General features: G+C 42.1%; 1 protein-coding gene across 1 annotated transcript; it reads right to left on the bottom strand.

The window, feature by feature from the left end:
- Nucleotides 1-48,954: 48,954 nt before the first annotated feature.
- On the bottom strand, nucleotides 48,955-139,459 carry CDH17 (cadherin 17). Its single transcript, XM_089666888.1, has 17 exons — nucleotides 139,230-139,459; nucleotides 127,627-127,713; nucleotides 121,643-121,783; nucleotides 114,587-114,725; nucleotides 112,341-112,499; nucleotides 99,214-99,404; nucleotides 81,510-81,641; nucleotides 77,406-77,556; nucleotides 75,245-75,469; nucleotides 72,479-72,555; nucleotides 69,428-69,619; nucleotides 65,189-65,433; nucleotides 64,672-64,802; nucleotides 62,018-62,257; nucleotides 60,415-60,531; nucleotides 57,030-57,146; nucleotides 48,955-52,050 (listed from the first exon to the last, which is right to left on the bottom strand). The coding sequence occupies exons 1-17, from the start codon at nucleotides 139,275-139,277 to the stop codon at nucleotides 51,947-51,949; spliced, it is 2,496 nt and encodes an 831-aa protein (XP_089523014.1). The 5' UTR covers nucleotides 139,278-139,459; the 3' UTR covers nucleotides 48,955-51,946.
- Nucleotides 139,460-144,179: the final 4,720 nt, after the last annotated feature.

Here is a 144,179-nt window from a genome sequence, read left to right as displayed (position 1 = left end):
TGACTTTCTGGCCACATAGTCGACATACGGCTACGTTTACTTCCTCGGGCGGCTTGACGAAAAATTGCCACACCGCCGAGTAGGAAACTTCGCCCCCGCTACTCCTCACTGGCTGACTGCTACTTCTTCCGTGCACACCGGCACCACTACTGGCCGTGGTGGTAGGCTGCAGTGGAGCTGGTGCTCTACTCCGTGGCCGTTTGCCTCCACTGACACTGCTGCGACCCTGCTGCCTCCTGGGCAACCCACCGATTGTTTTGCTCGCTGCCAAGCTGGCACCCTCTTCTCCTGATGATGCGGAAGCAATAGCCTGATGACGACGAGGCTGCCAAGTGCGATCAGCCTCATCATCATCAATTAGGGTCTCCGCCTCACTACTAGCCCCCTCGGCTGCGTGTGGGTCAGGAGACAGACCTGTTTCTAGACCGGCTACCGAGCCACTCTCCTCGCCAGTACTTCTTCGCCTGGCTGCTGAAGAGGCGGATGTCTCCCCCCGTTCCTGACCGCCCTCTGTTAGCTCTTCCTCACTGTACAGTGGGGCTGAGCCCACAGCATGCGATACTTCGCTTGGTGAGGGAACACCAAAGGACAGGGGCAGGTAGAGGACACGTGATTTCAGTGGGCTTGCTCCCGGGCCATGCCAACTAACGGTTGTGTTTGACGTACCCACCGACCGTTGGCTGTAGGTGTCAGAGGTGACCTGGGAAGATGAAGACGACCGAGCCAACCAATCGATGACGGCAGGGTTGTCGGTGGAGACACGACCGCTGGATGACACCGGGAGCACTGGCCTCTGGCTGCGACTAGTGCTGCCTCGACCCCTTCCTCTGCTGCCACGTCTGCTCGCTCCTGAAACATGGCCTCCTCTGACACTCCTCTGCGTGTTGTCTGACATACTCTTTAATTCAACGATTCTGTGTCCCTGAGTAACGATTCTGTGTCCCTGAGTCACAGTTCTGTGTCCCTGAGTCACAGTTCTGTGTCCCTGAGTAACAGTTCTGTGTCCCTGAGTAACAATTCTGTGTCCCTCAGTAACAATTCTGTGTCCCTCAGTAACAATTCTGTGTCTGTCCCTGAGTAACAAATCTGTGTCCCTCAGTAACAATTCTGTGTCCCTCAGTAACAATTCTGTGTCCCTCAGTAACAATTCTGTGTCTGTCCCTGAGTAACAATTCTGTGTCCCTCAGTAACAATTCTGTGTCCCTCAGTAACAATTCTGTGTCTGTCCCTGAGTAACAATTCTGTGTCCCTGAGTAACAGTTCTGTGTCCCTGAGTAACAATTCTGTGTCCCTGAGTAACAGTTCTGTGTCCCTGAGTAACAATTCTGTGTCCCTGAGTAACAATTCTGTGTCCCTCAGTAACAATTCTGTGTCCCTCAGTAACAATTCTGTGTCTGTCCCTGAGTAACAATTCTGTGTCTGTCCCTGAGTAACAATTCTGTGTCCCTGAGTAACAATTCTGTGTCCCTCAGTAACAATTCTGTGTCCCTCAGTAACAATTCTGTGTCTGTCCCTGAGTAACAGTTCTGTGTCCCTGAGTAACAGTTCTGTGTCCCTGAGTAACAGTTCTGTGTCCCTGAGTAACAGTTCTGTGTCCCTCAGTAACAATTCTGTGTCCCTCAGTAACAATTCTGTGTCCCTCAGTAACAATTCTGTGTCTGTCCCTGAGTAACAGTTCTGTGTCCCTGAGTAACAGTTCTGTGTCCCTGAGTAACAATTCTGTGTCCCCGAGTAACGATTCTGTGTCCCTAAAGTATCTGTGGCCCTAACTCTGTCCCTAATACAGAGAGGTCTGTCTCTCTTGAATGATCGGAGGCAAATGGAGAATTGTAAGATGGCCGCAATTTATAGCTCCACCATTACACAGTGCTGGCTGGCTGGCTGCTGATTGGCTAATGCGATCACATGTCATGAATGAATGCATTATGGGTCAGCGCGCCTTGTCTGCGCGCCTTCCCAGAGATCCCCGCTCCGTCGCCACACTTGTCGCCGCCATTTTTGGAAAAATTTCGATTCGCGCATCCGAAGTCTGCTAATTTTTTCTAATATTCGAAACGAATTCCACTTCGCCAAGTTCGATTCGCTCATCTCTACTCAATACCATTGAAACACTCGCCTATGCAAAGAGCCCCCTAGCTAGGCACATATTGTAGCTCTCCCCTTAAATACACAAGCAGCCCATCTCCATAGCTCACAAAACATACTGTATAAGACAGCCTATTACTCACTGCCCAATTGCTCATATCTAATTAACAAAGTGAAGGGAATGTACATACTAAGATCAAAAAAAGTATATGTGTGTGATCAGCTGAATATATACATTTTTGATCTTAGTAAGTACGTTCTCTTCACCTTGATAATTACATGTAGCAGGCTCCTTGTACAAGAGGATTCAGAAGGAATCACATTTTCAGCAGTCAGTCCTTTCTCTCTCTCTCCTATTTGTGAATACTGGGCATTCTGCCAAGTTCATGACTCATCCACTACACAGCAAAGAACGCTGGGAGGGGGAGGAAGCAGGAAGTGAAGGGGAGAACAGAGAGACACGAGGCTGGAGAAAAGACAGGGACATGTGGAGCCTGTCCAAGCAGAGGAGGAGGCACTACAGCACCCAGCGCGGATAGAGGGACCTTGCTGTGTGTTCAGAGTCTGGTGAGCTGTCCCACTGGAGAGAGTAAGACACACCATTTACACTTTGCATATAGACTGGGACATCCGCACCCCACTGCTGGGATCTCACCCATCTGGGGCCCTGTGCAAGCCACAGATCCCCCTGCCTGCTTTGCCCCTCACCACCAGAGTAATTGAGACTGTCTGCCCCGGGGACTGACCCATACTGGGAGATTGCATCCTGCGACTGCCCCTGGTCTTGGGGTGCTTTGTGTTGCGTTTAGACACTGAGGTTGGACCCTCTCAGCCCAGAAACCTAGTGAAATCGGATGTAACCCACACCAGCTGAAACTCCAAAGAAGCCTTCAGCTGCTATTTACTTCATTGTAAGGACTAAACGTGCACCAACTAGAGCTCCACCGTTACAAGGACTGAAGTGGGGGAATCTGGCTTAGTAGCCTTATTAGAGGTACCTCTTTATTGCATTCTGTTCTGACTCTGAGGTGATTTTTGGCTAACGCCCCTCAGAAGCAGAATCATACACCGGTGTGGGTAATACATTTCATTGATAGAGCATAAGTAAGTTTATTTGTTTGATATCAGTTGTATTCTGCTTAAAGTGCAACTCTGCCATCCGGAGACTCTTGGCTGTGAAGCCCTCTAGTGGCAGACCAAATTTACTGCATTGCATAAAAGAAGAAAAGTAAGTTTTGAAGTTGAAAGGGGAACCCCACCCCTCTACACTGCATTTCATTCTCCATAAAATTGTTCTTGTTTCATTTAACCCTGTGTCAGCAAATTTCTTGGCGGGGTATTTGCTATCCATTACCAGTTGTGCCAGAGGGATTGGGTTTGCTTAGGGTTGGATCTATTGAGCGCAGGACCCATAATATATTCCAGCTTGTCCCAAGGGGCAGTGCTACACGTGGGGGCTCATCCGGGATTCTTGCTGCTCAATTACCCAACAACCACTCAAGCAGTGCCCTATACCAACTCCTAAGATGGACTTCGCAGCCGCAACCAAGTGGTGCAGCAGGGAAAATGCTTGCCCAGAACGGAGTGTAGTGGTCGAGTTCCCCAGAGAAATGGGGACCGAAGAACAGATTACCAAGATAGTGAATGCACTACCCACAGAGGGAAAGAAAACGTGGGTGATAGATGTGATACCCGCCTCAGACACCACCCTGGCATATGCCCTGCTAGAGTGGAAGAAGGGGATCCCTGACAGTTTCCAAGGAGCCAATATCCAAATAGAGGATGGGACAAGGCTCCAGTTACTTCAGTTGAACAACCCCGGGCCTAGTTGTGCAAGACCTGAGAGGAAAGAACCCCTGTCCCAGACACCTCTAGCCACCATAGGCCCGGAATTCCTCACTGCATTGGGGGACTTCATGTTAAAATGCCGCAAAGACCCCTCTCCATACACAGGGATGTATCGGAAGCTCCGATTCTTCTCGGGTAGGCAACCAATACCTACCAGGGAAGATGGCTTTGAAGAGTGGCTAGACCAAGCCATGCAAGCACTAAGTGAATGGGACATTCCTGAGGCCCACAAGAAACAGAGGATTACGGAGAGCCTAAGGGGCCCTGCATTGGAGGCCATTCGCAACCTAAAACTTAGCAAACAGGATTGCACTGCTCAGGGCTATCTAGATATTTTACAAGATGTATTTGGGCGTACTGAAAAGGCTTCAGACCTCATCTATCAGCTAGAGCATACCTACCAAAATGAAGGGGAGAAACTCTCCAGTTACATGGGACGTCTAGACAAGATAATATACCAAATTCTGCTAAAAAGGGGAATAGGTCTTGAAAGAGTAGATGAGGTTCGGGCGCAACAAGTCCTACGGGGAGCCAGGCCCCTAGACCCCATTGCCATTCTATTACGAACTCGGCTAGATGGTGGCCTCCTGAACTATCCAGACTTGATCCGGACTGTGAGAGAGGAGGAAGCCATTTTGGATGACAAAGTGAGACAGTCAGACTCTGTTGTAGGGGTCCGGGTAGTCAATGTGGGAGGTGACACCCCTGAAGTTGAACTCCTTAAGACTCAGGTGTCCCAACTAATGGAGAAGGTGACCTTACTAATGGCGGGACCGTCGGGTTTAGCGAGAGAGACGAGAGCAGTTTCTAAAAACCTGTCAGGAGTTGCCCCAACGCAAGCAACTAGTCCCACCATTCAAATCACCTGCTTTAATTGTGGAGGGACCGGACATGTCAGGAGAGTCTGTCCGAGCCCCAGGAAGCCTGAAGCTAAGCGCCAAAAACCGGCGGAAAACTTCAGAGGGCCCTGGTGAAGGAGCAACCCAGGGACCCCACCATCGCAGCTAGCTCCACTCAACCAAGTAAAAGTGGGGTGAGGAGAAAATCTGGCCCTATCCAGAAGGACCCCACCATCCCTTACAAACAGCCTAGGGAAAATGCCACTTCACCTCAGGGAGTCAGTGCACACCTCAAACCTGGGAGTCAACCACGGCTTAGGCCGAGCCAAAACTCCCCCAGGAGGAGAGTAAGGATAAGAACTGCAGAACAGAAGAAGACGGCTACCTGTTCACCACTCCCTGAGAATTTAGTGGGACCCTCCCCTGTCGTCCCGATTCAGGTAGAAGGGATTTATACCAGGGCTCTTCTGGACACCGGAGCCCAAGTAACCCTTCTGTACCGAGACTTCTATGACAAGCATCTGAAGCATTTGCCCTTGCAGAAGCTGGAAGATCTGGAAATATGGGGCATAGGAACCCAGAAGTTTCCCTATGATGGTTACCTATCGGTCAGACTAACTTTTGATCCTTCCATGACAGGGAAGGCTGAGACTTTCGAAGCCTTAGCCGTCATCTGTCCCCGGCCGCCTGGGGCCAGTGGGAGTCCCCTAATCATAGGGACCAACACCAATCTTGTCAGAAGGCTGCTGGCGCCATTGGTCGAAGAGCCCAATGATCAACCCACTTCTGTACATCCCATGCGGAGGCAAGCATATCAGCGCCTGGTACAAGAGAGGAGAGCCCCAGCGGAAAGAATAGGGAAGATATGGCGCCTGGATCAACATGAGAAGGTGCTACAACCCGGAGAGGTGGCGTGTTTACAGGCATCAGTCAAATTGACCTGGAAGCAGCCAGGCCCCTTCATTGTCCTTGAGGCTGGTGGCTGTGAAGAGAACACAGGAGTGGAGATCCTCCCGGAGGTAGTATCAACAAAAGCGCTACGGAGGAGCCACGGAAAGGTTTCGGTCAGTGTTCATAATCCAACTGCTGCCCCAGTGAAAATCCCAGCTCGGGTGCTGTTAGGACATGTGGATCCTGCAACCCCAATCTTGCCCCCTGAGCTAGGGGACGGAAGAGAGAAAGAAATCCCTGTCGATGCGTTTTACCCAATGAACACCCCCCTTTCCCCGGAATGGAGAGAGAGAGCGAAGAATCAACTCCTAAGGTGGCGGGCTGCATTCTCCAGAAGTGAGTTCGATGTGGGGTGTGCAGAGAGTGCCCATCATCGGATCCGGCTTCGAGAAGACGCCTTATTCAGGGAAAGGGTTCGACGAGTTCCATTGGGAGATTTGGAAGACCTGCGTGAGCAATTGGCAGAGTTGAAGAGGACAGGCATCATCAGAGAGTCCCGAAGCCCATACGCCTCTCCGATAGTGGTGGTCCGGAAGAAGAACGGATCTTTAAGATTGTGCATCGACTACCGGACGCTAAACCGAAGAACTGTTCCTGATCAGTATACCACCCCCAGGATAGAGGATGCTTTGCAAAGCCTATCAGGGGCAAAGTGGTTCAGTGTGCTGGACCTGAAGAATGGGTATTACCAGATCCCCATGCACCCGGAAGACCAAGAAAAGACCGCGTTCATAACCCCAATAGGGTTCTTTGAATTTGACCGGATGCCTCAAGGTTTGTGCAACTCTCCAGCCACCTTTCAAAGGCTGATGGAGAAGACGGTGGGTGACTTGAATTTAATTGAAGTACTGGTATACTTGGACGACATCATTGTGTTCGGGAAGACCCTGGAGGAACATGAGGAGAGATTGGAGAAGGTGCTCAAGAGACTTCATGATGAGGGACTGAAGTGGTCTTTGGAGAAGTGCCAGTTTTACCAACCCTCGGTCAATTACCTGGGTCATATCGTATCTGCCGATGGAGTGGCCACTGACCCCAAGAAGCTGGAAGCTGTTACCTCATGGCCGAGGCCCACAAATGTCACAGAGCTCAGATCTTTCCTGGGGTTTTGCTCCTATTATCGCAGATTCGTCCAGGGCTTCGCTCGGATAGCCTGCCCACTCAATGAACTGCTCAGAAACGAAGAAGACAATGATGATGCAGATCTTTCTAGACCTGCAAAGCCAGCAGTGGGACCCAGGAGGCCTAGGGAATCTATTCAAGGACAATGGACAACGCAGTGTGAAGAGGCCTTTGAACGGCTGAAAAAGAGTCTAACCACCGCCCCAATCCTGGCCTATGCAGACCCAGCCAAGCCATACGAATTGCATGTGGATGCAAGTAGAGATAGGTTAGGGGGAGTCCTCTATCAAGAACAGAATGGATGCTTGCGACCTGTTGCCTATGTGAGCCGGGGTTTGGCGTCCGCTGAGAAGAACTACCCCACCCACAAGCTTGAATTCTTGGCCTTGAATTGGGCAGTAGTGGACAAACTTCGAGATTACCTATATGGAGCAGAATTTGTGATAAAAACAGATAATAACCCCCTCACATACATTCTCACTACAGCTAAGCTGGATGCTACTGGCCACAGGTGGTTAGCTGCCTTATCGGAGTTCACTTTCAGCCTCAGTTATCGGCCAGGGATTGGGAATAGGGATGCAGATGCCTTATCCCGAAGACCTCACTGTTCCAAGGATTCCCCAGAAGAGTGGACTCAGGTGCCCTCTGAAGGGGTACGAGCCTTATGCCAAGGAGTGGAACACCGAACAAGAGGTGGGTCCAGGGCAGAAGACATTGGGATTTTGGCGTCTGGCGTTCCCAGGTGTTATTGCAATGTCACCCAGGTTGGGGGTGAAGGCCTGCCCAAGCTTTCCAGGAAGGATCTGCGAAGAGATCAGTTGGAAGACCCCCTCTGCGGCCTAGTATTGAAGGCTTTAGAAAGAAAAAGCCCTGATTTGCTTCTTACTTCGTCAAGGGAGGCCCGGCGGCTACATCGTGAGTGGGATCGGCTACAGTTACGCCACGGAGTGGTCTACCGAAGGGGCCCCTCTGATGATCCTGAAGAGAAATGGCAGCTATTTTTGCCCGCAAAACACAGAGAAACGGTGCTGACCGCTCTCCATGATGACCATGGCCATCTGGGACCAGAAAGAATCTTTTGTTTGGTAAGAGACCGCTTCTACTGGCCCTGCATGCGGACAGAAGTTGAAAGTTACTGTCACTCCTGCATCCGATGTATTCAGAGGAAGACTCTGCCTCAACGAGCTGCCCCAATGGGCCACCTTCAAAGTCAGGGACCCATGGAGTTGGTGTGCATTGACTTCCTGTGCCTGGAGTCGGATCAGAGTGGACAGGGAAATATCCTGGTAGTGACTGACCATTTTACCAGGTATGCCCAGGCTTTTCCTGCTAGAGATCAGTTAGCATCAACTGTGGCAAAGATTTTAGTAGAAAGGTTCTTTGTGCATTACGGACTACCACAACGTATCCACTCAGACCAAGGGAGAGATTTCGAGAGCAATCTCATCAAGAGACTCTTGAGTCTACTAGGCACCCAAAAGTCGAGGACTACTCCATACCATCCTCAGGGAGATCCTCAGCCAGAGAGATTCAATCGTACCCTCCTGAATATGCTCGGGACTTTGACTTCAGTGCAAAAGCAACACTGGAGTAAGCATGTAGCAGCCATCGTACATGCCTACAATAGCACTGCCAACGACGCTACAGGATACTCTCTTTACCGGCTGATGTTTGGCCGGGAAGCCCGACTGCCAGTAGACTTGGCTTTTGGAACCTCTGTAGACCATACCTCTGCAGCTTCCCATAGAGGATATGTGGACCGCCTAAGGAAAAGCCTGAAGATTGCTTATGAGAAGGCTCAAGCCACCTCAGACGCCAGGGGACAGAGAAGCAAAGAGAACTTTGATCTCAGAGTGCGAGTACAGGACTTACAATCTGGAGACAGAGTCTTACTGAGAAATCTGGGTATCCCTGGAAAACACAAGTTGGCGGATAGGTGGCGATCAGAGCCCTATGTCATCTGCAAACAATTGCCTGGATTGCCAGTTTACCAGATTCGACCGGAAAAGGGTGTTGGCCCACTCAAAACCTGGCACCGCAACCACCTTTTGCCTTTGTCAGATGCAGTCCGCCTACCATCACAATCTGATCCACAGTCTACCCCCTCAACTTCTCAGAGGACTAGACCTGTAACCAGGTCTCAACCCACACCACCTCCTGCAGATGAAGAGGACAGTGAGAGTGAGGAGGTAGGGACAGATTTGCTGTGGCCATCTGACATTTCCGAACCCACCATTCCTTCTTTTACTGGAGTGACTGACGTAGTTCCTCTTAGGCCAGAGGCTCCTGAATTTGTGCCTCAGGCCCAACCTGCAGAAGACTTGCAAGAACCTGAAGACTGGTGGTCCATTGTTGATGAGGGAGAAGATGTGGTGGAAGCTGACCTGGGAGAGACAGAGAGCGTCGAGCAAGAAGCCAGGGTTGATCAGTCAGTAGTGTCAGAACCAACATCGGAAGCAACTCCAGAACCATTGCAGAGAACAGAGAGAGCGTAGAGTTATTCAACCCCCAAAGAGACTGACATATGATGTGTTGGGTGAAAACTCTGAGGAAGTAGTACATGCTTCTCAAAGGAATCTCGTGACGCCTGGTTCTCCTACAGCAGTTTCGGTAGAGAACAGCCCCAACTCACCCCCTGGCACATCTGGTTGGGCCATTCCCATTAGTGTGGCCTATGGGCAGGACAACCCTCACTCTGCTACATGGTGGGAGGTTCCTCTGCCAGATTCTTATGCAAATGTGAATAATTTAATTTCCTGTGTGTACTAACTTTGCTTTTTCTCCGCGTGTATATAAAAAGCATGTAACAGGTTGCTTTTACTGCTGTCTTTGGAGGACCAAAGCTTCTCTGGTGGGGGGAGTGTGTAGCAGGCTCCTTGTACAAGAGGATTCAGAAGGAATCACATTTTCAGCAGTCAGTCCTTTCTCTCTCTCTCCTGTTTGTAAAACCTGGGCATTCTGCCAAGTTCATGACTCATCCACTACACAGCAAAGAACGCTGGGAGGGGGAGGAAGCAGGAAGTGAAGGGGAGAACAGAGAGACACGAGGCTGGAGAAAAGACAGGGACATGTGGAGCCTGTCCAAGCAGAGGAGGAGGCACTACAGCACCCAGCGCGGATAGAGGGACCTTGCTGTGTGTTCAGAGTCTGGTGAGCTGTCCCACTGGAGAGAGTAAGACACACCATTTACACTTTGCATATAGACTGGGACATCTGCACCCCACTGCTGGGATCTCACCCATCTGGGGCCCTGTACAAGCCACAGATCCCCCTGCCTGCTTTGCCCCTCACCACCAGTGTAATTGAGACTGTCTGCCCTGGGGACTGACACATACTGGGAGATTGCATCCTGCGACTGCCCCTGGTCTTGGGGTGCTTTGTGTTGCGTTTAGACACTGAGGTTGGACCCTCTCAGCCCAGAAACCTAGTGAAATCGGATGTAACCCACACCAGCTGAAACTCCAAAGAAGCCTTCAGCTGCTATTTACTTCATTGTAAGGACTAAACGTGCACCAACTAGAGCTCCACCGTTACAAGGACTGAAGTGGGGGAATCTGGCTTAGTAGCCTTATTAGAGGTACCTCTTTATTGCATTCTGTTCTGACTCTGAGGTGATTTTTGGCTAACGCCCCTCAGAAGCAGAATCATACACCGGTGTGGGTAATACATTTCATTGATAGAGCATAAGTAAGTTTATTTGTTTGACATCAGTTGTATTCTGCTTAAAGTGCAACTCTGCCATCCGGAGACTCTTGGCTGTGAAGCCCTCTAGTGGCAGACCAAATTTACTGCATTGCATAAAAGAAGAAAAGTAAGTTTTGAAGTTGAAAGGGGAACCCCACCCCTCTACACTGCATTTCATTCTCCATAAAATTGTTCTTGTTTCATTTAACCCTGTGTCAGCAAATTTCTTGGCGGGGTATTTGCCATTCATTACCAGTTGTGCCAGAGGGATTGGGTTTGCTTAGGGTTGGATCTATTGAGCGCAGGACCCATAATATATTCCAGCTTGTCCCAAGGGGAAGTGCTACATACATATGAGCAATTGGGCATTGAGTAATAGGCTGTCTTATATGTTTTGCGTGCCGTAGGATTCTTTGTCTAGAATTGGGCTTCTTGTGTGTATAAGGGGAGAGTTAGGGGGGTCTGTGTGAAGGTGAGTGTTTTTTTTTTCTCTTTACCCTATCATGTTAACCAATATGGGGGCAGTTTGCATAATATGGCACACAATTGTTTTGGGTATATGTTTATCTCTGTTATACGGTTATGGGATTTTGAAGTCTGTTAATATTTATTATTATAAGCATATCAATATAATATTATTAAAGCATATATAAGCACATTAATCATGCGTTGATCACAAGCGTCATATTCAAATTATTGTACTCTGTGGAACGATGTACCTGATGATGAGTTGATTGATTTTGGCATCATTCTTATATGGACTATTTTTTAACTTTTGTAATAAAACTTGACATTGTTTTTTGTCTCTAAAAGTACATTTAAAGTCCCATTGTTTATACCATCTCCTGTCCCTTTCATGGTTTTGGGGGCTGGAGTAGTTTTTAGTTACTATTTGTATTAGGGATGCTACCTATGGAGAATGATGTGCACATACACACACCATGAACCCATCCATTAGTTTTATTTAATGGTATACATTATAATAAACATTAACCAATTTGTCAGGAACCATAAACCAGGCAGAGACAAAGTGCAGTTAAAATCAAGCCTTTAATGAAATAGCAAAAATAACAGTTCAGGAACGTAGTCAAAGCAGAAGCCAAGGTTTGGATGCCAGAGTGGGCAATCAGACAAACCAGGGTCAGGTAACCAGAAGTCAGCGTAGTCAAAAACTCCTTTGGGGAGTAGGGGTGTAGTTTGGATGACTTGGGACACAGTCAATATTTAGACGATATGATTTATTTTCTCAGCTTAAATATGGGTATGTGGTTTTGTCCACTTGGCTCACCTATGTACCTTTTGATGGAGGGACCCTCCCCCTTTTGGATTCAATGCTCATGATTCCTGTTGGCTCTTTATAAACCTCTGGTGCCATTATCTGGTAAATGTAAATATTTGTTTGCTATAGATGTTTTTGATATTATTTTCGTATGTTATATACTTATTTTGGCTTAGTTTATATAATTTAGAATCATATGTTATATCTCCCTGAGGAAGCGGGCTATTGTCCTGCGAAATGCGTCAGTGAAAAGATGGATGTAAAATTTGAGTAATTATGTCAACTATGGTACTTATGTTATCCAGAGATAGGCTTTGCAATATCATGTAATAAGCCGGTTTGTTACAAGCTACACATGCTTTCTAATGAGTTATGTGAATGCTCAAAATTTTCATCACAACTGTGGTTTTAATATTGTTTAATAAAGTTGACATTTTTTTTATAATTTGAGTTTTAGATCTTCATTTTGGTGTGGTGCCTCTCACTAACCCCATTAGCTCTTTTTGGTTGGGGTCCCTATATTTTTCAGTGTCGTGTTCCCAAAGATGTTCCTCTAATGCAAAAATTCCCTGTGAAACGAATGTATCAGGCAACATGGTTGGCCTGTTCTGTGGTCCCATTGGACTGCGGGTGATATGCCGAGGAGGAGAAAAGCTGAATTCCCAACTGTGCACAAAAGGCTCACCAAAACCTGGACACAAACTGGCTACCCCTGTCCTAGATGATAACTTTAGGTAAACTACAGTGAGGAACAGAAGTATTTGAACACCCTGCGATTTTGCAAGTTCTCCCACTTATTCTTATGGTGGTTGACCGGTTTTTGAAAATGTCACACTGAATTCTGCTAAAGTTGCCTATGTCCAAAGAACTGGCATCAATATTCACTCGGGAGGTCTTTCAGTTACATACAGTGAGAAACTGAAGTATTTGAACACCCTGCGATTTTGCAAGTTCTCCCACTTAGAAATCATGGAGGGGTCTGAAATTCACATTGTAGGTGCATCCCCACTCTGAGAAACAGAATTAAAAAAAAAAATTTCAGGAAATCACATTGTATGATTTTTAAAGAATTTTTTTTGTCTTGCACTGCTGAACAGAAGTATTTGAACACCTAAGAAACAGCAAGAATTCTGGCTCTCAAAGACCTGTTACTGTGCCTTTAGTCCACCTCTACTCCACTCATTAATCTAACTTAGTAGCACCTGTCAGCTCTTTAAAGACACCTGTCCACCCCAGTCAGTCAGACGCCAACTACTACCATGGGCAAGAACAAAGAGCTGTCAAAAGACACCAGAGACAAAATTGTGGACCTCCACAAGGATGGAAAGGGCTACGGGGCAATTGCCAAGCAGCTTGGTGAAAATAGATCAACTCTTGGAGCAATTGTTAGAAAATGGAAGAGGCTAAAGACGACTGTCAGTCTCCCTCTGACTGGGGCTCCATGCAAGATCTCACCTCGTGTGGTATCACTGATAAGAAAGGTGAGGAATCAGCCCAGAACTACAAGGGAAGAGCTGGTCAATGACATGAAGAGAGCTGGGACCACAGTTTCAAAGGTCACTGTCGGTAGAACACTATGCCGTCATGGTTTCAAATCATGCATTGCACGGAAGGTTCCCCTGCTCAAGTCATCACATGTCTAGGCCCGTCTGAAGTTTGCCAATGACCATCTGGATGATCCAGAGGAGGCATGGGAGAAAGTCATGTGGTGAGATGAGACCAAAGTAGAACGTTTTCGTCTAATCTTCACTCGTCGTGTTTGGAGGAAAAAGAAGGATGAGTTGCATCCCAAGAACACCATCCCTACTGTGAAGCATGGGGGTGGTAACATCATGCTTTGGGGGTGCTTTTCTGCGAAGGGGACATGACGACTGCACTGTATTAAGGAGAGGATGAATGGGGCCATTTATTGTGAGATTTTGAGCAACAACCTCCTTCCCTCAGTCAGAGCATTGAAGATGGGTCGTGGCTGGGTCTTCCAACATGACAACGACCCGAAGCACACAGCCAGGATAACCAAGGAGTGGCTCCGTAAGAAGCATATCAAGGTTCTGGAGTGGCCTAGCCAGTCTCCAGACCTAAATTCAATAGAACATCTTTGGAGGGAGCTGAAACTTTGTGTTGCTCAGCGACAGCCCCGAAACCTGACAGATCAAGAGGAGATCTGTGTGGAGGAGTAGGCCAAAATCCCTGTTGCAGTGTGTGCAAACCTGTTCAAGAACTACAGGAAACGTTTGACCTCTGTAATTGCAAACAAAGGTTTCTGTACCAAATATTAACACTGATTTTCTCAGTTGTTCAAATACTTATGTTCAGCAGTGCAAGACAAATAAATTCTTTAAAAATCATACAATGTGATTTCCTGAATTTTTTTTTTATTCTGTCTCTCAGAGTGGGAATGCACCTACAATGTGAATTTCAGACCCCTCCATGATTTCTAAGTGGGAGAATTTGCAAAATCGCAGGGTGTTCAAATACTTCAGTTTCTCACTGTATGTAACCGAAAGACCTCTCGAGTGAATATTGATGCCAGTTCTTTGGACATAGGCAACTTTAGCAGAATTCAGTGTGACATTTTCAAAAATCGGTCAACCACCATAAGAATAACTGTATTGCCCTGGGAGTTAGGTAAATCCACAATAAAATAAATAGACAAGTGGGTTTAAGGCCTCTCTCCACTGGTTATGGGTTGTAGAAGGCCTACTGCAAAGTGCTTGGGGTGTTTTATTCTGAACACATGGGACAAGCAGCTACAAAGGCTAGTACATCAGTGCAGAGACTAGGTAACCAGAATTGTTGAGACATAGACCATATGAGTTTATTTTTCCCTGAGTGCCCAGCTGCTTTGTAAGAATGGTAGGTCTATTGCAGTTTTTCCAGGAGAGGAATGGATCTGAGAAGCCAGAATTCTTTCACCCAAAAGGTGAAGTGAGACTAGTGCGAATAGTGACCACAATGCGGTCTGGAGGTATCACAGGAGTAGGAACAGACTCCATTTTGGAAGAGGAGGAAAACTGTTGAGATAATGCATCTGGTCTTATAGCCTCGTACTGAGTAAAAATTAGACTAGCGTTTAGCCTCAGACAAGATTGTGAGATTCTTATGGACGAAATGAGGACAGGCCCAGTAGTTTCTCTGGTTCCATTGAAAACCCAGCAGCAGATTTGACATAACCCAAAATTTTAACCTGTTCATGATGAAACGCGTTCTTTTCCACCTTGCAATACAGGTTGTTCTCATCCTCTGTAGCACACAGAAGATGTCTGTGTGTGGTTTTCTAGGGATTTTGAATATATGAGAATATAATTAAGGTAAACCACCACACATTACTGCAACATATCTCGTAGAACATTTCAATTTATTAACAAAGACAAAAGGGCATTGTTTCAGAGACCAAAAGATAATTACAAGGTATTCTTAGCATTAAATGCAGTTTTCCATTTTTGGCCCTCTTTAATCCTCACAAGGTTATATGCTCCTCTCAAATCGAGTTTAGTGGAGACCGTTACTCCCTTGAGGTGGTCAAATAATTCCGTTATCAGTGGGATCGGAGAAGTATTTTTAATAGTAATGCAATTGAGACCCCTATAATTGATACAGGGTCTCAGTTCATCACTCTTTTTCACAAAAAACCCCAAAAAAACAGCACTGGCAGGAGAAGAGGATTTGCGGATGAAATCCTGAGATAGTGAATCCACAACATACTCCTCCATAACCTTTCCCTCTGAGACAGACAGAGGGTAAACCTGGCCATGAGGAGGAATGGCACCAGGCTGAAGATCACTTGTGCAGTCATAAGGCCAATGTGGTGGCAAAATACCAGCCTGTCAAAGACATCAGGAAATTCCTGGCACTCCTCTGGCAAAGAAGAGACTGAAGATGTGCACACGACCCTACTCACTTTCTGAAAACAAGTATTAGCGCATTGTGGCAACCATGACAGAACCTTGGCTCTATGCCAATCAAATGAAGAATTGTGCTTCTGTAACCAAGGATAACCAATGAAAACTGGGTAATGACGTGAGGAAATTATTTGGAATTGGGTGATCTCATGGTGAAGAGCCCCTACAGCTATGGTCAACAGAGTGGTTTCATGTGTCACATGGACAGGCTGTAGAGGTCTTTCATCAATGGCAAGTGCGGAGGAACAGGTCTGCAGCGGAATTAGGTACTTCAACATAAAGACACTATCTATGAACAAGTCTGCAGCCCCAGAATCGATTAGTGCCTGGGTGTTGATAGAAAACTCAGACCAGGAAAGGGTAATCAGAACTAGAGGCTTATCTGTAAGGATAGCTGGGGATGCAAATACACCACCTAAGGTCTGTCCCCTACAGGACCTCAGGTGCCGGCGCTTCCCGGATGAGTTGGACAAGACTTCAATAAGTGACCTGCTTGGCCACAGTAAAGGCACAATCTCTCACATGTCCTTAAGGCCCTCTCTTCGGCAGAGAGATGTGTGAAGCCCAGCTGCATAGTCTCTACATCACTGAAGGACTCAGGCCCAGAGGCATAGGAGGTGAGGAAGGGATGGGTGGGAATGCAAAGCTTGGAGTCAAATGTACAGGAGGCTTCCACAAGTGCTTCTTAAAAGAAGGTCTCTCTCGGAATCTGGCATCAATAAGAATGGCAAACGAGATCGACTCCTCAAGATTCTTAGATATATCGAGCTGCAATCTAATCTTTAATGTTATCAGAGAGGCCATGGGATAAAAGCAGCCACAAGAGCCTCATTGTTCCAACTAACCTCTACTGCCAGAGTACGGAATTTGATAGCATATCTGGCATCAGTTCTCTCACTCTGTTTAATGGACATGAGGTTCTTGGCAGCAGAGGTGGAACAAGCGGGAATATCAAATACCCTTTTAAAGGAGGCCACAAACTCAGGGTAATTCAGGATAATGGGTTTTTATGTCTCCCATGGCCCCATCCATTTGCAACAAAGTATCTTTAGCAGAGAAACAGCCCCAAAGTATAATGTTTCCACCTCCATGCTTGGGGATGGTGATCTTAGGGTCATAGTCAGCATTTTTCTTCCTCTAAACACAGCGAATTGAGTTCATGCCAAAGAGCTCCATTTTGATCTCATCTGACCACAGCACTTTTTCTCAAGCCTTCTCTGAAGCAGGGGTGGACTGACCATTTGGAAACTCGGGCACTGCCCGAGGGCCCCGGGTCAGTAGGGGGCCCCGTGAGATGCCCCTGGTACCTTTCTCATAGGCTTTTTTGAGTTTGGGAAAGGAAACAGGGGCCCCATGATCCGCTATTGCCCGGGGGGCCCAATGAGTTGTCAGTCCGCCCCTGCTCCTGAAGCATTTAGATGTTCATTGGCAAACTTTAGATAGGCCTTCTTGAGGAAGGGGACCTTGCGGGCACTGCAGAATTTCAATCCATGGCGGAGTATTGTGATACTAATGGTTTGTTTGGTGACTGTGGTCCCAACTGCCTTGAGATCATTCACAAGCTCATCCCGTGTAGTTCTGGGCTGATCCCTCACTTTTCTCATGATCATCCTTACCCCATGAGGTGAAATCTTACATGCAGCTCCAGACTGAGGATGATTGATGGTTATTTGACATTTCTTCCAATTGCGAATAATCGTTTCAACAGTTGTTTCCTTCTCACCAAGCGTCTTGCTGATGGTCTTGTAGCCCATTCCAACCTTGGAATGAACTGAACTACAATTCAATTTATAACATTTGTATCATGTGGTTTTTGGGTATTTTTGGTTGATATTTGGTTGATGGGAAAACTAACAAAATCTGTAGGGGATCAAATCATTATTTTCCCCACTGTATATACCAGATCTCCCCAAGGAAGCAAGCTTTGACCTGCAAAACACATCGGAGTTATATACATTACATTCTCCTCATTTACTTTACATGCAATCTTGAAACTATTTACTTTAAGCCTGATGCTCTTATTGTTACAATATGTAACGGTTTATGTTTTTAGAGAGCATGTTTATGCTCCATTTTTGTATTACAATCATGTCTTTTAATATTGTACAATAAAGTTATTACTCTTATAATTACTTGTATGATTTGTAGTTGGTATGGTACCTAAAAAGTCCCAGGAGCTTTTCTGGTTAGGGTTTTACATCTTTCAGTGACCACATAACAGTACCTAATAATATGTTTCCACTTTTCTCTAAAGGGCATAGTAAATCTTGGAAAGCGTCATATCAAAGTACAACCAAAAAAAAGAAGTGTATAGTTCTACAATTTTCCAGAAATCAGGAATGCCGTTTCTTTTCAAGAAGCCACTATGAGTGCTTTATGTACCAGTGCTTTATACTTCTAGGTACGATTGGCTGATCATTAATGGAACCTCTTCATTTTCAGATCACACTTCAAGTATTTTAGTCTTTTAATGACTAAGATGAACTGCAGCGGAAAACTAAGAACCCAGCATGAAGTGTATCATCAATAAATTATCCTAGGCTTCTGAGAAGTGTTTTCTTCTAAATCACTGAACACGTGCCATGAGCTATTTAGCATTAAATCTGCCAGATGCTTAGAAAATATACAGTCTATTTGTAATTATATTATATTCTCATTAATTTTAAAAAATGAAAACAATTTCATGAAATGGTTTTGCAGTTAAACCAGCTGGAGCTAACATCCAAGAATATTTCCAGGCTTCTAAAAATGTTTGCACTTTTTATGTGGGCAAAATTTTGCATGCTGTTAGCACTCTTTTTAAAGTTGTTGCAGAAAGAACGTAACAGTCATAAAACATTGACAGATAATAAAATTTAATTTACTTAGTTTATTGTAAGGAGGTAGCCATGGAAGATGTGTAAAAGGCTCAGCTTGAAGTTGCAGGACTGACATATCAGGTAGGGCTAGTTGTAGTTTTTTAAAAAGAACCTGTACAAGGAAAAAAACCTTGCACTGAAAGAGTGAAGTCATACAGAAGGCACCATACAAAATGTGCTCTTATGTTATCTTCACTGAATCCCCACTATGGTACTCACACACGCCAGGTACTTCCAGGTATTGGCTGTTTTTATCACACACACCAGGTACTTCCAGGTATTGGCTATTTTTATCACCTCCCCTTCACTTCCCATAATGTACTGATCGGCAGATAGGCAGCCAATTGTCCATTCTGAACAATGTCACATGGCAGGCTGCCAATCCCAACACAACCACCAACTTTCAAAGTCATCTGTATAGAATTGTCAGGAAGTTCCACCAACAGATTGGTAAGAAGGGGGGGGTTGGGCAGTTTAGGTAGAAGCAGGCACTTTATGTAAACCAGTAAACCGGTAACCAATAAGAATTTATTTTAAAATGTATTACCACAATTTCCTCTTTACCTTACTGAATATTGTCTACAGTACCTGCATTTAATGCCAAATGTTCCAATATTGTTTTAATAATTAAAGTGTATGATTAGAACAGCCAAAGAGTAGGGAAGGATTAGAATTCCTGCTTTGTTATAATGCTAAACCAAACCCATTAAGGAGATTTTCTTTCACTCACTGTCACAGTTACAATGGTTTAATTGAGTCTGTGCAAAACGTTTACATTGCTGTAGGGCATCATGTGTTCCCTGGCAAGGTCCATTCCACTCTACTTGTGAGTAAGAATGGTAGAATTCCATCACAACAGTTTTCAATCCACTGAAATTGTGTCATGGTCAAGTGTCAGGCTCGGAGACCAGTATCTATAGCAGCAGATAGGTATACAAGCAGGGCACCCTGGCAGATGATGCGGGCTCACCTGAGGTCCGGGGTTTAAGCACTAACCAGTATTCACCAGAGCTCCTGATTGTGGAGATGGGTTTTGCTGCTTGTTAGTACCAGGTCGCTATCCTAAGGATTGCCCCATCAGGGGGTGAGCAAGCCAGCGTCCTGTAGCAGATATAGCAAGTAGGGATCAAACAGAAGAGTAGTCAGTAAACAAGCCAAAGGTGAGTAACAAGTGGTTGAAGGTTGGGATCAGGCAGAAGCACAGTCATGGAACAAGCCAAAGGTCAGTAACATGTGGTTGAATGTTGGGATCAGGCAGAAGCACAGTCGAGGAGCAAGCCAAAGGTCAGTAACAAGTGGTAGCAATGGTAAGGATGGCAGCTGGAAAGACCAAAGCGAGATATTGGCTGTTGAAGGCACAATAATCTGGAAAATGGGAAGTTCATGGGAGGAGCAAAGGGATCAAACTTCATGACAAACAAGCTCAAGGCAAGATCATTTAAGGAATTGTCAAGGGAGATGTCCAGCATTCCAGGTAGTTCAGCAAGAAGAGACCTTGTCAGACACAGTAGAGATCCCAGGTTCGAAGCCAGGCCCTGACAAATTGCAACCTTAAGTGAAGAGAATGGGGACTGAGAAAGCTATGTCGCCGCTCTTCTTTGTACATAGACTGGGCCAGAAAAATAATTAATTTCTATATGTATTTATGACACCAGCTCCACTTTGACTTTTTAACACCCATTAAAAAAAGCTGTTAACATCTATAGTATGTAATTCATGCATGTGTCCTGTACCCCTCCATCTGTAATAGGTAGTAACACTTTATTACAAATTGCTCCCTGATAGACATTTTATTTCAGTGCAGCTGAGACTAAGCTTCAATCACACAAGTGCTTACACCTATAGTCCACAAATAAGCCATGTATTCAAACATCTAAAGCTGCCAGGTACAGGTGAGCGAACCAGCGTGATGACAATGTGCATTCAGGGCCACTCACCTGCCAAAATGTGGATGAGCAGCTGTGTTTGTGCAACCAGCTGGTGGCTCCAGCTGCTTAAAGACATGTAGTAGTACGGTGTCCGACACCAACTACAAAACTGTTCCCAGAGAATTCAAAAATACATTCACAGCCAGCAATCCAGGAAAAGAAAACTGGGTTTTTTTACACAAGAGGCAATAAAAATGAAATATATTAGCTATAATAGGTCCCCATAGGTATCAGAGCCCCACATCAGATCAGGTATCTTTGAGCCAGATACTTGGGTGTAACATTTTTTAAAGGGGTATCATTGCTGACTTGTTTTTAAAAGTGCAAGCTCTACAACCATCATTCTCATGCTTGCATTATTGTCTACTGATTCACTGATCTAAAATACGTATGTAGGTCAGTATTTTTGTATCCTGTACTTTTTATCTTTACGAAAAAGTGAGTAATGTCATATTTCTATCATGACAGGTTCCATTTAAGCACTTTCCGACCGCCCTATAGCAGAAATACTGCTACAGGGTGGCACATGTACGCAAAACCACATATACAGTGGGGATCGAAAGTTTGGGCACCCCAGCTAAAAATTTGTATTAATGTGCATAAAGAAGCCAAGGAAAGATGGAAAAATCTCCAAAAGGCATCAAATTACAGATTAGACATTCCTATAATATGTCAACAAAAGTTAGATTTTATTTCCATCATTTGCACTTTCAAAATAACAGAAAACAAAAAAATGGCGTCTGCAAAAGTTTGGGCACCCTGCAGAGTTAATATCTTGTACTGCCCTCTTTGGCAAGTATCACAGCTTGTAAACGCTTTTTGTAGCCAGCCAAGAGTCTTTCAATTCTTGTTTGAGGTATCTTTGCCCATTCTTCCTTACAAAAGTCTTCCAGTTCTTTGAGATTTCTGGGCTGTCTATATATACGTGATTTTGCATTTCCGGGTAGGGGGCACGAGTGACGGGGGCCAGTGATTACTTGTCAGTGCCTGGTGATTGCTGAGCATCTCCGACAGGGAGGAGAACTGTTTGTAAACAAAACAGTTCTCCTCCCTGTCAGCTTGTGCACACTGCTTTGGATGGCTGTGCACAGCACAGCCATGCAAAGCAGTGTAATTACTGTGAAGTACACGGACACAGACACAAGTAAAGCAGCACACAGTTAACCCTTTGATCGCCCCTCATGTTAACCCCTTCCTGACCAGTGCAATTAGCAGTGTCAGTGCTTTTTTTTTTTAGCACTGATCACTGTATTGGTGTCACTGGGGATGTCAGTGACACCAAGTCAGTTCCCCCCAGTTTCAGAATGCCCACCACAGTCCTGCTACAAGTCGCTGATCGCTGCCAATACTAGTAAAAAAAAAAAAAAAAAATCCCAGTATATATGCCACCATTTGTAAACGCTATAACTTTCACGTAAACCAATTCATTTACACGTATTGGCATTTTTTTTTAGTAAAGACATGTAGCAGAATACATTTTGGCCTAAATTTATGATGAAATTTGATTTTTTAAAAAATTTTTACTGGACATGTTTAATAGCAAAAAGTCAAAAATATAGTTTTTTTTTTCCCTCAAAATTGTCGGACTTTTTTTTATAGCACAAAAAATAAAAAACACACAGGCGATCAAGTACCACCAAAAGAAAGCTTAATTCATGGGAAAAAAGGACGTAAATTTAATTTGGGTGCAGCATTGCATGACCGCACAATTGTCAGTTAAAGGAATGCAGCGCCGTAATGTAAAAAATGGTCTGGTCAGGAAGGGGGGTAAATCCTCAGGAGGGAAAGTGGTTAAATAAAACCAGCTGTGATCTCCTATTAACTAATTTTAAAAGTTTCCTTTTTCCAAGTTAAAGTGGTTGTAAACTTCAGACATGAAATATGAACAAAGCATATCCCTCTATAGTGCGTACTTGTCTCAATGCAGAACACTAAGGTGTCCTTTCTATCTGCTGCCTCATTCCTCTGCTATAAGCATGAGTCATTTCTGATGAGTTTTCCTGACACCAAGAGAAAAATTGTGACGGGGAGGGACCTCCAGCAGATTGACAGCCTCAGCTCTGTTCTTGTCTGCTGTGTGAAGAGAGGGTTGTCCCTTCCCTCCAATCAGCTCTCACAATTCTCCGCACTGAAGAAACTTCTTCTCCCCCTGCTTTTCAGAGCTGAAAGATCCTGTGTAAATTCTACACTTTGAATGGATGTAGGGAAAAAGACTACTGTAGATAAACATGTACAACTTATGTAGGAGGATTTGTTTCATCTCTGTGTATCACCTGAAGCAAGGTATATGTAAGGGTTTATAATTACTTTAAGACCACAGGTCTCCAGTACATGATTGCAGCCCTCTCAGCAGGTTTTTACATAAATGGCACACATCTAATGTACAAGATCAAATGTAAATCAGTGCTGAGCAGTAAATTTATACTAAACGCTATGATCTCTTTACTTTTTTCAGCTGTTGGGGAGAAACAGTAGATCCCTAAATAACTTACCTGCAGAATTTGTCTGGATGGAGATGGATGGAGAGTGATGTATTAAGATCCAGTGGGGAGCGTTCAGTCATATGGATATAGATCCCTTAAAGGAGAAAGACCATTAGACCTATTATCTTGTATGTCTAAGAGGAAGGTGAGAGCATTGGAGTGCTGTTGGAGGGCACACCGATGTCATATGGTGAAGGAGTAACGCTGGGCTATATGGAATTTTTAAATACAGATTTGACTGTTAATAATTGTGGAATGAATAGAATGGTTAATGTACCCTGAGACACATGGCGAAAAGTTGACATGCATTTGCACATATTTTGCCGCATGATGGACATTTTTATAATTTATTTGTGACAAATATATATGTTTTTAATTTATTTGTTGTTGCTTGTTTAAACACATTTTTCTTAAAGGATAAGTTCACCTTTGGGAACATGTTACATGTTCTATCGGTTTTTAGGGTGGAACATGTAACATGTTCGCACTTTCAGAGCTGCTTCCCGCTGCGCTTCATCTAGTGACAACTAGAAGGGGATCTTCTCCTCCGCTAGCTGTCCTTATTTCAAAATGTTCAGTTTTGTGAATTGAAAACTACAAGTCCCAACAGCCCTTACGGCTTTTGGCTTGTAGTTCTCAATTAACTACCACGGCGCCATAGAGCATTGTGGTAGTTCATTTTCTCTTCCTGTCCATGTGCATCTGCAAGATATGAACAGACAGATACACTGACAAATCTGCAGGAGTCCAGAATGGCACCCATGATCTCCAAGTAAAAAAAAAAATAAATGCACATTTTTTTACATGCAAAAAGATGCGTATATTTTTTTTTTTTGAAGGTGAACTTATCCTTTAAAGATAAATAACAATAAAAGGTATGCAGCGCTAAATGAGATATAAAATCACATAAATGGTCAATGAAACGACAGTATGACCAGAGTCCACATAACAAAATTCTTGGAAAATTATCCACACGAACAGTCCACAATAAGGAGTAAATGGTAATAAAGGCAAAGGTAACAATAATGCAGCAGCTAATGGTGTATTCCAATTCCAGTTAGACCCGTGGAAGAATCCAGTAAAATTATGCGCTTACCACAGAGACATACAAACTGAGCGTTGTATGCATATTGATGAACATCATAGTCTGGTCAGTAAATGGAGCAGCATACAGTAACCATGGCGGACACTCGGGGATGACTGGATCCACAGACAGGGGCCACCTCAGGTTCCACCAGCAGGTCCAACGAAGTCCACTCCTGGTAATACTCTCCAAAAAGGTCCACCTTGAGGGGACTCGTAAATAACGAGCCAGGGGGCAAAGTGGTAGCAATAGTGAAGTATGCCTTTTTTAAATACAGAGCAATATAAACATGTATCCACTCACATAACAAAAGACCTCCAGGTCTAATATCTAGGCTCCCTGGTGGCTAAGAAAATTCCCTGGGGGTATAATAGCGTCAGTTGGGTGGCACAGTCTGTACTTTATTTATATTGTAGGAGTATACATTTACCGTGCTGCACTGATTTAATTTTATTTATTTTGCACATGGTATATGTAGGAACACATAATAGTGTGGACAGCAGTATAAAATTATAGCAAAAAGAAAAAATTGACAGGTGTATGATCACAAATCAATTTTTGTTTTGAGGTATAGCATTTATAAGGAGGAAATCCAAGTCACTGCAGTCAACCATTATAATATATTAAAGCAGAGCTCCACAAAAAAGGGGAAGTTCTGCTTTAAGGACTAGGGGGACTCCCTGTGTGGAATTGGCACCTTTGGGGAGTGGGTAACCGATTTTGACAGGTACCCGCTCCCACTTTTGCTGCGATCGCTTAAGTGATTGAAAGCAGAGGTTGCCCTCCCCGTAGTCTTCTGGGACATGTGACAGGTCGCAGAAGACTACTGGAGCATTTGCAAGGTGCAGCGCTACTCATGCATGCGCAGTGGGCAGTGGCTGTAAAGCCTCAAGCTGTCACATCTGGGTGCCCACACTTAGGATGCTGGCGCTGGGGAGCGAGAAACGCCGGTGAAAGGGGCTGCGGTGAATACACTGCTGGATTGTGGAACAGGAGAGTGACTGTTTTTTAAAAGTCAGTTTTTGTAGCTGCTAACTTTTTTTATTTTTTGTAGGTTTGACTAGAGCTCTGCTTTAAGAATATATTTACTGTATAGTCATGTTTCACTCTATATGTAAGCATAACTTTGTTTTCTCATGCATTCCAGCTTAAGAGAACAATAATAAAAAGAACATGTGCAGTTCTATTTGCAACACAGTAACATCCTGGCAATTATAGCAATACACAATGGGAAAATAACAGAAGCCACATGGAGTGTACTGACTCCAAGCAGATATATTACCTAAGTCAGTACAAAATACAGAGGATCTTTTCATATTGCATTAAGTGGATAAGATACACTATACCCAGATGAGAAGAAATGTTAAAACATCATGTTCTAGTGACAAAACTGAACAGAACATTGAAAAAGCTTCATCAGTTCCTTGTTTTATGATGTTCTGTCACTATTGTCCCAGGAATTAATGTGTAAGGCTTCCAGAGAAAACTGAATTCCTCAAGGAACATCCAGGAATCAACAAAATTGGCAATTAAATAATGAATAACATGCGTCTCCTCTATAGCAGCCAATGAGCTTGTCTCTTTCCTTTTCTTAATCTTCCAGAAATTAGAAAGGGTAAATCTGAGGCTAAATTATTAACAACGCTGTGATCTGTTTGGACCCATCCACTCTGCCCTTACTGTCTATAGGCATGAATGCAAACTTATCTTCTTTGTGCTAAGCAATACGTTATTGCTGTGCCACAGATCCAATGGGTAGTGTTTTGGCCTGTAACTTAGATAGCGTTGCTGGATGGACTAAAGCCTGCCTTACACAGTCAAGTTGTTGAGTATAGTATTCCCTCTATATGTATGCTGAATGCTCATATTGATGGGTTGCGTTAGACTGGCTTTGGTATTATCCACAAAAAGATGGAATTCTAGTAATCTTGGATAAGTTAATAGCTGTAACCACATGCTCCTCATAGCTGTGATAAAGACAGTAATTGGTGTGACAGACCGCCTGTCACTCTGATAGGGTGATTCTCTCAAAGAACTGCTTCCTCGCAGCTAGGACACAGGAGCAAGATATTATAGCTGGGCATCGTACCCAAGACTAGGCAACATTAGCTTAGGTACAAAACTGAAACTACTTTATTGAACAGAAATACAGGTTTTTATATACTTCAGCAATAGGGGCAGCCCCCACATGAACAATAAAACCAAATATTACACATTGGGATACACATCCCACACTGATTAGGTAAGAGCATGTTCACATTATCCTAAACAGTGCAAACAGTAACCAGTACAGCTAACAGCTAACAGTGATCTAATTAACAGTAAGCTAATCAACAGCTAGCAACTAACATCTAACTCCCTCAAGAGTTGGTCCTGGCCAGCTCAGTAGATTGCTTTAAAAAAAGTCCTGGATTCTTTGTTAGACACACAGAATATAACTGGATACTAACATTTATAAGTAAAGTTGATCCAGGGAATGTCAAATTGCCTCCTAGGGGATCAGGAAGGAATTTTTTTCCCTGCAGGAGCAAATTGGATCATGCTTTGCTGTGTTTTTTGCCTTCCTCTGGATCAACTGTTGGTATAGGATTATAACTTTTTTTTTTTATTTAATGGTTGAACTGGATGAACTTTTGTCTTTTATCAGCCAGACTAACTATGTAGCAGTGATCTAATTTACAGTAAGCTAATCAACAGCAAAGCACCCAGACAAGCCTGGGAGCCCACCCCTGAATACACAAAGTACATTACACGTGCTGTCTTTCAGGTGTTTGCTTTCACTTGTCTAATCTGTCCATCATAAGACAAAACTCATACAGTATTACAAGTTTCTGAAAAGTGGAATTCATCTATCTTCATAGATTTATTGAGGGAGATTGTTGATAAATATTTCTATTCCAAGTAGAGGAGCTTCTCCAACCCAGTCTGCAGGAGGGCCCCATATTACCTCTGACCATTAACCTGCATAAGATTAATATTACACCTTTCCATCCACTCCAGAAGGGAAGCTGTATTGTCTTTACTTAATCCAAGCCTCTCTCTCAGCATTCATCACGTTGTTGTCCATTATTAGAGAATGATCTGCTCTCTCCATGGGCCCTAATCAGTGGGTAGAAGGCTAGCCCCTAGTCCCCTCCAAAAGCCCCTGCCTGGTTGGGTCTGTCACAATTGGAAATCACCTGACATATTCTGACTATGCATGCTCATGTCAGACGAAGAGAGCAAAGTTCAGTTCATATTTCTGAATGATCAACCTTTAATCCCGTGTTTCCAAACCCTCAGACTGTCCCACATATGGTGATTAATGTATGGGCTAAAACTTTGTTATGTTCACATTATCCAGTAAAAAGTACTAAGCTGTACCAGTGTGGTGATGCTTTTATTCCTTTGGGTACCAGTAGTGGTCATTATAGTTTTTCCTTTAGCAATATACGAGTCATAGTGTCCTTTATGTCCTTTTTGGAGTGCCATCTCCTTTGCCCTACATGGGCTGATACATCATTTCTTGGCTTCATTATAAAGGGAAGATTCCGATAAAATTGGTAGCATTATCTTTCTACATAGCACCACACATTTTTTTTCTTCTACAAAAAATAAATAGTTTGTCAAAATAGCCTCCCTCAGCATCAGTAATGCTTTTTCACATGCAACATTGAGTTAGTCAAGGCCATTTGGCCCAAATAGCCCAAAGTGCGATACTACGTGTGAAACGACTGTTGGGCAGGCTGATTGCTTTTTTTTCCTGCAATTGATACCTGAGTAATGAACTGCTAAAGGAAGATTTGAATGTCTCAGATTTCAGGATGCAGAATTCAACTTAAATCCTTTTTTTTTTCAACTGTGGAGCACTGGAACTGTGGCATTGTCAGATTAATGTAATGTGGTTAACTGTTATTTTTTTTACCAGTTTTTTCCCACTAATCTGAATATTAAATGCCTATTTTAAAGTACTCCTTCATGAACCTTCTATACATTTTCCTTAGTTGGGAATCCAAATAGACGGCCTTAGAGAGAGCTCTCCCATGCTTGAATTCTGCTGTCCACCTTTTTACAGTAGTATATTAGAAGGCATCATTTCCTAGTGTTGCCATTGTATCTGCATGAATGTTCTTTTGCTGAAACCCCTTTTTATGTATACAGTATGCTTCATTACAGCTTTGAGCTCCTACTTCTCAGTTTTTGTTCATGGGTTCACTCAGTCACCTTCTGAAAGAGAAAAAAAAACTAAAAATGATCATAAGTAAAAAAGTTGACAGCTGGTTTACAAGCATTTAAATACATGCATTATTACACATTAAAAAAAGACAGTCCTACAACTCTTCCCTTCTGTTTATACTGTAAACCCATGGGACCTGTATGGTATATAGCACCTGTGAAAGCCTCATGATATACAGTGCTTTACACTGGGCACTGATCTGTCACTTCTTGTTAACAGTCTACAAACACTCGACTGGACAAAGAACAAAGCCACACATAAACATAAAGGATAGACTACTTGTAAAATGGTTACGTACTAAATGCCATGTCCATTCACATTCTGTTTTAGTATGTTTAATAAAATTGTTGTGTTCTTTTGCCATATATATTGCAAAAACATGCATTTTAACACAAACAAAATTGCAGGAAGGCAGTAATATACTGTAGATGTTGTTCAGATGCTGTACAGGACACCATAGCCTGCAGAATTGCTTGCGTCTTGAAGACATATTGTCCTTTTCTTTCCTGGATTCAAGTCACAGAAAGCAGATGTTTTAGTTTTGTGTGTAGCCAAAAGCATTTGTAAAGTGGATTTCCAGCTGAAAAAAAAAAGTCAGCAGCTACAAAAACTGTAGCTGCTGACTTTAAATACAGACACTTAGGTAAGTGTCCCTCAGTCCAGCGGTGTCCTAACCACGGCTGGTTTCACCGGCAGTCTTCTCTCCCTGGCGCCGACATCTTTAGTGTGGGTACAGCTTTCAGCTTCACAGCCAGGTGCCCACTGCACATGTGCTAGAAGCGCTGCGCTTTGTGAATGGCCCCGTAGTCTTCTGGGACCTGTCACGGGGAAGAGGGGGGGAGACAACTTCCACTTCCGATCACCTAGGTGATCTCAGCGGAAGTGTGAGCGAGTACCTGTCAAATTCAAGACCCCAAAGGTGCCAATCCTTAATGGGCAGCGGGGGTCAAAGCATTAAAGCGGAACTTCCCCTTTTGGATGGAGCTCCGCTTTAAGGAGGGATAAAATAAATGGAGGGACTTGTAGGAAGAAGTGATATTAGGCTGTCCTATAATTTGAGTTTTTTTTTCACTAACATGTTTAAAGCCAATCACACACAAATTCACAATTCAAGTATCCATACTGCCCTTGCCTATTAGTTATTCACTTATTTTCCATGATCCTCCTTTCCAAAAAGGGATTTACAGTAAGAATTTGATAATTTGCCAGAATCATACTACCTTTCTCCTACAGTGGGATTCTGTACAGTATATTCAAATCTGACATTACCCTTAAAGTTGTTCTAAAGGCTGAAGTCTTTTTACCTTCATGCATTCTATGCCACAGAGCTGGCTCGGGAGCGAGCATGCATGAGTGATCCCAGAGCAGGCTGCTTCCTCTGTGGTGAGGAGAGAGGAGCTCCAGCGGGGGACCCAAGAAGAGGAGGATCAGGGCTGCTCTGTGCAAACCCATTACAGAGAGCAAACATGTTTGTTACTTTTTGTTAATCTAAAAATTTAGTATTATTTTACTTCACAACACTTTACCACACTTTACCACAAGGATGAGGATCTTTAGCCTGGCAACCGTATTTTTAAACTCTCATTAGACTCACCAGAAAATAATGATGACTTTTAGAAAATAAGGACCTTTACCAGGTGTGTTAACTTACTGGATTGAGCCTATTATTTCTGTGAAGGTTCTCACTAATTAAGGTGATGGAATAGCTAGTAGTAGTTAGTCACAGTCAAGTGGATTTTGTTCTGTAATATTGAAGATGTTTTGTAACCTATCTAAGCCACTTTGCTTGGATAAGATACGAAATGTCTTCAACATTACATAACAAGTCCAGTTGAAGGTGACTTACTACTATTAGTTTATTATGCGTTTCTAAACGGTTCTTATTATGGGCAATCTGAAAAGAAAAGAGCATGAGAAAATCAGATGACATAAAAAAGAACACTTGCTAACGCTTGCTATAAAGAAAGTTGGGCTCCCAAATGAAAATAAGGAATTTTTATTAAAAAAAAAAATAGTGAAATTAAAAGTTCATATCTTGTAACATGTTACTTGTTATACCTTTATTTAGGGTATAACGTGTACCATGTTACTTTGGGGCAGTCCCGCACATCCCCCCCAATCCCAGGCGGAAGATCCTCTCCCCGCGCCCACTGTCACATTTTACAAAACAGCAGGACTATACAGGGCCACACATGCGTGTCATTTATTCAGAGATCAGTGAATAAATGAGCTACAAGTCTCGGCTGCCACCTCGGCAGATGGCTTGCAGTTTTCAATGAACTATGAGGGTGCTGATGAGAGACCTCATAGTTCATTGACTCTTCCAGCACTTCACTCACTGCCCATATGAGAGGTACAGGTAGACAGCTGTAACGAGTGTCTGCAGAAGCCTCACATTTCACCCACGGTCCACTGATCATGGGTGCAATGCTTTGCAGACTTCAGTGTAAAAAAAATAATAAATGCACATTCAGCTGGTCCTCCTCCCAGGGGGAGGTTTGGTATGCATGATAGTCCCCAGGCTCCTGATCACAATCTTGGATAATTCAATTTTATAATATAAGGTATATTTATCATGAAAATGTTTATGTACTTATATATACACTGCTCAAAAAAATTAAAGGAACATTTTGAAAACACATCAGATCTCAATGGGGAAAAATGTCATGTGGGATATCTATACTGATATGGACTGGGTATTGTGTTAGGAACGTAAGGATGCCCCAAAATTTGATGGAAATTAAAATTATCAACCTACAGAGGACTGAATTCAGAGACACCCCAAAAATCAAAGTGAAAAAATGATGCAGCAGGCTAGTCCATTTTGCTGAAATTTCATTGCAGCAACTCAAAATAGTACTCTGTAGTTTGTATGGCCCTCAGTAGTTTGTATGGCCCCCACGTGCTTGTATGCATGCCTGACAATGTTGGGGCATTCTCCTAATGAGAAGACAGATGGTGTCCTGGGGTATTTCCTCCCAGATCTGGACCAGGACATCACTGAGCTCCTGGACAGTCTGAGGTGCAACCTGGCGGCGTCAGATGGACCGAAATATGATATCCCAGAGGATTCTATTGGACTTAGGTCAGGCAAGCATGTGGGCCATTTAACGGTATCAATTCCTTCATTCTCCAGGAACTGCCTGCATACTCTCACCACATGAGACTGAGCATTGTTGTGCACCAGGAGGAACCCAGCACCCACTACACCAGCGTAGGGTCTGACAATGGGTCCAAGGATTTCATCCTGATACCTAATGGCAGTCAGGGTGCCATTGTGTAGCCTCTAGAGGGCTGTGCGTCACTCCATGGATATGCCTCCCCAGACCATCACTGATCCACCACCAAAACGGTCATGCTGAACAATGTTATAGGCAGCATAACGTTCTCCGTGGCTTCTCTAGAACCTTTCATGCCTGTCACATGTGCTCAGGGTGAACCTGCTCTCACCTGTGAAAAGCACAGGGCGGCAGTGGCAAACCTGACAAATCTGGTGTTCAATGGCAAATGCTTTTTGAGCTCTATGGTGCTGGGCAGTGAGCACAGGGCCCACTAGAGGATGTCGGGCCCTCAGGCCACCCTCATGAAGACTGTTTCTGATTGGTCAGAGACATTTACACCAGTGGCCGCTGGAGGTCATTTTGTAGGGCTCTGGTAGTGCTCATCCTGTTCCTCCTTGCACAAAGGAGCAAATAACCTGATGGGTTAAAAACCTTCTACGGCCCTTTCCAGCTCTCCTAAAGTAACTGTCTGTCTCCTGGAATCTCCTCCATGCTCTTGAGACTGTGCTGGGAGACACAGCAAACCTTCTGGCAATGGTACGTATTGATGTGCCATACTGGAGGAGTTGGGCTGCCTGTGCAACCTCTGTAGGGTCCAGGTATTGCCTCCTGCTTCCAGTAGTGACACTGACCCCAGCCAATATGCAATACTAACTGAAAACAGTCAGAAATGATGAGTAGGGAAGAAATGTCAGTGACCGCCACCTGTAAAACCATTGCTGTTTTGGGGGTTGTCTCATTGTTGCCCATCTAGTGCACCTGTTGTTAATTTCATTAACACCAAAGCAGCTGAAACTGATTAACAACCCCCCCCCCGCTACTTAACTGACTAGATCAATATCCCAGGAATTTAACTGACTTGATGCTATACTCTGATTAAACAGTGTTCCTTTAATTTTTTGAGCAGTGTATATGAAATTGACTGAATATATTCTCATTTTTATTAATATTTTCACAAAACCTCAGGAAATGAGGTTGGAGGCTCATGAAATGCGTCATTATTTATAATTTTGTATCTCGTGAGCGGATGTATAACGGAGGATAACGAATTTTTGTAAAACATTGGTAAAGAACTGCTAGGCATTATCTTCATGTCTGTATATTTAAATAGATATATGGTATAAATGTATATCTAAATTTAATTATTGCCCAGAAAAATCTCACAGAAAACAAATTCAAAGGTGGGTGATGTTATCCTTCCAAATGCTTCTATTGACAAACATGTCCAGAAGTCTGTGTCTAGCAGGTCATTTTTCAGGGATCTATGAAGAATAGGATAATTGCATAATGTATTGCATTGTGTACTTAAAGTAATCATACGCTTTGTCCATGTAGGGCAAAGGAATAGACATGGATGCTGCTGAAGGATTAAAGTGAAATTATTGCTTTTCCCTGTATGGGCAAAGCGCAGACATGATTTTCAAGTTGATCTCTGGGAAATAGTCAAAATATACCCTTGCATCGGAGTCCCAACTGCACTGCAAGAGTCAAATACTCTAAGTCTAGGGGTAAAATTAAGAGGATGCATTACTTAAACTGGCCATACACTATTAGATTTTCAAACAAATGTTTGTACGAATATTTATATGATGCTTTTTTTATGTGTTTTGCATTTTTTTTTGGTCAAATAGGAAAGTATGCCAGTTCTGTTCAAAGGTCCCTGCACTACTTTGATGCAACTTTACACTCTCTGGCAATCAAGTTGCATCAAAGTTGCATCAAGGTCACACTATGGGAACAGAACTGTCATACTTTCCTATTAGCCAAAATAACCCCTCACAGAAAGCATTTTTGGTGCGGGTCCATTGAAGTCTATTAAATGCAAACTGCAATCTGCTGCGGGGAAAAAGGAGCTAAGATGACCCTGTACACCCAGTGGTGTATTTAGGTTTTGTGCTGCCCTAGGCAATACAAAAATTTTGAGCCCCCACCCCCAATGAGAGAGTGAGAGAGTTCAATAAGTGTTTCTCTCTCTCTCTTCCCCCTCCCTCTCTCTTCTCTCTCTCTTCCCCCCTCTCTCTCTCCCACCCTCTCTCTTTTATCTATCTCCCTTCCCTCTTTCTCTCTTCCCTCTCTCTCTCCCCTCTCTCTTCCCTCTCTCCCCCCTCTCTCTCTTCCCTCTCTTTCCCTCTTCCCTCTCTTTCTCTCTTCCCCCTCTTTCTCTCTTCCCCCTCTCTCTTTCTCTCTTCCCTCTCTCTCTTCCTTCTCTTCCCCCTTTCTCCTCTCTCTCTTTCCTCTCTCTCTCTTTCTCTCTCCCCCCTTTCTCTCTCCCCCTCTCCCTCTCTCTTTCCTCCCTCTCTCTCTTTCCTCCCTCTCTTTTTGCTCCCTCTCTCTATCTATTCCCTCTCTCTCTCTCTTTCCTCCCTCTCTCTCTCTCTCTTTTCCCCCTCTCTCTCTTTCCTCCCTCTCTCTTTCCTCCCTCTCTATCTCTTCCCTCTCTCTCCCCCCCCCTCTCTCTTCCCTCTCTCTGAGCTGTTATGTGTTCTCTGGGCTCTCCCTCCTGTTGTCTTTGCAGCACATGATACACTGATAGCCCATATGAGACTGCACACACACACACACACAGTATGATTACCCCCCCCCCCCACCTCCTTCAAGGGCTGCTGATCTACGGGCAGCAGGAAATGTGGGCAGGGGGTGGTAATCATTCTGTGTGTGTGCAGTCCCATACGATCTATCAGTGTATCATGTGCTGCAAGGACGACAGGAGGGAGAGCCCAGAGAACACAAAATAGCTCACCTTCTCCTGGCTCTTTCCTCTCCACCACTTCTCCTCTCCCTGTCCAGGCTGTCCCCTGGTCCCAGCTCCTAGAGTGCGAGCGGGGGAAGGAGCTCACCAGAGAGCAGCCACTCAGGAACACCAGGGCACCCCTCCATCCAGCCAGGTCTGTCTCTCCCTCTAGCAGCAGAAAACTGAAGGGAGGGAGAGGGGGAGAAACCGGCTTTCAGCTGCTGGAGGGAGAGATACATAGTGCATTATTCTTCAACTGCTCTCCCCCACCGCACCGATCCTCCTGTTGTCTGGGCCACCTACAGGAGTACCGGTGGTACACCTCAGATGGAGGCCCTGCACGACTCTGTCCGCTGCTGCTCAGCAGGTCCCTTCTTCCGGGGGGCAGTGCCGTCCCCCTAAAAATTTACGCCGTAGGCAAACGCCTTGTTTGCCTTGCTGTAGATATGCCCCTGTGTACACCTGCTACCATAAACAGCTGCAGCAGCAGACATATACCACTTGTAAATGTGTACTCATAAATCTTAGTATTGCTAAACTGTGTACAATGTAGGGATAATATCATTATTTTTATGAAAAGAAAGCACAACAGGAACCCCATGCCACTGAAATATTTCTTAAAGGAAATGGAAAATATTTCTCTAAAGTCCAGTTTAAACATCCCAAGGTTATCCAAAGGGCTGGATTATTTCCAGATCTGTTCAGCCTTTTTCCATCCCTGCGAGAGAAACACAAAGTTCCTCAGGGATAACACACTACAATCACTGTACATTCTGCTGGAATCTATCGCAGAAAAATTTGTTACAATGCAAAATATCCTGTGTCAGGGCTTTTTTCTGAAAGAATAGGTGCAGGCACTCTTCCCTTCTTAGTCACCGCTTGTCTCCTCCCCCTACCCACCTCCGAGGACTGTCCTTTGGTTTCACCACCTACCCACCTCCCAGTACCACCCCTTTTAGAGGCTACAAAACCAAGTATCATTTTGTGGTGCTAAGTAATTTGTATGGAATTTGTTAATAAAAACAAGAACAGCAGTAAAATAGATCTCTTGCAGCCAACAAGAATAGATCCCCCAGCAATAATAGACCCTCCAGCAACAATATCCCCCTGTAAAAAAATACCCCACCAGCCACAATAGATCTCCTTGCAGCCAGCGTCAATAGACCCTGCAGCAGCCAGCAACAATAGAGCCCTCCCTCAACAATAGATCCATCCCAGCAACAATTGACCCCCTAGTGACATAAGACCCCCCCTCAATAAACAATATACCCCTCCAACAAGAGATCCCTAGCAGAGACAATAAGCAATGACCAACAATAGGCCCCCCCTATCAGTGTTGAAGGTGCTGGAACTGTGTTCCTCTGCGTTCCAGCTGAAAAAAAGCCCTGCCCTGTGTGAAAAAGGCTGTGATGGAAGCTGTGATCATGTGAGGCATACTAGTATCAGGCCAGCAAAGCTGAAACAAATTTCCACAAGGAGACAAAAGGCGTCAGCACATCTAATGTCCCAGGTGTGAGTTACTACTGAAAGCATTCAAGAGTAACTTCTCTTGTCCCCTGCTTTTTCTCCATCCCCCATCACTCACCCACCTTGTACGAATGATCCTCTTCAAAAAACATACACACCTGCAAAGCAGATCCAGCGTTGTCCTGCAGTGGTCCACTGTTCAGGTGTGACAGCGGTGTCCCATTCCACCATCTTGGTCCTTCTGAGCCAGCTGTCTTTTCCCTGGTCCAGACAACCAGACCCTTGATGACGCATCTAGCTGCACCTTGGCCATTTTGTGAATGGGCTCCCACAGCCTCCTGGGATATTTAACAGGATATCCCAGGGGCTCTGGGAGCAACATATAGCAGGGTGAGGGGCCACTTGGAAAACGTACCTAAAATAGCCATCAAAAGAATAAAAACACTGACTATTATTATTGTGGAGGGGGCATGAACAATCTGTGGAGTGAAGCTCCGCTTTACGCTAGATGTAAATGCAAGCTGAATGATATTTATTTGACACAACTGTATGGGAGCACCACAAACTGAAAATGCATTTGAATTTACCTTTATTATTCAAAGTAAACTCACTTATCCATCCATGTCTCAATGCTTTATTTTGTTGGGGAATCACTTGGAAAAAACCCTCCTTAGCATATCTAGTAATGGCCATCTTGAGTAGAGCAGAAGATTCATGTAGCATTTACTTCCTGGAATCCATCTGCCCGTAGCTTAGGCATGCAGGCAAGAGGGTGTGCTTAGCTGAGAAAGCCCCTTCTCATCTCCTGAAGACTCCTAGGATGTATGGCATTTGCCTAGGCATGGGTAAGGAACCGCCTGGCGGTACCTCTAGCAGCCCACTGGTTAGGTTTCCCCAGAGCACGGAGTCTAAGTCCTGGTCCGCTTGTTCACCAGGGCCCCTAATGGTGGGGATGGACTTGGAGTGAACCGAGACCAGGTCGCGGCTCCTGAGTACACCTACCCGCGGTAGAGGGATCCGCCAGAGGTTTCTGCAGGGTGAGTGCCTGATGTGAAGAGGCGAATATGCCAGAGCAAGGTGGATGGATGGATGAGCAGGAGCGTGGTCAGACAAGCCGAGTCGGTAGCCGTGGGAGCAGTGCTGTACAAAGCAGCGGGCAGAGAATGGTCGGGTCACACGCCAGGTCAGCAACAGAAGATCAGATCCAATAGGGGGCATCCAGGAGGTAGGTCAGGCAAGCCAGGGGTCAGAGCAGGAGAGTACAGCAAAGTCAGGAACAATCCGGGTCAGCAACAATCAAGAATCACGGTATACAGGAGCAGGGAACACAGGGAGACCAAACGGCAATTCATGTCAGCGCAGGGCAATTTAAATACCGCGCCCTGCGCTGTCATTGGTGCCAGGCGCGCACCCGCGGCTCTGAGTGCGCATGCGCGGGTTCCGTCTCCACCTCGGCCGGCCAGGACCTAGTGCCCGTACACTAGCGTGAACGGGCACAGTGCGTCTACGCCGAGCCGTGTATCGTGGCGGCTCCTGACAGCATGGAAATCAGGAAGTAGCTTAAGAAATATAAAAAAAAAAAAGTTTAAAAGAAGTAAATATGACATACTTTTGTATCTATTTACTAATGCTAGCAGCATAAGTATTAAAAATAGACAATGTTGATTGAGAGAGTGAAGTTCTACTTTAGGCACAGTCCTTGCAGGGGCCAGTAAGGGATTTGGCTTAGTTGAAGCAGATGAAAGGCACAAACCTGTTTCAGTAATTTGAGCAAAGTCCTTTTAGCACATAATAAGATGGAATAGGCTCTTCAGAATACCAGCCGATACCCCCATTTTACTGCACTCTCAGCTGACTCTCAAGCACCAAATGGATGGGTGGCAGAGGCCCACAGACTCAGTCTCTAGGATCTCTAACACAGTCTGTACTTACAAGGCCTGAGACGAATAGATGCCTTTTTCCAATGTCTGCTAGTAGTTACGGACCAGATCCACCTTGAGACAGTCCCTCTGTCAGCCTCCAGGCCTCTCAGCCAGCCCAGCTGAGGCCTCATAAACTGTAAACACATGACAGGGTTGCCTGGGAGGGCAGTGTGCCTTCCAGGCTGGATCTCTCCCATCCAGGATAAGAAAAAGCTGCTCTAGAGCTCAAATTACTTATACCCTTACCCAGCAGCCACCTGTGCCACGCATTTCGTGTGCATGCGCGTTCTCATGGGCGTTCCCCTGAGGATGTACATGCACACAAAACGCGTTGGTTGGAGCCTACAAGCTGACGTCACGGCACCGTGTCCGTGATCCGGAGTGGCGGCCATTTTGCTTTCTCTCTAGGAGGACCTCCAGCCCAGGATTGTGAATAATGACCATCGATCATTGCTACTATACCAGTAGCATTCTGGTGAGTGCATAGTGGTGGTGGAGTGTTCATTGGATCCCTTGGCACTGTATTGGAGCTGCATTCGTTGCTGCTTTGCATTTTGCATTATCACTGGCACATACAGTGGGGCAAAAAAGTATTTAGTCAGCCACCAATTGTGCAAGTTCTCCCACTTAAAAAGATGAGAGAGGCCTGTAATTGGCATCATAGGTAGACCTCAACTATGAGAGACAAAATGAGAAAACAAATCCAGACAATCACATTAGCTGATTTAGAAAGAATTTATTTGCAAATTATGGTGGAAAATAAGTATTTGGTCAATATCAAAAGTTCATCTCAATACTTTGTTATATATCCTTTGTTGGCAATGACAGAGGTCAAACGTTTCCTGTAAGTCTTCACAAGGTTGGCACACACTGTTGCTGGTATGTTGGCCCATTCCTCCATGCAGATCTCCTCTAGAGCAGTGATGTTTTGGGGCTGTCGCTGGGCAACACGGACTTTCAACTCCCTCCAAAGGTTTTCTATGGGGTTGAGATCTGGAGATTGGCTAGGCCACTCCAGGACCTTGAAATGCTTCTTACGAAGCCACTCCTTCGTTGCCTGGGCGGTATGTTTGGGATCATTGTCATGTTGGAAGACACAGCCATGTTTCATCTTCAATGCCCTTGCTGATGGAAGGAGGTTTGCACTCAAAATCTCATGATACATGGCCCCATTCATTCTGTCCTGTACATGGATCAGTCGTCCTGGTCCCTTTGCGGAGAAACAGCCCCAAAGCATGATGTTGCCACCCCCATGCTTCACAGCAGGTATGGTGTTCTGTGGATGCAACTCAGCATTCTCTCTCCTCCAAACACGACAAGTTGTGTTTCTACCAAACAGTTCTATTTTGGTTTCATCTGACAATATGACATTCTCCCAGTCCTCTTCTGGATCATTCAAATGCTCTCCCAAGAAATTTCAGACGGGCCCGGACATGTACTGGCTTAACTAGTAGCCGACCGCAGATAGCCGAATGACGGCTGCACTGCGGCCGGCCAGTTCTGGGTGGACGTCATATGACGTCCTCCCAGAACGCGCTCTCCTGCGCGCCCCAGGGGGCGCGCACCCGGCGGTCTCCGTGATCGCTGTGTCCCACGGACACAGCTGATCACGTGATGTGGTAAAAGGCCAATCACAGCGGCCTTTTACCACGTGATCAGCGGTGTCCAATGACACGCTGATCAGAGGGAAATGCAAGTGCCGGTTCTCGGCTGCACTTTCCTCACGCTGTCAGATCGTGAGGAAAGTACTGCCGAGAACCGGCAGTTGTCAGAGCGGGGATCAGCACCGATCATCAGGGCACTGATGATCAGTGCCCTGATGATCGGTGCCCAGCAGTGACACCCGCAAGTTCCGCCCACCTGTGCCCAGCAGTGCGCCCACTAGCTCCGCCCAGCAGTGCACCCACCTGTGCCACTCTGCAGTGTCACACACTTGTGCCCAGAAGTGCCACCTACCTGTGCCCAGCAGTGCCACCCACCTGTGCCCACCCACCTGTGCCCACCCACCAGTGCAGCCCACCAGTGCCACCCACCAGTGCAGCCCACCAGTGCTGCCAGTCAGTGCCACCAGTCAGTGCCCAGGGGTTGTGCCAGTCAGTGCCGCCAGTCAGTGCCCAGCAGTGATGCCAGTCAGTGCCGTCTATCAGTACCCATCATCAGTGTCACCTATCAGTGCCGCCTATCAGTGCTGCATATTAGTGCCGCCTATCCGTGACACCTCATTAGTGGTGTCTATCAGTGCCGCCTATCCGTGCCACCTCATTAGTGCTGCCTATCAGTGCCCATCAGTGCTGCCTCATCAACGCACATCAGTGAAGGAGAAAAAATACCTGTTTGAAAAATGTTATAATAGAAACAAAGAAACTTTTTTTTTTTTTTTTCAAATTTTTTGCACTTTTTTTATTTATAGCGCAAAAAGTAAAGTGCCCAGTGGCAATTAAATACCACCAAAAGAAAGCTCTATTTGTGAGAAAAAAATGATCAAAATTTCATATGGGTACAATGTTGCATGACCGCGCAATTGTCAATCAAAGTGCGGCAGCCCTGAAAGCTGAAAATTGGCCTGGTAAATAAGGGGGTATAAGTGCCTGGTAGGCAAGTGATTAAGCAGGGGGACACGTCTGGCACTGCAGGATCTGAGTCCCTGGCGGCATAGTGTGTTACTGATGGCAGCCTTTGTTACGTTGGTCCCAGCTCTCTGCAGGTCATTCACTAGGTCCCCCCGTGTGGTCCTGGGATTTTTGCTCACCGTTCTTGTGATCATTTTGACCCCTAGGGGTGAGATCTTGCGTGGAGCTCCAGATCGAGGGAGATTATCAGTGGTCTTGTATGTCTTCCATTTTCTAATTATTGCTCCCACAGTTGATTTGTTCACACCAAGCTGCTTGCCTATTGCAGATTCAGTCTTCCCAGCCTGGTGCAGGTCTACAATTTTGTTTCTGGTGTCCTTCAACAGCTCTTTGGTCTTCACCATAGTGGAGTTTGGAGTGTGACTGTTTGAGGTTGTGGACAGGTGTCTTTTATACTGATAACAAGTTCAAACAGGTGCCATTGATACAGGTAATGAGTGCAGGACAGAGGAGCCTCTTAAAGAAGAAGGTACAGGTCTGTGAGAGCCAGAAATCTTGCTTGTTTGTAGGTGACCAAATACCGTATTTTTCGCTCCATAAGACGCACCTAGGTTTTAGAGGTGAAAAACAAGAAAAAAAAATATTCTGAACCAATGGACTGCAGACATAGTACAGGAGATGACCAGAGACTGCAGACAGTGCAGGGGATGACCAGAGACTGTGGGGACTGTGCAGGAGATGACCAGAGACTGCGGGGACAGTGCAGGAGATGACCAGAGACTGCGGGGACAGTGCAGGAGATGACCAGAGACTGCGGGGACAGTGCAGGGGATGACCAGAGACTGCGGGGACAGTGCAGGGGATGACCAGAGACTGCGGGGACAGTGCAGGGGATGACCAGAGACTGCGGGGACAGTGCAGGGAATGACCAGAGACTGCGGGGACAGCGCAGGGAATGACCAGAGACTGCGGGGACAGCGCAGGGAATGACCAGAGACTGCGGGGACAGCGCAGGGAATGACCAGAGACTGCAGACAGTGCAGGGAATGACCAGAGACTGCAGACAGTGCAGGGGATGACCAGAGACTGCAGACAGTGCAGGGAATGACCAGAGACTGCAGACAGTGCAGGGAATGACCAGAGACTGCAGACAGTGCAGGGAATGACCAGAGACTGCAGACAGTGCAGGGAATGACCAGAGACTGCTGACCTTTGGGGAGGGAGGGGGAGCGGGTACCTGAATTTGACAGGTACCCGCTCCCACTTCCACGGAGTTGTCCTTCGCTCTTCTTCCCGGGCCGGCTTCTGTGACAGCCGGGTGCCCACTGCGCAGGTGCGAGAAGCGCTTCGCTTTGTGAATGGGCCGGCGCCTTCTGGGACCTTTCATGTGTCCCAGAAGACACCGGATCATTCACAAAGCGCAGCACATGCGCAGTGGCTGTCACAGAAGCAAGCGCGGGAAGACTGTGCAGCGCTGGAGCGAGGAACAGGTAAGGCCCTGCAGGAGAGAACAGCTGAGCGGCCGGCCCGGTATTCTGACATGGTGGCCGCAAAAATACCGGACCGGCCGCTTTATATTCGCTCCATAAGACGCACTGACATTTTCCCCCCTTTTTGGGGGGGAAAAAAGTGCGTCTTATGGTGCGAAAAATACGGTACTTATTTTCCACCATAATTTGCAAATAAATTCTTTCCAAATCAGCCAATGTGATTGTCTGGATTTGTTTTCTCAGTTTGTGTCTCATAGTTGAGGTCTACCTATGATGCCAATTACAGGCCTCTCTCATCTTTTTAAGTGGGAGAACTTGCACAATTGGTGGCTGACTAAATACTTTTTTGCCCCACTGTATATGGACCATAATTTGTCACATTGTTTCTGATTTACACCAGCACATATTTTTTTACATTATATGGACTTTATTTAATTTATTGTTTCACTGATGCTTACGTTTTGTTTGTACTTATGTGTAAACTCTTGGATGTTTTACTATACGATTTAGCACTGCACTTTATACATATGTTACTGTGAGATTTATTGTCATTGTCTCTTGTGCTAGCTGCTTTTTGCTACACATAGGGCTCGCCATATATTATCTTGATCTTTCATTACATATTCTTTTGTGCACACTGAAAAGAGACAGGGAGCTAACACTTATATAAACGTATGACAACTTATATAAAACAGTTAAGGACTGCTTAGCAACCTGCTAAAGAGAAAATGGACATTTGTTTAGAAAAATGTAATAGAAGTGTATGTAACATATAGCGTATAGGGAGCAGAAGTCTGCAATGCGCAGGGGTCAGGATTCTGTAATGCAAAGAGTGCAAAGGTCAGGAGTGCATAACGCACACAGTGCTGTGGTCAGTGCTGGGTTTAGCAGTAGATAAAGCACAAACTGCAGGGGTCAGTAGTATGTAATGCTCAGAGTGCAGTGGCCAGGAGTACAAAATGAAGAGAGTGCAGAAATCTGCAGGCAATACATTCCCCCACTTTCCCCTCTCAGCAAAAATCACCCCTCCCTCCCAAAAAACTCCAGGACTAATCTGCATGCTCAAATTCTGACCCCCCCCAACACAAATTTCCTCAATATGACAAAATTTGCCCCAAACCTAAATGTAAAAATGTAAAAGTCTCCCTCTCCTTCCAGTAAAAATCCCCCCTTGGTGAAGTCCCTCCAGTCCACAGCTTTGTTCTCTCAAATTCCCACTCACAGCACAAATCATTGTCCTCCAAGTCCCCTTTCCAATACAAATATTTTCACTCTCCCAAATCTCCCCTCCCAGCACAAATTCTGTCTTTCCCAACTCCCCCCTTCCAGCACAAATGAACTTCCCGCAAAACCTCTTGGTCTAGCACAACCCCCCCCCCCCATAAATCCTCTTCAACCTCCCCCAAACTGCCTCTCCCAGCACAAAATGTCCCCCATAATCCCCCCTCTCAACACAAATTCCCTCATAGCCCCCAACTCGTTCTCCATAAAAGTCCCTCCACTCTCTGCACCAAAATCCCCCCATGCCAGATCTGAGGAGGAGCCTAGGGCAAGTTTCCCTCAGCTCTAAAGTGTATTACTCTGACAGGAAACTGTGGAAGAGATGCCAGCTGCTGCAGAGGCATGAAATAGAAGCATCGGAGACAGTGGTGTATTTAGATTTCGTGCTGCCCTAGGCCCCCCTGAAAAATGCCACTGCCCCCCTGAAAAATGCTGCTGCTCCGATGAAAAAATGCCGCCCTAGGCAAATGCCTTGTTTGCCTTGTGGTAAATACACCCCTTGATCGGAGACCCAAGACACCCTGCAAGAGATGCAAGGCACATGTCCTAGGTGCATCACCCCTGTTGTTGCAACTTCTTATCTGCATGCATACACCCAGCAATAGCTACACATAATTTCTCATGGCAGATTTCCTGATATTGATAGCAGTAGACCATGCCTGGGTGATGTGTGTTGGCACAGCGACTTCTTTCCATGATAGTGACAACACCATGGCACATATATACAGATCATGGGGTCTCATAGCAAAATGTTTGATAGGATCCCCCAGTGACCTCAATATTGTCATTGATCCTAACATAAATTATTTCTATATCAGGGAAAGGTAGCATAGTCAGTACACTTCAAGGGACTAAAGCTGTGGACAGAAGTTGTCAGGGAAGAGGGAGACAGCAGTTCACAGAATTAACCCATTTTACAGATCACTACTTTTTTACAGCATAAATTCTAAGCACCTCCACAAGCAAATGCTGAACAAGGTGGTCTGGTATTACATAATAAGTAGAAATAATAACAATGACCATCATAGGATATTGTATGATGAAGTGTGATAACCTGCCAGCTTTCCTCCAAGGGTTGAGGCATTCCTGGGCTCTCTATCCTTTCCTTGGTTTTGTACTTCATGTAGCACCTCCCTGACACCCTGGAGGCATGGTGGCACCTCCAGTGGCAGGAGGGGCTGAGTCCATAGCTAAAATGGGGGACCAGAAAGAACCAGAAAGACTGTGTGCCAGTCACTTTTGCCTTTTTTAACCACTTGCACTCCAGAGGATTTACCCTCCTTCCTGACCAGGCCATTTTTTATGTTACGGCGCTGCGTTACTTTGACAATTGCGCGGTCATGCAACACTGCACCCAAATTAAATTTACGTCCTTTTTTCCCAACAAAAGAGCTTTATTTTGATGGTATTAGATCACATGTGTGCATTTATTTTTTGCTCAATAAAAATAAAAGACCGACAATTTTGAGAAAGAAAACAATATTTTTGACTTTTTGCTATGAAACATGTCCAGTATAAAAATTTAAAAAATCAAATTTCATCATAAATTTATGCCAAAAGGTATTCTGCTACGTCTTTGCTGAAATAATATCCTAGTACATGTAAATTAATTGGTTTACATGAAAGTTATAGCGTTTACAAAAGGTGGTATATATACTGGGTTTTTTTTTTTTTTACTAGTAATGGTGGCGATCAGCGACTTATAAAGGGACTTATGGATTGCGGCGGGCATTCTAACACTGAGGGGAACTGACTTGGTGTCACTGACATCCCCAGTGACACCAATAAAAAGCACTGACACTGTACTAATGGCACTGGGCATGCCCCCTACATATACTGTATATAGTATTTTTTAATTATATGGTTGTTGTCTGTTCCTTACTGAAAGCTGAGCATGTCCATCTATGCCACATTTAATTATTTAAACTTCATCTTTCTCATTTCAGAAAGTTAGAAGGTATATTATTAATTGAGGTGTTCTCTCATATCTTGTTTTTCAATCTGTATCAGTGTTGGAAATGACTTCACATCTCATGCTCCCAGTGGAAGAGGTCATAGTGAAAAGCCAACTAGGACTTGAGTCCATGATTGTATAAGGCTTCATGTACACTGCAGCTGATAAACTCACGTTTAGGAGCTTTTCTGAGTCTTACTCAGCAGCCCCTGAACTCTCCCTAATGTTTTCCTATGTGTCCATGTACACTATGTCATTTACAGTCATTTACAGGCAGTTGAGTTTACAGTCGTTTTTTTGAATGCACCAAACTTGCATTCAGAAGATTTTATCAGCATTTCAAACGCCAAACACTTGTAAACACGGCTAACAATGTTTATAAGCATTTGCGTTTGGAAACTTTTTTTAACTCTTCCATTTCCAGATGCTGTCCAGAGCCTTTTTTCATCATGAACAAAGCATGCAAAGTGTTTTCCCGGTACTCAAATGGACCTGGTACACCATACTTTGAGGTTTCGCATGAAAGAAAATAACTGCTGTAATAATTTCTGCACAGAAATGAGCTGGAACACATCCAAACACCACAAAAAAAAAGGTAGCTAATCTCAACAAATACTGCTCTCTCTGCTTCTGCTTTCTATTTCTCTCGAAATGTCTGAAATAGTTAATTTTTTACTGTTTTTCAGTATATTCTGGGCATTTTGGAAGGTCTCCTGAGGTTATCTTTAAAAAATGCTTCTAAACACAAACGCTCATAAACGCGGTATGCAAACGCAGCTAAACAGACGTTTTTTTAACCTACGTTTTCCAGCAGTTAGTTTCCATCATTCAGAAGTGTTTTCCAAACATCCCATGTACATGGAGCCTTGATAGCCAAACACACACACATTGACTGGAAACCGCAGAGTATAATATGAAGTTCTTCTTGAAATGGAAAGCCCCTTTAATTTCATTAAACAAACAGAGCTGAACAACAGAAAGTAGTGAGAAAGTTCAGAGCCGCATGCTTCATATTTTCCATAGGCCTCATCACTCCAGCAGTTTGGCAGGCTGCATCTTGGCAAGCATCCTCACAGCAATAATTTGTTCAGCAAAAGAAAACTATCCAGGGTGTTTGAAAAGTTAGAGTTTCATTTGTAATAAATGATCTGTGGGCCTGGTGGGAACATTTTCCACAACACAGAGATATGGTGATCTACTATACAGTGTAATACTGGCAGATGAGGAAGATGTGCCTATCATCAGTTGCCAGGGGTGGACTGACCATTTGAGCACTCGGGCACCGCCCCTGGTACCTTTTTATAGGCTTTTTTGCGTGTGTTTTGAGTGTGGGCAAGGACACAGGGGCCCCATGATCCCCTATTGCCCAGGGGCCCCATGAGTTGTCAGTCCGCCCCTGTCAGTTGCGTTTTCTTAGTGATATCCATCTCATCTGTCCATTGTCCAAGAGCTGCTGGATAGGATGGGTTCTACGGTCTTTGCCTCCATCTCCTGAATGACTTCAGCCACTCTGATACACATTAGGTTGAATGAACACAGCTTGCAATATCACATAAATCACTGAAGGCAATGCACACACAAATGATGCTGTGTTAGGAAACAGACACCAAATTAGTAAAGGACACAAAATGATAGCGATAAATAAATGAAAGGGGATTAGCAATGGTAGTAGTGAAAATCAACATACAGAATGATCAGTAGTCCGCAGCAGTAACAGAAGAACACTTTGCACCGACATACCTCCCAACTTTCTGAGATGAGAATGAGGGACACCTATTAGCAAAAGTACGTAGGCATAGGACACATACCTCATACGCCTCTTTAAAGGAGAATTGTACAAAAAAAATGATTGGTTATACCCACAAGTGCTTTTTTTACCACTACTATTGTTTTGCATTGGCTTTTGGAATTTACAAATGCAGCAATTTAGAAATTAGAGGAAAGGTTTAGCACTGTAAAACACTTTTTCATAGATAAATTGTACATTTTATATACAACTGTATAGATCAGACCAAAATGAGGGACGAATGAGGAGGAAAGAGGGACGGAGGGACTTTGTTCCGAATGAGGGACAGTCCCCTGAAATCAGGGACAGCCGGGAGCTATGGGCTCCGGGATCAGCATAAACAGTAGCATGAGCACCGTGAGTGCAGCAATGGACAGTAATATGTTGGGATTAACAGATTTCAGGAGCCCATACCACCAAAGTGCATTAATGGTGACCATGCTACGCCTAGACTAACTGAACGGAGGTACCCTTTACATGAATAATAGATAGGGGCTAGTAGAATGGCTTTGTTATTGTGCTCTTTTTCTGGCTATTGTTGGGGCCCAAAAGGAGCAGTGAGTGCACTTATCAACAGTCTTGGTGATTTAGCATGCAGTGTGGGTGCGATGTAATAAGTATCCTGCTTCCAGTAACTCCATGCTATCAGTGTGTGAATGGTGGACAGTGAGTCCTCTCAATAGTCCCTGCTGTGCTGTAGACTCCCACTTTAGGAAAAGGGGCCTTTTTCTGCATAGATGGCTCCAGTGATTAGAACTGAAGGAGGGGAGAGTAAGAAGACACTCCAGTCTCCCTGCAGCAAGGGCATGATGGATGGGATTGCTGAGGTGTGTGCAGCTCTGCCCCTGTGTCACCGTTCCCAGGTCCCAGGATTGCTGAGGTGTGTGCAGTTCTGCCCCGTGTCACCGCTCCCAGGTCTCAAGCTCCGGTTGCTGCTGGTCTGGTCTCCCAGAGAGACATACCTCCCAACTATTTGAGATGGGAACAAGGGACACCTATTATCAAAAGTATGTAGGCATAGGACACACCCCCTGCCATGCCCTCTTAAAGGAGAATTATACAAAAAATTGTTTAGTTAAACCCACCAGTCGTTTTTTACTATTCCCTTATACTGGCTTTTTAAATTTACAAATGCAGCAATTTAGAAATTGGATAAAAGGTTTAGCAATGGGAAACACTTTTTGAAACATAAATAGTGAATTTTATATACAACTATATAGATCAGACCAAAATTAGGGAAAGTGAGGGGAAATGAGGGACAGAGAGACTTTGTTCCAGATCAGGGACAGTCCCTCAAAATCAGGGACTGTTGGAAGCTATGCAGAGATGTGAGCCCACAGGCTGATGTGCTTACGTGGACTCTGATACTGTGAAGAGGAAGATATTCCTAGACTAGTACGGTAAAAGCTATTTTACCGCTCCCCCTCCGCCTCAGTGTCCTTTGAAACTGTAGTGTAAAGGGTCTTTTTTATCCCATTCTACAGTTGCTGTCCCTACTTTAATTCCCATGAACCTCAGTGTTCTGCAGGGAAGTTCATAGGCTTTCCAGGTTATTGTTCTCCCCCTGCTGACTGGAGGAGATAATGCAATACAGCATAGCAGTAGAAAGTGACAGTAAAACTGACTCTTGCAGAGATATAAAGGGATATCTTTTTATTGCCTGAGTTGCAGAGAGTCTTCTTACTTCTATCATCATCTTCAGCACTTTCTTCAAGGGTTACTCCACTTTCGTTGAGAAAAAAAACATTCATTTCTGGGTGATCAATGTACATTTTAAGGATTTTAACAAACTTTGTAGAGAGAGTCCTGCCTGTTAGAAAAAAGCTCAACTACATCCTTTGAAGTCTGGTTCCTGAATGGGAGTGTCTGTGTTCAATCTAATCAGTGGATGCATTTGGAGTGTGTTTATGAGGAAAGTTACAGGGTCTGCATCCCTCTAGAAGTAATTAACCCTTTGGGAGCATCTCATCAAAAAATTAATTTCTATTGCAGGGGATGCCTAAAATCTGACTTGTATCTTAGTGCAGGTGGAGGTCATGGCTTTGAGAGAACCATGTGACTGCTCTGAACAGCCTCCACACCCCTCACCCGAAGTCTTTCGTATTGAATGTACAGTAAATGCTTGCACATACTTTTTATTTTTGTTTAAAAAATAATAAAAGCATAGGTTCAACTAAATAATACAAAATGCAATTAAGGTATTACATATTTTATTTCCAAAACAAAAGTTTTTGTGCTCACTACTGCACACAGACAATCTAAACAGAGCTCGTGAACTTTTTATAATTAATGGAAATTTTACATAAATGAATAAAAGTTGACCATTGTAAATGCCCCTGTCAGTGTTCTGTAGTTTGTTCCAACACTTTAACTGCCACTTTTGCTGGACAACTTTGTCTGTTATTGAAAAATAATAGACTTACTGACTGGATCAACAGGTAATAAAACTAAGCTAAGGGAGGAATTGGAAAAGCAAAAACTGCTATGTTAATGCTGTTATGTTAAGCTGTTGACAGACTGTATAATTTAGGTCTTTTTTTTATTTTACCCATAGGTACACTCTAAAGCGGAACTTAACTCCCAAAAGAGAGTTTTCTTTAAGCCCCCTATTCCTAAACAATAAAAAGCTGATTATTTGGGGGGGGGGTTTCCACCCCCCGCTATTGTGCCCTAGGCCAGAACGATGAGTCCCTGGTCCTGCAGCCTCTCAGGATACCTATATCATATCCCCCAAGAGCCTGCAGAAGCGGGCATGCAGAGCAGGTGGAGGGCAGACCGGAGCGCCCCGGCATGTCAATACTAGCTGGCTGCCAGCTGAAGAGGACCATGATGGTGGCATGCAATCCCAGAAATGTCACCTGAGCAGTGGATCGCAGCAGGACAATGCGGGAGTTGTTGTGTAGGTGAATATGTGTTTTGAAGAGAATGCCGCAAATACAAGTAGGAGGAAGAAAACAAAAAACAAAACATGGGGGTTGTTAAGTACCACTTTCACCTGCAATCTTTGGGTGTCAAACACAAATGTGAAGCCAGATGGCCTTATCTCTGGCATTTTTAAAGCATTTGGTTTTGGACCATCTGTATCCTTGTAAAGCTCTAAAACAAAGATGTCCAACCTTCTGCCTTCCTGGGCCACATTGGAAGAAGAGGAACTGTCTTGGGGCCACACATAAAATACACTATCAATTAGAAACTGATGAGCAGAAAAAGTTGGGCAGATCACAAGTCCACGATCCCTGATATAGATAATGTACCTAGCCGAGTAACACAACTTCATTTTCTTGTATTTTTTTTAATTATAAAAGTAAAAGAGGGCAAAATAAAACTAGTGTGACATTTGACGCATCAATATCTGATTCCATGGATGTAGTAGAAATTCTCAATGATTTCTCAAGGTGCTCATCAGATATTTTGGTTCTATTTTTGCTTCATCCTTGAAAATAATTGTTTACAAATACAGGTTCTTCCAAAAACTGATATGAATAAAAATGTATAAAAATCCATTAGAGACATTGTCATATATTCTTCATCCACATGTGTTCCTTAAGTGTAAATGCATTTTTACAACCCCCTCCCAAAAAAAATCAACATTTTTAAGCAAGTTTACAATTTTGTGTTGGCCCACATTCATAGCCTTCTTGGTCTGCAGGTTGGACACCTCTGCTGAGTGCTTTGAGCTGCGTTGATCTTCATTGATCATAGCAGGCTTAATGTATGAGCTCATTTATTGCCCTGTTCACACCATACACGTGTGTTGGTGTTTGTTACAATAAAATGTAGCACTTATGTATTTTTACACAGTGCAAAGCACATCACCACGGTGCATAAAGCTGAATTAATTGTTATTTATGAAGTTGAAATACAGTTACAAAAAAAAAAAAAAAAAAGAAATGGTACAATCCCAAGCATCTAAATACACTGCTAATATTCTCATATGTAAACGGTTTTACCTGCCAAAATATTTGCAATTCTGTTCAGCCTGTGTTGTGGTTTAGAAACTCATGCAGAGTGTGACATTACTACAATGTATTTCTTATTGCAGCTTTGCAGCATCCTGTGCAGGGGTGGACTGACAACTCATGGGGCCCCCGGGGAATAGGGGATGATGGGGTCCCTGTGCCCTTGCCCAAACTCAAAAAAGCCTATGAAAAAGGTACCAGGGGCATCTCATGGGGCCCCCTACTGACCCAGGGTCCTCAGGCAGTGCCTGAGTTTCCAAATGGTCAGTTCGCCCCTGCCTGTGTCACCACTCTAGACTGCTCACTACACTGTGAAAGGGGATTAGGGGAAGCTTATATAAAGGCCATATACAGGTAGTTATACTGGCAGTATATAAAACTATTTTATACTGTTTTTTAAATCGATTTTTTTTACATTTTCCTGGACTTGATGTGACTGTTCTTTAGTTACCTTACTAAACAGGAGCACACAGAATCTGGTGCAGCTATGCATAGTAACCAATCAGTTTTTAACTTCAGTTTGTTCAATTAGGCTTTGACAATAAGGCTAGGTTCACACCTATGCAGGCTGCGTTTGAGCCGTTTCTGCACTGCGTTTTTGAACTTGTGTTTTTGACGTGTTTTTGCTGCATTTTTCATTTTGCGGGTTTTTCCTTTTTCTTGTTGCTAGGCAGATTTAAAATGCAAAATGCATCAAAATGCATGAAACACAACACATGCTTTTCTGCAGCATTTCCATTGCAGTCTATAGAAACAAAAACGCAATTTTTTGTATTAAAAAAAGTCCCTGACCCTTTCCAAAAAACGCACCGGGTGAAAACGCACAAGTGTGAACATGTCCTATAGGAAATCATGTTAAATGGACTGTACTGCATTTCTGCAAAACACTGCAGAAAATGCTTAGGCGTGAACCTAGGGTAAAACTTAGAAGCTGATTGGTTACTATGCACAGCTGCACCAGATTCTATGTACATCAATTTTAGTAAATTTACCCATTGTGTTCTTCACTATGCTTCACCTCATTTACCCAAATATGAGGAGACAGAAACAGTTATAAAAAAAAAATAAAAAATCCTCAATATTTTCTAAAAAGGCCAGGTTTTCTTTGCTTGAACATGTCATTTTGTTATTCCAAGACAAGTTCTATAAAACAAAGACCAGGAATACATAAGTAGTATTGCCTGGATTGCAGAATGCAGGGGGGAATCTGCAGGGTAGTTCAGGAATTAGGTCCTCATTGCCTCTCGTTCTGCAGCCGTGCCGTCCTGCCCAGCTTGCTGATTCTTCTTCTTTTTATGTAATGAGATGAAAACAGCTGCAAGGATTATACCTAAATAAAGGAAAGGTCAATATACAACTGGAAAATACATATCAATGCAACAGAGAGACTAGTTCAAAGTAATCATGTAAGGTAACAAAAAAATATATATATATAAACCAGCGCTAATGAAAATAAATGATCAATAAAAAATAAAGTGTATAATATATAGCAGCTGAACACAAAAACCCTGATACTAGGCAATAAACAATAAATACATAAAAGTGCAGCACTTAAAATGACAAATAATCATTGGAAAACAGTGAAAAATGTGTCAAAAAATAGTCCATCCAAAATGAAAAGAAAAGTCCCAGATTCTGTGATGAAACAAAAGAAATCCAAGGACAGTTGCTGTGTCACCAACCAGTACTACGGAAGGTTTGCCAGAAAGGCACGACCCCCTGTTGAGAGTGATCAATCACGGTTTGTTAAACAACCCAGAGAGCCGGTCACTTGAATCCTCCTCCAGATCACCAAAAGAGCAGATGAAGATCTTCCAAATAATGGGCCTTAATTAGGGTAGCTAAACCACTCAGGATAAGGCTTGGACTCGTAGTGGGAAACATGCAAAGAAAGAACACTCTACATAGTGTAAAACCATAATCACAGCATTTATTTAAAGTATGGTTGCACTCACATGTAAGCAAACATCATTAGGCATTGATTGGCAAAAAAATACAAACTTGCCAGTTTCCAAAATGGTCACCGGCAGTTTGCGCATGCGCATTAGCGTGACTCCGCCCTACGCATTTCGTCACAGGTATCGTCATCAGGGGAAGTATGAGTGGTTGGTGACACAGCAACTGTCCTTAGATTCCTTTTGTTTCATCACAGCCTCTGGGAGTTTTCTTTTCATTTTGGATGGACTATTTTTTGACACATTTCACTGTTTTCCTATGATTATGTGTCACTTTAAGTGCTGCACTTTTATGTATTTATAGCATGTAAGATAAATGGATCAGTAAAGGCAAGGGGACCTGAGAAATCCATAGCCATTGCTGACCTCCTAGATATCAGGACATTACCAAGATTGTCATTGTGACCCCTTGCCTTCAGTCCTTTGAGAGCCAATGACTAATAACATGTTTGTAATACGGTGAAGGGAGGTGAGGGAGGGAGTTTCTGCCATAAAATACAATTATACATGGCATATCCGCACTTTGCTTACAAGCCTTTTCAGGGTTGACAGGTCCAAGGTTGCTTTTGCGGCTGTCTGCCATCTTCTTCTAGCCATGTAATTTCTCTTCACCCACTAGGTGGCCACTGAGGATATAACATCTGCACATGCACAATGATGTTACAGTATCCCTGGAACGTGGCTCAATTCTCAGCATCTTGGCCTCATTTACATGGGTTACTGGGGGGCGGTTTTACCTCAGCTCAACCACCCACCTAAAGTGTAAAATACAGTTATAGGACGCTGTTCACATGCTATGGCTGTGGAAAAAATGAACAGGGCATGCCATAGTGGCACCTCCTGTCAAATTCGCCCATTCCAGTCAATAGGGCCACACTGCATCTGCAAGACAATCACTTGGCTCATGTTTGTGGCACATTAGCCCCATTGTGAATTGCTGTTTTGCAAGAAAAATGCAATTCAGAAGAGCGCAAAATTGCCTCCTGAATGCCTGACAGCAGCTGTTTAGCCAGAATCTGGAAAGTGATCTACCACAGATTGCTTTTCAGAGTATGAGGTAGAGTGAACCTAGCCTTACATATGCTGTTAGTGTACGGAGTATGTGTCATACAGTGTACACACAAAATAAAAAGACATTGCTAGGAGCAGGGAAGAAGGTTTTTTTTGCATCTATAAACTAGCAGTTTTTATTTTAACACTTTCAAGCTGGATTCCAGGAATTCAGTAACTTTACATAGCATACATGAGCTATGGGTTTATCTCTGTATATCTGACAGGTTTATTAGGCTCCAGCAAGATGGCTCCACCTCTTATATGTTATATCTTGCAGTGGTCTGAAGACCCCCAACAAGTCACAGCTATCATTATGCAATCAGCAAAGCCCATGATTCCTGATGGTTGAAAATTCAAAAACGACACCTAGGATCAACACATAGCAAATGCCCTAAGACGTGGTAAAAAACCTTATCATCCACGTGGGTTAAAGCCAACTCACCTGAGTAAATTACAGTATTTTCCGGCATATAAGATTACTTTTTATACCTAAAAACATACCCCAAAAATCGGGGGTCGTCTTATACAATGTGAACCTTTACTTCGTTTGGGCCAAGCTGGCTCAAAACGAACATTCCTAATCTGTCAACCCGCTGCATGTGTGGTAATATTGTATGTACGGTAGCTTCAGCTACATACAGTATACCGCGCTGAGCCAGTCATGGCGAGTGATGTATTCTAATAATGAATATAAAGCCTGCTCGGATTGGCTGAGGTTGTGACATCGTCAGCCCGCCTCTCTGACTCAGCCAATCCGAGCAGGCTTTGTATTTAATAATAGAATACATTGCTCGCCGTGATTGGCTCAGTGCGGTATACTGTATGTAGCCGAAGCTACATACATACCAGGGGACGACTGACCATTTGGAAACTCGGGAAGTGCCCGAGGGCCTGGGGTCAGTAGGGGGCCCCATGAGATGCCCCTGGTACATTTTTCATAGGCTTTATTGAGTTTGGGCAAGGACACAGGGGTCCCATGATCCCCTATTGCCCGGGGGCCCCATGAGTTGTCAGTCCGTCCCTGATAAATACAGTATTACTGCACATCCAGTGGGCTGACAGATTACCGTAGGGGCTTGGCTCAGCGCAGTATACTGTATATATACTGTGTACTGTATGTAGCCGAAGCTACCGTACTTACAGTATTACCGCACATCCAGCAGACTGACAGATTAGTGGGTGTATATTTAATCAAATCTGATGTTTTTAAATGGTGTTGCCTCGGAAGGGAGGTAGTCTTATACGGCGAGTATAGCCCAAAACCTATGTTTTAACTGGAAAATTAGGGGGTCGTCTTATACACCCAGCGCCTTATATGTCATCAAATACGGTAGTATGATAAATGGTGCGCTCCGCGTAACTCGCAGCTAATCTGCAAACAACTAGGGCTAAGGAAAGCCCGATAGGAGGTTACTAGGCGGACCAGGCGGCTATTTAAGAAAAAACAGGCTTTATTCAATCTATATAATACAAAAGCATAAAAGAGCATTAGGATATCTACACACCATACACAAATTATTAAAAAAGACAACTTCCAGTGCTGACCAGACTGAACTGTGCTGAAGAATTTATACACACTCACATTGCGGTTTCTAGTCGGACCCATGTACATGCCCACACCTGGAAGTAGGACTACTGGTTAAGCACAGATATTTCTGGACAGTACAGTACTGACTTTAAGATATGGGCCGAATTCCGTACAGCTTTACTTATCCTCAAGTGCTCTGTATGGACTTTAGTCCACTTCTTTAAGTGAAAATGATTGGGTAATTCCATACTGTGTGGATGAGTGAGGTGGTGTTGTGTCTTCTGGCTGTACAGACCCCCGTGATGACAAGACAACGTTGTCTTTTTTAATAATTCTTGCATGGTGTGAAGGTATTCTAATGCTCTTTTATGCTTTTGTACTATGTAGATTGAATAAAGTCTGTTTTTTCTTAAATAGCCGCCTGGTCCGCCTAGTACTCTCCTATCGGGCTTTCCTTAGCCCTAGTTGTTTCCTGATGGTTGAACAGCATTGCTTTGTGACTCCTCAGGGGTGTGTCAGATCACTGCAGAGAGACATGCAGAGGTGCTCTCTGTGGCATGGCCAGGGTCTGAAGCTTGTATCCAGCTGTTACAGGTGAAAATATTGTCAAAGGACAATAACAAATATAATGGCTATGGACAGATTTTGGGCTTGTTTCAGCAGTATGACAACAGTCTGAGATGTTTCTAAGATCATTCAGAGTTCACTGACAAGTATATTTGACCACATTTGACTTCCTTGTTAGCTGCATTTGACCTGCTTCAAGACAATTTTGCATTCCCATAGGCTTAAATAGGATTGAACAACCATCATGGGCAGCACAGTGGCTAGGTGGTTAGCACTTCCACCTGGCAGCACTAGGATTGTTGGTTCAAATCCCAACCTGCATGGGTTTCCTTTTGATATGAGTCCAGTTTCCTCCCACACTCCAAAGACATGCTGGTAGGTTTATTGGCGCCTGTCTAAATTGGCCCCAGTATGTGTAAGTATGAATTTCAGTTAGGGACCTCAGATTGTAAGGTTTCTTGAGGGTTAGGGACTGATGTGAATGTACTATATATTCAGTATATGTAAAGCACTGCATACATTTTCAGCACTATATAAATACCTGTAATAAGTAAATAAACCATTTAGAGAAACATACACCTTTAACAATATGCATATGCCTGCGTGCAACATTTATCATTGTGCTTTAAAGCAGAACTAAACCCTCTCAGTCAACATTAACTATTTTTAATCATTCTGCTGCTAGCATTAGTAAATAGATAGGAAGGTATGTTATATTTACTGGTTTTAAACATTTTTCAGTTGCTTCCTGGTTTATGACCTAGGCCAAAATGATGTCATACATCTCAGGAGTCTTCATGGCCATTTTTTTTTCTTTCATCTATAGGAGGGGCTTTCTCAGCTAAGCACACCCTCCTGTCTGCATGCCTGAACTAAGGGAAGATGGATTCCAGGAAGTAAATGCTACATTAATCATTTACCCGTACTCAAGGTGTCCATGGCTATAAATGCTATAGGATGTATTTCAAAGTGATTTCTCAACAAAATAAAGCATGGAGGCATGGAGGCATGGATGGATGGGTGAGTTTGCTTTGAATATTAACTTTTTCAGTTTGTGGTGCTACAGTTGAGTTCTGCTTTAATCTCCGACTCAGTCTGTCTAAACACACCTATGTCACAGTCAAACCCCCCTCTAAACATTACCACCCCACCTTTACCTGTACTGCAATTGTGCTTTTAATGCAAAGGTTTAAAATCTGAACTTACCTATAACACCCAAGACTCCAAATAAGATACCAAGGGCCATTCCAACAGATGGTAACTGATTATTTTCCACAGGTTCCCTTTCACACTCATTCTTTGCGGTACAAGTACATATCAGAACTGGAAAAATAATTTTTTTGGTTAAAATCTCAAATGTAATATTTTTCTTAAATAGACCCTGTCCCCAGACAATTCAACTCATCATCAATCTCCACATGTGCGTTTGTCATATTTTATGCATATTTACCATTAAAAGCCTCTCTGGTGTAGACATCCAAGAGTCCAAAGACTGCCGCTGGGCATTCTTGGGCCATCTGCGATGTAATGTCAGCAGCCCCAGCAGACTCAGAGCTGTCACTGAATAGTATTGGAAGGTGAGGGGAACGGCAGGGGAGGTGGGCCAGCACAGGCAGCAATTAGACACTCCCAGAAGAAGAGAGGGCTATTATGTGTCAGGAGGGAAGGGGGGCGACTAAGGGTGTGTCAGGAAATCAATTCTTTATGGAGTGTTAAAATTTCTTAGCACATTCAAAATCCCATTGCAAGCAAATAAAAAATAATCTATAGAAAAGGAAACTTCTGCGAGTAAGCATCTACCAGGGGCGGACTAACCATTTGGGAACATTTGGGTCAGTAGGGGGCCCCATGGTATGCCCCTGGTACCTTTCATAGGCTTTTTTGGGTGTGGTTTGAGTGTGGGTGTGGATCAGGGACGGACTGACCCCCGAGGGCCCGGGGTCAGTAGGGGGCCCCATGAGATGCCCCTGGTACCTTTTTCATAGGCTTTTTTTGAGTTTGGGCAAGGACACAGGGGCCACATGATCCCCTATTGCCCGGGGGCCCCATGAGTTGTCAGTCCGCCCCTGGTGTGGATACAGGGGCCCCATGATCCCCTATTGCCTGAGGGCCTCATGAGTTGTCAGTCCACCCCTGGCATCTACAATCCTTTTTTTCTGCAATTTTAGGGTTGGTGACAGGGTCTCTTCAAAGACCCATTCATATCAGGGCAACTTATTTAATGCATATGTGGTATGCTGCACATTGATGTACACTGCATTATTTGGAATACAATGCCAAACTCAGCACAACAGATCTTAAATCATACCTGCTGCATTTTTGGTAATGCAGTGCACCAATAATACCAAATGGTAAAAGTATTACCATGCATTACAATTTGTTGCAGAGCAGGTGCATTGTGGTGGTGTGTTGGGGTGTCATTTAAATGAATGGTGGCACTGCAGTGTACTATCACTTGCGATGTGTAACCAATGTGTGAACTAGCCCTAAGGCTAGGTTCACACCTATGCAGTTTGTGTTTGGTCTGTTTCTGTAGTGCGTTTTACGTTGCGTTTTTGCAGCATTTTTGATGCATTTTTTTTTTCTTGTTGCTAAGCAGATTTAAAACGCAAAACTCATCAAAAACAAATAAAAATCGCAGAAAAACGCACTAAATGCTAAATACTACACTACTGCAGCATTTCCACTAAAGTCTATAGAAACAAAAATGCAACTTTTTGCGTTTAAAAAAGTCCCTGACCCTTTTCAAAAAACGCACCAGCTCAAAACGCGGAGATGTGAATGTGTCCCATAAGAAATCATGTTAAATGGACTGTAGTGCGTTTCTGGAAAACTCTGAGGTATGATCCTAAAGTAAGACAACTTTGTAAATTATACTTAGGTTAAACATGCTGACATTTAAATAATCAGTTTCCAAGTGCAGGGCCAGATTCCTCCTTCACATCTACAGGATATTACGGCTGTGTAACTAAATCATTTTTATATGTAATCACTTACTTAGGGCTCTTTCACACTGGTGGATGGGGAACAGTAAAAAACAGGTGACTGAGCCAAGATTTTGCTGCTCCCTGCCACCCACTGGAATTCTACCAATGCAGCCTGACAGAGCTGTGCACATGCTGCAACCACTTTGCTTTGCTTCCCAACCTTAGCAATTTTAACTTGGGCTGCAGAGTTTGACAAGTAACACTGCCTGTCAAACTCTCCCTTATTGAGATCAATGGGGCCACACCGCAACCCGAGAGCCAAATGTGAAATTAGCATTCAGCAAAAAGGCTTCAGTAGCGCATCCTGAACACCTGCCGGCCGTTGTTAAACCACCTTCTGAAAAGCGATCCTCTGCAGATCGGTCTAGAAGAGCGCTCCCATATAAGACATTAATTAACACATTTGCACACATCTTGGTCTATAACTGTATTTACACTTTTGCGGTGCGCAAACACACTACAACACATCTCTTATATCCTGCTCCTCCCCCCACCTCTCTGCCACTGTTAATGGCAATTACCGGCTGTCAAAATGACAGCTGGGAATTTCTTTGTATTATACAGTAGGAACAACAGCTCCTATGTAAATTGACACTTGCAGAAAGTCTGCAAGTGTAATTGAGTGTAATGTACTGTATGTAGTATAACAAAAATATTATGTCATTGTATTTACTAAATAATTTGTATATAGATCAAATGTGTGGTCTTTAATCTGCATATGACATTAAAATGAATGAATGAATCCTTACAAGTAAGAATGTGCTTTTTTAAAAAAAACAAATGTGTTCATATCTAACCCCTTATTACCCTTAGTTAAACCCAATCAGCCTTAAGCTGGACAAAAAAATGAACTGACTTGATTCCCCCTATCCACACATTTGAGGTAGATGGGGCAATCCACCCCACTGCGCTATTGTATTCTTACAGCGGGGAGACTCCCCCGCTGTCAATATATACAGATCAGCGCTGAAGCCATTGGGCGCTGTCACTGATCGAGTGGCTTTTATCCGACAGGGTGGTTCAACAAAAATTGATCAACTGGATCAACTGCAGTGGCCACGCATGGATTGAAATTCAGCCCGTCCCTGCTAAACTGGCTGTGTTTTAATCCTTCTATGGCCACCTTAAATTAACTCCTTCCTCCCCATTGCTATTATTTTTCTGCATTTTTCAATTTTTTTAACTAGTAATATTCCATTTCTTTTGTGTTTGGTATGTTATTTTTTCAGTGTCGCAAAAAAAAAAAAGATTAAAAAAAACAAAATTGAAGAAAACAGTTTCATTTGCAAATAATTTTGCCGTGCTAGATACCAAAAACATTATTTTACTGTTCAAAATAGAAAATTAGTTCCTCTTATAGACTACAGCAATTTTTATATTTCCACCATGGGCCTGTTTATTCTGCGATAATGTCAACATTATATAAGATAACAAAATAATACATATATTGTGTTTTGTGGACAAACTAGGCATTCTTATGAAAATACTGTCTTACAAAAATATTTTTTTTAGTGATGAACATAAAAAGTTAAGAAGAAATATATTAAAAAATATGACGTATTCCCTGAAATAGGATAAATACCATTTTTTTTTGTGTATCATACCTGGGATGTGGACGGTTGCTTCTAGCGGAGGTCTCCCATTATCTTTGAGTATTACCGGTACAGAGCGACTTTCTTTTGGGAAATTTGTATGCTTCATGGCCAGGCGTGCAGAAGTGCCTGCGAATTTACACAAATGAATCAAATGGTGTTGAAGTTGTTTCAGCATGACCCTATAGACCACACTGGCACATACTGTATACTCTCTGCCTTGATAACTACTCACCTATTCATGAAAACTATCAAAACAAGCTTACTAGTGCCAAATCCTGTAAATATTTAAAAGAAAAAAGACTGAACTGCTAAGTACGGTAAGGCATTGGATTCTTTTGGCACAGTAAGAGACCACACAATAAAATACATATGTCCATTTATTGACATAAAAGAATCATTTGTCCAAAATAGGACCCATATTACAAAAGATACTCTTCAAAGGAAAAAATAAGAACAAAGCACATCAAGTTGAGCACAAAGCCCCACTCATGTATAGTAGAGGATAACCACTCAGCAAATAGTAACAACATACATATATTTCAAAATACAGTCAACGAACGCGTTTCGCCTGTGCGTTTGGCTTCTACAGGACCAGTGCAGTGCCTTTCCTACCCTGATTCCCTTCACATGTGTGGTATGTCTGTGCTCACCTACGGGCATTGCCTGCTATTCTCTGGGTTCCATTTCCTTCCCTTCAATCCTTTCCTGGCCCACCTCCTAGTCTGCTTGTCTATATAAGATATGTTCAGTCTAACCCACTTTGCCTGGGCAATTTCTTAGTTCTCTGAGCTCCCGTTTGCTGCTACTTCTGTATCCTGTGTCTGACTACCACTGTACCGATCCTGGCTTCATCCATCAAATGTGCTTGTTTTCCATTGTCCTGACCTTGGCTTGTCTACCGGATTTCCTGTTGTCTCCTGCTATAGTACTCTGCTCAAGCGAGCGGTTCTCCGCATCCTCAGCTGGGCATACCTAGGGGCCCGTGACCTGGTTCCAGCCTGCTGCAAGTCCATCCCCACCATCAGGGGCCCTGGTGAATAAGCAGGCTGGGGCTTAGTCTCAGCGCCCTTGGGAACCCCGAGTTGGTGATCTACAAGGGCTCACGACCACAGATGCCTGACAGAACCCAAGGTATTTTGTTGCAGTTTGGACAGCGTAAGGGAGGGTTTTAACCCCTGTCAGGTTTTTTGGACTCTGTGTTCCAATGGGGAGATTTTTCTTCACTTCCTGTCCCATAGCCAAAACAGGAAATTAAAGAAAATCCCTCCAAAGTGTAGGAATCCCTGATTGTCACCAGAGCTAATATCCATATTGGAAGATTTCCCCTCTATTACTGTTCTGGAGACAACACAAAATTTGCAGTTTACTTGCACTTTCACTTACGGTGTAAATGGTATACAGGGCAGCAAAAATGGTTAAATCTCTCTAACAGGGCACAGGCAGGAATAAAAACCCAACAGGGGTTCTAATCCATCTCCACTCTATCCACAACTAAAAAAGAGTTTTGTTTTTTGTTATAATGTAAATCTAATCTAATGCAGTAACAGGTATGATAGCTGTGATTCTGACACTCCTAGAATGCTCTATGTGCAAAGACATCAGTGACACTTACGATTAATGGTATAAATCGCCCAGTCCTTTGTGAAGTTTTCATCTTCAATTCGAAATGTAAGAGTTGCGCCAACAAGAGGAAAGTCATCATCGGCTCCCTGAAACTCAAATGACGCTGGTTTGGAAAATGGATGGCAGACAACGAAATCACCCCAATAGCTTTTGGCCAATCGGGGAGGATTGTCATTGACGTCTAGAAGGTAGAGATGGAAGTACACCCAGGAACTCATCTGTGAGTTTTCTGTAAAACAACATAATGGGTCAAGTCACACTTACTTGGTGCTTTTATCATTTGCGTAGAAATATCACTTTGGGATTAGCTTTGTGCTATTAATACAATTACTTCATACAGTATTTCTGCTAGATGCTGTATGTTAACACTTTTTAAAATCATAAACATAATTGCATCAGGAAAAGTGACAGGTTCTCTTGATAAAAATATCCCCCGATACTCTGCTTCATCACACCTCTCCAACTCTCATCTGTCATTCATCTGTCTGAGCAGTTTGATATATACGGTACTTTTCTTCTTTTTTCCCAGGATGCAGAGCTTGGGCCTGAGCAGCCAATCATCTGGTCCAATCAGGGTAGAGGAGTGGAATGGATGGCATTTAGTCTGCTAAAACCCTGTCGTAGGGATCAAAGAAAATCTCTACCGGACACTTTTCTGGTGGTATGACCCTTTAAAATGCTAGATTCAAAAATCCTTCTGCCTGTTTTGGTAACTTTATTGACGTGTGTCAGATTCAGGTAGTTATTAAATTGGAACTTAACCAATGGATATAACGGTTTAAAAAAACTGTTACATTCCCGGCATGCCATGTTTGGTAACTGTCACAGTTGCTTATGCACTCAACTGAAGTGCTCCACCATCAAATGGCTAGCCTCATAATTGATCACACGTGCAGCACCATGGCTGTTGCGGTTCAAATAGAGGCTAAGATGGCAGCTTCCTTGGCTGCAAAGGATAGGAGGGTTTAGTTCTGCTTTAATAGTGCCACTTTTACAAAGTGACGCTATTAATACATCAAATTCAAAAACAATTAACTCCAGTTCATAGATAACAAAACTGGAGGTACTTAAAATCTACTCTAAGTTGGTGTATAGAGACAGGCAGAGGGCCTGTCTCTGTGTGTTGCTGTGTAGCAGAGTGGAATATTTGCATCTACCTCCTCCCGTCCTTACCTGTCATGTGATTGTTCTTCTCAGCCAACAGCCCCCTAACAACCAGTGATTCTACAGTGGCCCTGATGGGGAAGCTGATTCTCTAGCTTCTCATCAGATATACTCTCTCTTTTTGATTGACAGCAGACAGTGGTCAGATTCTGTAGCCAGTAGCAGGCTGTACATTGGCTAAAGATCCCCCACTGCCTCCTGTCAATCACAAAGAAAAAGCGGATGTGATGGGAAACTAGAGCCTCAGCTTCCCCATTAGGCTGCACCCACAGCAGGCAATGGCCATATTCCATAGCCAGTAGCAGGCTGTCTATTGACTAAGGATCAGCTCGCTGCCTGATGTCAATCACAAGGGGAGCTGACCTGACCGGGTACTAGTGTTTGTGAATCCCCACCTGACTCCGCCCACCCAATTTAAAAACTCCCTGCTGCTGTGCTGTCTGTGTGACAGCTGCAGTGACAGGAGGAAGCACAATTGCACCAAGGCCAGAGTCTCCACGTGGACACTCCATGCTCAGTGCGCCTCCATGCAGTGAATGCCCCAGATTCATGAATCCGACTCTGATTTTGTTCCATTCGTTAATTCGAGAGGACACGATGCCAGACCGTATTGTCCAATCAGCTAATTTCATTTCTCTTGGTGGAATTAGCGTCCAAAAATATCAAATCCTTCTGATTCGAATCCATCCGATTTAATAATATATTGAATATATAGCAATCTTCCAGGAAAAACTGCTAAATTTTTCAAATCCACCCAGACCAACGAATATATGAAACAAATGGAAAACATATAAAACGAATTCTGAAAATGAATCAGGTCATCATAACGAATATGACAAAACAAAATTCTTCAATGAACTTCAAAAATTCCCGGCATGCACACGTCTAATCCTGAATGATACCTAAAGATCCTTTCACACGAGATGGACCCATTTAGCGGATCCGCTTGCTCAGTGGGGGATCTCTCTGCTGATTCACACTGAACAAGTGGATGACAGCTCTGTGTCTGCTCCGCTGCTGCAGAGCAGACACAGAGCAGCTCGCTGTCCTCAATGGGAGTTCGGATGAAAACTGACCACCTGTCTGTTTTCATCCGACCTGATCCGACAGACCGAAGGGGAATTGGATCCCCATCCATCCCTTTTTGGCAGAACGGATGTCGGCGGATGTAAACGGACACATGTCCATTTACACCCACCGCTCCATAGAGGACAATGGAGGTTCCGATCGGGTCCGCCTGAAAAATGGGCAGGTGGACCCGAACGGAATGTCTGTGCGAAAGACCCATAAGGAGAGAGGAGGAGAGGATCTGAGAACCTAACTGAGCCACGTCCAGTATAAATGGGCCCTTGTGTCCCAGAAGGCCCTTGTGCACAGATAATATGTCTGCCCTTTAGAGATTGCACCTTAAAAATTAAAATCAACACAGGCAGCTTTCCATTTTCATTCTGACAGTACCCCTTGAAATATTCATCTTACTTCTTTCTGTGGCGATCACTTTCACCTGGTAGTGGTTTTCTTTTTCACGATCCAGTTCATTATTGCTGTAGATGTCCCCTGTGTTTTCATCAATTCTGAGCCAGTTCCTGGGGTTTTCTGCCAACGAAAACCTGGAAAAAGAGAAACCGTTTAGATCAGGGGTGTCAAACCGGCGGCCCTCCAGCTGTTGTGAAACTACAAGTCCCATCATGCCTCTCCCTTTGAGGGTCATGCTTGTAACTGTCAATCTTGCAATGCCTCATGGGACTTGTAGTTTAGCAACAGCTGGTCTGCGTTCCCCGTCCCAATTGACAGCACATGGAGCAGAATGAAAAGCTACAAAGATCAGAACTATTTCCTCTACTCAGAGAAAAAGAGACTGAAAAGTTCATGTTCTTACTGCCCCCGGATGCTGAGATCCTAGACCTAGGCTAATGGTTGACCTGGTCTTTTTGAAACAGATTGTTATAATGATACTTACATAAATACAAGTCAATCTGACCTGTAAGAAACTTACTTTACTTCATCTCCTTCAGGGTCTGAGGCTGACACGGTAATTATCTTTGTTCCTTTGGGAACATTCTCAAGTATTTGCGCTTGGTATAATGTGTCTGAAAAAACTGGCTTCTCATCCACATCGAGGACGAATATGTGTAAACGTGTGATGGAGCTGTCATTATAATGTACTCCTGTGACCAGAGGCTCAGGGTTCTTGGCTTCTATCACCAGGTCATGCTCTTTAAATGATTCAAAATCAAGTGGCTGTTAAAAGAAAAAATGAAAATATCTGTAATAACTAAGGCACTTATATTCATCTTACCTGCTGCCAACATGGCAGCCATAAACATTATTTTTATTGCAATGAATGTAAGCTCTTGAAATACTCGATTTTGACTTGATATCAGCCTCTTGATTTTCCTGTACAGTAGAATTCAGACTGCCTAACTCTGGAAGCCAGATGATCTACATGAAATTATGCTGACATGGAACATGCTGATAGCAGGAGAGAGCAGAGCAAGAAGAGGGTTGACCTAATCTCTATGTTGCTTCTCCTTTGATACCTAAACAGCAGCTGGGGAGTGGAGATATGACACTACTGCAATTCATAAGTGTGACAGAAGAAGTGGAATCATCCACATAGCTGTTCTGTGGAGTAAGGCTGTGTGATTCCCAGGACTGGATGGGCAGAAATCAAACTCATTTGGCAGATAAAACAGCTCCTTACCATGTTTGTCCTCTGTGTGTATAGATGTTTGCCTTGAGTTCAGGTTAAAAGTAAACCTCTATTGTATTAAGGACTTCCCCTTACCTTGATGATCATTAACATTCTGCTGATTGGGTTTGGGGGACTCTTATTAAACAAAGCTAGGAGGTCTGTGGGTCTTTGAGCTATGAACCCCCGCATTGGCTGAGATCATGGCAATCGATGCCTTTGCATCTAGTTCAATTTAAAGAGAATGTAAAGGTTCATTTTATTTTTTTGTAAAATAACAAACGTCTATATTTACCTATTGTGTGCAGTCTTTTTGTACAGAGCAGCCTGGATACTCCTCTTCTCGGGTCCCCCGCAGGCTCTCCTGGCATCTCCTGTCTGTCGGGTGCCCCCACAGCAAGCAGCTGTGTCATTACAGTTACAATACAGTTTGGTACAAGAAGAAACAGAGGGCCCTGCTTGTTAGAGCTTACAATCTAGGAGATATAAGTTATAAATACAGCTGGATAAAACAAAAATGGTGTCTGTCTTCATATTAGGCTGAAAAGCAACAAAATGTGATTATTTTAAAGGGGAGGTGATTCTTTTCTATACCCACTGTACCACTCTTCACTATGGTCACCCGTCCAAAATCAGGTTGTTTTAGTATCGCAGTCCACTGGCGCTCAACACATGTTCCCACTATACGAGAATGGTTTGCTAGGATTGACAAAACTGAGGAAATGGAGGAACTGATTTCTGTAGCTAAGGAACATCCCGAGAGATTCAGGAAAACATGGGCATGCTGGAGTCATTTCAAATCCACCCCTACCTATCATCTAATAGTACACAATCAACCAAGACCATCTGGCTGAATGTCTAACTACAATGCTGTAGGGGGATATACCCTGATAACTGAGGACACTTCTCTCACGCACAAGGATGGTCTGTAGATCTATATCTCAACATGCCTTCTGGGGTTCAAGATACCTGCGTTACCCCACTGACCGATCCTTCACACATCATATTTTAAGCTTTAGTAATACCTGTCTGGCTGGCCCAATACATGAGGATGTAATGCCTTCTCCACCCCCCCCTTTTCCTTTTTTTTTTTCTCTTCCCCAACATCTCACCCTACAATTCTTTCTCTTACTGTCTTTCTTTTTAACCTCTTGTCTTCACACCTGTTATTTCCCTGTATCATTTCTTCTCTACCAACCAAATAGACCATTTACCTGCACACAGATATGACTAACTTCAATCATAACACATACGCTAGCTATAAATATGTAAATAATGACCGTCACAGCACCCAACACTTCCCCTACCCTTACCCCTATCATCACACTACCTCATCATTAAAAAGTTGATGAGAGTCAGGATGAGATAACATTCACCAACATCACTTTATCCATTTTCCTCTTGGTATCCACCATTTTATATTGTATGATGAGTGTAATGTTCTACATGATTTCGTCTTGTATGACTGTTTACAATTTGTCCCGTCTGCAAAATGGAAAGCAACATGTCGTGTCTATGTTTTGACTGTGATCTATGTCTGTACATGCTCTAAATGCCTTTGTCTTTTCTTATAACAATAAAGTATTTTTGGGGAAAAAAAATCAGGTTGTTTTAATGTAGTGTTTTATTTAATCTCCTTGTATTATGAAATAAACACATATTTTTTTAGTATCCATAACCTCTATGGCGGGGGTCAGGTGACTGGTAGATTGCAGTCGGGGCTTGCTGACCCGCCATCCCAGAGCATGAAACAGAGTGCAATGCAGAGGGACTACTTGTAAAGTTGGAGCTGTAGTAGGGAGCAAGAGCCCCCTAAGCCGATACCTCCTCTGTAGAGCTGCTTTCTGTCCCATGCAGAGTAATACCCACTGCACTCCACCTCTTATCCCAGCTAGAGGTCTCCAGGGTTGTGCCAGCAGCAGGAAAGAAGAGATCTTCAGGTCATTATGAAGCAATACACTGGACATAATAGTATAGGGCTGCTTTCACACTGATTTGCTGGGGTTTACCCTCACCACAGGTGCAGTGCGGTGTACTCACAGCTTTCCTGCGGGTTTGGTGCACCTTCTGAAAGCTCACCAAAACTCCTGAATGCAACAGTAAGGGTTCCTGTACATTTGCAGTTTGGGGAGAGGTAAAACACCATTGTTAATACATCTTTTTACCACCCCCACCCCAATTGCACCCCCTTTAGCTGCAGTGGCCAGGGGAGTGCACGTGTTGTAGCTGCAGCAGAAGTTATACACCCTGTCATGGTTGGTGGCTGCAGCACCTGACAAGCATGACCCTCAGGTGAATGAGGCCACTCTACAAGTGCCCTGTAAACAAGGGGTCAAAGCAGGCAGTATTGTGTTGCTTTCCCACCACCTGCTTTAATCCTTTGGACCCCACAGAAGCATGTAGTTTCAGCGCGTTTGCAGAAAGGCCCCATTTACTTGAATGGGATAAGATTGGCAGGCGGTAGTACAGAGGGTTTAATTCCTGCATGTGCACACTTTTGGCTGCTGCCTTAGCAGCTAACAGGAGGTAGGGAATTTGGGCGGTAAAACCACAACTCAACCAGAGAGTTTTACCACCCTACAATATTATGAACCGTAAGGATGCAGCTGTCGAATACAATTAAGGGCTCATTCACATTTGCAGCACACATTGCCTCTCCTCTGAAAAGCTATCTGAGTGTGTTTGACAGGTAATGAGGAGGCGATATGTTGCCTTGTTACCACCTGATTTAAACCCATGATTATCATGCAATGCACGCAATTGTGACATGATAGTATGGCAATTAGAGGTTTAAATCAAGTGTGAGAAGGCAACACGAGACGGCACTGTGCCCGGTGATCTTTGACTTCTCCCATGTTGTTCAGGTAGATGTCCACCTCTTTAAGGTTGCCCACCCCTGCTCTATGGTGCTCAGTCTGCAAAAATGAAACAATATGAGTGGCAATATACACACACCTCCTACACGACCATAACTATAATACTGGTAATAACTTATACTTTAGAATCCAATATTTCCAATGTAAAAATTACATTTGGAAGTATGTAAACACTTTCACTATATCTGCTAACTTGTACATAAAAAGCAAACTAGGTAACATAAGAACACGTTGAACAAAATTATACAAATGTGACCATATCAAAGAAACTAGAGTTGATGCAATTTTCTGAATCAGTCACCCAAATAACCCCAAGAACAGGGTTAGGAAGCAAGGGACAAAAAAAAGATTATTTCATTGGGCTCTGTAATCCTTCATAAAACATTGTAGCTGGAAACATAAAAATCCTTCTTTCACGATCATGTGCCCTACTTTATATCCACTGGCTGGCCTACAGCACAACATGGTGTAGTTCTGGATGTGCAGCTCTAGATCCACATGATTATGGTTGTTTCATGCTTCTAACATCTCATCTAAAATCAGGTAGTGTGGAAGTGGAAATGTGTCAATACCATCTGTAGAGTTGCTAAGAGTGTTGTACTTGAGGTATACTAGAGGGCTTTTTCGTTTCTATTGACCCACTTCAGCATATCCATAATAGTTTTACCTTAGCTACTGTGATGTTTCCTCGATTTGTTTCAGATACCGTTTCAATGTTAAACATATGACTTGGGTCCCCCTGAATGATCTGGTAAATAATGGCAGAGCTTCCAGTTTGTGGTTGGTCAGCATCCCAGGCCTGTATTGTCATCACCAACGTTGACAAAGGTATGTCCTCCCTCAAGGTTATATTTCCATACTATAAGTACAAAAGAGTATATCTGATGAAGTCACATTCAAAATTCAGAGTACACAACTTTTTCTTTTTTCTTTTTACTTCTGCCTATGTCATTATCTCTTGGCATACCTATTCTGGGCCACCTTTCAAGCCAATAACTAGAACACTTTGCAAGAACAGTATTAATATATATATATATAGCAAAAGACTACTTAGAGTATAGCTAAAGACAATAAGGAAATAGTTGGAGGGCGTAGGAAAGGGTTGGAGTTCCTATTAGTTTTTTTTTATCGTGCCTTATTGGGGAAAATTCCCTTCATGTCCTGCCCAGGAGGAACTACGCTATGTGAGAGCAATTCCTCTAGAAAGCTGTCACTATCCTCCTGTTCCAGGGATAACTGAAACATTTGGAATGCCCTTTATGTCTGTCCCATTTACAGTGGCCAATAGAGGAAATAGAGAGGGTGAATCTTTCCAGAGGGGGTGCAGACAGCAATAAAAACCTAGAAGTATAGAAATAAATAGGAGTGCCATCAAATGTTGGGAGACCATAACAAGTTTGTTCCATCACAGAATTTTAAAATCACAAGCTGACAGATTTCATGGGATCTAATGGTCCCTCTTTCGCAGGACCGAAGGAACATGAATACATATATACAAGACTGCCTCAGTAATGAAAAGCCTAAATTCAAAACGTATACCATTATTTATAACAGCATATAGCTAGTTTGTCTTTTTGAGGTGTTATAGTGAAATAAACTCTTCAAGGTCTCTCAATATTTGGACTGACCCTCCTATCAGGCCTATGGACACAAAGAGGTCTATAGAGGCCAACCAGATCACTTAGGCAGCTCAATATGACTTATATCTAGTAATTAGCTTTAGTTCAGGCTTGGGTTCGATCTGAACCTAAGTTCGTCCAGAAATTAACTGCCATTGCTGTGGGCAGGGTGGAAGATTCCCTGCCCCGTAGCTGACGTACATAATGGGGTGGGGATGCTAGTGACATCATTGACTTACCATGGGCACATGGCCATATTAGGCCAATGTCAAAGACCTGATATGGCCATGTGGACAGATTAGATCAATGATGTCACCAGCATCCCCATTGTATGTGTGCAGCTGCGGGGCGAAACATTTGCTACCCACAGTTGATTGGCCGAGTAATGACAGCAAACATTTGGACTAAATCTGAGCTTATCCCTATTTATATCTTAACTTATGACTGATACAGTCAGTCTAACTTTGGATCCAGCACCTTCTATCTACATAAAGTCAAAAAATATTTCTGTTGTGGATACAGTGGAAAAGGTTTAGAACGTCTTTCAAGTTTTTATTGCTGAGATTACTCTCAGCAATAAAAACTTGACAGACATTCTAAACCTTTTCCACTGTATCTACAACAGAAATAACTTTGGCTTTATGTACAGTATATATGTAAAAGTATTATTTACAGTGAGTTTCAGTAATTTAATGGTTTCATTTATTTCTGTGAAAACTCAAACTTTTGGACAAATAGAGAAGGTTAATCTCCTCAGGAGGGACACAAACAGCAGAAAAAACGTTTTTGCTATTAGCACATCTCACGCCTGTACCTCATGAGCCTCTGTAACAGTGGGTGATTGACTTACAGATCATATTGTTTAAACCAGTGTTCTCAACCTTTTTTCAGTCAAGGCACCCTTTAAAATTATGGACAGTCCCGAGGCACTCTTTAAAATTATGGACAGTCCCGAGGCACCCTTTAAAATTATGGACAGTCCCGAGGCACCCTTTAAAATTATGGACAGTCTTGAGGCACCCATTCTAAAATGTGAAAAACTATACTAATAGATCTATATAATGCAGCAAAATCCACACATGTAGGACACCCAACATTAGAGGTGATTTATTCTTCCAAAGCAAATACACTTTTGCACATGGGTACTGACTAGTAATCCAATGTTTCTCTTCCCCCTCAGTTTTTCTCCTTCACTAAGCTAACGTGATCCCAGCACTGATGGAGAGAGGCAGGGGAGGGTCAAACCAGGATACTGTGTAGGTAGCTGACTTCCTCCTTATCACCTGATGATGTCATTGGTTGTCAGGACACCAACGGCTAGAAGGTCATAATGTTGCACAATGAAAATCTGTGAGTTTGTGTAATGAAGAGACAGGATTGTTCTACCCGCTGGCTTGTGTACAAGTTTTGGGAAATTTTTAGACATTTTGCCAAGGCACCCCTGGTGAAACCTCAAGGCACCCCAGGGTGCCTGGGCACCCTGGTTGAGAAAGACTGGTTTAAACCACAATGGACAGAAAATGGCCAGCACTCTAAATAGTAGCATTTACTAAAGATCCATGTTAATCAGATAAAACTCCATCAACATTTTGGGGGCATGCAGGTCCCCTTTATCAAGGTGACAAAAAACACTTTAAAGGGAATTTACTAAGACTGGAGCAGACAGAATCTGGAGCAGGTGTGCATGACAACCAGTCAGCTTCTATATTTCATTTTCAAAGCTTAACGAAACAAACTGAAGCTAGAAGCTGATTGGTTACTATGCACAGCTGCTCCAGATTTGGTCTGCTTCAATTTAAGTAAATACCCCTCTCTGGGTTTGTCAACTTGTGTAAGTGGGCTTGTGTTTCCCCACAACATCCATGGATTTTTATCTGATTCACATGGATCTTCAGCAAATACTACTATTTTCCATCTCAAGCGATGGCCATCTTATGTCTATTGCAGCAAAAAAACAGAAAAAGCTGACATGGTTAATAATCCTCCCCCACTCTATCCAAAGATAAAAATAAAGCTTTGACTTTAAATATAGTTTAAGGTCTATTTTACAGAAAGGTATATAAATATACAAAAATGCTAAGCTAAGAAAATGCACTTACATCAGGCTTTTCAAACATGGGAATGTGGTCATTGATGTCAATTACATTAATCACTATCCAACAAACTTTACTAAGAGCTGCAAAAGAAAAGAAAAAAAAACATAAAATTTTTTTACTATGAATGCTTTACTGAGTGTTTTTGGAAGCAGGGTTAACATGTACTTTAAAGTGGAACTGCACTGCATCTGAGCACACAAACTAATTCATTTTTATGTCCTTTCATAATCAAAGCAAACTCACCCATCCACTCATGTCTCCATGCTTTATTTTGTCAAAAAATCATTTTGAAAAACACCCCTTAGCATGGCCATGGTCATCTTGGCTAAGGGCAGATAATTTATGTAGCATTTACTTCCTGGAATCCATATGCCCTTAGCTCAGGCATGCAAGCAGGAGGGTGTGCTTAGCTGAGAAAAACAATCATCCCCTCCTAAAAAAAAGAGTCCAGGGATGTATCTCCAGGAAGATACTCCAGAAATGTAACAAAAAAGTTTAAAACAAGTAAATATGATATACTTTCCTGTTTATTTACTGATGCTGGCGGCATAAGATTAAATATAGTCAATGTTGATTGAGAGAGAGAAGTTCAGCTTTATTAATATACTTTTATAATTATTATCAAAACTAATTATTGATAATATATTGTGGTCATCATTATCACCTCCACTATTTTTCTTCTTTACCCACCAATGATTTCAATGATTAGTTTCTCTATTCCCTTGCACCATGATTACATGCAATTTCTCTGGTGGTTTTAGGTATGTTTGGCTTGTGTTCTTCGTTCTGTGCAGTGTGCAGTGACATCAGTAATTAGAACTTTTATAACTATCATACTTAGCAGCTAGTTTCTATATAAATTGAGTAGACGTTTGACTTTGATTGAGAAGCCTGAAGAAGAGGCCAGAATGCATTGAAAGCTGGCACTACAATCTATCAGGTTAGCCAATAAATGGTATCACCCAGGGGCAAACTGACCATTTGGAAACTCGGGCACTGCCTGAGGGCCCGGGGTCAGTAGGGGGCCCCATGAGATGCCCTTGGTACCTTTTTCATAGGCTTTTTTGAGTTTGGGCAAGAACACAGGGGCCCCATGATCCCCTATTGCCCGGGGGCCCCTTGAGTTGTCAGTGCGCCCCTGGTATCACCCTAAATTCAAACTTCTACTTTTATCATTGGTTAACTCTGTAAAATACTGTGCTGCTGTATTTAAATTGAGAACAGATTTCATAGGTTGATAGGTTACATATTGTATGTGAAGTAAAGCTTACTTTTCTATGTCTGCATGAAGCTCTTTAAAAAATATTGCTGCCCTTGGGTTACCTTTGGTACCCAGATTCCCTACTAGAGAAACATTGGTTGCGTCCGATCACATGAGAAGACCATAATTCTTAATTTACTTATTAATATTCAGAACACTTTAAAACTAGATATGAATGCTAAAAAACAACAGGAACGTCTCCCCAAGTTCACTGAAATTTAAGAGACGTACAGGATGGCTTTTTTTTTTTTTAATGATACTTACCCTTCACGCCTAAGGGTAAAACAAATCTTAATGCCTAAGCACAATTTTGCAACTTTGACATGTGTTAGTAAAACCGTACATATCATCACAAATACATTCAAGTGAATTATACCTTGTTTTTTTCAGGACAAATTGGGCTTTCATTTGGTGGTAAATGGTATTGGATATCTCCTGATTTTTATTTTATTATAAAAGGAAAACTGGCCCAAAATAGTTAAAAATTTTTTTTTTTTTAATTTATTTGTGTGTGTCTTGTTACTACCATAACCTACCACCAAAAAAACACCCCAAAATAAATTTTCCATCTCTTGACGATCGCAGCGATACCATATATGTGTATGTTATTTGTTGTTTGTACCCGTAGTACAGCCCAGAAACAATAGTGCACATTTTGTTTTTTGTTTATGTTTTTACCTAAAGCACACTGTCTCTAACTGACACTCATACTAATAAAAAAAATTCTGACCTTTTGACCTTGACCTTTGACCCTGACCTTGTCCCAAATACTTATCCTGGCACTGAACTAAATCAAATCTTGATGTAGGTATTTTTTCTCTCTTTTTTTTTTTTTAACATTTATTTATTTATATATATATATATATATTTTAACAAACATTTTTTCCCTCTATGCCAGGAGTTAGAAAGATACAATCTCTCTCCTCCATTCATAGAGAGAAAAAAAAACCCCAAGAGGGCTGGGCTGTACAGTGACTGATCACTGTGATAGCCAATCAGAGGCTATCACAGCGATCATGTGACCCGGAATCGGGAGTCCTGGGTCCCGATTGTTAGGACTCTCAGTGAAACCCCGGTCTTTGTGCTAGGAGCATGCTGTGTGGCGCGCTCCCAGCACAAAGACAGGTATGCAAATATGCGGCCCCACGGAAAAAAGCCCAGTTCTGTGAGGCCGCATATTTGTGTGACGTTAAAGGGGTTAAAGTCGGAATTTTTCCCCAGTCTGGACCAGCCGAGTGAAATCAGCTGATAGCAAACTTCAGCCCGCTGTCAGCTGAAAATGGGTCACAGGAGTGCAGAACGAAGTGCACTCCTGTGATCCACAGAAGTACAGCCAAAAGAGCTTTGGCTGTACATCTCCTTTAACTGAAGATCCTCATCATATTCTTATTTTGTCTCTGGTATATTTAATATTTTATCACTAATAATAAGGGCCCCACTTCAGTCTCTCGTCTACCACTATTATGATACAATACAGAAAGCAATTCAATTTAAATGGTTAAACTTACCAGGCCTCCCTTCATCGGAAATATTGACTCTTAGCGTGTAGCGGTTGTTCTCTTGAATATTTAGCCCTCCAGAGGTTAGTTGGATAGAACCACTGTATTCATTGATTAAGAACATCCTTTCTGATGGCACTTTAGGCATCTGGTCCAGCAGTCTGTAACGGAGAATTGAGTTTCTTGTATTTGGCTCATCATTGTCAGTGGCTATAAACAAGCCAATAGTGCTCCCTGGAAAACAAAAGTGGTGTATTTAAGAATCACCTGTGTGCACTGTATACGGAAATGACATTCAGCTGACTTGATGTATATGTAAAAGTGTATTAAGGAGTTATAAGTGTAAATGTTGCCATTTTTCTGCCTTCCTCCACTAACCATATCTATTTATGAATATGTGGAGGGGCCATTTATTAATTTAAATCTTTTTTTTCAACTGGTTACAACAGGGATAATGACAACCAATGCATTTAGGGGGTCAATGCTGTTTATAATATCCTCAGCCTACAGCCCTGATGAAGGGTGGATTATGTGGCCCCCAAAATGCGCTGGAGGTTACTAGCCCTGCTTGAAAAACAAATACTTTTCATTTGGTACTCTCTTTGACCTATCATACTTGGATTCGTTGATTCCAGAGAATGTCCTTTTCTGGGGATTTCCCATCTTTGTGGTGAGTTCCCAAAGTGAAGTGGGCTCATGTAATGATTTCTTCTGCCACAAGTGCTTGACAGCTATAGGCATGTAGGTCTCATATACAGTGGGTGTATTTTCACATTAGGATTATGCTGTGGTATCATTTTTTTAATTGCTTTATGATTCTACCACCTTCAACCATAGCACAGTTTGGATTTTTACATTATCACTTTCACTTTTTCCATAGTGTATATTATTGTTCTCTTGTTAATGTTCAAATAGTATTGTCTCTGATATTAGATTTTTTTTTTACCACATTTTTAAAAATGCAGTTTTCCAATGTCTTCAATTCTTTCACCATTGCTCAAGTTATGTTATTAATGCAAACTTCAGTTAAAATGTTGCATTTCATTTTGGATATTTATTTATTACAGGTACTTATATAGCACCATCTATTTACGCAGCGCTTTACATATATATTGTACAATCACATCAGTCCCTAACCCTCAAGGGGTGTACAATCTAAAGTCCCTAACTTACATTCATACATACACTTACTAGGGTCAATTTAGACAGGATCCAATTAACCTACCAGCATGTCTTTGAACTGTGGGAGGAAACTGGAGTACCTGAAGGAAACCCACACAAGTACAGGGAGAACATGCAAACTCCAGGCAGGTGGTGCCGTGGTTGGGATTCAAATCAATGACCCTAGTACTGGCAGGCGGAAGTGCTAACCATTTAGCCACTGTGCTGCCCATAGTGCAGTGGATCATGCAGTGAAGGGTTAGAGCTTATGGCTTGTTTTATTACTATTTCAGCACTGCACAGAATTAGCATCATTTAGACCTCTGCGTCAACAACATGATGTTGGAACAGTACTCCCTGATCCCAGAGCAGGAGCTATCCATAAAAGGCTGCTGCAAAATCCAGCACAGAGGATTTGCCTTTTGCACACCACTAAAGGTGGCACATAAACGTATTTCTCGTGTAATTTACGGTTGCCACCTATTGCCATCCATCATGTGGACTACCATTTGTTTGACAGTGACCTATTTTTATTTTGTTCATTCTGTCATTCTTTTTTTAATTCATGCATTATTCTGATAGCTGCATGTTCTGTTTGTGAGCACTCAGGATTTTTCCACCCATAGCAGGATGTTGCTTTTATATTGAGGTCTCTGTCTTGTGCATCTTCGCTATGAAGAAGGCACTTTGATGCAGAAACATGTTAGTGTATTGCTTTTATGCTCTTACAATAAAAAAAAAAGATTTGTAGGATTATGCTGTGCTAGATACTTGCTTTGCTTACTTGTGTCTGTACCTGTACTCCATTAGATCTGTTTCAGTATTTACACATGGAGTCCATATTCGCCCAAATCAGGCAAAAATAAAATAAATATTTGTTAACTTAGGTATTAGCCCATGAGGACCTTATATTAGATACCAGAACATTTACATTTATCCAGATAGGTTGGTCCTCATGAACTAAAGATTCTAAAGGAAGAACAATTTATCTGAATTTTTATGGACTTACCAACACCTTCATTTTCCTGCACTTCAAATGTAGTCAATCCTGCTGGACACACTGGAGGGTTGTCATTGATGTCAGCAACATTTACTACAATTTGCAGGGGTCTAGCCACAGGAACTCCTAAATTGGTTTTTGCCAAGGCATAAAAGATGTACTGAAAAAAAAATGTGCAAGCCATTGTTAAGTGAGAAAATCTTATGTAGTTAAAGTGGTTCTAAAGGCAGAAATCTATTATATATTTCAGCTTACTAGTCCATGAACTGTCCCAGTTGGTTTGCATTTGAGGCTTGCTTTTCCTTTATTTTCACTTGATAAAGATTTGAATAAGCACATTTCCTGTCTTTCCATGGCTACACTCACTAACTCCTCTTTATCTCTGGAGGGAGCCGTGGTTGACACCCAAGATGGACTTCGAACAAAGTAACCCTTATGTTAGAGAATCAGTTAATGGCTAAACAGTGTTGATGTATAAGGCTGGCCATACATTGTACAATTTTCTTGAACAATTTCTGTACAATCTCCCTTATGTTTACCTTCAACTATGTAGTGCAAGGGCCTGCTTGATGCACATTCAGCCCCTTTTATCAAGTAAGTTAATTTTTATTACTCAACACCTTTTGACCTCCTCTTTGAAATTAAATTAGTTTCTGATCTCTCTGTTTATCCTGTTATGTCTAGATGGATGTTTGATGTCCATTGTTTCCTCTCCTATGGTTTTGGACGTATAGTTCAATTATATAGTTCACGTATAGTTCAATTAGATCTTTGTTAGGTTACACCTATGTATCCTTCTAAAACATTTAACAGGTAAAATTGCCTAAAATCAACCTCAACCTAATGAATTATGATCTCTTCCTCATATCTTCTGTTAAATTTAATTAATTTCTTGTTTTTTATATCTATCCTATTATACCTAGATGGATATTTGATGCCCATTATATCCTCGACAACTGTTTTGGATGTGTAGGCCAATTAAGATCTTTGATAGGTTATTTCCTCTTAGCTCTGTGAGCTTTTACATCCAGGGTGAGCCATTGAGTCCCCTCTATATATTTGATTAAATACTTTGAATTGGATATATTAAAGTTGTTTGGTAATTGTATAATTCTTTTTGATATACCTTTAGACTGCCTCAGCGGTTGAAATCTCTTCAAAAATCTCCCCTGAAGAAGCCCATGAGGGTGAAACACCGTAGGGAGTAACTACAATTATATAATCAAGTTTGAATCTCAGTTTCACTCATAGTACTGAAATTGTTTTTATGTTTCTGTATTTTTTCCTTTTTTGTTTTTAAAAAAATACGAAATAAAAATTATACAACTTTTTAATATGTTTGGTATTCATGTTCATGCACCCTGAAAGTCCCATCTTCTCTATTGAATATCTGCCCTTTTATCAAGGTGATAAGTTTCTAAAGGTAAGTTTCAATATATTATTTTTCCTGGTTCAGATATCCTTTAGGACTTTTTACATATTGAACCAGGGATCAGTCATGGTTGCTAAAAAGTTCACAATAGGATCTACAGCATGATCTTTTTGTATAGACAATGTTTGCTGTTTTAGACACTTTTGGACATACTGTATATATAAAAAAGCCTTCTAATTAAACAACCATCAGTTCTGTATATACCCGCTTTTTCTAAGCTGAATTTTTGGTTAAATTGGGCCGTATATATATTTATGTCTACCTCCCCTATCCTCCTCGTTCATATCATTATGATAATTACTAAAATTCAGGCGCACAAGTATTATATAGGAGATCTTGCGGACATTCCATGTTTAGAATTCTGACAAAGTGACTTGAACTGATTTACCTACAATGGAGTCTTACATGAACAAATGAACAAAGTCAAATACTGTACTTTATCTTATGCAGATACTGAGGAAGATGAATCCATTGCTTTTCATTCACCATTGATTCATCTTGACCTCACCCATAAGTGCATTTTTCTCTTTCTCTAGTTTCAGTTTCAAATATATTTTTTGAATGCTTATACTATGCATTCTTTGGTTACTGATTTACAGTGAAGGTGATGATTAAGCTGGCCATGTAGATATTATCAATTAGGTTCACAGGAAGATAAGAAAAGCCTCAAGGGTTAAAGTGTAACTTTACAATTCTTTAACCACAGAAAAAAAATACATGATTCAGATGTTTTAAGACAATTTTATATATACATACAGTATGTCATATTTTATGATTGTCTAATGCTTTCATTTTTTTTATGAAGTTTGTCATTATGAAGATATGGGTACTCTGACTGGTCTGGAGGGTTCTGAGGATGTCATCAGTTTATGGTGAATGGAATGGGTGTTGTTGACCCTGCATAGAATAGGTCTCATACCATCATTAGGAGGCATAATCTGAGACAAAAGGCACTGGTGCATTAAGATGAAGCTAATAAAAGAAGGGCTGCATAGTCTACAAGTAACAAAAAGGAACATATTTACAAAAAAATGTCAGCATTAAACCCTAGGTGAGAAGTTTAGCTAGGATTTGGATCAACTTTAATAAATGTTTTAAAGTGGAGAGCCCCGCTCCCCATGTGGAATTGGCACCTATCGGGAGCGAGGGGGGGGGGTAATCGAAAGCGAACGTTCTCCACTCCCCCTCCCTCCCCGTAGTCTTCTGGGACACATGTCAGGTCCCAGAAGACTATGGGACCATTCACAATACGCAGCGGTACTTGTGCATCCACAGTGGGCAACCGGCTGTGAAGCCACAAGCTGTCACAGCCGGGTGCCCACACTAAGGATGCTGGTGCCATGGAGCAAGGACGGCCAGTGAAACAGTGAGTACACAGCTGGATCATGGGACATGTGAATGGCTGTTTTTTAACCACTTGCCCTCTGAGGATTTACCCCCCTTCCTGACCAGGCCATTTTTTGCATTACGGCGCTGCGTTACTTTAACTGACAATTGCACGTTGCACCCAAACTAAATTTACGTCCTTTTTTCCCACAAATTGAGTTTTCTTTCAGTGATATTTGATCTGTGCGTTTTTTATTTTTTGCGCTATAAAAAAAGAAGACTGCCAATTTTGCAAAAAAAGCAATATTTTTGACTTTTTGCTATTAGACATGTTCAGTAAAAACATTTTAAAAATCAAATTTTGTCATAAATGTATGCCAATATGTATTCTGCTACATGTCTTTGCTAAAAAAATTCCAATATGTGTAAATTAATTGGCTTACGTGAAAGTTATAGCGTTTACAAATGGCGGTATATATACTGGAATTTTTTTTATTTTTACTAGTAATGACGGCGATCAGCGACTTATAGCGGGACTGTGGCAGACATTCTGACACTGGGGGGAACTGACTTGGTGTCACTGACATCCCCAGTGACACCAATACAGTGGTCAGTGCTAAGAAAAAAGCACTGACACTGTACTAATGGCTCTGGGCAGGAAAGGGTTAACATGAGGGGCAATCAAAGGGTTAACTGTGTGCTGGGAGTGTTTTACTAGGGGGCAGTGTCAGTGTGCTTGACTGTAATCACACACAGCCATCCAAAGCAGTGCATACGAGCTGGCAGGGAGGAGAACTGTTAGTAAGCAAAACAGTTCTCCTCTTTGTTGGAGATAGCCAGTTATCACTGTTTGCAAGAAATGTGTTCATTGTAGGCATTTGTAAGGGACACGTATACAAACATATTGTAATGTTTATATTGCAGTTGTACAGAACTATTCACAGAAGTGAATTCAATTTTGAAATAAAAAAAAAAATCTGAAGAGTATATTTAAAATATAATATTTTTTAAAATATATTCCTCAGATTTTTTTTAACATATAAAAAAGTCATTTTAACATGTATTTTTACATATATTTGTAAATACATTCCAAAAATGTATATTTGTATTTTTAAAGACATACAGTATATTTGAAATGTATTTTTAAAAATATTACTCATATATTTTGTAATAAAAATGCATTTCAACATACAGTATATATATGTATAAATATATATATAGAGTATGGCCAAAATTGTAGCATTTCAAAAATATGGCAATATATTTGGGAAGAATATTTTTAAAATATATTTCAAATATATTTTTCTTCCATATGGGAACTCGGGGTTTACACGGGCATTGTTTATATTTGTTACCTGATCTCGCTCCTCTCTGTCCAGAGGCTCTGTTACATTAATATCTCCATTCTGATCGATGACAAAGGGGAACCTTAGAAATTTCTCTCTCTGGTGTAATTCATATACAACACTGTCATCATTCCATCGCACCTATAAGAAAAGAACAGGATAGTCAAATTTATTGTATTGCACTCTGGAAAATAGATGTGATGGTAACTGGTCTCTCCCAATGCCAGCTCTTCCCGGTATATTGTCTGTAAAGTTTATAATAGAGCACTGTATGATATATTTACTCACTTTGTGTTTAATAACTCTATCTGACAAATATGTCGTTCAGGAAAGCACCAAAGTATTGAATAGGTTGCATCTAAAAATGAGGGGGCTAAGAACTGTTCTCAGAAGGCGGAAAAATCAGAATCCGCGTTTAGTCTTCTTTGGCTCTTGAAACTCAAAATGTATGCTTACAATTTCCATTGTATTGATTACTGAACATACTCAACGCTTGAATGTTTGAATTGTAATTCTATTATTGTTCCAATACTATGGATTCAGCTGAAAGCAACACAGAATCCCCAGTAAGGCATCTGATAATCTATTTTCAGTGGGATGTACAATTTCTTAAGCCCCTCAATGACAATAATATACATTTCTGGACTCCTACTAATAAAAGCCTGAAGCTGGAAATCACATCAAAACTAATTTATTCTGCTGCCCATCATTGCATAGTTTGTAAGAAAATGTTGCAGTGTTACCATTCCAACATCGTACCTATTTTTGCTGATAACACTTTAAATCTCAAAGAAGAACTTCAGACCAAAATATTTTTTTTTTAAATTGCAGTGTACAAAAAAAGTTAAAGAAGTATTACACCCCGGTCACATCGGGTGCGATTTAGCATCTGATTTGCATGCCAGGCAACTTGCAAATCGTATGCCAAGTCGCACCCTATTGTCTGCTATTAGAGCGGTCATATCATTGCGGTTCTGACACGGTCAGAGCAGCAGCGATTTCTAAAGTAGTACATGCACTACTTTTGTTGCAATTTACATAGACATTTGTGCCAGATGTCTTGAAAATCACAAATGAAATTGGCAGGTCACCTGATTTTGAAATCGTGCAACTTCACTGTAAGTCTCACGATTTCAAAATCGTCTTTGATGTGACTTGGCTTAAACCCCAAAACAAAAATTTAATAAATTGCAGCTTGTCAGTCCTTAGATGTGATACCTGTATTAGTTGCCTTTTTTAGGCTTTTTCCTTTGCTTGCACCTGGTAATCTAGCAAGTAAATCTGTTATTTTTCAACTTTTCAACAGACCGAGCTGCCCAGCAATAGTGGTGGTTAAAGGGTTGAGACAAACTATTTACACTGAAAGAGGTGCTCACAATGATCAGATTTTATTCATTTATATAGAACCTTTGGGCAGCACAGTGGCTAAATGGTTAGCACTTCCACCTGGCAGTACTCGGGACATTGGTTCAAATTCCAACCACGGCACCACCTGCCTGGAATTTGCATGTTCTCCCTGTGCCTGCATGGGTTTCCTCTGGGTACTCTGGTTTCCTCCCACACTCCAAAGACATGCTGGTAGGTTAATTAGATCCTGTTTAAATTGTCCCTAGTATGTGTATGTATGAATGTGAGTTAGGGACCTTAGATTGTACACCCCTTGAGGGTTAGGGACTGATGTGAATGTACAATATATATGTAAAGCGCTGCATAAATTGACAGCGCTATATATATATATAAGTACCTGTAATAAATAAACCTTTGTCCCAAAAAAACAAAAACGGTTTCTGTAACTGCCTAAAATGTTTTAGCTGGGGTTCGTCTTTTATTTGTTAATCAAGTCCATCTAAAACTGCTGGTACATCTAACACTACCCTTTACCCAGAATGCCAATGCTGCTGTCCAAGGGTGTCTCCATTGTTCTTCTAGTGGAGTGGAAACACTCTAAGACAGGAAGTGTGTTACTGGCTGGATCACCAGGTGAAAATAAAGGAAAAACAGCCCAAAAAACACCACATTTAAGGACTGGTATTCTGTAATATAAGACATTGTTGTTTTTGTGTTTAATACAGCTTTAAGCCTTATGTGGTATACTTTATTTAATATTTACACTTCCATGTATGCCAGAAAACATACCTCTTGCTATACTTCCGGCCCACTATAGCTATTAGAACTGTGACTCTCATACTCGGAAGCCACAGTGTTGTCTGTCCCCCCCCCCCCCTCTCCCCTTGCCCATTCACAGAACACTTTGTATTTTATGAATTGTTCACAGAATACAAAGCATAAGGAGAGAAAAGGGACAACAAAGGATAGTACAGCTTCTGTGTAGGAGAGCCACAACTCTCATATTTGCAGTGTCTAAAGTATAGAGAAAGCTATACTTCCTGGTGTGATGGATTTGGTAAAATGTCTATTTCATTTCAAATTGAATATATATATATACACTTTTTTATACACATCTTTTTACATATTTACTTTTATACTTTAATACTATTTCTTTCCACATATTTATAAATGTTTAGCATGAATATATATGCTGTGTGAATATTTTCTGCCTGCTGGGCTTTGTGGTACTTTAAGAAATCCTTGCTTAAGAAATATTTGCTCACAGGAACAGACCCCCTCCCATCGTGTGATTTGGAAGACAAAAGAATGTTTTTCTCTTTTTAAGATAAGACTGAAGAAGATCACACCTATACCATGACGGAGATTGTTTTCGTGTAAAGTGACCAATCAAAGACTAATATAATGCTTATGCTGTTATCACGTGATGTTCGCATCATTTTTCATATATAAACTCACGGTTTCATTTCAATAAATTAGAGAGAAGTTTTCACAGACCAAACGTGTCAGTGTGAGTTTCTTCATGTGCGCACATTCCAAAAGCTGGCCAGCATCATAAATTAGGACAGGAACAGATAAGCACTGGACAATTAAGTCCAATACTAAATCATCTGGTGCCGAAACCCGGGACTCCGAGTAATGAACCTGCAGCCAGCCGCCATGAAAAGGCGTTCGGTGTCAGTCAAACTGGACAGGCCGGAGAGCTTGATCACCTCTCGGAGCATGGTAAGATATATTTTGCTATCTTACCATTGCTTATCCTGTCTTTGTTGTTGATTCATACCTGTGCCTAGTACGGCTGCTAAAGGTCACTAAAGGCAGGTAACCTTGCTTGCCCGGAGTTTATTTAAATATACCTGCATGTGCTTATCTGTTACCTGGGTCTCTGTTGTTTGTTTTTATGTATCAGTCTTGAGGTGGAAGAGGAGTGGACCTACTGAGGGTTTTGACACATAATTTCTCTGGGTGTGTGGTAACCTTGTGTGTTGACCACAACAGAGGAGGTGTCGGATATGCTTCACGGTAGTGTGACAGCGGGTGCCGTAACTGTTTGTGTGGGTTACGATGAGTTACTCAGTGGTCTGTACTCATACCCCACCAAGATAGACTGCTATGTTATGTCCTAAATCTGTGTCTGTAAGTTAATGTTTGCAGTTCATAACAGAAGGTTGGGGTTTGTTAAGGGTTAAGGAAAGTCTGGACAGCAGCCTGTGAAGTGTCTTAGATTTGTTAGGAAGGACCAGAGACAGGAGGAGATGGGTCAGACGCTGATAAGACCCCTAGAAAGGAATGTTAGCACGTGACCTGGTTGCACAGAGGGAGGGGGAGCAGTATGTGAAGGAATTAGCTAAGTTAGTGAAAGTATGTGGAATCAAAGATAAGGAGGTATGAGAAAAAAAAAAAGAGAAGAAAGATGTCTTAGTTGACAAACATGTGCTGAAGACAGTAAGAAGTTTGGTATAATGTAGCCAAAGTTATCCACAAAGAGTAGTGGACAGAACAGGTATTGCTACAAGGAAAAAAAAAAAAAAAAAAAACTGTATATGTGTACCATTAATGTGTTAAATATTGAAAAGGATTACTGGCATGTCATATTGTGAAGGAAGTGAAGCAGTTAAAAAGTTATCTAAAGTAGCAGAAAGTTTGTAAGCTGAAGGTCAGGACTGGCATAAGTCATTGTAGGAACAGAGAGGAATGTTATGTGAAAAAAGGTTTGCTGAACGTGACAGAAGCTTGGTAAAAAAAAAAAAAAAAACTGTAAAAGCGTTGCATAAAGGATAGTTGGAAGAAATTCAAGAAAAAGGCGATTGTATAATGTATGTGTATCATAAAATTGTAATTGGAAGTGTGCTAAACCACCGCCCTATGTTGGAATGTGGGGTGGAGGAGGGGAGGGACAGCCCTGCCCTTTGTCTAACACGTACTTTATGCCCACCACCCCAGCCCTGCCCAGTGCACTTCCTGATGGCAGCCATCTTGCTGCACCTTTGTCCCTTCCTGCCCAGCCCAGTACACTTCCTGATGGCAGCCATCTTGCTGCTCCTGGTTTGTCCCTTCCTGCCAGCCCAGTACACTTCCTGGAGGCGGCCATATTGGTACACCAAATTAGACAAATGGAAGGCCAATGCCTTGAGTGAGCCGCCTCTACCCAGTGTGTCCGGTCTTACAAGTCAATGGTACATTCTACGTGGCACCGGATGTACTGAGCAGAATCCCAAGTTGTCTATGGTCCACAGGACCCGAAGATATTGGACCCCCAATTATGGTGGAACTGAAGCCTGGAGCTCCCCTACCCAGGAAACCACAGTACCCACTGAAACCAGCGCAATCCAAGGCCATTTTGAAGCAGGTCAAGTCCCTTGTGGCAAATGGTGCACTCATACCTTGTACCTCTCCATGTAATACACTTTTGTTCCCGATAAGAAAAGAAGACACCCAAAGGAGAACCAGAGAAGTACAGGATGATACAGGACCTCTGAGCAGTGAATGAAGCCACTGTTTTAGAGACACCTATCGTTCCAAATCCCCACACTTTACTCACAGGGGTATCTCCAACAGCAAAGTATTTCACCGTGGTGGACCTGGCAAATGCATTCTCCAGCGTTCCCTTGTACCCTCCCTGCAGATACTTCTTCGTTTTTACCCATGAGGGGCAGCAATACACCTGGGCAGTTATGCCACAAGGGGGCGCAAAATTCCCTGAGCCAGTTTGCCAAAGCCATGACCACCATACTGGGCACGTGGCAAAAGGAACATTCGGCAGTGGTCCTTCTTCAATATGTGGATGACTTTTCCTCTGTGCTGATGACCTGCCCACGGCTGAAGAAGCCTCAGAGAGTGTACTATGTTACTTGGCACACCAAGGCTGTAAGGCCTCTAAACCGAAGTTGCAATGGTGCTCTACAACAGTCGTATTCTTGGGCCACTGCCTCTCACATGGAACAAGGCATCTTACGGAGGAAAGAGTTAAGGCCATCCAGAACTTGCCACTCCCTTTAGGCCAGAAGCCACTCCATGCCTTTCTTGGCCTCATATCCTACTGTAGGTCATGGATTCCTGATGTTTCTTGGTTTATGCAACCACTCTACGATGCTCTCAAGTCTGAGCCCTTCCATCTGTCCGAAGAGGCCGACTCCAATTTTTTTGGCTCAAAAACGCTTATTTTCTTCAGCCCCAGCCCTGGTTCTACCAGACTACGAGAAACCTTTCAAACTGTTCATGTCTGAACGCCAAGGCCATGGCACAGGAGTATTGGCCCAGTCCCACGGAGACTGCCTACGATCCGTAGGCTACTACTCATGCCGTTTAGACCCAGTGGCTAGAGGAGCAACGTCATGTCTGCGTGCAGTTTTTGCTGCTCAAGCTCTGCTGGATAAGACCTCTGATATCGTACTGGGACATGAACTTTTTCTTCTGGCACTGCATGACATTGCTGCCATTTTAAACCAAGTCCAAGAAGCTCCAACCTAAACATTTGTCCACAGCGAGGCATCTTAGACTACAGTGTTCCCTCCAACTTCCTGATAACGTCACTCTCCTACGTTGCCAAACCCTGAATCCGGCCACTCTCCTCCCAATTGCTGAGGGGGGTAATGAAGGTAATGCAGAAAGTGGAGAGGATGATGGAGCCACTGAGCCTCATAATTGTCTTGAAGTGATGAAAAATGGAAATCTTCCATCTCCCCACAGTGAGTGAAACACCTCTGCAGGATCCAGACTTCACTTTCTTTGTTGATGGTTCCAGATATGCAGATGAAGGAGGCAAATATTATACAGGATTTGCGGTCACTACTGCAGACACAGTTCTACAGGCAAGAGCCCTATCGCCAGAAATATCTGCACAGGGAGCTGAACTTCAAGCACTTACAACAGCATGCCAGGTGGTGGAAGGAAAAAAGGCCAATATCTACACAGACTCCAGATACGCCTTTGGGGTGGCCCATGACTTTGGACCCATATGGAAGGCAAGAGGATTTATGACTGCGGCAGGTACGTCCATAAGACATGGAGCAGCCATTGGACGATTGCTGGAAGCACTCCTTCTACCCATTCAAGTGGCTATTCTGAAGGTAAAGCTCATGGGAAATTAAACTCCTCAGAAGCCAAAGGCAATAATCTGGCAGAATTGGCGGTAAAACGAGCGGCCATGGGATCACCAGAAATGGAAGGAGAGGTGACCAGAGAGTGGGAACCAATATTCACTTTACAGACTTTACCTGTGGACAGAAATTATTTCAAGGAACTCCAAGAAGCAGCAAGTCCAGAAGAAAAAGAAAGCTGGTGACGGAGAGGAGCTATTTTCAAAGACGGTCTGTTTGAGTGCAACAAGAGGCTTTGTTTACCTAAGAATATGTTTCCAGCTGTAGTCCAGTGGGCACACGGAGCAGCCCATCAGTCAAAGAGCCTCATGAACTCTTTTATCAACAAGTACTATATAGCGCCTGGAATCACCACATTGACGAACAATTTTTGCAGAACATGTGCCATCTGTGCAAAATGCAATCCGGGACGCACAGAGAAGACACCACAGAAACACTTGGCCAAACCCCTATACCCTTTTCAACGGATACAAATTGATCATATCCAGATGCCAAAGAGTGGGTGGTTGAGTACACCCTAGTGGTGTTGGACATGTTTTCCAGTTGGCCAGAGGCCTTTGCTGTAACTAACATGACTGCTAAAACAACTGCGAAGAAACTCCCCACTGAGGTTGTATGCAGATATGGGCTTCCAGAGGTGATAGAGAGTGACCAGGGCCCCGCCTTCACAGCTTCAGTAACCAAAGAAATATGGGCGGCATTAGGAGTCACTCTGGCGTTCCATACCCCCTATCACCCCCAAACTAGTGGGAAAGTAGAAAGAATGCTAAAAGTAGCCCAAGAGACTGGCATGAGTTGGCCAGACAGTCTGTTTATTGCCCTATTTAGTGTCAGATACACACCAAGAGAGAACACTCCCTATCCCCTTATGAGATTTTGTTTAGCTCAGCCCCCAGATTTGGTTGTTATTTTCCACAACAGTTGCAATTACAGTCTGATGTGTTAACTGATTATGTGACTGTATTATCACGTGAATTAACCCGTATCCATGTCCAAGTGTTTTCTCCATTCCAGATTCTGAGTCAGATACAGGAACTCACAGCCTATTACCCGGAGATTGGGTATTAGTAAAGACATTTATGAGGAAACATTCCCTTGAGCCAAGATATGATGGTCCATTCCAAGTTCTGCTGACCACAGCCCCTTCTGACAAGGTGGCCAGGAAGAACACTTGGATACACGCCTCCCACTGCAAGAAAGTCCCGCACCCTGAGGGAAAGGCGTCATCTACACCATGACAACTATGTTGCATATCCTTTTTTCTTATAAGTCTGACAGAGGCTCAACAGGTGGATATCACCGAAATAGGTGACACCACTATATTTTGGTACAACTCATCCAACACTCATGTAGCTATTTACACCTTTGATTTCTGTAGTATAGATCCCATGTGGTGCTATGACCATAATCTATATGATCTTGATACAACGAGCATGTTCCGATAGCAGTGACCAGGTATACATATATGTCATGGATGATTACTGGGGACCAAAAGATTAGAATAAGATTGGAAGGGATTTGGACTGGTGAGTATGCCCTTGCAAAGGCCATTATGCCTCTCCACATCCTAGCAGAAAATACCCCTGACCCAACGCCTGGCCGTAGGAGGAAACGAAAAGCTCCTTCTGGTAGTTTTGACCCACATGTGTATATAGATGCCATTGGAGTCCCAAGGGGGGTGTCTAATAAATTTAAAGCCAGAGACCAAGTAAAGCAGGTTTTTAATCCCTGATTCCCATGATAACTGTTAATAAAAATGTAGATTAGATAAATTACATATACTACAACGAACAGAGGTTTGTGAATTACACCAGGGATGCCCTTCAAGGAATCGTTGACCAGTTAGCCCCTACATCCTACATGACATTCCAGAATAGGATGGCTCTGGACATGATTTTAGCAGAAAAAGGAGGTGTCTGTAAAATGATAGAAGGAACCGGAACATGTTGTACATATATTCCTGACAATACTGGCTCGAATGGTAAGGTTACTCTGTCTATAAAGAAATTGGAAGATCTGTCAGTTGAGTTGAAAAAGAATTCAGGGATCACAGACTTGTGGGACCAATATTTCAGTTGGATGAGTGGGTGGCAAAAGATACTTGCCCAAATAGGAGTAACTGTATTAATAATTCTGATTCTCCTGGTCCTGGTTGTATGCTGTGTTATACCATGTGTGAGGAAATTGATGAGCAGAGCTGTAGACAACAGAACACCTACCTTCCTGAACCAGGAGCAAGAGGATCTCCACATGATAGATGAAGAAAAACCTTATACCCCGTTACGGTCCCTCCCCGCCAATAGTAATCTCACAATTTTGTAGGGATAGCATCTGACTTCCTTATGTACAAAGTCTGTGGCAAGGGGGGTGATGAAATAGTCATCACCCGTCTAACGTACAGCATAAAAGAGTTCCAAGGTACATAAGGACAGATGAGCTAGGCTTTATAGGGACAGAGTAAAATAGTCATTTTAAGGGGGGACTGTGATGGATTTGGTAAAATGTCTATTTCATTTCAAATTGAATATATATATATATACACTTTTTTATACACATCTTTTTACATATTTACTTTTATACTTTAATACTATTTCTTTCCACATGTTTATAAATGTTTAGCATGAATATATATGCTGTGTGAATATTTTCTGCCTGCTGGGCTTTGTGGTACTTTAAGAAATCCTTGCTTAAGAAATATTTGCTCACAGGAACAGACCCCCTATACCATGACGGAGATTGTTTTTGTGTAAAGTGACCAATCAAAGACTAATATAATGCTTATGCTGTTATCACGTGATGTTCGCATCATTTTTCATATATAAACTCACGGTTTCATTTCAATAAATTAGAGAGAAGTTTTCACAGACCAAACGTGTCAGTGTGAGTTTCTTCATGTGCGCACATTCCAAAAGTTGGCCAGCATCATAAATTAGGACAGGAACAGATAAGCACTGGACAATTAAGTCCAATACTAAATCACTGGCATGAATAAAAGTGTAAATATTAAAGACAGTACAGAATCCCATATACTGCCATACCCCTCATTTGACTTTTTTTTAATGTTGCAGATTTAAAAAAAAATGCTTGGGGTTCTTCCTAGTAGACATGTTAAAGGGGAAATATGGGGTCTGCCACTTCTGAGTTTCTTCTGAACAATTTTCAGAGACAAAGACCTGATACGAGCATGCATGAAAGTGAAGTCAGATTTCCTTGATCTGAATCAGTGACTCAAAGCATTGAAGCCAAAGCTTCAGCAAGGTAGTAGGATAGCTAGCATTTTCAGAAGAAGTCAACAATGGCAGTTTGTACCCCCTTCACTACAGGTTCGCTTCAACCATAGGATTAGATGGCAATTAAACTCAATTAGTGATGCCAAACCTTTTCTTGCTCAAGCACACATGTTATTGGAGATGAGAAAGTAATCAAAAACTCTCTGTTTTAGTCTAGTTCTGGATGAATCAATAGCAGTTACCCAAAAACAGTAATAAAAATATTCAATTATATTTCTGAGCAGACACAGATTTAGGCAGAATGGAGTTTTAGGCAATGTAGCAGCTTTGCCCTCTATCCCATTGACATTTATAAAGACTGGAATATGCACAGAGGTGCCACCCTATTTACATGGTCTGTCCTGGTATGGCTCCATCAGACACTAACTGCCTACATGGACACATCACCTTGTAGTGATGCACCGATACTGATACCGGTATCAGTGCCAATATTGATTTTTTTTCATGAGTACACCGCTGGGATTTCAAATCCCCAGACCTGAGAAGCAAATTTCGCTCCTCTCCTTGCAGGGATGACAGTATGGGCTAGACAGCTTATGATTAGTCAGCACCATGACGGTGCTCACCAATCAGAAGCCTGTACTATCATCCCTGCAAGGAGGAGAGACAGTCGTGGTGATTTCAAATCCCTAGACCTGTAAAGCATCTTTTCCTTGTGTGACAGCATGGGATGCCTGCAGAGAGGTTTCCCGCACCACTCCTGTGTGAACTCAGTCTATGACAAGTCTGGGTTCACACAGGAGCAGTGGAGAAACCACATGCGATTTGGGCAGGAATCTCATTCCTCTTCAGATTGCATTCTGTTCTTTGCGGTGCAAATTGCGTCCATACATTTGGTATGGATGCAAATTAGACCACAAAGTATCAATACTTGGTATTGGCGAGTACTTGGACGAAAATATCAGTACTCGTACGTGTTGATCAAAAAAGGATATCCATATCACCTTGCGAAATGACAGACAGGCAGCCAGGTGTAAATGAACCGCCTGTCCATTTACACCCGACTGCCACCCAGTCCAGCCAGATGGAGGGGAACAAACCCCCGTCCATTTGTTTTTTGGTGGGGTATGAGGAATTTGAATATAAAAACACAGTATTAATTATATCTACTTTACAATATCTAAACATTTTTGGGCAATGCCACATCATACGAATCAAATCGCCTGGATCTCAAGAATCACTGTATTTGATTTAATGTAACCAATTGGGTGTCTTATATGTTCTGTGTAGTATTTATTCTGTGTGTAGTTCATCCTATTTTAATGATCCGTAGTAGTAGCATAAACTTCAAGGTGACTGCTTTTGGAAACCTAGACACAAACAGTGTGCATTTGAGGCCAAGCACCCTCACCCAAATGGCTGTCAAATTGGAAGCAGCAGCTGTGTCCATGCAGCCACTGTGTCCCAATTGACATGAATGGAACTGCCTGCCTGGGGGTGCATGAAACACATGTACATCCCCACGTGGCCAAACAAGGCCCTTGCATGGATGTACACTAGTACACCCATGTGAATGAGGCCTTAGGATTGTGGATAACTTTATACATGTCCTTATGCAGACCTTAAACTCACTCTAAAGTGAAAATGTTTTATTTTTAGATTTCAATAGATTATTATATTATTGTTAAAACTAGAGATGAGCGAATCGAACCAGGCGAACCGGAATTCGAGTCGAATTTCAGGAAATATTCGATTCGCGGCGAAACCGAAATTTTGCCTACTTCGGGTGCGCGAATCGAACATTTCCCGATCAGCCGGCAAAAGTGTCCCTGCAGTGAGCTCCGCTATTTCTGACAGTTCTCTGACAGAAGGAACACATGTTTAGCGGTTGAAACATTGTATCTATTAGTTTACATTTAGGATACAGATGTTTCAACCACTGTACATGTGAAGAAGCTGTGAGAGAACTGTCAGAAATAGAGGAACTCTGCACATACACTTTTTGCCGGCTTGGAATTATTCTTCTTTTCATCCTACTTCTTCCTCTTCTTCATCTTCATCCTCAGAAGAAGAGGATGAGGATGAAGAAGAAGAAGAAGAAGTAGGATGAAAAGAAGAATAATTCCAAGCCGGCAAAAAGTGTATGTGCAGAGTTCCTCTATTTCTGACAGTTCTCTCACAGCTTCTTCACATGTACTGCGGTTGAAACATCTGTATCCTAAATGGAAACTAATAGATACAATTTGTATCTATTAGTTTCCATTTAGGATACAGATGTTTCAACCGCTGTACATGTGAAGAAGCTGTGAGAGAACTGTCAGAAATAGAGGAACTCTGCACATACACTTTTTGCCGGCTTGGAATTATTCTTCTTTTCATCCTACTTCTTCTTCTTCTTCTTCTTCTTCTTCATCCTCATCCTCATCCTCTTCTTCTGAGGATGAGGATGAGGATGAAGAAGAAGAAGTAGGATGAAAATAAGAATAATTCCAAGCCGGCAAAAAGTGTATCTGCAGCGCTCCTCTAAGTGTATCTGCAGAATGTCATTTATGGAAACAAATAGATACAATGTTTCAACCGCTGTATGGAAGGACAGTCCCAGAACTGTCATAAATAGTCTATTTCTGACAGTTCTGGGACATTCACTCCATACAGCTGTTTCAACCGCTGTATGGAGGGAATGTCATAGAACTGTCAGAAATAGACTATTAATGACAGTTCTGGGACTGTCCTTCCATACAGCGGTTGAAACATTGTATGTATTTGTTTCCATAAATGGATCCATTTATGGAAACAAATACATACAATGTTTCAACCGCTGCATGGAAGGACAGTCCCAGAACTGTCATTAATAGTCTATTTCTGACAGTTCCATGACATTCCCTCCATACAGCGGTTGAAACCGCTGTATGGAGTGAATGTCCCAGAACTGTCAGAAATAGACAGAAACTGTCACAGAACTGTCCTTCTTCTCATCCTTCTCCTTCTTCTCATCCTTCTTCTCATCCTTCTTCTCATCCTTCTTCTCATCCTTCTCCTTCTTCTCATCCTTCTCCTTCTTCTCATCCTTCTCCTTCTCCTTCTTCTCATCCTTCTCCTTCTTCTCATCCTTCTTCTCATCCTTCTCCTTCTTCTCATCCTTCTCCTTCTCCTTCTTCTCATCCTTCTCCTTCTCCTTCTTCTCATCCTTTTCCTTCTCCTTCTTCTCATCCTTCTCCTTCTTCTCATCCTTCTCCATCTTCTCATCCTTCTCCTTCTTCTCATCCTTCTCCTTCTCCTTCTTCTCATCCTTCTCCTTCTCCATCTTCTCATCCTTCTCCTTTTCCTTCTTCTCATCCTTCTCCTTCTGCTTCTCCTTCTCCTTCTTCTCATCCTTCTCCTTCTTCTCATCCTTCTCCTTCTTCTCATCCTTCTCCTTCTCCTTCTTCTCATCCTTCTCCTTCTTCTCATCCTTCTCCTTCTCCTCATCCTTCTCCTTCTTCTCATCCTTCTCCTTCTTCTCATCCTTCTCCTTCTCCATCTTCTCATCCTTCTCCTTCTCCTTCTTCTCATCCTTCTCCTTCTTCTCATCCTTCTCCTTCTCCTTCTTCTCATCCTTCTCCTTCTTCTCATCCTTCTCCTTCTCCTCATCCTTCTCCTTCTCCTTCTTCTCATCCTTCTCCTTCTCCTTCTTCTCATCCTTCTCCTTCTTCTCATCCTTCTCCTTCTCCTCATCCTTCTCCTTCTCCTTCTTCTCATCCTTCTCCTTCTCCTTCTTCTCATCCTTCTCCTTCTCCTTCTTCTCATCCTTCTCCTTCTTCTCATCCTTATCCTTCTTCTCATCCTTCTCCTTCTCCTTCTTCTCATCCTTCTTCTCATCCTTCTCCTTCTTCTCATCCTTCTCCTTCTTCTTCTCATCCTTCTCCTTCTTCTCATCCTTCTCCTTCTTCTCATCCTTCTTCTCATCCTTCTCCTACTTCTCATCCTTCTCCTTCTCCTTCTTCTCATCCTTCTCCTTCTCCTTCTTCTCATCCTTCTCCTTCTCCTTCTTCTCATCCTTCTCCTTCTCCATCTTCTCATCCTTCTCCTTTTTCTTCTTCTCATCCTTCTCCTTCTGCTTCTCCTTCTCCTTCTCCTTCTCATCCTTCTCCTTCTTCTCATCCTTCTCCTTCTTCTCATCCTTCTCATCCTTCTTCTCATCCTTCTCCTTCTTCTCATCCTTCTCCTTCTTCTCATCCTTCTCCTTCTCCTTCTTCTCATCCTTCTCCTTCTTCTCATCCTTCTCCTTCTTCTCATCCTTCTCCTTCTCCTTCTTCTCATCCTTCTCCTTCTTCTCATCCTTCTCCTTCTTCTCATCCTTCTTCTCCTCATCCTTCTCCTTCTCCTTCTTCTCATCCTTCTCCTTCTCCTTCTTCTCATCCTTCTCCTTCTCCTTCTTCTCATCCTTCTCCTTCTTCTCATCCTTCTTCTCATCCTTCTCCTTCTTCTCATCCTTCTTCTCATCCTTCTCCTTCTTCTCATCCTTCTCCTTCTTCTCATCCTTCTCCTTCTCTTTCTTCTCATCCTTCTCCTTCTTCTCATCCTTCTCCTTCTCCTTCTTCTCATCCTTCTCCTTCTCATCCTTCTCTTTCTTCTCATCCTTCTCCTTCTTCTCATCCTTCTCCTTCTTCTCATCCTTCTTCTCCTCATCCTTCTCCTTCTTCTCATCCTTCTTCTTCTCCTTCTTCTCATCCTTCTCCTTCTCATCCTTCTCCTTCTCCTTCTTCTCATCCTTCTCCTTCTTCTCATCCTTCTCCTTCTCCTTCTCCTTCTTCTCATCCTTCTCCTTCTTCTCATCCTTCTCCTTCTCCTTCTCCTTCTCTTTCCTCATCTCCAAGGGCATTTAAATTAAAGGTACAGTGTTCTGCACTAATTTAAAGGCTCTCTGAAGCCTAGAAACCCTTTTTATAAGTCATCTTCGTAGCGAAGAAATTCGCATCGAATCGAATTTCACACTGGAATTCGCCGAATCAGCCGAATCGAATTTTTGAGAAATTCGCTCATCTCTAGTTAAAACCCTTATCAGTTTTTTTGGGCCATCTGTGCCCCATTGAGGAGATTTTCATGCACTTCCTGTCCCATAGACAAATCAGAAACTAAGACGAAATCTCTCCAAAGTGAGCAAAATCCTTCTTTAGACACCAGAACAAGCAACACTATTGAATGCATTAAGATACAAAATGCTTAGACTTTAGAATCATTTTAAAGCGGTAATAAACTCAAAACCAAAAGTGTAATATATTACAGCTCAGTAATCATTAGATGTGGTGGCTGTATTAGTTTACATTAGTTTTATTTTTGTTAGGCTTTTCCCCTCTGTTTTCACCTGGTGATCTGGTCAGTAACACACCTCCTGAGTAAGAGTGTCCTCATTCTGAATGAATGAGCACAGGAGGCACAGCAGACATCAGCATTCTCTGTCTGGGGGAGGGGAGTGTTAGATGTACTAACAGATTTAAAAACACTAACAAATTGAAGCCAAATTCCAGCTCACACTTTATAATCCGTTACAGCACACAGTTTTGGTTTCCATTTGGGATAGAGGTTTTACATGAATAAATTAAATTGTAAGTACCCTTGCCAGTGTTAAATGCTTTGTCTTAACCCTGTAAAAGGATGCACCTGTAAGAGAGCCTTTTTCTTTTGAAAAAACAACAGACTGGCTGTATCACCATATGAAAATAGAAGAAAAGAAGGCTAAAAAAGAAAACAAATGCAGCCATTACATCTAAGATTGGTAACCTGCAATATGCAAAATTTTTGCTTTTGGGTTTAATACTGCTTTAATTCTTTTTTTTTAAAATTAAGTGAATCCCAGTAATTTCTTCTTACATCTTGAAGAAGTGTTGGATATATCCTTGTCCTAACAGTTTAGAGATGAGGGTACCAATTCCTGCAAGATTTAAGGTTTCATGTTATCAAGTATACATGCCAAGCACATCAATGTGTAACATAGTTGGGAGACCTGCAGTACCTGGGTCATTCCCCCCAGTAGCTTGGACAGGTTCTGGGTTACAGAGTCAAAATTTTTGCTGTGTTCTATATTTTACATCTTTTTAAGCAATAATCAAAAATGTGCTGGCCTGGAATAATTTGTAACACATTGGAACATCTTGTGCTGGTAGATGGAGTTGATAACATGCTAGGAACATCCTGGCTCAATAAGGGTGAGTTCCAAGCAGGCAGATAACAGTAACATATTGGTCTATGGTATGTAATAATTCTAAAATAAGCTATATTGCCAAAAGTATTGTTACACCTGCCTTTACACGCACATGAACTTTAATGGCATCCCAGTCTTAGTCCGTAGGGTTCAATATTGAGTTGTCCCACCCTTTGCAGCTAAAACATCTTCAACTCTTCTGGGAAGACTGTCCACAAGGTTTAGGAGTGTGTCTATGGGAATGTTTGACCATTCTTCCAGAAGTGCATTTGTGAGGTCAGGCACTGATGTCAGACGACAGGGCCTGGCTCACAATGTCCTCTAATTCATCCCAAAGGTGTTCTATGGGGTTGGGGTCAGGACACTGAGCAGGTCAGTCAAGTTCCTCCACCCCAAACATGCTCATCCATTTCTTTATGGACTTTGCTTTGTGCACTGGTGCGCAGTCATGTTGGAAAGGGAATCGGCAATCCCCAAACTGTTCCCACAAAGATGGGAGCATGAAATTGTCCAAAATGTCTTGGTATGCTGACGTCTTTAGAGTTCCCTTCACTGGAACTAACGGGCCAAGCCCAGCCCCTGAAAAACAGCTTCACACCATAATCCCCCCTCCACCAAACTTTACACTTGGCACAATGCAGTCAGGCAAGTACTGTTCTCCTGACAACCGCCAAATCCAGACATGTTCATCGGATTGCCAGACAGAGAAGCGTGATTGGTTACTTCAGAGAACACGTCTCCACTGCTCTAGAGTCTAGTGGCAGCGTGCTTTACACCACTGCATCCGACGCTTTGCATTGCACTTGGTGATATAAGGCTTGGATGCAGCTGCTCAACCATGTAAACCCATTCCATGAAGCTCTCTACACACTGTTGTTGTGCTAATCTGAAGGCCACATAAAGTTTGGAGGTTTTTAGCTATTGACTCTGCAGACAGTTGGCGACTTCTGTGCATTGTGCATTTCAGCATGCGCTGACCCCGCTCTGTCATTTTACGTGGCCTACCACTTCCTGGCTGAGTTGCTGTTGTTTCCAGTTGCTTCCACTTTGTTATAATACCACTACCAGTTGACTGTGGAATATTTAGTTACATAGTTAGTCTGGCTGAAACTGGATCAACTTTACCTATAAATGTTAGTATCCAGTTATATTCTGTGTATCTAAGAAATAATCCAGGCCTTTTTTGAAGCAATCCACTGAGCTGGCCAGAACCAACTCTTGAGGGAGTCTATTCCACGTTTTTACAGCTCTCACTGTAAAGAAACCTTTCCGTGTTTGGAGATTATATTTCTTTTCCTCCAGACGTAAAGAGTGCCCCCTTGTCCTCTGTGTTGACTTCAGAGTGAAGAGCTCTACACCGAGTTCATAGTAGCAAGGAAATTTCCTTATTGCACAGGTGGCAACCTATCACGGTACTACGCTTGAATTCGCTGAGCTCCTGAGAGAGACCCATTCTTTCACAAGTGTTTGTACAAGCAGTCTGCATGCCTAGGTGTTTGATTTTATACACCTGTGGCTGTGGAGGTGATTGGAACACCTGAATCCAATGATTTGGAGGGCTGGCCCAATACTTTTGGCAATATAGTGTATATAATTGCTAAACAGCATGCACATTGCACAAAGTATTGTTTGAAAGTAACATGGTTTATTGGGAGTATAGATATTGCAGTTGCATATGCTTACAAAAAAGCCTTTGCTTTTGTTGCTTTCACTAGAATAAAAACCCTACTGTTTCCAATCTTATGTTCCAATCTAATGTTTGGCTTAATTAATAATACTCCCATTAACACCTATTAATTCCATCCATGCCAGTGAAATATCAACCAGTTGACTATTTTAGTTTCCCAAAATATTACCTGTGTTATATAATGAGGATGGGGCAACACAGAGTTTTCCTCAATGGTGACAGGTTTGGGCTCTTTCCATAGGTTCTCTGTTACTGTAATATAGACCCTTGCATTGTTGCTGAAGGATAGTTCAGCCATGTCCGAAACACTTAAAAGAAGTTCGTATTCAGTTTTGTCTTCTGCCTTTAAATAGTTAGTTCCTGCAAGTTAGATAGAAAACATTACAACCAGCTACACAGAACATGCAACAAATACTGTATGTCAGCCTACAAAAAATTTATATTTTGTCCATGAGTAGAAGACATTCAGTAAATATCTTTGGAAAGAATAGTGGGAGGCAGGTGTAATGTGTTAATTACACTTACCACTGTGCTATCTTTTCCCAGATACAGCACTCAAAAAAACTATGTCGGAGTGCAGGGATACCATAAACTGAATGAAATGAGTGCAGATGTGGGCCCTATAGAATACTATTAATGCAACCAATTGCTTTAAAAAAAAGTAGCAGGGTCCGAAATGGGGAGCACACGGACTGGAAGCATTTAAGGCAAAACCTTTTTTCAGTTTTGGATAGAGTGGAGAAAGCTTAGGCCAGCTGTCAAGGTTTTTATTGCTCTCCTTGTCAGCTATGTGTTTACTTATGGCTGCCCTGAGCTGTTCTGTCAGACACAATGTAAAGCATTTGAACAGGATATATTTCTATTGAAATCTTGAGGTGGTCTCAGCAAAGCATGTGCATACTGTAGGACCACTACTCATAGGGTCAATGGACAAGCAAGTTGAAAGGCCATTCCAGCTTCACTGAGCATGGCCCTATGCAGGTAGGGTGTGAGTAGCCTCCGAAATTGCCATCTACATACAGTATATTATAAACCAGCTGTAGTAGGAGATATCTGAATAATATAAAATATTTTTTAAATGGGGTGCATGATATTTCCAACACACTTCCCAAAAGCTATATAAGCTGTCAGCTGATTTATACTAAAATCATCTAACAAAAATATCAGCTTTGGGTGAAGGTATAAGATGAACTTTTACATATACACTTATACCTGTTTTTTTATATTAATTGCATAGCTCTGCCTTTTAAAAATTTCATTACAGATCTGCTAGTTAAAGTAAGCATGTCTCCAACTTTGGCAACTGAACCTGGGAATTTGGTACCTTTAAGTTAAACTGTGTGTCAAAATGACTGGTAGATCAAAAGATATAGACAGCTGAAGGTATATGAAAATGTAATTTTTCCAGTAATTTCCTTTTTCCTCCTCAAACCTCCTTAGCTCCCCTAGTGGTCATTGAGGCCACCATTTGCATAATTTCACTGCCTGTCTATAGATCAACTGATTGTTTTCATTTATGAATTTATATACATTCATTTATATTCAGTTGGTTCAGCTGTCTCAGGGAGGATGCCACCTGGGGCCATGCCAGGAAAACTCAACTTGGACAGGACCCTAGCGCAGGGCAAAAAAGCACTTGATAGTCAGATGTCCTTCTCTGCATGCCTATTCTTGGATATTAACTTACAAAGTATTGAAGTCAGAAGTTTAGAACGACAGCGAGACAACTAACATTTTTAGAAAGGTATAGCAGACTGCAATAGCAGTCTATGTGTTTCATCCATGACAGTTTTTTTAAGAATCCCTCTGCAAAGATTTTATGCAAGTTTAAAATAAAAATTACAGTTCTAAATTTGGAGAGAGGCTAAGAAAGTTTATGAAGTGTTTTCTTTGTGTATGAGATCTTTCTATCTGGGTCAGATATAAATAATAATAAAAAAATCCTACTGTTAAACAAAAATATTAATATTAAAGAAAATGAAAAATACAGTTATTATCCCTTGCTGACCTTAATCTTCTCTATTGTTTGTAAATATTTAATTTAATAAATATATCCCAGAAAAATGTATATATGAAGGGGTATAAAGGGCTGGAAATCATGAATGAATGATTGGATTCGTCACTGCACTGCCTACAAAAATAAACGTGCCATTAAATATATTGGGCTTTCCATCTATGCCTGGTAATTGTGCCATATTATAAACTGCTTACTTAGTCTAAGAATTTAGTATTACATTAAACTTAGAGTTTAAAATCGATATAAAGCCAAAATACAATTTTTAATTTTGGATATAGTAATGAGGGGATTGAACTCTTGTCAGGAACTTCTCCAATTATAACCAACTGTAAAAACAGAAAAAACGTGACACTTCAGCGCTCAGGTTCACAACAAGACTTGCCATAAAATATCCAAATACTATAACCACTGTGCATCTCGGGCTGGATGATTGTATTGGTGTTGCCCTCCTCAAATCGGGGAATCAGTGTTCTGAGGAAGGGGACTACAACCCAACACATATCAATTGGCTCCGCCATTTTTGAGATCTTATGAGGTCAGAGGACGGACTTCCGGACTCTGTACTATGATACACTACTATTCCATTTTGGATTGTAAGTACATTTTGGATCTTTGATCTTTTAAGAAAGTGCTTGAGATAATGCACAAGGCATTTGTGCCCTTCTGTTCTTTATCATTTGTGCAGTACAAGAATAACCAACTGCAATGCTGATTGTGGAGTGTGCTCCAAAACTCTAAAAGGAGTGTCCTTGGAGTTGAAAACCCACCTCCTCTTGTCCACCTACTATATCCTTCTTCCTTATTTACTGTCCTAATTGTCCCTCCCCTTCACCTCTGCTTTATCCTTCTCCATCTAGTTCAAAGTCCATCTAGTTCAAACAACAGAAAACAACAAATAGAAAACCTCCATTCATACAATACCCACAGTTGATCCAGAGGAAGGCACAAACCTCCAATAAAGTATAATCCAATTTGCTCCAGCGGGGGAAAAAATGTTTCTGATCAGTAGGCAATCGGATATTCCCTGAATCAACTACCCTTGGTAATATTATATATGAATATTAGTACCCAATTATATTCTGTGCATTTAGAAAGCATCCACATCTTTTTTAAAACAACCTACTAAACTGGTCAGAGCTTGTTCTTGAGGGAGTTTATTCCACATTTTCACAGCTCTTACTGTGAAGAAGCCTTTATATATGTGAAGGTTAAATCTCTTTTCCTCCAGATGTAAAGAGTGCCCTCTTGTCCTCTGTAATGACTTGAGTTGATAAGGTTAGCTAATGCTGCGTATGTCACTATACCATCACTGTGGACTCTCCATTTCTTCTCTGCTATATAATATATCTGTATTTGATCTTGCTTGGGCTAGCCTATCCAATGTCAACTCTTGACCTGCATGTTGTTGCACCTCTTATTGTGAAACTCAATAAAAGTATATTGAAAATAACCCCTGCCAGGTTTCTATTGCTGTCTGTGTCTCCACAGGGTGCGAGTAGAAATTAACAGTTGTAGGTTGTCACCAGACAGTGGCGGTGTTGGGGGGACATGGGGGGCGGGTGTGAAAAATGTCTTTAACCACCTCCATCTGCTGGGCCTTCACAACAAAAATGTAAAAATTATTCTATGGGTTATTATTGTGCTGAAGTTATTAACCTCTCTAGCGGTATGATTATGTCCATATTTCTGTGCTCAAAGCGGTACCATTATTTTGCATGGAAATATGTATTTTTTTTATTGTAGACCTGTAATTTTTAGGAATAACTCACTGAAATCTGTCCAAACAAGAGTCTAGTAAACATTCCGGGTAGGATAAAACTTGAAACACAAAATCATAAATTATAATTTAATCAATAATCATAAAAATAATAATATAATAATAATACATTTAATTAAATAATATAATCAAACCAAAAACACTGAAATTTGAAATATAGCGCCAAGTTCGCACATCACTGAGCAAAGTCGCAAAATCGTTTTCAGTGTCTGATGATGAAGTTCCCCACGAATCATTATCACTCAGTTCTGCAAGTGGTTCTGATTTACTATCGCTGTTCTCTAGCTAGTCTAAAACCGCTTTTGACGTAAAGGGACGCTTTTTGGACGCCATGGACGTTTCTAAGTTTCCAGGCAGAAAGAACAGTGAAATGCTTTGATACAGTAATGTTTTACTATGTCAAATTTGTTTATTAGAAAATGACAGTTTCTAAAAATTTAAAAATTTGCCGCCGGTTCCGGCCCCCATACGTCCCGTACGTCCCGACGCTCGCAGTGACCAGAACACGGAAGCCGGATGCCGGCATTGGCCGGAGGAGATGGCTGGGGACGCTGCAGAGGACACATCGCGGGAGCGAAGGACAAGATAAGCACTGCAGGGAATCCCTGAGCAACGCTGCATGGTAAGCCTGAGTGTAGCTCAGGGTTACCGCTTTTGGTACTGAAACTTTACCCCGAGCTACATTCGGGAATACCGCCAGGGGGGTTAATGCTATACTGGGCTTTATGTTGCTAGGGGTTATTACTAAGCTGTGGGTTATTGCTTGCCCTGACAATTAGTTGGGGTTATTGAGCTGGGGGGGGCGGGAATAAATGCAGATAGTGCAGTGTGATCATCACATGCCTCACAAAGGGGTCCAATCTGGCCCAAAAAGTTGTACTATCTGTAATATAAACTTGGGCTTTATGACACAGATCCATGTAGTGTTGGTGACACATTTTTCTTAAATTCTTGTCCACCGGCTAATCAACTGGTTGTTGCAGTAGCACCCTCTTACAGGTTCTTCCCAGGATGGAGTGCAATAGATAATTAATTAGTGGTATATTCCTGACATGTGACAATATGCAATAACAGTATAAGCTGTAAAAAAAAATTTTACTTTCATCATCAGAACTCTCAATGACTTTATTAAGTCACCCTGGGGCAGAGACTGAAGGGCTGAAGAGCCCCTGTAAATTGAGGGAGGAGCCTGACCATGGCGGCAGGGGAGAGAGCGATGTGAACGCTCTCCGTGGGATAGCCACCCTCACCCCATCGTTCCTAAGAAATATGCTGCAGAGGAGCCCAGCTTAACCCTACCTTTGAGAGGGGGTCCCGCCTGAAGAGTGGAGAGGACGGAGCTTTCATGGACCGCGGCAGTGGGACGAACTAAACCCCTCGTCGGATGCAGCGGGCTGCTGGGAGACCAGGGGACGCGAGGCGGTCACGTGACCTCCCGCAAGGGAGTACTGGGAGGAAGAGAAGCCGGTTGTCTCTCCTAGGCAGAGGGAGACGCCGGCTCTCTCACTGACAGGCCACGAGGACCAAGCTTTGGGAGAGCAGCAGCGCTGTAAGGCGGACGGTGTTTTAAAGAACTGGGGAAACACCGTCCCAACGAAGGGGAGTCCGTTCTGCTGGCCACCTGTGGAGGAGGGGCGCAAAGGAGAAAGAGAGGAACCCGGAGGAATCCCCCAAAAGAGGAAATAATGCCTGAAGGGACCCCTGAATAGAGGACAATGAGCTTGAAAGGCAGCCTTCCTGGAAAAGCAGTCGGAGAAGGGTGAGTGAGAGTGGCTGAATTACATATTAAATTTGTATATGGACTGTAAAGTATGGAAGCAGGAGAGGAATAAATAGGGGGGATTCCCAAAGGGGCAGAAGAAATGGACCTTCTTTAAAAGGACGTATTACAACATATGCCCTAAAGGCTTAAAGGAGAGAGACAGGACCTACAAAAAATATGAAGAGTAAAAATAGTAAAGGGAGCGGTCCCAAGCACTCCAAATCTGGAACGATAAAAAAAATTTATATCCCAGGGTAATGTGACCCCAGAAAGATCTCAGGGGATATGTGAAGGAAGTATATTGGAAAAAAGTATGGATAGGAGCGTCAGGTCATCTGTGGAAATGCATAATAATAGTCAATTAACACCAGAGGGAACAGAGCTGAGAGAAAATGAAGGAGAACTACAAATCCCAAATAAAAAGGAGATGGCAGAAATGTTTAGAAATTTGGAAAAATCTATTAAACAAGAGATGGGAATTATCCGGAATGATTTAGGACATTTACTATCAAGAGTAGAAGAAACAGAAGCAAAAATTAAAAAATATGAACAAGCTATCCCTGAATTGAGAAATCAGTTAATGGAGATAAGGAAAGCACAAAATAAGCTGTGGTATAAACTGGAGACTCAAGGTAACATGCATAGAAAAAATAACCTCAGAATAAAAGGAGTCCCGCAACCTGCACAAGGAGAAGATTTAAAAGGGACAGTACATAAAATTTTAAACTCCATTATGGATAAATCTAGTACAGAGACATGTGAACTGGATAATGTATACAGAATAGGAAGGCTCCAACGAGAGCAGATGGAAGAGAGACCGAGAGATGTAGTTGTACAATTCCATAAAAATAAAGAGAGAGAAGAAATATGGAAGAAGATAAAAGGAAGAACCAGCATTAAATATGAAGGGAAAAATATCCAAGTTTTTGCAGACCTGACAGTTGAGACATTGAGGAGAAAGAGATCATTGAAACCACTATTAGAACAGATGAAAAAACAGAATATACAATATAGATGGAGTAGCTCGATGTGTTTAATCGGATGGAAGAATGGAGTTACCGCATACTTAAGATTTCCTGAGGAACTGAGAGACTTTTTTGATAAACTTGACATCCAGAGAATAGAGATTCCAGGATGGGGGGAGGAAGAAGGAGGGATATATGCTGGGGGAAAAGAGGAATGGCAGCAAGGTAAAAAGAGAAATAGAGAATGGATAGATAAGGGAACTTTGGGGGGAAGGTGAACCGTACAGGGTCAGAGTTCAACCCCAGGGTCAAAAATCAAACGTGGCACTAGGTCCACAAATGATTAGAAGGCAACTAGTAGGCCTAATGGGGAGTGGGAGAGAGGGGTAGGGGAGAGGATGGAGGGGGGTGGGGTGGAGGGGAGGGGGGATGGGAGTCGGGTTGGAGTGAGGGAGGGGAGGAGGTATTGGGTCAACACTCTGCATGACAGAAGGGATAAAGAGGAAGAGGCAATTTGGAAGAGAGATGGAGTTAACTGGGAAAGATGGAAGAAATACAGTTTATAACCTATAATGTGAACGGGCTGAGTTGTCCAGGGAAGAGATTTAGGTTGTTTAATGAGTTACATCATAGGGCTACGTCAGTGGTATTTTTACAGGAGACGCACTTTGAGATAGAGGCAAACGTGAAATTGAAATCCAAACACTACCCAACATGGTATTATGCAGATTCTCCAATTAAAAGAGCAAAAGGGGTTGCAATAGGTTTTGCAAAGAATATGAGATTTGAGCTAGAGGATAGAAGAACCGACCCGGAGGGGAGGTTTTTATTCTTAAAAGGTAGACTTCAGGGGATTGAGTGTACTTTAGCCAATATATACTGCCCTAATAAAAACCCGGAGATGTATATGAAGGGTCTGTTGGGAAAATTTATGGAATTTAAAAAGGGGCGCTTGATAGTAGCAGGAGACCTAAATTTCTGTATGGACCCACAAAAGGATAATACCTCTTCCGTGCAAAGAGAGGGGAGTAGGTCTCTGAGAGCTTTGAAAAAAGTGATTCATGAATATCAACTAGTGGATATCTGGAGAATAACGCATATGAAAGACAGAGACTATACCTTCTTCTCTAATGCACATGAGATATACTCGAGATTAGATTACATCTTAATAGACCATCAACTTATAGATCATCTGGTTAAAATTGACATAGAGACAAGGACGTTCTTGGATCATGCTCCGGTCGTAATGAAAATGGGATGGGGAAGAAGGTGGACTGGAGGATTAGGGTGGAGGTTAAATGAGGTTCTTCTTCTGGATAAGGATGTAGTTCAGAAAATCGAGAAAGAGATTAAGGTATACTTTAAGGAGAACGAAACAGAGGAAGTATCGATAGCTACAGTCTGGGAAAGCCACAAGGTATTCATAAGAGGAATCTTGATTGCGGCAGGAGCAAGGAAGAAAAAGGAAAGAAGAGAGAGGGTCAGTGGGCTCTTAAAAGAAATATTGGACTTGGAGCAGATCCATAAGAAGAAAATAACAAAAGATACGAGACAGAAGTTGCTGGATAAAAAAGATGAGCTAGAGAGGTTGATGGATGAGGAGAAGAGAAGAGTATACAACAGGGTTTTGAACGAGAGATATAGATGGGGAGACAGACCAGGAAGATATCTAATGAGAGCTCTGAATAAAAAGAAAAATAGGAACTATATAGAAAAGATAAAAAGTTCAAAGGGGGAGTTGGTCCACTCAAATAAAGAGATTATTAAAGTGTTTACGGAGTATTACAAAAAGTTATATAATATTAGTCCCCAAGGCCCTCTAAAAGAAGCTCAAGAGGGAATTAATGAAAAAAAGATGACATACTTAAAAAATGCGGGATTACCAAAACTAAGTGAAGCACAGTTGAACTCCCTAGACGCAGAAATTTCCCAGGAAGAAATTAAAATTGCATTAAAAAGCACAGGGGGGGAAAAAGCCCAGGCCCGGATGGCTATACAGTTAAGTACTATAAGAAATTTAGTGAAGTACTGTTACCCAAGCTGGAGAAATATATGAATGCTCTGGGAGGTGGGATGGAAATGAGGAGAGAATCCCTGCAGGCCCATGTAGTACTTATTCACAAAGAGGGAAAAGATCCATCTCAGTGCTCCAGCTATAGACCTATCTCACTATTGAACACTGACACTAAACTGTATGCAAAGGTGTTAGCAAACAGGTTGAGGGATCTGATGCCTGAATGGATCCATGGAGACCAGGTGGGCTTTGTACCGGGGAGAGAAGGTAGAGATAACGGCTTGAGAACCCTGATGCTTATTCAGAAAAGTAGAAAAGGGAAAGCCCCGGTGGTGCTCTTGTCAATTGATGCAGAGAAGGCATTTGATAGAGTGGACTGGGGCTTTATGATGGACAACTTAAAAGTGCTGGGGATAGGTGATAGAATGCGAGAGTGGATAAGTAAATTATATAGGGAGCCTACTGCAATTATCACGGTAAATGGGGAGAGATCAGAACCCATTGGAATCTCTAATGGTACAAGACAGGGTTGTCCACTGTCCCCTCTGCTATATGTATTGTCACTCGAACCTCTGTTGTCAATAATAAGAAATAGTGGATCGGTAAAGGGAATTCAGATAGAATCCATAGAACATAGAGTAGCGGCCTTTGCGGACGACTTATTGTTCTATGTGGGGAATCCCCGAATAACTCTCCCAAATATAATGAAGATTCTGAAGGAGTACGGTGAACTATCAAATTTAAAAATAAATCCAACGAAAACAGAGATCCTGAATATTAATATATCAAAGAATGAAAAAGAAAAACTACAAAAAGAATTCCCCTTTATATGGAGAGAAAAAGAGATAAAATACCTAGGAATAAAACTCACTGCCTCATCTAAGCATTTGTATAGATTAAACTATATCTCTTTGATAAATGAGATCAGGGAAGATTTAAAAAGACTAGAAGGAGGAAATCCATCCTGGATAGGATGTATAAACCTAGTCAAAATGGTAATTATGCCTAAAATACTGTATAGATTTCAAATGGTACCAATTAAAATTCCAGAAGCCTTCTTTAAGATAATGAAAAAAATGTTAACAAGATACATATGGAAGAATAAAAAACCTAGAATAGCATATGAAACATTGAGTAGGACTAAAGAGAAAGGGGGATTGGGTCTACCAGATGTCAAGAGATACTATAAAGCAGTGGTTTTAGCAAGAATATATGACTGGACATTTAACCATAAGGGGAAACGTTGGGTAACAATTGAAAATGATCTTAGTGGCATTAGATTGAGTCAGATGATATGGGTTCCACCACAGTTCAGGGGAATTAAAGAAAGCACAAGTGTCTACACTTTAAATGTTTTTAGGGTATGGGACAATTTACACAAAAACATGAAATGGGAATTTAATTCTATATTAATGCCTCTCACAAATACTGAGTACTTTCCCCCGGGAAAGAATAAGATATCAGGGAGATGGTTTAGAAAGGAGGATACCCAACTGAGAGATGTTTTGGTGGAGGGGGAATTGAAATCACTTAAAGATTTAATAGAGAAGAAGGGAGATATTTTTATTAGAATAGATGAGTGGAAATATCATCAATTGAAATGTTTTATTGGAAATCTACCAAAACCCCTGAGAATAAAACAGGAGTGGAATATGTTTGAAAGGTTGTTAGAGACACGAAGGGATGGGAAGCACAGTATTTCAAAAGTGTATAGAATACTCACAGAATTAGACACAAACACAAAGTTAACTTTTATCACAAAATGGGAAAGGGATATGGGAGTTGGGTTGGATGAAGATAGACAGAGAAAGATGTTTAGATTGATACACGATAATGTTAGTATGAGAGAGGTTGAGGTTAATTATAAGTGTGTGACACGATGGCACATTACACCGAGTGTAGAGCACAAGATGAATGGGGAAAACTCAAATATGTGTTGGAGAGGATGTGGAGAGATAGGCACGGTGTTTCACATATGGTGGGAATGTCCGAAAATCCAGGCTTTTTGGAAGATAATAGTCAAACTGATTGAAGAAATAACTGAAATTGACATAGGGTTAGACCCAACGACGTGCCTCCTACACAATGTGGAGACATCTGTAAATAAATATAAAGATTCAGGTATTTGGTACTTCTTGAATGCGGCGAAAGGGTTGATACCCAAGTTTTGGTGGAAAGCTGAGGTACCGAAGGAGGAAGACTGGATTAACAGAGTAAACCAGATAGGTAGAATGGAAAGATCATACCATATGCAGGAAGATAGGATGAGAGTTTTTATTAGGAGATGGGAAAAGTGGGAAAGAGCAGGATTGAAAGAGAAATATAGGAAAATATGAACTAGGATGTTAGCAAAAAATTTAATAAGCCTCAAGAGATTAGAATGGGCTAGAGTCTGCAGAGGGGGAGGAGGGGGGATGAGGGGCGGGAAGGGGGGGTAGTGGGATGGGAAGGAAAAGAGTTTTTAGTAAGGGAAAGGTAGAAATGCTATAAATGTCTATTTGTATGAGAATTATTTACCTTTTGGGTTTTTGTATTAACGTGAAAGATTTAATGAGTGTTTAAATTAAAAAAAAAAAAAAAAAGTCACCCTGGGGCAGGGGCAGACTGACAACTCATGGGGCCCCTGTGCAACAGGGGATCATGGGGCCCCTGTGTCCTCACCCACACTCAAACCACACTCAAAAAAGCCTATGAAAAGGTACCAGGGGCATCTCATGGGGCCCCCTACTGACCCCGGGCCCCCGGGCAGTGCCTGAGTTCCCGAATGGTCAGTCTGCCCCTGCCCTGGGGTTGGTTTACTATAACTAGAGAGATCAAAATCTGGTGCAGCTGTGCATGGTAGCCAATCAGTTTCTAACTTCAGCTTGTTCAATTATGCTTTGACAATAAAACCTGGAGGCTGATTGGTTTCTATGCAGAACTGCACCAGATTCACTAGTTTTAGTAAATCAACCCCCATGTTCCGTATTTGCCAAATCGAGTATTATTTTCAGCAATGAGGGTCAATAAGAAATGAATATAACAATCATGTGACTGAACAACCATTATGGTAAATACCAGCAGCAATAACTATAACAGTTTGAGGAGGAAGGCAAAGCTTTCCAGACGCTTAGATTTTTTGTTCAGTTTGCAGGCTGAGAAACAGATTCCTGAATGTTTCTCCCTTGCTGGCCATTGCATCCTGACAGCAGGTTAGAAAGGCTGTCAGAATAATCTGAACATTCCCTGCGTTTGATTGGATGCAGGCGCTGTTTGTCTGACAATTTTCTATCTGGTTCTCTTGAGGAAGTCAAATGTTCAATTGACTTTTATCAAGCGGGGTGGTGCTCAAATTTTCATTCAGCATGAATCGGTCAAAATTCAAGCCATGTATTGCAAAAGTGGTACATATTTGATTAATTACACAAAAAAAAATACATACAAATTACATACTTGATGCATGCTCTCACTATCAATAAAAAAAGCAGTCTTATTTTTTGAGTCCCCACTACAACATAGTTTTTTAACCTGTTGATCCTGCTGTTATATTTCTACTTCCTTTACTAGGCCAAGCTGTCCAGCAACACTGGAAGTAGGAGGGTTGGGACAACCTATTTAACAGTAAAATAGGTGCTTACAATGATTAGCTTTTCTTCATTTATGTAAAACCTTTATCTCAAAAGGAAAAAACTGTTTCTGTAACTACTTAAAGAGCATTAGCTGGAATTTGTCTTTAATTTGTCATTTACAAAGTAAAATCCATCTACTGTGTACATGGACTACTACTAGCCTATCTAGCACTACCCTCTCCAGACAGTGGTGCTGTCCAAGGGTGTATCCTTTGCTCCTCCATAGACACAGAAGCCATTGACTAGATCACCAGGTGATAATAAAGGTAAGAAAATGAAAAACAGAAAACAAAAGCAGCTATCACATCTAAGCTGGCCATACATTATACAATTATACAATTTTCTTGAGATTTATGCTTAGATTTACCAAAAACCATTTAATATGAGGTCAAACCTAAATAACAATTTCAATCGTATCCAATTAGACAGGCCCTTGGACTACATAGTTGAAGGCAAATCTAAAGGAAATTGGGCAGAAATTGGGCAGAATGTGGACAGAAAATTGTAAGAAATTTGTATAGTGTGTGGCCAGCCTTAGGATTGATAAACTGCAATATTTTTGAGCTTAAATACACTTTAATCTTTGCCAGCAGAAGGTTTTTTCACAAGAGACATGTTAATTCTCTTCTACAATAAAAAAAAATCTTAGTGTTTGTACATTTTTGATTTTTAACCAAGGTTCTGCTTTAACTGCAGCAGAGAAAAATCATCTTTCCTGCCCTGCCACACAGGGCTGTGTAAACCTCAAGACTGGTTGGACAGAAATACAAATCTTTTTATAGTTAAAACAGATCTCATTAATGTATTTAATCTGTTAATTTAGCTTTTAGCTTGGAGTTCATCTTTACATTTTATATAGGAGATATAGAGAAAGGATGAAAATTTAAACTATAATTATGCAAAATCAGGTAACTCTTTATTCTAGACACTGAAATCACTTGGAATGTATTTCTGTGCATTCGTGCTATTCTGCTTGGTTTGGTTACGAAAAGACTAACTTTTTTCATTGAGAATTCTAAGGATGAGCTGGATTACGATCCACAATCTACAGTACAATTTATCAATGAAATGCCTCCTTTTGTAGCCTTAGCATCTAAACCAGCTGTTGGCTGGGTTATTGGTAATCTGCAAGGATTGATTGTTCTCTACATACCGTTTATTGTTGTAGATATTTTCCCAGTGTTGTTGTTAATCTGGAAGAACAATACTTTGGCTGGGTCTGGAATCTGATGCACAATTTTATAGACCAGTTGAGCATTGGGTGTCGATGGATCATCCTCATCAGTGGCATAAACAGTGAGAAATGGTATGCCTGTATTTAAAACAATATATAAATGATATGGGTCTAAAAGGTCTTTACATGGAACAAAATTATCTTTTTTTAATAGAAGATAAATTATAATCAGTTACACATACAACTTCATTTTCATGGTCTTACCCCTACTTTCCAGTTACAGCAAGTGTGCAGGGTGTCTACATATGACTCCAGAAAGGAACTACTTCTCCATGGAATGTAGCAAACCTAGTCAAATGCACCCCTCTCCCTCTCTACAAAAGAAGTCTGTGAGAGGGCACTTGTTACTGGGAACCAACAAACCACCTCTCCAGCGCTCTAAAGGAACAGTCACTAGTTGGAAGAATGTTGCAAGGTAAGTGTTCCTTGGGAAACAAGTCTTGGTGGTGCAGCCCTCCTCAGACAGGGGAACCCAACCAAGCCGGTATCACCAACAGTCAGGATTCCTGTTACCACATTGGATGACCATCAGTGCTTTTTACATGCACTATTTTGTTTGTCATTTGTAAATATGTAATTGGCTTTTAATTTCTCTCAATAAATCTTGGGTAATACAGGCATATTAGGGGTGTGACTATTACTCTGCTCTGCAAACACAGAGCACTAGAGAGAAGAACAGGGAGAAACATTTTCACTAAGAGAGGTGTTTTAAAGCATTTCCAGATAAAATACAATCACAAATCATTACATGCAAACCTATAAAAAAATAGGATGTGATACTTCACTTGACCTTTAATAGGTTTAAGTTGATAATTCAGAACAAATTTGCAGATCAGGTGTAATGACTTTCCTCTGACTTCAATTGCAGCAAACCTCTTCTAGATCAATGCTGCAGAAAGCATTAAAACTAGATGATCAGCATGAAAGTCAATCATATAGTATTTCTAGAAGATGGTTATTAATGGCAGCCCACATGTTTTCCTGATACCAAAAGTGTTTTTATTATATTAGCAATAAAAATAAAGGTCAAGAAAACATTGTAGAAGGACCATATGATCATATAGCAAAAAGGTTTTGATGATAACCTCCAATTAAGGACCATCAGGTACAAGTACATTCAATGCAATTAAGGAGTTAGTCTGTAAGTTAGGGGCATACAATCCAGTATTTGCAAATTAATAACATTCAATGTGCCATTTGCATGTTGGATGGCAGTATCCAATGAGTCTTGGTAGTGATCATAATGGAAACTGGAAGAAGAAAAAAGAAAAGAAGCCAAGTTCCCACTGACAAGAAATTGTGCATCAAGTCATATGTTTAGAGTCATAGAGGATATTAGACAGGAGAAGACGAGCAAAGAAAAATAGAAAAAAAAGAAGGATGGAAGGGAAAAGAAAATGGGGAGAGGAAGGGAATAGAAGAGGAGGGAAAGGGGAGGAAAACAGCCGAGGGAAGGGAAAGGCAGGAGAGGAACCATGGAGGACACCCATGGGAGTCTGTAAAGGGGTGCCAATACAGGGAGATTCTCCCTTTCATCATATCTGCAGAAAATGCAGGGTACATTGAGAAAGAGGGGAGTACTCAAGCCAAGGTTGCCAAATTGGAATACATTTATCATATCCAGGCAAGTGTCCCACAGATCCTTGATTTAATCTCTTTCAAGTTAAGAGATGAAGATTTCCACTCATGGGCGATCGCTTGTTTGGTAGCTGTATTATATGTGTAATTAAAGATTGAGTACATCAAGAAATGTCATGTACCTGTTTATAAAGAACAGCTTGTCAAGGATATTTGTGGAGGTTCACCTGTAAGAACGTATTAATCATTATTTAGGCCTTAATCCATAAGTGATGTACCTTTGGGCAAGTCTCCTGCTTAGCCCACATGTTTATCAGTCTTTTGAGACACTGTCCTAGACCAAGCATGCAGATCATAGTTTTTTTCTGACTTTCCTGATCTGTATACTTGTTCCTGGTCAGGGTAAGAATGACAACCAGGCAACTAGAATGAGGATATCAGCTCTGGCATAATATGGCAGCCTCTGTATTAACAGATTTACATTAATTGATTAAATGGCAGAAGAGTTACCATGGATTTCATCTCAATATGTTTATTTCTGCTTTCTATAGGTTTAATATGTGGTTTGATAAAAAGGGTCAATTTACCTGGTCTGGACCGCTCTCGGACTGAGGTAATGTAATCAGACTGGTTAAAAGACGGTATATGATCATTGACATCATCAACAATAATAGTAAGAGAATATGGACCTTCAACCACTGATCCTCCAGTGTCTACAGTTTTTACCTAGAAAATTCAAAAACTGTGAGAGATCTGTACGAAATTGCAAGGGAAAGAGGCAAGAATCCAAGCACTGCAGTTCAAGCACATATTTTTCAACACACTTTGAGGACAGAAACACACGGGTAAGTCTGCACAAAAACATATGTTGGTTTCTTACCTACATTGGTTCCTTAAACTAGAAATCCTGTCTAAATAATCTAATATTAAACCTGCTCCACCCCCATTGTAAGTTCTATACCAACTAGCCTGTAGAGGAAATGTCTATGCTTACCTGTTCCCTGGGTGCTCCAGTCCAGTCATGTGATCTCCCCAGCATTCAGCTTCAGGGGAGAGATCACTAACAACAGCTACAATGCCTGGGCAGTAATGTCACCCATAGGCTTACTATGGGGCATCTGTTGTCAGCTGTCCCTCCTCTACCATGAAGCCAGCACTGGAAGCCAATCACGTGACCAGACCGGTGTGCCCAGGGAATAGGTAAGTATACACACCTTTCTTCTATGGGCTAGTTAGTATAGGACTTAGAATGGGGATGGGAGCAGGTTTAAGATTAGATAGGTTTAGACCAGACATCTACTTTAAAATAACATAAAGTCTTCCCTGCCAGGATGCCCCAAATGCAACAGGAAAGTTCCATTCACCTGAATTACAGTTCACGTGTGTTTTAGGTTCATACTGCTATTGTGGTTGATTACTAACTACATGGAGCATATTCACTTTGCAAAGTTTTTCACTTAGGCTTAGTAAATTGGGTGAGGCTGTATTGACTTTGAATGCCCAGTCGTGTGGATAAGTAAAGTTCACACAACTTCACTTCATTTATTAAGCTAGAGGAAAAATTCACTTTGCAACGTGAACAGTCTATACCGCTATTAGTAAATCAACCCCATTCAGTTTTGTGTGTGTTCTGCTTCAGCTGGCTCAAACAACACGCACCCTTCACACTGAGCTCCACACTTTTATTCAGGCACCTTGGGCTGGCAGTGCAAAAACAGAGAACCATTGTCTGGGTAAAAGACTTTGCATAATCTAAAGCAATTTGTCACATTGTAAAAAAAAACTTTACACAATTCGGTAGTTTATAAAATTGCCCAAAATGACCAATAAGATTTCATCTTGTATTCTCTGGAAAATAACACAAGGAATCTGGTCATTATGGGGCAACAGTAACCTTTGAGCTCTATAAACGGCCACAATACGTTCATCAAGACAACAGTTCAATACTCATTTTAAATAGGAAAACTGAAGTCCTTCCTTCCTTCACTTGAACATGACTATCTACTATTAAACTGAGCATGACATAGATAAATGAGAACCTTCACAAGCATATGTCCTTTTCTTTCTATTTTCTCTTATCTTTTTCTGTTCCTTTTCTGTTGCTTCACTTTCCATCTCCTTCTTTTTTTCTTCTGTTCCTTCTTTGTTTTATTCCTTCCTCCTGCCCTTTTGTATGGAACCACAAAGAGCAAGGAGAGAGGGAAGGGGTGTATCACTCTTCACTATTCAGCTGTGTGTGTAATCTCAGCTTCAACTATTCAGCTCTGTAAACAACATTTTTTTTCTAGCAATGCAATTGAGACTAACCTAGTATACAAATATAACAAAAAGAAGAAAATATATGTGGGAGTTTCAAGGTGCTGAAGTTCCTTCAGGATAACATACTCAAATAAAATATTTTTATTACAAATATTATAAAAACAGAGATCCTTCATACTCCCATACAAGCAATTGATAATACCATAACCCTTCAGTGCAATACACCCCAATCCACCTTCCTTATGTAAAGAAATTATATCTTGATAGACATATAGAGATTTTAGGAAGGTGGTAAATCCCAACACGTTTCTTCAGGGGTTAAAATATAGGGGAGAGCACTATATTGATGGTTATCAGCATAACATGGGCAACCCATAATGAAAGAAGCCAGAAGAGACAAATGAGACAGGGACAATGGGCAACTGACTAGAGCCACTCACAAGGACTGGAAGGTGGTGCTGCAGGGAGAGGACCCCCTCGGAGAGGCCTGGAGGTAATATCCTAGATAAGATATAAGAGTTATTAAAGTGAACAACCCTCTGGTCATTGGCAAAATGGCCCTCGCATGTACGGCAAGGTCTAGAGATCTGATTGATTGGTTGAGTGCCAGGGTAGATAAAAACCTGATTCTTTTTTTAAGAAATGCAAAAAAATTAGATTTAATTAAATTTAAATGGGTTTTTTTTTTTTTTTTATCAATTGTAGTTTAATAAAATGCTTTTGGATTATAAATCTATCTAAAGATAGTTTTCTATTTAAGATATATTAATAATTTAGTTTACTCAGCATGCAATGGAGCTTAGTTATGTAGCATGAGGCTGTATATTCTGCAATATTTACATTTTTGGTAAACTCTTTCAATGAATCCAAGCTCTGCAAGCTGAGATAACATGCACTGCATTGATGCATTCACACAATTTCACAGTAACCATGAGAAAAAACATGAAATAAAAGAATTTGAGTCGTTCTCCAGCTATGTGTGATTAACCTATTAACCTAAAATCGGTTCTGATATCGCTGTTTTACTAACCTGACAGCTTATTATTCTAAAAAGGAAACCTTCAACTACCAGCAAGAATGAGTCGGATTCCTTACATTTTAAGAGCACCTGTCATTTTAGATCCATCATAGCAATGCCTTTTAGCGGGCATCCACTCACCTGCTGCCACCACGTCCCTCACCTTGTTGTGTAACTGCCGCATCACCAGCTGTCCCATTAAAGTGAATGGGACTGTCAGTGAGTCAACAGCGGGTCAGAGGAGCCACTGTGGGACTGAGAGGACAGTTGCTCTTGAAAAGTTATGATTTAAATCAAGCCTTTTCACTAGTGAATTAAATCATGATTTAAATCAACTTGATTTTAATAAAATCCACTCTGTTGAGTGCCTTAGGCAGCTTTATATACATATGACATATGAAAAATTAAATCGATCGCCAGGTGAAGATGAAAGTTCCACTGCAGGTCATGAACCTCAGTCTCTCATAGCTCCAGTTTAGTCCAACAGGGCAATGCAGCCATCATTTCTTTACATAAGGAAGGTGGATTGGGGTTTATTGCACTGAAAGGTTATGGTATTATCAATTGCTTTTATGGGAGTATGAAGGATCTCTGTTTTTATATTTTGTAATAAAATTTGATATTTGTTTACATTGGTTTGTTTGAGTATGTTATCCTCAGGGAACTTTAGCACCTTGAAAGTCCCACAAAACTTTTCTCCTCAATTTTGGATCATTCAATTACGGATGTGGTGCAGATGGATCAACTATACCTAATAACAGGTTTACATATGTAACAAAGTATAGAGTGTACTTGGAAATTGTATTTTACCTGGCTAAAAAAATGTACATTTTATTCCTAATTATAAATATATTAAATAAAAATATATTTAAAAAAAGTATACAATTCTTTAAGTGTCCTAAAATTTCTCCCTCGCTCACTTTGTGGGGTGCGTTGGAGCGGTAGGTGGACAAGATATATATATATATATATATATATATATATATATATACACACACTATATTGCCAAAAGTATTGGGATGCCTGCCTTTACACACATATGAACTTTAATGGAATACCAGTCTTAATCCATAGGGCTCAATATTGAGTTGGTCCACCCTTTGCAGCTATAACAGCTTCATCTCTTCTGGGAAGGCTGTCCACAAGGTTTAGGAGTGTGTCTATGGGAATGTTTGACCATTCTTCCAGAAGCTCATTTGTGAGGTTAGGCACTGATGTAGGACGAGAAGGCCTGGCTGGCAGTCTCCACTTTAATTCGTCCCAAAGGTGTTCTATTAGGTTGAGGTTCAGGCCAGTCAAGTTCCTCCACCCCAAACTCTCTCATCCATGTCTTTATGGACCTTGCTTTGTGCACTGGTGTGCAGTCATGTTGGAACAGGAAGGGGCCATCCCCAAACTCTTCCCACAAAGTTGGGAGCATGAAATTGTCCAAAATGTCTTCTTATGCTGACACCTTAAGAGTTCCCTTCACTGGAACTAAGGGGCCAAGCCCAACCCCTGAAAAACAACCCCACACCATAATCCCCCCTCCACCAAACCTTACACTTGGCACAATACAGTCAGGCAAGTACAGTTCTCCTGGCAACTACTAAACCCAGACACATTCATTGGATTGCCAGAGAGAGAAGCGTGATTCGTCACTCCAGAAAACACGTCTCCACAGCTCTAGAGTCCAGTGGCAGCATGCTTTACACCACTGTATCCAACACTTTGCATTTCACTTGATGATGTAAGGCTTGGATGCAGCTACTCGGCCATGGAAAACCCATTCCATGAAGCTCTGTATGCACTGTTGTTGTGCTAATCTGAAAGATACGAAGTTTGGAGATCTTTAGCTATTGATTCTGCAGACAGTTGGCGACTTCTGCATACTGTGCTTACTCCGCTCTGTCATTTTACATGACCTACCACTTCATGGCTGAGTTACTGCTGTTCCCTGTTGCTTCCACTTATTGCACAGGTGGCAAACTATCACAGTACCACGCTTGAATTCACTGAGCTCCTGAGAGCGACCCATTCTTTCACAAATGTTTGTAGAAGCCGTCTGCATGCCTAGGTGCTTAATTGTATACATCTGTGGCCATGGAGGTGATTGGAACACTTGAATCCAATGATTTGGAGGAGTGTCCCAATACTTTTGGCAATATTTTATATATATATATATATATATATATATATATATACAGTGGGGATCGAAAGTTTGGGCACCCCAGCTAAAAATTTGTATTAATTTGCATAAAGAAGCCAAGGAAAGATGGAAAAATCTCCAAAAGGCATCAAATTACAGATTAGACATTCTTATAATATCTCAACAAAAGTTAGATTTTATTTCCATCATTTACACTTTCAAAATAACAGAAAACAAAAAAATGGCATCTGCAAAAGTTTGGGCACCCTGCAGAATTTATAGCATGCACTGCCCCCTTTTCCAAGCTGAGACCTGCCAGTGTCATGGATTGTTCTCAATCATCGTCTGGGAAGACCAGGTGATGTCAATTGCAAAGGTTTTAAATGCCCAGACTCATCTGACCTTGCCCAACAATCAGCACCATGGGTTCTTCTAAGCAGTTGTCTAGAAAACTGAAACTGAAAATAGTTGACGCTCACAAAGCTGGAGAAGGCTATAACAAGATAGCAAAGCGTTTTCAGATGTCAATATCCTCTGTTCGGAATGTAATTAAGAAATGGCAGTCATCAGGAACAGTGGAAGTTAAAGCAAGATCTGGAAGACCAAGAAAAATATCAGACAGAACAGCTCGCAGGATTGTGAGAAAAACAATTCAAAACCCACATTTGACTGCACGATCCCTCCAGAAAGATCTGGCAGACACTGGAGTTGTGGTACACTATTCCACTATAAAGAGATACTTGTACAAATATGGTCTTCATGGAAGAGTCATCAGAAGAAAACTCTTCTACGTCCTCACCACAAAAATCACCGTTTGAACTTTGCAAATGAATATATAGACAAGCCTGATGCATTTGGGAAACAAGTTCTGTGGATCGATGAGGTTAAAATTGAACTTTTTGGCCGGAATGAGCAAAAGTACGTTTGGAGAAGAAGGGGCACAGAATTTAATGAAAAGAACCTCTGTCCAACTGTTAAGCATGGGGTTGGATCAATCATGCTTTGGGGTTGTGTTGCAGCCAGTGGCACAGGGAACATCTCACGAGTAGAAGGAAAAATGGATTCAATAAAATGTCAGCAAATTTTGGATGGTAACTTGATGCCATCTGTGAAAAAGTTGAAGTTAAAGAGAGGATGGCTTCTACAAATGGATGATGATCCTAAACACACCTCGAAATCCACGGGGGATTACATCAAGAGGCGTAAACTGAAGGTTTTGCCATGGCCTTCACAATCTCCTGACCTCAACATAATTGAAAATCTATGGATAGACCTTAAAAGAGCAGTGCGTGACAGACAGCCCAGAAATCTCAAAGAACTGGAAGACTTTTGTAAGGAAGAATGGCCAAAGATACCTCAAACAAGAATTGAAAGATTCTTGGCTGGCTACAAAAAGCGTTTACAAGCTGTGATACTTGCCAAAGGGGGCAGTACAAGATATTAACTCTGCAGGGTGCACAAACTTTTGCAGATGCCATTTTTTTGTTTTCTGTTATTTTGAAAGTGTAAATGATGGAAATAAAATCTAACTTTTGTTGACATATTATAAGAATGTCTAATCTGTAATTTGATGCCTTTTGGAGATTTTTCCATCTTTCCTTGGCTTCTTTATGCACATTAATACAAATTTTTAGCTGGGGTGCCCAAACTTTAGATCCTCACTGTATATATATATATATATATATATATATATATATATATATATATATATATATATATATATATATACTATGAGGTTGATTTACTAAAACTGGAGACTGCAAAATATGGTGCAGCTCTGTATCATAGCCAATCAGCTTATAACCTCAGCTTGTTCAGTTAGGCTTTGACAAAATAAGTTGATTGGTTTCTGTGAAGAGCTGCTCCAGATTCTGCACTCTCCAGTTTTAGTAAATCAACGCCTATATGTTGTGAACTCTCGATTTATTTTATCAAAGCTGGTTTTACATCTGCGATGACATCCATGTGCTGCCCATTCACTTCTACTAGGTAAGTGGGGTTGCGCTCCGGGGCGTACAGGGAAAGGCATTGTTCACACGGGGCGTACTAAATTGTATGCCCGTGGAGGGTCACTTTTACCCGCACTGGGATGCACAGGTGTCCGGCACATGGCTGTGCAGGCAGTCCCAGATATTACACTATATGCTCATATAACATATAGTGAAATGATTTGAAAACCTTTAAAACTAAGGATAGCACGGTTATCGTAAAGTAAGGGTGACATAAATGTGGTATTACCTGAAAACTGTACTGACGTTTTTTACTCCAGTTAAGCGGTCCAGTTGTCTGCAGAATCCCATTTTCATGGTGAATTTCAAATAAATTGTCTGTTTCTCCGTCAAGAACAAACATGTGTGATTTGGCATTGCTTATCTGAAACTGTTTAAAGAGAAGAACAAGAATTTAGAGCTGTCGGCTTGGGTGAAAAAGGACCAGAGACTTGATGCTTTTTGTTTGGGAACCTTAAAAGAGGTCTGAATCTAGCAACGTGCAGCTTTCTGTAATACTTTGATATATGTAAAAATGGCTCTGTCTTTAAAGCAGATGTAGCATTAGATATATTTTTTTCATATTATATGCAAGCATGCTAAGTAATATGTAATAGGTAATGTGATTATGTGACACTTACAAGTATATATTACTTCTCAAAGGGATCACAATACTCATCCTGACAATGACTATACCTTGCTTTTTCTCCAGAAGGGCCAGGGCCATATTTATCCTTGTATCATCCAGGGTATAAATCTACTTTCTTAGATTTCCTTAGCCTTCTTTACACTGGGTGTGATGTCACAGATGTGTAAATCCTGGTGCCTATGAAGTTACCTTTGTTCTGGGTTGTATGTGCTCACACAGATCAATCTCCTGTGGCTGCCTCTCATCTTGCTACAAAGTTGCATTGTATAGTCTGAGTGATCTTTTGAGGAGCCTAAGGAAAATGATGTCCACTTTAAATACGATTAAGCCAGTGTGTTTGCCTCTTCTCTTTTTCTCATAAGGTGCTAACATCTATTTCATTCGTGCATATGTGTGTTTAGATATCCACACCATAATGAATATTAACAAATACTGTATGTATTTTAATTCAATCTTTATAATATTTGAGATGTGGAACAGGCAATGTTTGTGTAAAAATGTCTATATAAAACACCTTATACTGAAAGAAAATCCGGTTGGAATATATGAATATATTTACCTTTCTAAGGGCTTGTGTCAACAGATTTTGGATTCGGGTCGCATCAGTTTTGCATCAGTTTGAGATACTTTTGAGATGATTCAGAATTCGTTGAAGGTACATTTGACCTGCTTCAAGCAGGTTTTGCCTTCCCAAAGACTTGTATTGGAATGCCAAACCCATTTGAAGCCAACAAAAGCCTTTATTACCATATTTTCCCTATTAGGGAGACTTTCCCTCATTTATTGTGGGGAAACAATTCAATGGGGACAGAGACAAAAAACATTTAGTAGAGCGAGGAAGGGAAACATTTGAATTTGTTTTGGCTGTTCTTGCCCTTTGCTGTCCATACCTTCTGGTCCTAGTTATAACCAACCCACCACCCTCCATCCATTTCTTTAAAAGAAATCACATCAACAGGAAGTAAAGGAAAAATATTGCTATTGGGGTCATGGACGAAAATAAAAATCTGAGAGAAACCTTATCTCTTCTATACACTATCCAAAACTGAAAAAAAATCTTTTTGGCTGAAGTTACACTTCAAGACTTGGTAGAATGGTAAACCCAACAAAAACATGTCATCATTTGCTTCTCAGTAGGGTGACATGATCTCAAAATACAGATCCTCTTATTTACATTTCCTGAACTTGATTAACAGATTGACTGAATTCTACACTTCACCTCTAAAAGTTGTATAAATTATATCTTCTCACAACAGGAACCTATTTATTGGGTGGCTAACTTCCTGTTTAGTACGCCATACAAAAATGAGCCCTATGATGTCATTGTTTGCCTTAATCTTCTAACTACATGAATGAGGAAGCAATGAAGCAAAATTACATACTATGTCAAATAACTAAAAGTAGAGGTCTTTGTATATCCACATTTGTGAATTTTAGCTTTTCTAGGAATAAAATGCATTATGGTGCCCTGGCTCTACAAAATGTAAACACTATTGTATTGACTTTTCAGAACTCCCATCTTTAACATGGTTTTAGCCAAGAAAGGAAGTGTATGGGCAGGTGAACAAACACAGGAATTTTATAGTCCCTATTTCACAAGACCTTTCCAGTGTTAACCTGTACTTAAGCATAATGTAGCTGGCACACCCAGTCTTTACTGGGGTAATAAATGAGCTTGGCACTGGGATAAGTATTACGTAACTCTCACAGTCATAAACTACTGAGTTGGCTGAACTCCCCTTTAACATTCATGTATATTTGGGTTTCGGGAAATAACTATAGTATGTGACAGAGAGTGATGGGATGTTTATTCCCTATCCTTGTATTAGTCATCTTCCTCTTAAAACCCGAGTACGTGCAGTTTTCATAGGTCAATCACTAGTGCATGTCAGCATAAGGTGATAAGGCATATTGCCAACAAGGTGGGAGTTATAGTAAAGTTACCTACATATGTTACACACAGGGGCAGACTGACAACTTATGGGGCCGCCGTGCAATAGGGAATCATGGGGCCCCTGTGTCCTTGGCCAAACTCAAAAAACCCTATGAAAAAGGTACCAGGGGCATCTCATGGGGCCCCCTACTGACCCCGGGCCCTCGGGCAGTGCCCGAGTTTCCAAATGGTCAGTCCACCCCTGCTTACACATCAGCTGGCCATGCACGTGTGATGCAACCTCTGAATTATCTTTCTTACAAAAGATGGTTGGAAGAACATGTTCGCAGTGGGTGAATGTGTATGTTTTTGGTCTGTAAATGAAAATGATCCATCACTTTGCCACCCTGAGATACAGGGGAGGCCATACAGACATTGTTTCCTAATCTAACTGCCATTGGCTAAATGGAGTGAACATTCTCTAATTTGTGCAGGCACCTTTACACATAAGGCTCAATACATAAGCTGTAATGCATGTGCTACTTTTCATAGCGAAAGTTATTTTAAGTCATGGGACTAATATCTTCAGCACTCATCAATTTTAACTATTTTTCATTTCCTGTCCTTTCGTAAAAAAAAAGACAATAAAAATTTGCAGGTATAAACATTTTCCTATTCCGGGAAGTTTTTTAATCAGTATTGAAATATGATACCATAGGGACTTAGCCTGGTACACATTAAGTTTCTTTTTTCATTCAACCCAGCGGGGTGAATGAAAAAAAAAAGAGAACTACTAACTAAAAAATGTTAGTACAGCAATCTCTCCCACTGTGCCTTTGCGGTCTGAGAGGGGGGCCATTCCATTGGCTATGAGCTCTGATCGGATGCTGGTTTTCCAGCATGTCCCTTCGACAAAAATGGTCCTTAGACCACCTTCAGTCAGGACAGCTGTACATACGGTCTGAATGTCAGCTGGTTCATCCATCCGATATTTGGACTGTGTGTACCCAGCTTTACATAGCGTACTTCCCCAAAGGGGCTGCTCCCAGGCCATCCAGTAACACCTGGCACCCAATTCCCTCTAGCACATGCACACCTGAGTGTCCAGGACCAAGTCTTACTCGCAGTGTCCTAAGACAGCTGTCTGCCAACCAGGAAGGGAGACAAAAGATCCTCCAAACCAGACTCCAAGATGTCCTCCAGCAAAATTCCTTTTAGTTTACCTTATGAAGGCCCTCAGCACCTGCTGATGTCCAAACAGCAACTCCAGCACACAAGCTGAATCCTAGGGGCAGCAGCTCCAGAACAAGAACACTCTACGCAGGCCTCCAAAACATTTATTGGCTCTGCAGCCACCTTCTGGGTACCCCCTCCCCAATGATTGGCTGGACTCTGATAAATATTTATAAATCAGTGGTTGGTCCTCCCATTCTATGTTCTGGAAGTTGTTTTCAGAGGCAAACAGGAACAATCATTCACTGACCTTAGGAAAACCTGACCAGACCAAAAGAACAGATCATGACTCCACTGAGTACAGTGAAACAAAAAACTAAATTTAGCCTGACTATTGCAGGACCCCACACTTATCATTGGGTTTGGAAACAATCTCAACAGGAATTAGTGAATGGGCCAAAAAACCTTAGCCAGTAATAACTGGCTAAGTGTTAAAGTGAATTTAATGTGTACCTGGCCCACTCAGTCCAAACTAATAGGGTTGTGTAATCGTACCCTAGCCTTCCTATCAATTTCCTCAGCTTATCTTCTGTTTGCCAGCATGAGCAAAGTTAAAAAAAATATATATGAAAAGTGTCATGTTGGTAAGATTGAAGTTTACACATTGCTAGGAACCCTCTTTCCAACCCCACGACACCAGCTGGACCTGGTGATTGGTTGCTCAGTCACCCAGCTCTGCGTTGTGGGAGGAAGGGAAAAGAGTCATATAGTCCCTCATACCCAGAGGTACTGGGTATTTTACTTCACTCTCACACGTGACTAGGGCAGGGGGGAGTAAACTGAAGATAAGTGTAAGCTGTAGGGGTTGGGATATTAAACTCAAGAAGTTAAAATTGCTGTTATATGGAGCACTTAGGAATGTTAATTACAACTAAGCAGCACTATAAATAATGTACCTTTTGTCTTGAATGCCTCCTAAAAAATAGAGGTGTACTTCTTAGTATGTGAGGGTGCCTATGCACCCTTGTGTCTACAACCTCAAAGCTGTATATCTGCAGTGTGAAATCTACTGCTGTGCTGTTCACTCTTCTTCTTGCTGGAGGCTCTGACATGAGCAAGCAAAGCCCTGCCTCTACCAAGATGGCAACCTTCACATAGTTAAGCAGTACAAAACAAAGTTTTGCCATCTCTTTGCCTTTTGGGGCACAGCCTATAGAGGTCAGTTACTCTTTGAGCCCAGGCACACATATGTAAAGCCGTGTTCAGATCTGTACAGCACATAACTATTTTTACAGATCTGAAGGCAGCCTATTCACACAGCTGTGTTTATATCAGAAAATGTTGGCTGTGTTGAGAAGTGTAAATAGAAATAAGAACATTCTGCATCTGCATCTGCAACAGTAATTTACATGTGTGCACATGTACATGCTTACATGCTTAAATACGTTTAATCCTGGGCAAGAAAAAAAAATATGAATAGCTATTATTTTACCAGGATTTTTTTTATATACTGGAAGCAAACAGTGCCCTGGGGAAAGAGTTGCATCCAGTATGCCAAGGGGCACTTCCCAGAGCGACATAATCTCTGAATCTCTGCTATGGAGCTAAAGACCGAGTACTGGGATCAGGAGCCTTCCAATGTACTGATGGAAAACACAATAAGGGGACAAGGGAGGAAGTGTTCAAGAGCCTCATTCCAAACTGGGATCTCCTGAGTGGCAGGGACAAAGAGCAAAGTGCTAAGTGCTTATTTCTATACATTGTCCTGAATGGACTAACACTTTGTGAGCCTCAGAATTCAGGTACCTGGTGGGTTTCGGTGACATGTCAGCCTGTAGTTGTGGTTAGTGGGTTTTTCTATGTATGAACTCTGCTAAATGAACTCTCTGTTTTGCTAATTGATTCTGTTGACTATGGTTTGCCGTTTTTATCATATCCTACAATATTAGTAAGCTGGCATATTAGTAGACACAGACATTTTGGTGGCATTGTGGTGCATTCACAGTGAATGGACTGCCTTAACGGATTAACACGTGACACAATGCACATTAACATGGGTGTGGGCAGTGCATAAGTGTGAAGCTAGTTTTGGCCTCAATTAAAGTCTATTACGTTTTTAATGCGGTAAACAAAGTTTTGGGTGCTTTACTGTAAATTAATTTTTTGTATGCTACACATCTATAATATGATTTAATAAAGAAGTTGAAAACTAACATATTCTAGGAATTATTTAAATTCTTAGAATACTACTTGTTTAATATGAACATACAACATGCATTTTAGCGTGTGGGCACATTGGTGACTGCACCCCCTTTGTGTTTGGGCACATTCCTTGGGGCACTTTCCACTTTGTATCTACGGTATATATTACTATACACATACTACTGTGTAACACATCTATGGCTGGATATGAAGGAGGAGCCGGGTTGACTGGTTGCACGCACTGTATGCAACATAAGGCTCAATTCTCAATTATGACTGAAGTGTTAATAATTGCAGCATGATTACATAGAGAATGAAAAACATCTCATAATATTACCTGATAGATAGTTGCTTTAATTCCTTCCGTAACATGGAATGTCTTATCTCCTAGCGGCCCCTGCTCCAATTGTGCATCCACAAATATCTGAAATAGAAAAAAAAAAGAATATCACCCTCTGTATATCACAAGCAGAAAAATAATATCTGACACTTGAACTGTCGTGGTTTTATTAGTGTTGTTTCAATTAAAGTATAAGTCCCCCAATACTACAGTATAACCATTGACTGATTTCATAGAGTTCTCAAACTCTGCCATTTCTGGTGGGGAATGATTGGTGGTGCGTAGTAGCAGCTTCCTGGTGGGACAGTTCAGGTGGATTTGGACTAGGATCCATACATACCTGAGATCATCTCTGTTTTGTAGCCTTTTTGGGTGGACGAACGTATGTAAGATATTCTCAAAACAGTGTAAATATATGACAGCAGCATATTTCTCTCAGTACTGGCTTCCTTTGTTACAGAGAAACTCTAAACAAGAATATTCCTGGTTCCACCAGTCTTTGGCCAGGCAGAGGCAGAGAACAGGTATGTGAGACAAACTTCCAGATCATAAAAATGGCCTACACTGGCATACAAATTGCATATTTGTATTTCTGTCCATACATAGAACAGTCCTGCTTGGCAATAGAGATGACCTAATTTTTCTTTACTGAAGTTTTACTTTCACTTGCAAGTATTCTCTCCACCACCACCCTACTACCCTATGAGGATATAATGGGCATTAAAAGAAGGGGCAGCACATTGATGAGCTTAACCACTTGCCTATTGGGCACTTTCAGCCCCTTTCTGCTCAGACCAATTTGCAGCGTTCACACTTTGAATGACAATTGCGCAGTCATGCAACACTGTACAAATATGAAATTTGTATACATTTTTGAGACATATAGAGCTTTCTTTTGGCGGTATTTAATCACCACTGGGTTTTTTCTTTTTTGCTAAACAAAAGACCAAAGATTAAAAAAAAATTTTCTTAGTTTCTGTTCTAAAATTTTGAAAACAGGTAATTTTTCTCCTTCACTGATGTGCGCTGATGAGGCTGCACTGATGGGAACTGATATGCTGCACTGAAGCATACAGATGAGGCCACACTGATGGGAACTGATATACAGCACTGATAGGCACTGATAGGCTGCACTGAAAAGTACTGATGAGGCCGCACTGATGAGGAGGCAAAGGGCGGTAAAGGAATAAAGGAAAGATAATTATTTTCTCCTGGGGAAGGGTTGGGGATTCAAATCTGTTGCTTTGCCATGAATAGCACAGGTTTACTTTAAAGAAACTTTGCCACTTGGCCCATTCAGGACAAAGCAACAGTGCATTCTGATGGTCCACCACCTCAGCATGATATACCCATAGATTGTAGCTTCCTTGCCACCCCCCTGCTCCAATGGAGCTCACACTCAATTACTCTGAAAGTGGGCAGCTTCATGTTTAGTATCAGGATTTGTCAGAGGACCATCAACTCCCTCCCACAGTTCAAACTTCAAAGACAGCTCTGTGTCAGGCAGGAAATGTTGTCATAGGAACATAACATAAAACTATTGTTGAGTAAGCCGCCCTTTTCATTTTCGTCTGCTTCCAGTTTGACTGCCATCTTGTTTTATTGCTGATGATATGAAACCTTTTTATTGCTGGAAGGCATTCACTTCTTGTGACTATTTTATGACAGCCTACCTTCAGCTCTGTGCCACTAAATACACTTGATCGCGTTGTAGATTTACAAGGCTCAAAGTCTAAGACTGGTTTCAAGGCAACACATCTTCCTCCCCTCCCGCATAGTACTGTCAGGCTGTAAAACCTATAACTGCTCTGTTTACCTAGGACTCGCCATAAATTTCACAGATAAAAAGCAAAGGTTCTACAAGCACATACTCACTTCTTTTTCCTCCCAGAAGGAGAAATATTCAGTACATCGTATTTCAATTATTTCGCCTTTCAGGGTGCTTATTTTTACTTTTGCTTTTATTGTGTAGCATTTGGTGTATTAACTTGCATTGTGGTGGAACAGCCATTTCAATCTAGATGGGCTACCAATACACCAACACACAGATTTTTCACCGGGCCTGCATAATTTTTCCCAACTGAGAGCACAACAACATATCTTTATGGTACACCAAACTGCTCATGTTATAATATGTTGGGGCACAATGCAAAAAGAATGGCACTATGCTCAGTTATGTTTGTCATGTGTCAGTGAGGGGAAATTCAAAAGAGTTTCCATATCAAAGAACTCCAGACCTTCCTATAGCATATAAGGGGTCATAAAAATTTGGTGAATGTGGTCGAAAGGAGGGGATCACGGAGTGTATTGCACACAAGTGAAGATAGTGAAGTTATTGGCACAAGACACTTTATATTGCAGAAAATTATATGAAGATTTTGCTAACTGGACTTTATATGGATGGTTTATTGATTATATAGAGAATTGCACATTTATACCAAATGATTTGTCACTTTATAGCATAAGCTTTATATCTCAGGTTTATTTAGAGATAGGTTGGTATGGTCATTCTCACAGTTTGAATAACAATTGCACCAGGGGTGTATTTACCACAAGGCAAACAAGGCATTTGCCTAGGGTGTCATTTTTCAGGGGGGCAGCACCGCTCCCCGGAAGAAGGGACAGAAGAAGGAACATACACAGCATGGAGACCAGGTGGGATCAGAGAGAGGTTGCAGACTGCTTGACAGTATATGCAGAGCCTGACTCATTCTATGGGATGTCTGGAGCTGAGAAGGTGAGTCATTCTCTCTCTTGCTGGGGGGAGGTTGGGGGGTGAGGTGGCTGGTGTATGAAGGGTGGTGGTAGTGGAAGGCTCTCTAGGGTGGGGGGGGGGTGTTGGTTGGTGTCAGGCTCTCTCCACAGGGGGGCGGCTGATTTTTGTGTTGCCTAGGGCAGCACAAAACCTAAAAACACTGCTGAATTGCATGATCATGCAACACCCAAACTAATTTTTTTGCGTTTTTTTCACACAAATAGAGCTTTTTTTTGGTGGTATTTAATCATCACTGGGTTTTTTATTCTTTTAATAAATAAATGAAAAAAAACCCTGAAAATTTCGAAAACAATTAAATGTTTTTTTCCGTTTCTGTAATAAACTTTGGCAAATAAACAATTGCTCTTCATTCATTTAGACCAAAATGTATTCAGCTACATTTCTTTGGTGAAAATAACCCAAATTAGTGTATATTATTTAGACTGTAGGAAAGTTATAGTGTCCACAAACTATGGTATATATTTGAAAATCAAAAATGTTTTTATTTAGCACGAATAAAAAACTCAGTGATGATTAAAGACCACAAAAAAAATTATACAAATTTCGTTTGGGTACAGTGTTGCATAACCGCGCAATTGTCACTCAAACTGTGAGAACTAAAAGCTAAAAATTGGCCTGGGCAGGAAGGGGGTAAAAGTGCCCAGTATGGAAGTGGTTAAATTGTAGGTGCCAATAATTTTGTCCAGTCCCCTTTTGAGATTTTGCTGCTAAAATTTTCTGGCCAAAGTGGTGCATTATCTGACAGAAGTACAGGGGTGCCAATATTTTTGACCATGGCTGTATGTGGCATTTTATGTAGATTTATACTACAATATGGTACACGTATAATGATCATTTATTAATCGTAATTTATTGGAGATTGCTATATCCCTGTAAGGGGGAGTGATCATGGTGCAGGCAGCCAAAATAATATACTTATTATTGACTTTAGGGTCTATATAGGTTTAATGTTGTGAGATCTGCCTGTCTGCTAGCCATCTCTTTCTATAATTTCCTGGATTTCCTGCTTGCTTTGCAGCTGCTGTTTACTTTGAATTTCTAAGGACTACATCTCCCATGGTACCTTGTTGCCTGCTAGCAGGGTTTCCTGTACTGACTCCACCTCCTGAAACTCCTCCTCTCAGCACCTTTGTAGTTCAAAAGGCAGGCTCTGTGAAATGTGTGACACAGCCAGGGGCAGACTGACAACTCATGGGGCCCCCGGGCAATAGGGGATCATGGGGCCCCTGTGTCCTTGCCCACACTCAAAAAAGCCTATAAAAAAGGTACCAGGGGCATTTCATGGGGCCCCCTACTGACCCCGGGCCCTCGGGCAGTGCCCGAGTGCTCGAATGGTCAGTCCGCCCCTGGACACAGCAGTGCCTACTAACAGGGCATAGTGACTACAGGTCACAGAATTCAAGGAAGTAAATGTGTGGGATCTTCACGAAGTAAGTTTACAAACTTTAACATCATTTAGGAGTAGACTGGAGATAACTGAAATAGAATGTAGAAACCAATATAACATTTTACATTTTGATGGTAGACTATTCCTGTTTGACTGATACATTGATTGACTTATATGGGTTTTTGAATTGTGTTCACCATTACTGCACTTTGTACTGATTGTACTGACACCAAACCGTGTCAAGGAAGGGTGTCTATTCTGATGTGAATGGAAGCAGCAACCTTTCCAAAAATTCCAAAAATTACATTTATCTTGAACTATTGAAGTGAAATAGTTTATTGTCACGCCAGCACTCCTGGCTCCTCATCCTTTCTGAGTGCCCCTTTAGCAAGCTGCATTCTTGGGTGCACTCATGCAGGTTCACTCTGAGCTGGCTTTCTGTGTCCATAGACACACAGGGAACAGCTCAGCCCTGCCCCCTGCTCCCTCCTCTGTGGCTGATTGACAGCAGCAAGAGCCAATGGCTCCCACCACAGCCTCGAACTCCAGTGAGGAGAGAGAGAGACTCTCTTGTGCACAGCACTGGATTGGGATCAGGTAAGGGGAACACAGAAGGTTTTTTACCTTAATCCAGAGAATGCAGTAAGGTAAAAAAAAACCTTCCACCTTTAGAACCACTTTACGCTTTAACTCCAAGCAAAAATAAAAGACACAAATTAATTCAGATCCATATTCAATAATACATTAAATAATACATCCTTAAATGTATTTTTACAATGCAAGCAGTACAGGGGTCTGAATGTGACGTGGTATCAGCCTCTTGCAGTATACTGTACAGCAGAACTCACAAAGGAGGAGGTAGAAGGGACACAAGGAGCCAATCAGGTGCAATGCAGGGAAATAAGCATGTTGACAAGAGGAAAGAGCAGAGTAACAAAGGTGAGCTCATCAATGTGCTGCTTTTGTTTTTTACTGTCCAGTCACAGGCCTGTAAGTAAAAGTGAAACTGCAACAGAGAATGGTTTGTGTTCCCTGATCTGCCACACAGCACGGTACTGGGTGGTAAAGCTGTGCAAATCCAGGGGCTTTATGGGGACTTAAACAGCGCAATGTTCCTCAGCACTTCACACCTGGAAACTGGTAGGGAGGGCAGAGAGCTTGCAGTGTGATGAGTACCAACTGGGAACTCGTCAGGAACGGGGAGTATCTGACTTTCTTAATGCCCAACTGAAGCACATCTGCTGAGCAAGTAAATGAGGCGCCGGCCCCAATGAGAAAAAAAACCCCTTTATTTCTTCAGGTTATCCTCCCACTCGGAAGCACTTGGGGGCTCTATACAAGCGCAAGCTGAGCAGCCATATTGAGCTCCACACCGGAGCTCAATATGGCTGCTCAGCTTGCAGCTCCATCAAAGGATAAGGCCACCTTTTTTAAAAAAAGGACTGAGATTGAGCTCTGCAGTCACTTTTAAAGTAGTTGTTTTCTTATTCCCTACACCACAATGGATTTGAAATGAAACGAACAAGATGTGCTTTAACTGCAGACTGTCAGCTTTAATTTGAGGGTATTTACATCCAAATCAGGTGAACGGTGTAGGAATTACAACAGTTTGCATATGTGCCTCCCACCTGTTAAGGGACCAAACGTAATGGGACAGAATAATAATCATAAATCAAAATTTCACTTTTTAATACTTGGTTGCAAATCCTTTGCAGTCAATTACAGCCTGAAGTCTGGAACGCATAGACATCACCAGACGCTGGGTTTCATCCCTGGTGATGCTCTGCCAGGCCTCTACTGTAACTCTCTTCAGTTCCTGCTTGTTCTTGGGGCATTTTCCCTTCAGTTTTGTCTTCAGCAAGTGAAATGCATGCTCAATCGGATTCAGGTCAGGTGATTGACTTGGCCATTGCATAACATTCCACTTCTTTCCCTTAAAAAACTCTTTGGTTGCTTTTGCAGTCTGCTTTGGGTCATTGTCCATCTGCACTGTGAAGCGGCGTCCAATGAGTTCTGAAGCATTTGGCTGAATATGAGTAGATAATATTGCCCGAAACACTTCAGAATTCATCCTGCTGCTTTTGTCAACAGTCACATCCTCAATAAATACAAGAGAACCAGTTCCATTGGCAGCCATACATGCCCACGCCATGACACTACCACCACCATGCTTCACTGATGAGGTGGTATGCTTAGGATCATGAGCAGTTCCTTTCCTTCTCCATACTCTTCTCTTCCCATCACTCTGGTACAAGTTGATCTTGGTCTCATCTGTCCATAGGATGTTGTTCCAGAACTGTGAAGGCTTTTTTAGATGTCGTTTGGCAAACTCTAATCTGGGCTTCTTGTTTTTGAGGCTCACCACTGGTTTACATCTTGTGGTGAACCCTCTGTATTCACTCTGGTGAAGTCTTCTCTTGATTGTTGACTTTGACACACATACACCTACCTCCTGGAGAGTGTTCTTGATCTGGCCAACTGTTGTGAAGGGTGTTTTCTTCACCAGGGAAAGAATTCTTTGGTCATCCACCACAGTTGTTTTCCATGGTCTTCCGGGTCTTTTGGTGTTGCTGAGCTCACCAGTGCGTTCCTTCTTTTTAAGAATGTTCCAAACAGTTGTTTTGGCCACGCCAAATGTTTTTGCTATCTCTCTGATGGGTTTGTTTTGTTTTTTCAGCCTAATGATGGCTTGCTTCACTGATAGTGACAGCTCTTTGCATCTCCTTTTGAGAGTTGACAGCAACAGATTCCAAATGCAAATAGCACACTTGAAATTAACTCTGGACCTTTTATCTGCTCATTATAATTGGGATAATGAGGGAATAACACACACCTGTCAAGGTCCTACCTTTCTTCAGAGCTTGTGCATCTCCATGAGCTGGCATCCATCTTGGTTTTCTGCAAAGCATGGTGGGAACCTTTATGCCTTTAGGCTTCTGCGACTCCTCCTCAGAAGGGTGTGGTTGAGCACATTTAAAGCTGCTGTCTGCAAGTGTGCTCTGCACTTGTGTCCTGTATGTTGCCCTGTTGCAAGCTCTTGTGTTGTTCCCATTGCTCTCCTGGTAACCGACTCGGCTTTGACAAGACTATTCTCTGTGTTAACCCTTTACCTGACCTCCCGTTGCTGAACCCGGCCCGTGACCTGAGTATTCTTTGCCTACCGTCTAGTACTGTCTGCTCCGTTGTTATTGACCCGGCTTGTCTGACTACTCTACTCGTGTTCCCATCTAGCTCCCACCAGCTGTACGCCATTGGCGGCAGTCGTTATCGCAGCTGGGGTCACTCGGGGGCCGCGACCTGGTCTCAGGCTGCGTCAAGTCCATCCCCACCATCAGGGGCCCTGGTGAAGGGTAGCCTGGGGCTTAGACTCCGCGCCCTGAGGGACTCCGGTCTGTGGGTAGTGGCTATCGTCAGTCGCAGCGTGACCGTACCATAGGCCTGCCTGCCCGTTCCAGCGTTCCTGCCCTGACAACACCTGGCCATGGAACAGCTGAGAAGCCAATTGTCCCATTACTTTTGGTCCCTTAACAAGTGGGAGGCACATATGCAAGCTGTTGTAATTCCTACACTGTTCACCTGATTTGGATGTAAATACCCTCAAATTAAAGCTGACAGTCTGCAGTTAAAGCACATCTTGTTCGTTTCATTTCAAATCCATTGTGGTGGTGTATAGAGCCAAAAATGTTAGAATTGTGTCGATGTCCCAATATTTATGGACCTGACTGTATGAATGTAAGTTAGGGACCTAAGTTTGTACGTCCCTTGAGGGTTAGGGACTGATGTGAATGTACAATACATGTGTAAAGCGCTGCGTAAATTGACAGCTCTATATAAGTACCTGGAATAAATAAATAATAAATAAATAATGAGTTAAACATATAAAATTGCTGTTTTTTTAAAATAAAGTTATGATGGTAAGGGTAAAAAGTCTGTTTCTTATATCAGCTTGTTCTGTATGCATGTGATGGCGCAGAGGCTCTTGGAATAAGGAGAAGTGAGTATGCTGAATTGGGCTAAATTAGGCTTAGGGGGGGTCTGTGTTTTAGGGGGTTAAATGTTGGAGGGTTTAAGTGTTGTGGACTCATGTTCATCAGGTTAAATTTTCAGGCAGAAAAAAAAGGTAAAGAACTGGGGATTGTGAAAAATCAGTTTAGGTCCCTCAGTCTCATTAAGTGATTCTAAAGGCAGAAGGTTTTGTATCTTAATGCATTCTATGCATTGAAGCAGTAGTAAAGTCCATTTACAACTTATACCTAATAATAAAGCTTACCTGTAGGTAAAATGAATTCTCCTAAATGTGCACCGTTTAGGAGATATTCCAGCGAGCAGCAGTTGGTGACGTCACCAGTGCATACCCATGCCCCTCTTTCAGAGCTCTGTGTCATGCTCAGGGCTCCTGTGCGCATGCGTGGGAGTGAATTAATCGTGGCTCGGTCAATCAAACTGCTGGATCCCTAGAATCCAGAAGAAGACTCGACAAAGATGGAATCCCTGTCAGCGGTGCAGTGGGGGGGGGATTTTTTCTGTTACCTTTGCTACCACTTTAAGGTAAAAAACCTTCTGCAAGCAGCCTCTCCCCCCCCAACCCCCCTTAAACTTACCTGAGCCTCCAGCAATGTGCACAAGAACCGTGGCTCTTTCTGCTCTCTGCCTCCTCATTGGCTCAGACACAGCAGGGTCTTATGGACACACAGAGCCGGCCTGGGAGGAAGCGCCCCCATAGCAAGAAGCTTACTATGGAAGGACTCAGAAGGGGGAGTGGGGGGAGCCAGGAGTGCTTGCAAGAGAACCCCAGAAGAGGATTGGGGCTGCTCTGTGCTTCTGTGCTAAAGCATTGCACAAAGCAAGTAGATATGATATGTTTGTTATTTAAAAAAATAAATAAAATTAAACCTGGGCCTCTAGAATCACTTTAAAGCACAAATCTCAAAGACATTTCTAAAACAGCAATAGGAATCAGTCAGCACTAGGAACATGCTAACCCAAGTGTTGCAACATTATTCGCAACAATATCCAATGCTCTGTCTGGGTGCCTATGTTGAACTCCTTCCTTTATAATGGATGATTCTGTTGTGACTTGACGTTTCACTAAAAGAGTTACAGTATATTTCCATATGAAGATGTGACCACTCTTAACTGTGATTGGAGTTGTTCCCCTAGGTGTACCTATAGGGTTGACCACTGTCATTCTGGCCATTATGACTATGAGACAGTAACTGTAGCACCTTAATCCATTTTACAACAATCTGATGCAGTTGTGTGAACAATATACACGTTTTTATAAATTTATTTTCAAAATATTTAACTGGAGAGATAATTCTGGACAGGGCCTTTAGTTTTGTTATGTTCCATAGCATTTGATTGTAGTTACAATTAGTACTTCAGCATCTATTGATCCTTTTTTTGTGTGTATGGACCGATAGTACGTTTTTTAGAACAAACATTTCAGATCTTATTGATGAGGATTGGTATAGCCAGGCACTTGTCTTCTCTAATAATACATTTATTGAGCGAGTAAAATGTGCATCTAAAATGGCTTACGCATTTTGGCAATAAGTCCTAGTCATAGTCAAAACACGTAAGCCATTTTATATACACATTTTACTCGCTCAATAAAGTTTATTATTTAGGAAGATGAGTGTGGGCTATACCAATCCTCATCATTTAGTTGCATCTGTGCTGGGAAGACACACAGAGCCAGAGCACCGACATTACACCTCTCCATGGGGATTTCCCTGGGCTTAGCACCTACTTGTTCACATTTGAAATCTTATGTCAGAAATGTACTCTGTGCTGTGCCAGTGCTGAGACAAGGTCCATTAGCACCCAATAAGAAAAGATCAAAGTGTGCCAGACAGTCCCTACCTCCCCACTCCCATGATCTTTGTAATCCTCCAGCAGTTTCATGCCCTGCCCTTTTTGCATCTTCTTCCTGCTGAAGCGCGCCCAACCCGTTCTACAGCTATATTTCTGGTGGGAAGGTTCCTTGGGGGGGAACATTTATGGTTTTACAATTTTATTCCAATATGATTTCTGAGGTCTAAACATCTAAATTTTTTGATGTTATGTACAAAGAACCAGTGCATAGGCAGCCTTCTTTGACCTGCCTCTTAAAATGCTAGTTGCCTAGCTTTCTCCATTTGGGCATCAGAATCAATCACCTTGAAAAACTAAAAAATGCACCCAATGAAGTCATAAAATCTGATGTGTTCCATGTCAGCAGCTCATATTATGCTGAAGCCATTGGATTAGAAAAACAGCCAGGCAGCTAGCATTTTCCGGAAATCATCTATGGCCTCATGCAATGTTCTTTCAGTACAGATTTCCTTCATTGTCTAATTTTAGCCACAGCCTTTTTTAGCTTTGGATAAAGTGGAGAAGAGTTAAACTGAGCCCATATCGGTTTTTATTGCTGTCTCTGGAGGGCTCCTCAGGAAGCGGGGGACCTGCACAACACTAAAGGGCACTTTTATATAGCAGTGAATGTGACTTTGATTAAACGTTCTCTGGTGGTGAATCCATCGTTGTCATGTTAAAAAACAACAAAAAAAACAACACATGCCTTGGAGATTCACCTGTAGTGAATGTTTGGCGAATATCAGATTCTTTGCTTTAGAAATATGTCCCTAAAACAGATAGGAATACAACCCAACAAAGGTTCTAACCCTTCCTCAGTCTGTCTGACAATAAAAAAAACTGTTGGTAATTATTGTCTCTATTACTTCTAAATTATATTCCTCTTCTCTTCTACTCATTTCATAACTCTTACTATGATAAAAGTGTCTGTAAAAAACAACAAAAATATCATCATTTATCATTTTTCAGACCAAATATCTTGTAACATTTTCTTTATAAAAACATGCCACATACACAACTACTCTAATAGAAATGGACAATAATCAATGGCAACCAATCAGAAAGCAATTCTTACTTAAAATCTATTTGGCAACTAATGCCTAGTACACATGATCAGAAAATCATACGAAAAATACCGCCTTCAAAGCGATCGTACGATAATCTGATTGTTAGTACACAGCTTTCATCTGAAATTATTTGAAGGGACAAGCACGGAAATGTTTCTCATACGATACCACGTACAATTTGTTTAGTCAGTACAGTTTTCATCTGAAAATACAATACAAATACATGACATCACTTCTGAATTTGTTTTCTGTTGTACAAGAGTTTTTGTAACTTTAGTAAGCTCTTCACTTTTGATACGAGACTAGCATGCAAAAAAAAAAAAAAGACGATCATTTGTCCAATATACTCATCGTGTTTATGGTGTTTTGGGGCTCTAAGGATTGCTGTGGTTTGCACAGTAAAATGCTTCCTTGTTCTACCCCCTTCTTCTGAATAAGCCAGTAATTTACATTGTACAGATTATTAAAGATTTTTGTCAACATGATTAACTACTAAGACATGAATAAATATTACCTGTGCCAGTATAGAGCATAGGAAAATAAAAAGGTATTTGAATTTCATTCTTGAAACCGTCTTTGTCCAAGTCTTCAAAAATGACACATGGGTTAGCAGTAATCCAGGGTAGTTTTCCTTTTGGACTGTGACTCAGTTCAGATCTGGAAGAATTACATGAAACCAGGTTTAAAAGTTGAGTCAAGAGACAGGCTGGGTTAGGAGATGAAAGTGAAGAAGCAGGTGGGAAGGTGACAGTAAATCAGTTGGAATGAATTGGATAGTAGCTATGTGCCAATCCTCTATCTGCTAGTTAAGTATTAATTCATTGGTGGGTGTGAATCAGAGACGGCACCTAGAAGGACTGTGCAAACCTACGTCGGGCCATAAAGACTGAGTGCACTTTGATACAAGTGACTTATGCTTTCTGGCTCTCTCTCACCTAAACCAACCCACTCTCCCCTCACCCAGATGTGTACCTACCTTCATCTCATGGCCACTGCTGCCCTATAAAAATCTTAATGGAACCCTTATATAACTATTTGTTTTCTAAGGTTTTCAACACTGTTATATTGACTGACAAGACACGTTAGATCTGTTTTTTTGGGAAAAAACTCAATAAACTTTATTGTTTAAAAAAGAAGTCTTAATGGAACGACTGCGCAGGCCTGTGGAATTAACAGAAATTGTGTCAAAGTGCACTTATAATTTAGGCTGGTTCCAAACCTTTGTAATCGAAGAAAGTTATTATTATTATACAGGATTTATATAGCGCCAACAGTTTGCTCAGCGCTTTACAATATAACAGGAGACAATACAGCAACAATACAGTTCAATACAAGAGGGTTAGGAGGGCCCTGCTCCTTGGAGCTTAAAAAGAGTCTGGGTAAAATCCTGTACAACTGTACCCATGGGACTGTGTCAGCCCTTTAACGAAACCTGTGCTGAGACTGATATGTAAGTGGCCATTGCTGACCTTGTGGTGAAAATGCTAGTTTCCTGACTAGCATGCTGATCCAATAGCTTCAACGTACAGGTTTCCCATATTGATTGATGACCTCATCCACTCCATTCTGGGTTCTAGTTAAATTCCTTCTTATAGCTGGCTATAAACCAAAATTTAGAAAAGCTTTTAATTTTCTAATTATCCTACTACAATAACTAAACAAATGTGACCAAACCAAATTTTGAAGTTCTGGTGTGCATCAGTTTACTCAAAAATAACAGCTTAAAGTGAATGTAAAACCTTCATTTTTTACTTTTTTAAATAATAAACATGTAATACACATGTAATACATATGGTTTTGCACAGAACAGCCCCAATCCTCCTCTGCTGGAGTCCCTCTCTGATGCTCCTGGCCAGGGGCGGACTGACAACTCATGGGGCCCCCGGGCAATAGGGGATCATGGGGCCCCTGTGTCCTTGCCCACACTAAAAGCACACCCAAAAAGCCTATAAAAAAGGAACCAGGGGCATTTCATGGGGCCCCCTACTGACCCTGGGCCCTCGGGCAGTGCCCGAGTGCTCGAATGGTCAGTCCGCCCTTGCTCCTGGCTCCTTCTCTTCTCTGCTTGCCACCATAGGAAGCCACTTCCTATGCTGGCACATATGAAGGCTCAAAACCAAGCCACGCTGTCTGTGTCTATAGACACAAACAGCGTGGCTCCCCCCTCTCATCACAAGATTTGATTGACAGCAGAGGGAGCCAATGGCTCCCGCTGTTTTCAATCTGCTTTGTGAGGATGGAGAGAGGAGAGAGTCGTTGTTTTCGTGAACAGCACTGGATCAAGATCGAGCTCAGGTAAGTATAAGGGGGCTGGGGGAATCCTGTGGCACAGAAAGTTTTCTACCATAACGCAGAGAATGCATTAAGGTAAAAGAAAACCTTGAGCCTTTAGAACCACTTTAAAGCTTTGCATGCCAAATTTATTTTCTTGCTGTTTTTTCAGCACATATGCAGCTTTCATTTGATAACTTGTTTCTAAAAATACTCTAAATATATTTTTATAAAACTAGCAGAGAAATTCACTTTTTTAAACATTTAGTTTTAGGTTTGTTTAATCTGTAACATTTTTGTATAACTAGTCAATACTCCACTTTCTAATATTTTTCGTAAATTATTTTCTATTGTAACACCCTCCTAGTTAGGTGCTAGGATTTGTGTAGATAGGATAAGTATAGCTGTGTTTCTCTGCTTAACAGAGACAGTTAGGAAAATCTAATTGGGCTCTCTGCTTAATACAGTGCTGTGATGGATTAGTCAGGTCTGCACATGATGCTCTGGTGCTGTTTGAGTTTTTGTCTTAGTTCTGCCAGCTTTCAGGAAGCTATGAGAGCCTTCCAGAACTTGGGAGGGAACTAGGCAAAAGAGCAGCATGAATATGGATACAGCCCTGGCCAATTGCAGGGGAGGGTGGCCCCATTGCATGCTGGGAGTGGTATTTATGTTCTGTGAGCACATGGGTTCAGCGTCTTTCCTGGGAGAGGATTGAACCAAGCCAGGCTGGAAGCAGGCTTGCCTCACCTGGCACTGGTGGACTACCTAAGGGCCTGAAGGGAGGAAGACTCACCCTGGTTCTACAGTAAGCTGACTGAGGGGAGCTGTCTGACAAAGATCTGTCTGGTGTCACTGGAGAGAGAGTCACTTGTGTGTGTGCTGTGCTACCCCTCTGGCGCTTAATAGTCAGTGTGGATCTGAGAAATAGGGAACACTGGCTAGTGTTCTTGTCCAACTGTTGCTACTGCAAAGGACTTTGCTCAGTTCTATTACTTCTGAACTGCTACAGTCTGCTGTAACAGGCCTGTACCTGAGGAGCTCAGCCCTGCAACCCTGCAACTAGTACTACAAAGGGACTTTGCTTACTCCTAAACTATTTGTATCTTTGAAAATTAAAGAGAAGTCTGTTGTCTGCTTTCAGCCAGGACTTCAAAAATGCTCAACTAAGAGATCAGCTAGATGTCCTCAGTTGTGAATAATTCTAATTTTGGAGTATCCTACTACAATTCCCCATCCCTGTCCCCAGTTCTACAATAAAACGCCAAAAACAAACGTCCCTTAGGCTGGTCATTGAAGTTAACAAGTGAAAGAGTGTGTTTACCTGGCTGTAGAAAATACTTTGTGCCTTGCTGCAGGGCAAAGCAAGGAGAGACCTGGGAAAAAATACAATTGGCTCCTCCGGGGGTAGTGCTACACTATTTTTTCCTGATTATAGAAACTCAAAGTATGCACAGGTTTTAATACAAAAAAAACCTGCTGTTGTAATGTATCAATCAGTGGGAGAAACTACAGGGCATGGCAGGGGACCTACCCATAAGTGCTGGATGTTAAGATTGCTTGGGTGGCTTAGCTGTGCAGCAGTAGAGAGGGTCAGTATGAAGTCACTTCTATTACAGGAGCTGCTTGGTTTACATTTAAAGTGTAGAGATAGGGTGGCTTTTAGAGATGGGTGAATGTGCTTGTGTTTGATATGCCAAGAGTTCTGCAAATTCTTTTTGAGAGTCATAGAATCCAAATTTTGAGGCAAATCCCATAGAAGTTTATGGAGAGTGTATCCTGTTAGTAGATTCTGAATGTTTTTCAGAGCTAAGAACTTGTTTACACCATATGCAGCTGGACACACATGTCAATTCAACTCGAAAAATAAATATGTACAAATATGTAAAAATAATGCCAAAAATACACACAAACATTACAAATCAATGTAAATTTTTAATGTTTGCCAGCAGCAGGTCATTTTTATTGAGACGAATTGGCCACAATGTACTAAAGAAAGAACACAGGTAAGTGTTTTACTATGTGTACGAGGTGGTATCAAAATGGTTCGAGACTAGTTTTGTAACACGCCAACAGATGGCAGCACAAGCGTCTGCACACAGTCACAGGAAGCACCAACCTTCATAAGTCAGTGTGCCAAAAGACATCACATCTGCTACTTCATCACATCTGCCACAGAGACGTTTAACATGATTCTGCAGGTTTATGGAGATGCTGCAATGAGTTGTTCGAGGTGTTTTGAGTGGCATGCCCACTTCAAGAGAGGAAGAACATCACTGGAAGAAGAACATCACTCCCCTAACATTAAGAAATACCCCCTTCCAGCGTACCTCCTCAGTACAGACCCTCCCAACCCAACTCCCTCTTCAACACAGACTGACCGCTTCCCCCTCTCCAGCACAGACCCTCAAAACAGACTGACCCCCGCCCACCACAAACTGCTCAGTACAGATGGACCCATCCCCCACCACACACCCCTAAGTAAAAAACCAACTTACCCAGCACAGACCTCCCAGCACAAATTAACCCCTCACTCCCCCCTCAGCCCCCTCAACACAGACTGACACCTCTCAACACAGACCACCAACCCCCAGCAAAGACTGACCCCCCAGTACAGACCCCTCAACACAGACTGTCACCTTCCAGCACAAACTGACCTAACCAGTACAGACCCCTCAGCACAGACTGACACTCCCCAGCACAGACCGACCCCCAGTACAAACTCCTCAGCACAGACTGACCCCCCCAGCGCAGACCCCACGGCACAGACTGACGCCCCCAGTAAAGACCTATCAGCACAGACTGCCCTCCATCACAGACCGTCCAGAAGAGACTGACCCCCAGCACAGATCCCTTTGATGGACTGTGAATCTCAAACCTGCAGGATTTGCCACAAACCCATGGTAGTGGTGAATCCAAACCTTATCCCTATCTTTACTGCGGTGTGAACCTACACTGGGGTATCTGGAGAGATTTTTTGAAAAGCATGAGACAGTAGTTAGCAGGGGTTACACCCAGAAATCACTAGCAGGGGTTGCACCCATAAAACACTGTGGCATAGGTTGCAACAACATCCTTGCCACAACATCCATATATGTAAACAGGTTCCAGAAAAGGTGCATAGGAGAATAATATGCTGTGGCGGGGGATGTCCCCATGTCAGAGGCAAGAACGTAGTAACCCCAAACATGATATT

This window comes from Staurois parvus, unplaced genomic scaffold, assembly GCF_062004578.1.
Source record: "Staurois parvus isolate SC_StPar_1 unplaced genomic scaffold, SC_StPar_1.0 ptg000052l, whole genome shotgun sequence".
Lineage (NCBI taxonomy): Eukaryota > Metazoa > Chordata > Amphibia > Anura > Ranidae > Staurois > Staurois parvus.
Note: the sequence above shows the minus strand (reverse complement) of the source record. Positions and strands in the feature narration are given on the sequence as shown.

Bases quoted from the DNA above. Each gene is read 5' to 3' on its own strand.
- CDH17 (XM_089666888.1), bottom strand. From the start codon at position 139,277: ATGAAATTCAAATACCTTTTTATTTTCCTATGCTCTATACTGGCACAG. The intron at 114,726-121,642 runs GTAATACCACAT...TGAATTTTCTAG, and splicing joins AACGTCAGTACAGTTTTCAG to GTAAAAACTGTAGACACTGG. The intron at 112,500-114,586 runs GTAAATTGACCC...TTTTAAATACAG, and splicing joins CCGAGAGCGGTCCAGACCAG to GCATACCATTTCTCACTGTT.